This window comes from Bos indicus x Bos taurus, chromosome 1 (assembly GCF_003369695.1).
Source record: "Bos indicus x Bos taurus breed Angus x Brahman F1 hybrid chromosome 1, Bos_hybrid_MaternalHap_v2.0, whole genome shotgun sequence".
Classification (NCBI taxonomy): Eukaryota; Metazoa; Chordata; class Mammalia; order Artiodactyla; family Bovidae; genus Bos; species Bos indicus x Bos taurus.
Window position 1 is genome coordinate 143,134,549 of NC_040076.1, and position 139,786 is coordinate 143,274,334.

The following is a 139,786-nucleotide window of genomic DNA, read 5'->3' on the forward strand; positions in this document are numbered from 1 at the left end:
CTGGTCCTGTCTCTCTGGGGAAATAACCCAAGGAGTCTAGTTCTCACCTGGCCAGGTGCTGAGCCAGGCACCCAGGGGACATGGCAGACATCAACAGGGCATTATCTCCCCAAGAGGTCGTGCCTCTCACACACAGATCATCATCTGACTTGCATCTCTAAGCTGTGGACATACCTAGGACCTCAGAGGTCCGTGAATCCTGGTTTAGCACAGAGGGCGGCAGGCCTGGCCGTGGCTGGGTTGTGTAAGGAGTCGACAGAACCCTAGAATAAATTTGATTATGTTACCAACACCCCGACTGAATATCACTTTTCTGTAAATGAAACATAACCCAAGTCAAGTTTTTGTTTAAAAACACAGTGGGGGAATTCCCTGGTGGTCTAGTGGTTAGGACTCCACGTGTTCACTTCTGAGGGTCCAGGTTCAATCCCTGGTCAGGGAACTAAGATCCTATAAGCCACACAGCATGGCCAAAAAAGAGAAAAGAAGAAGCAGAAACACATATAGATGCAGAGAAGTGATGAGACTTAGCTGTGTTTTCTGAACCTTCAGAGCTTGGTCTGCACACCGTGGTATAAGCCTTCTGTAGTGACCCTGCCGGGGGATCAGGCAGGTGAGAGAAGGCCACCACTCCCCCAGGCAGTGCTCTCTCGCTAGAGAAAGGGCCCTGCAGAAGATGGCAAAGGGGTGGACCCTCTGTCTCCACTGGGACCACCTTTCCCTTCCTTCTCAGAGGACTAGGAGCCCGGTGGCAGGCAGTCCTGTCCTTACATGACTTACAAAATGGATTGGCCTTTCAACTGGGCACCATCGGCTCCCAATCTGGCTGAGGAGCTGACCCAAGGTCACCCTGGGAGCTTTTGTGGGATAAAAATCCATGTTTTATGGCAAGACAAGAAAAATTTAAACATAAAAGTTCTTCTCTGCCCTCTGGCCTCCTCCGTCCCCCACACTGTGCTTCCTGTTTTAGGCATCGACCAAATCTCCCCATTGGCAGGAACACCTGCTCAGCCAGGAAGAGCAACGTTCTCGAAGCATCCACAGAACAGTCCTTAAAGATCGCATCCCTTCTGGATCTGCTCAGGGGTCACGGGACCCACCGCGATGCCACTCAGACCTGAATTTTTAATCTGTCAATGATACATCCCTTGATGTGCAGCCTCTGTCTCAAAAACTGTATCTGCCTATGCCTTGACTTCTGGCTGGTGCAGCGGTCTTTAGAGATTCCTCATGTTGACTTAAAAAGGTGCACAATGTGAGAGTTTGAGTTCACTTGTATTTGGGGCAAAAGAAGGGGACTGCAGCCCGGGAAACAGGGCCTCAGATAGCTCTGAGAGACTGCTCCAAAGAGGCAGGGGCGGCTAGGGTGGGGGGAGGTCAGTATATGTGTGATTCTGGTGAAGAGGGAATACATGCAACCCAGCACACATCTTTCCAGAAGGTTTCTGCTAGTCACGAGGAACAGTCGTCACCATGAAGGATTTTAGAGCTCTCCTAGATATGAGGAGATCAAAGAATTGGGCTTATAAAATTGGCTCCTAAAAATATCTACCTGAGCTCTGTCCTGCCAGAGCACAGAGGGCCTCACTTCTGCTCCCCACCCTGAACTCCTCTCAGGTGATATTGAAAGTCGGCATCTGCAGCACCACGTGGTTTAATCCTTGTAGATGGCAAGTGCAATGTGTAGTTGACACCGAGATGCTCTTCCCAGGTTACAGCCCTCACATCTGGCTTGAGTAAAATTTCCCATTTCTTTCTCAGATCAGCTGATTGATTTTTTGTTAACAGGCTAGAGGAGAAGTGACAGGCAAGGGGCCTCCAGAGCGGGAGTCCCCTTCAGGGACACAAGTTTACGCACCATGGTGCCCTCTGACCCCCTCTGGGAACAGCCACCTGGAGAGGGATATCCCCATGCTGCCCACTCGGACGGGCCTGGCTGCCTGGGGGCTGGTGGGGACCGGCCCTTGCAGGGAAGTGGAGGAGCGGCTTGCTCCAGGTGGGGCCTGTGGTGGGGGGTGGACTCTGGCTGACTCAGCCCCGCCCCCTCTGCAGTTCTGACTACCTTGTCCCTTTTAGGAAGCCGCTCTCGCTGAGGCCCGAGCTCAGCCCGTGGATGTGAGAGACACAGGGGCCTACGTTCTGAATCAGCTCAGCCTCGTGTTTGTCAGACGCCCGAACAGCCCTTTGTTCCCAGGACCCACGGCCTCTGCAATCGGTCCTGGCTTTAGTCACAGCCGGCTGACTAAGGCTTCAGACCGCCCATCTGGAATTCCTATCAGTACTTCCTGAGCTCAGTTTTAAGAAGAAATGTTGAAACGGACAGCTCCTGGGCTGCCGGCCTGTTTTACGGGCACCTTCCTTCTGCGCCGCTGATGCTTCCACTGCACCCAAGTCCTGCACCGAGGCTCGCCCTGACCGTGACGCTGAAAAGGCAGTAGATTCTAGCTCAGACTTACTCCAGTAACTGACTTCCTGTTCATGAGAGGAGACACTGGAGCAATTCTGGAAATGCAGTTTGTTTTTAACACAGTAGAGCCGGCAATGGTTACCTTAAATGATGGGTGGGTGAAGACGTGCTGAAATCTGCCAATAAAATTGTGGCAGAGAATGGAGGTGAGACCCGACAGGACTCGGGTGTTGTGCGCGAGTTTTTCCCAAGGTGCTGGACAGACTCCCCTTCTTTGCCTTCAGAGCTGCTGACCTCCCCACCTTCTATCACAGCCCTACCTACCCTATTCTAACCACACAGCTTCCCTTCTGTTCCCCAAACATGCTCTGCTCTGTACCCACCTGGTTTATGGGGAGCCCTTGGCTAGAAAGCCTTCCCGCCCTTCCTGGCCAGTTCTGAATCCCAGGACCACATGGGAATGCACGGTGAGCTACCTGGGCACCTCCCAGCTGAGCATCCTGTGAAGTGTCCAGATAGATGCATCTCAGATGACATTTGTGAGCCCCGAGAGCCCGTGGAGTTAACCTGGACGTGTGTCCAGCATTCGGATCTTCCATTTCATCCCCTGTATTATTAACCCTATGTTGTACATTGCATTGTGTCCCCAAAATGAGGCTGAAGTCCTGACCCCAGCACCCATGTATGTGACCTGATGTGGAAACAAGGTCTTTGCCAACAATCAAGGTAAGATGAAGTTGTTAGAGTGGACCCTGCTGTATCATGGCTATGTCCTTATAAAGGGGGGACATTTGGACCCAGACAAGGCACGTGCGGAGATACCATGTGCCGTGCAAAACGAAGGCAGTGATCAGAGTGATGCTTCTAGAAGCCAAAGAACTCCTGCAGGTTGCCCGCACAACACCAGAAGCCTGGAACAAATTCTCCCTGAGTCCTCGGAAGGAACCAGCCCTGCCCTCACCTTGAACCTGGACATCTAGCCCCCAGACTACGAGAGAAAAAATCTCTGCTGTCAGCCACCCGGCTTGTAGCACTTCGTCATAACAGCCTGCAAAACTACAGGCCTCACTTTTACAAATGAGGAGACTGAGGCAGAGGAGGTGATAGAAGCTATTAGGTGGTGTGGCTGGTTTTGAACCCAGACTATGGCATAACTGTCTATTGGCTTTCCGTCTTAATGGAGATTTGCTGAAATGTATCAGAACAAATTGCATTGCATTTGGGATGGAGCCAAATTCAGGAGGTGAGCTTCTTAGGATCTTGTGTCTGATGGGTAGTTATTTCTGAATAAAATATCTCCCTCATCAGACCAAGGCCTCCTTATGACAAAACCTGAACACCTCCCTCCAGAAACGAACCTGCAACGTTCACATATTTTTATGCCCTGACTATAATATAAAGGAGAAATACATTTATAATTAGATCAACTTCTTTCAACACATGCACGCCTGAGTGAGGGCCAGGCGTGGGCTGACACAAAGAGCCATGAAAACAAATGATTATATGGGGCTTCCCTGGTGGTCTCGTGGTTAAGAAGCCACTTTGCAATGCAAGGAACACCAGTTCCATCCCTGATCCCGGAAGACCCCACATGCCTCGGAGCAAGTGAGCTCATACACCACAACTACTGAGCCTGTGCTCTAGAGCCCAGGAGCTAGAATTACTGAGGCCCGTGTACGCAGAGCCCACGCTCCCCCACAAGAGAAGCCACCGCAATGAGAATCTCGTGTACTGAAACAAAGAGTAGCCCCTGCTTGCCGCAAGTAGAGAAAGCCTGCGTGCAGCAACAAAGACTCAGCACAACCAAAACATAAAGACGAAGAATAATGATTACAAAACCCAGAGACATGGATGCACAGAATCGGCCACACAAGTCCCATCTGATGTTGCCATTGGAAACAGGATTTTATGAAATGGTGAGCAACTCTAGGTAAAGGTCAGAACAAAGCAAAGTGTAATCTTCTGTCAATTGGCATGGCATTTGCACTCCTGGAAAATAATGTTAACACCATGCCAAAATGTCTCCATGTTTATATTGGTCAGCTTGGGAAGCCAGAACAGAATACCACAAACAGGGTGTCTATAAACCACAAAGGCTTACATCTCACAGTTCTGGAGGCTGGATGTCTAGGGTCAGGATGCCACCACATACAGGCTCTGGGCGAGCCCCTCCTCCTGGCTTGTGGATAGTCATCCTCTCCTGGTAGAGGGAGCGGGGACAAGAGCACTAATGCCATAGGATCAGGGGCCCCGCCCTTATGATCTCACTTAATCTTACTGTCTCAGTCCAAATACAGAACACTGGGGTTTCAGCACCTCCACATATGGATCTGAGGGACACCGTTCCGTCCACAGCTGTGCTTAGGTATAAAACACATTTAGGATCTAGGCTGTGCGTACATGTGTGTGTGCTAAGTCACTTCAGCTGTGTCCAACTCTTTGCGATCCTATGGGCTGTAGCCCACCAGGCTCCTCTGTCCATGGGATTCTCCAGGCAAGAGTACTGGAGTGGGTTGCCATTTCCTTCTCCAGGGGATCTTCCTGACCCAGAGATTGAACCCAGGTCTCCCACATTGCAGGCAGATTCTTTACCAACTGAGCCACAAGGGAAGCCCAAGAATACTGGAGGGGGTAGTCTATCCCTCCTCCAGCAGATCTTCCTAACCCAGGAATTGAGTTGGGGTCTCCCTCATTGCAGGGGGATTCTTTACCGGCTAAGGCACCAGGGAAGTCCCAGGATCTAGGTTATGGTCAAAATTAAAAGTTATTTGCAGACTTGAAAGCGTGCCAGGGTCTTCTGTGTGTGTGAGACTTCCCTTCATTTTACTAGGTGGAAGCCCCCAAGATGGGGCTGAGCACCACTGTCCACAGGAAGTCAAAGAAGACCCTCTGTTGGGGTGGCTGGGATGGGGAGGATTTTTCTAGGGGGGACCTAGGGATAGTTCCTATTTGTCCTGCCTGGGGATCACTGTGTTTCTTCACTTGATCAGTTGTTGTCTTTTGGAAGCGTCTCAGCTGTTCCCTCCTCTCCAAGTGGGACTCTTAACTCATGCGCTAGGCTTATTACTTTCCACATGCCATTTAACCTCCTCCTTTTTAAAAGCTCTATTTTCTCTGTATGCTTGGCTTGGACGTTTCTTGCTAATCTGTCCTTCAGTTCATTCATCCTACCCATGTCTAATCCCCCGACAAACCCATTGCTGAATTCATTTCAGATGTTGCCTTTTTCACATGATTATCAGACATAGCTGGTGGGCATTTCCTTGACACACATTTATACAAGTGTGGTATGGCAATATCCATCCAGAATCTCAGATATATGCATGCCCTCTAACCCCAAAATCTTACTGCCAGAAATTTGACATCAGATAATACTTAGGAGTATGTGCAAAGCTGTGCAGTTTGCACTCCTGGAGCTGTTCTCGTGTAGGGGCTGAGTCTACAGTTGCCATGCTGGTGAAACTTGGGTGAAGCCAGAATTGGCCTGGGAGCTCCATGAAGGCTGTCCATCCAGTGTTGTGGATGGGGGCATTAGTGCTCTGGCTGATGGCCAGAGAAATGTCTGACTTGTGTTTCCAGGTCATATTGCTCAGAAAAATTGTCTGTGGTTGTGAGAGACTGGCTGTTCATCTGTACTCCCCTTGGGCAAACGGCGGAAAGGAGAGGAGCTGAGGATCGGGGGGTGGCACCGAGCCCCACCCCAGACCACCAGCCACACCCACACCCACTGCCTTTACTATTTTTTTTTAAACTGAGGTATAGTTGATTTATAATGTTAATTTCTGCTGTACAACAAAGTGATTAATACATATTCACACATTAAAAGTGAATTAGTTCTGTGTGAAAGTGAAAGTTGCTCAGTCGTGTCTGACTCTTTGTGACCCCATAGCCTATACAGTCCATGGAATTCTCCAGGCCAGAATACTGGAGTGGGTATCTTTTCCCTTCTCCAGGGGATCTTCCCAACCCAGGGATCGAACCCAGGTCTCCTGAATTACAGGCGGATTCTTTACCAGCTGAGCCACAAGGGAAGCCCACTTGGTTTTATATATATATATATATAAAACTTCTTCTTTATGGTTTATTCCAGGATATTGAATGTAGTTCTCTTGCGATACAGTAGGACCTTGTTTATCCACCCTATGTATACTAGTGTGCATCTACTAATGCCAAACTCCAAGTCCATCCCTCCCTCACCCCCTCCCACTTGGCAACCACAAATCTGTTCTCTATGTCTGTGATTCTGTTGCTGCTTCATAGATGTGTTCATTTACACCATATTTTAGATTCTACATATAAGTGATATCATGTGGTATTTGTTTTTCTCTTATTTCACTTAATATGATAATCTCTAGGTCCATCCATGTTGCTGCAAATGGTATTATTATTTTTTTTTTATGGCTGAGTAGAACCCCCCTTTGGAGAAGGCAATGGCACCCTACTCCAGTACTCTTGCCTGGAGAATCCCATGGACGGAGGAGCCTGGTGGGCTGCAGTCCATGGGGTGGCTAGGAGTCGGATACGACTAAGTGACTTCACTTTCACTTTTCACTTTCATGCATTGGAGAAGGAAATGACAACCCACTCCAGTGTTCTTGCCTGGAGAATCCCAGGGACGGGGAAGCCTGGTGGGCTGCCGTCTATGGGGTCGCACAGAGTCGGACACAACTGAAATGACTTAGCAGTACCCCTCTTCAGAGAAGGCAATGGCACCCCACTCCAGTCCTCTTGCCTGAAGAATTCCATGGATGGAGGAGCCTGGTGGGCTGCAGTCCATGGGGTGGCTAGGAGTCGGATACGACTAAGTGACTTCCCTTTCACTTTTCACTTTCATGCATTGGAGAAGGAAATGGCAACTCACTCCAGTGTTCTTGCCTGGAGAATCCCAGGGACGGGGGAGCCTGGTAGGCTGCTGTCTATGGGGCCGCACAGAGTCAGACACGACTGAAGCGACTTAGAAGCAGCAGCAGCAGCACAGCACAGCATATTCCACTGGGCTTCCCTGGTGGCTCAGTGGTAGAGAACCCACCTGCCAGTGCAGGAGATGTGGGTTCAATCCCTGCTCCAGGAAGATCACCTGGGGTAGGAAATGGAAACCCACTCCAATATTCTTACCTGGAGAACCCCATGGACAGAGGAACCTGGTGGGCTACACAGTCCATGGGATCACAGAGTTGGATACAACTTAGTGACTGAACAGCAAACATTCCATTATATTTTGTGCCACATTTCCTTTACCCACTCATCTGTCAATGGACATTTAGGCTGTTTCCATGTGTTGCCTTTCCTTTTGTTAATGGGTGCTTTCACTCTCTTTTCTTTAGCTGAGCACTTGTAGTTGAACTCATGTAGCTTAAACAAAACTATTCTTGTGAAACAGTAGCAACTTAAACTTGTGAAACAGTAACAACTTAAACACCCATTAACTGAAACTAGGATGTGCTGAAGAAAAAAACTAAATATTCATCCATTCAAGTAAAATATAGTCATAAGAAATGATGATATAAAATAATTATTGATATGGAAAGATGCACACCACCAGACATGAGTTTGATCAGGGTCCGGGAGTTGGTGATGGACAAGAAAGCCTGGCATGCAGCAGTCCATGGGGTCGCAAAGAGTTGAACACGACTGAGTGACTGAACTGAACTCATACATCAGTGAAAATGGCAGGGTATAAAATAGCAGGAGACGGACTTCCCTGGTGGTCCAGTGGCTAAGAAAATTCTGCACTCCCAGTGCTAGAGGCCCAGGTTGGATCCCTGGTCAGGGAACTGGATCCCACATGCTATAGCTAAGGGTTCACATGCAGCAGCTAAATATGCCACATGCCACAACTAAGACCCGGCACAGCCAAAAATAAAGAGTAAATATTTTAAAAATAGCACAAGAGATCTGACTCTTCCACCCTCTTTTTTTTTTTTTTTGCCACACCTCAAGGCACTTGGGATTTCAGTCCCTGACCAGGGATTGAACCCAGGCCCCTGGCAGTGGGAGAGCAGAGTCCTAACCACTAGTCCACCAGGGAATCCTCCGACTTCTACTCTTAAAAAAAAGGAAAAAACCCATAAAAAATCTAGATTTACATCAAAATATTATCAATGGGTCATAGAATTGCACACAATTTTTATTTGTAAGCTTGTGTTATTTTAATTCATAGAGCTTGTTTGCTTAGAATAGTTCTGACAGTAGAGAGAATTTCTCCATACTCCCTTGCACATACAGTTCAGTTCAGTTTCTCATTCGTGTCCGACTCTTTGCGACCCCATGAATCGCAGTACGCCAGGCCTCCCTGTCCATCACCAACTCCCGGAGTTCACCCAAACTCACGTGCATCGAGTTGGTGATGCCATCCAGCCATCTCATCCTCTGTCGTCTCCTTCTCCTCCTGCCCCCGATCCCTTCCAGCATCAGGGGCTTTTCCAATGAGTTAACTCTTCGCATCAGGTGGCCAAAGTATTGGAGTTTCAGCTTCAGCATCAGTGCTTCCAATGAACACCCAGGACTGGTCTCTTTAGGATGGACTGGTTGGATCTCCTTGCAGTCCAAGGGACCCTCAAGAGTCTTCTCTAGCACCACGTTCAAAAGCATCAATTCTTCGGCGCTCAGCTTTCTTCACAGTCCAACTCTCACATCCATACATGACCACTGGAAAAACCAAGGGTTCCCCTATTATTACCCTCTGGAATTAGTGTAGCACTTTGTTACAATTAATGAACCAGGGTTATAACATTGTTATTAACTAAGTTCTTGGTTTACAATAGGGTTCACTCTTGGTGTTGGACATTCTGTGGACTGCAACACATTTGTGATGATACAGTACTGATAGTCTCTTACAGGGTAGTTTCTCTGCCCTAAAACTGCCCTGTGTTCTGCCTATTCATCCCTCCCCCTTCCCACCCTTGGCCGACTTTTTCTTACTACCCTGTAGTTTTACCGTTGCCAGAACATCATTTAGTTAGAATCGTACAGTTTGTAGATTTTCAGATTGGCTCTTCCACTTAGCAACGTGCATTTAAGTTTCCTCTGTGTTTTTTTGTTTAACTTCTGAATAACAGCCCATTCTATGGACTGACCTCACTTTGTTTACCCATTCATCTACTGTGGGTGTCTTGGTTGTTCCCATTGCTGACAACTGGAATAATAATTGGAATAAAGCTGTTATGAATGTCTGTGTACAAGTTTTTGTGTGAATATAAGTTTTCCACTTCCTAGGTAAGTATCAAGGAATGCGATTACTACATTATATGGTAAAACTATGTGTAGTTTTATTAAGCTTTATTAGCCAAACTGTGTTCCAAAGTGACTATACCGTTTTAATTCCCACCAGCAATGATGAGCTCCTATTGCTCCACACCCTCATCAGCATTTGGTATTGTCAAGGTTCCAGGCTTTAGCTGTCTTAATAGGAGATATTGTTTTCATTTGTGGTCCCTGATGATGTACAATGTTGAGAAATTTTCACATGCTTATCTTCATATCTTCTTTGGTGAGGTGTCTGTTCAGATCTTTGCTGCTGCTGCTAAGTCGTTTCAGTCGTGTCCGACTCTGTGCGACCCCAGAGACAGCAGCCCACCAGGCTCCCCCGTCCTGGGATTCTCCAGGCAAGAACACTGGAGTGGGTTGCCATTTCCTTCTCCAATGCATGAAAGTGAAAAGAGAAAGTGAAGTCGATCAGTCGTCTCTGACTCTTAGCGACCCCATGGACTGCAGCCCGCCAGGCTCCTCCGTCCACTTTCATCCATTTTTAATTGAAGTGTTTATTTTCTTATTGAGTTTCAAAACTTCTTTGTGTATTTTGGACGCTGGTTCTTTATCAATGTTTCATAAGATGTGAAGATGTTATTTGGTGGTGGACACAACACGATGACACTCACACAAATGAAAGGCAGGGCTCTGTTGCTCAGAGCTGCACACAAGAGGCAGCTGCCCTGCAGGGCCACACAGACAATGCGCCTGAGACGTCAGTAGGCTGATGTGACCGAGGAGGGACTCGACAAACTTGAAGATATGTCAGTAGAGACCAACTCAAATGCATAGAGAAAAAGGAATGAAAGACACTGGACAGAAGAGCCAAGACCTGTAGGACGACTGTGTACATACTGTGGAAACTGTTGGTTTAGTCGTGTCCAACTCTTGCGGCCCCATGGACTGTAGTCTGCCAGGCTCCTCTGTCTATGGGATTCTCCAGAAAAGAATACTGGAGTGGGCTGCCATTTCCTCCTCTAGGGGATCATCCTGACCCAGAAATTGAATCCAGGTCTCCTGCATTGCAGGCAGATTCTTTATGGACTGAGCTATGAGGAAAGCCCATATATGGAAACCCCAGGAGACGAAAGAAACAGATGAAATGACTGAAATAACGGTGGCTGGTAACTTTCTAAAATCAACAACAGACATCAAACCATAGATCCAAGAAGCTAAGAGAACACCAAACAGGATAAATGCCAAAAAACCTCTATACCCAGCATATCATATTCAAACTGCAGGAGTTCAAAGACAGAGAAAACCTTAAAGAGGACAGAGGAAGAAACCACCTTACCTATGGAGGCACACAAACCGAGATTACATCTGCGTGTCCTCAGAAACCACGGGAACAGGGGGGTGGAATGAAATAGTCACTGTGCTCAAAGAAAAACCACCAAAGAGATCCATATCCGGTGAAATAAACAAAACCTGGGGGCATTTGTTGCCGGTAGACCTGCCTTGCAAGAAATGTTATTTATTTATGCATGTATTTCTTTTTGGCTGTGCTGGGTCTTCCTTGCTGTGAGAGCTTTTCCCTAGTTGCAACGAGCCAGGAGCTACTCTCTGGTTGTGGTGCATCAGCTTCTCGTTGCGGTGCTTCTCTCTGGCACACAGGCTCTAAAGCACAGGCTCAGCAGTCGTGATCCATCGGCTTAGTTGCACCTCAGTATGTGGGATCTTCCCAGATCAAGGATCAAACCCATGTCTCCTGCACTGGCAGGTGGATTCTTTACCACTGAGCCACCAGGGAAGCCCAAGAAATGTTAAGGGAAGTCCCTGGGTATCAGCTCAGAAGCATTTCTGGATCTTTTCTTCCTCTTCTCACCTGAGTCAGCAAGCTGGGGGGCTGCCCTCCCTGTCAGTCAGGCAGGCACAGGAAAATAAAAGAGAAAGAAAACATTGTTTTAAAAGAATGACCTCCCCTGTGTATCTATTTTCTTCTGTATTTCTCTTTGAAGCATTCAGTTTTCTTCTTTTTGTTTTGCTTTGAATGTCATTTTCTTAAAATTTTTAAAAACCAACTTTATTCAGATTTAAAAAAATTTTATTTATTTATTTGGCTGCTGTGGGTCTTAGCTGTGGCATGCAGGATCTTCTCAGTTGCAGCATGTGGGATCTAGTTCCTTGATCAAGGATTGAACCCAGGCCCCTTGCACTGGGAGCGCAGAGTCTTAGCCATTGAACCACTGGTAAAGTCTCTAAAAACAATTATTGAAATATTCACATGATAGAGTTCACCCGTTTAAAATGCACATTTTGATAATTTTTAGTACATTCATAGAACCATGCAATCTTAGAATAACCCAATTTTAGAAATTTTTGGCATAACCCTCTGAAATCCTGTCCTTATTTGTCATCACTCCCATTCTCTGCCCGAACCCCAGCCATGAGCAACCACTCATCTGCTTGGGGTCTCTAAGGACCCGTGGATTTGCCCATTCTGGGTGTTTCATAGGACTGCAGTCCCGTAGTGACAGGCATCGGTGTTGTCTGGGGAACAAAACCATCTGCTTCCTGCCCGCTCAGTCTGCTCTGAGGGGCAGCACCTGGCTGGCCCAGCTCTGTCTTGGCATGATCCTCACCCAGAGGCATGGTGGCTTGCACACAGCTGCTGAGCTCCTGGTTCCTCCTGGACGGTGCCCAGCCAAGCCTGAGAGTCCTGCTCACAGACATGTGGGTCACAGGAGCACCACCAGGTGCTGCCTGCTAATGAGGACAGCCTGCCCGGGAAGCTGTGAGGGTGCCCTGGAGAGCCAGACAGCAGGAGAGTCAGCAGAGGTCAGGGGAGGAAGGTGGAAGGCCAGCGGAGGCCAGGCTGAAGCATCCTCTGAGAGAGGCGGGAAGAGGGTGGGGAAGCCGAAGGGAGGGAGGTTGGGGATGCAGCTCCCATGATAACATCTGGGTGCCCCTCTGTCCTGGGGCCTCACAGGAGAGAGACCCTCTGGGGACTGGCTGCCCAAGAGGAGCAGGCATGACTTTGCCTGGTCCAAGCACCAGGCCACCCCAACTGGGAGCTTCTGGTTGGCATGGTGTCCTGGCCCCACTCCACCTGTCCAGCACCTAGATAAACCAGAACCCTGTTCTTAGTGAACATTATGTTTTACTACCCTTGGCTTGTCACTGTGTTTGTTTCACTAAAATCTGATGTATCAGCTCCTAGAGTAGGGAATTTGCCTTCATGCTGTTTGATAATGCATTGAGCTTGCTTGCCCATTTTTTCCTATGGTAAAATATACAAAATATGAGTTTGTCACTTGTAAGTGTCCAACTCAGTGGTATTAAATACAGTCATAATGCTGTGCAGACATCACCACGGTTCCTCTCCCTACCTCTTTTCATCTTTTGTTTTTCAGCGTTTAATTTTTGGCTGCAGAGTCTCATTTGCAGCATGTGGGATCTCTTCGTTGAGGTGGGAGGGCTTTGCTCTAGGTGTGGCACACTGGCCTAGTTGCTCTACGGCATGTGGGATCTTGGTTCCCCAACCAAGGATCAAACCCAGGTCCTCTGCACTGGAAGGCAGATTCTTAATCAAGGGGCCACTAGGGAAGTCCCAATTCTTTTCACTTTGCAAACTGGAAACTCTATACCCATTAAATACTAACTCTCCATTCCCATCCACTTAGGTCCTGGCACCCACTGATCTGCTTTCTGTCTCTATGATTTTGACTAATCTCAGTACCTCATGTAAGTGGACTCATATAGCATTTGTCCTTTTGTGGCTGGTTTTTATCACTGAGCATAATGTTCTCAAGGTTCATCCATGTTGTACATATCAGGATTTCCTTCCTTCTTAAGGCTGAATAACATTGCATTCCATGTATACACCACATTTAGTTTATACAGTCATGCTTTCATGGATGTTTCCACTCTTTTGTTTTTGTTTAGACACTAAGTCCTGTCTGATTCTTCACAACCCATGGACTGCAGCACACCAGGCTTCCCTGTCCATCACCATCCCCCAGAGTTTGCTCAAACTCATGGCCATAGAGTCAGTGATGCCATCCAACCTTTTCATCCTCTATTGCCCTCTTCTCCTCCTGCTCTCAATCTTTTCCAGCATCAGGGTCTTTTCTAATAAGTTGGCTCTTCACATCAGGTGGCCAAAGTATTGGAGCTTCAGCTTCAGCATCAGTCCTTCCAATGAATATTCAGGGTTGATTTCCTATAGGGTGAGCTTCGCTGGTGGCTCAGCTGGGAAAGAATCTGCCTGCAATGCAGGAGACCTAGGTTTGATCCCTGGGTTGGGAAGATTCCCTGGAGAAGAGAATGGCTACCCATTCCAGTAATCTGGCCTGGAGAATTCCATGGACTATTCATGGTGTTGCAAAGAGTCAGACATGACTGAGCGACTTTCACTTTCTTTTCCTTTAGGATCGACTAGTTTGATCTCCTTGCAGTCCAAGGGACTCTCAAGAGTCTTCTCCAGCTTCAATTCTTTGGCGCTCATCCTTCTTTATGGTCCAACTCTCACATCTGTACACGACTACTGGAAAAACCATAGCTTTGGCAATATGGACCTTTGTCGGACCTTTTCCACTTTTGGCTATTGTAAATAGTGCCGGCATGGAATATAAGTGTGCAAATACCTGTTTGAGTCTCTGCTTTTAGTTCTTTGGGGCATGTACCCAGACATGGATTTGCTGGTCATCTGGTAATCCTATGTTTAATTTTTTGAGACTTGCATTTGTTATTACCAGCTGATTGATTTACCCACCCTTCCCTCCATCTAACACCTGACTACTGCTGGCCAGGCACAGTACGGATGCCAGGGTATAGGATAGCACTGGCCTCTGCCCTAATGGAGTTACAGTCTAGTGGGAAGAGCTGATTTTACTAACCAGCAGCATTTATTTGCCCCACATGTATAATCTCATGTGCTTGCATGTATGCTAAGTCACTTCAGTCATGTCCAACTCTATGCGACCCCATGGACTGTAGCCCGCCAGGCTCCTCTGTCCATATGATTCTCCAGGCAAGAATACTGGAGTGGGTTGCCATTCCTTTCTCTAGAAGATCATCCCAACCCAGGGATTGAACCCGAGTCTCTTACGTCTCCTGTTGTATTGGCAGGCAGGCGGGTTCTTTACCTCTAGTGCCACCTGGGAAGCCAGTCAATATGTTGTGTTAGTTGCTTCAGTGGTGTCCCACTCTTTGTGACCCCATGGACTGTATCTCACCAGCCTCCTGTCCATGGGATTCTCCAGGCAAGAATACTGGAGTGAGTAGCTGTTCCCTTCCTCAGGGGATCTTCCAGACCCAGGGATCGAACCCAGGTCTCCTGCAATGCAGGCAGATTGTTTACTGTCTGAGATACCAGGGAAGCTCCGGCGAACGTGATTCCCCTGGAAATATGCCCTCGGGATGCTGTTATTACCCATGTTTTCCAGATGAGGCGCTGCTGAGCTGAGGGTGCATCTTGGCCAGCACAGTCCTTAATAAGCGCCCTTAAGTGTGTGCACCAGTAGCTCTCGTGGTCTCTCCTGCTGCATGACCAGGTCTGGGTGAGCCCTGGGCTGAGGAGCACTGGCTGGTTTAGTGTGATTATCAGAAGCACCCAGAAGACCAATACATCTTTTTTTTTTAATTAATTAAATTTTATACATTCAGTTTTGGGTGTGCCCTAGCTTTCTCTACTTGCGGCGAGCAGAGGCCACTCTCTAGTTGTGGGCCACCAGCTTCTGACTTTCATGGCTTCTCTGGTCATGGAGCAGGCCTCCAGGGCACTCGCGCTCAGTAGCTGTAGCACACAGGCTTAGTTGCCCTTCAGCGTGTGGAATCTTCCCAGACCAGGGATTGAACCCACGTCCTCTGCATTGGCAGGCAGACCAGTGGTTACTGGACCACCAGGGAAGTCGCCTTATACCTGTTGATGACACATTCAAAATCATTCAAAAGCCTAAATGGGGTAACTTGGTTCAGGCATGCAGGATGGAGCCGGGTGGCCATGGTGGGTGTGGTTTCAGACACATTCCTGCATCACCAAGAACCTGTATTTTCTGAACGGGGTCAGACTTGGGGACACTGCAAACCATTTCCAAAACAGCATTTCCCAGCAGCTGCCCATGGCAACCTTGGGGTGTCAAACTCCCGCCCCCGCTTCTCAACTATATAATCCTTTCGAACCCCAACCAGTTCTTATTTAACAAGCACCCTTAGTTTCACCAGCTCCAGTCCCAGTTCTTGGCAAACAATTTTTGTACTCTTGCATTTTTTTTTTTTTGACTTTTCTAAGTCTCCCATTGTATGGTCAGTCCCGCAGGACACAATTCAAGTGCTTCTTGAGTCTGTGTCTCCCAGGCTGCAGTCCCAACACACCCAAAGAAACGCCTCCTTATTTCAACCACGCGTCCATTCTTGGAATACTTGGTTAGCACTCTAAAAATTCAGCTTCTACAATTAGATCAATTCCTTTTAGTTGCATATATAGCTTCTATAAAACTCACCTTACACAAGTTCTTATCTAAAAATGTCTCCTGTTGGAATTCCCTGGTGGTCCAGTGGTTAGGATTCCAGGTTTCCATTGCAGGGGGCATAGATTTGGTCCCTGACCGGGGAACTAAGATCCTGCATGCCATGCAATGCACCCAGATAAAAATCTGTTTTTTTGTTTTCCAGTCTTCAAGCATCCTTTAAAAAGATACTTAGTCCTGATAAGTCTGTGCTAAAAATATTAGTCACTAACAGGAGTGCCAATCACACTTTCCTAGAGTATAATTTGGCAAATATGTTAGGAATCTAATATAAACTATCTTTTTATCTGCCATTCCACTTCGAAGAATCTATGATAAGAAAGTAATCAGACAACAAGTTTCTACTGTAGAGCACAGGTGCCTATATTCAATACTCTGACAAACTATAATGGAAAATAATATGAGAAAGAATATATATACAGGTAAAGCGGGCTCTTAATTTTAGTTAAAAGATGCCTGCTCTTGGGAAGGAAACCTATGACAAACCTAGACAGCATTTTAAAAAGCAGAGACATTACTTTGCTAACAGTCAAAGCTATGGTTTTTTCAGTAGTTATGTATGGATGTGAGAGTTGGACCATAAAGAAAGCTGAGCACCGAAGAATCAATGCTTTCAAACTGTGCTACTGGAGAAGACTCCCGAAAGTCCCTTGGACTGCAAGGAAGTCAAACCAGTCTATCCTAAAGGAAATCAATCCTGCATATTCATTGGAAGGACTGATGCTGAAGCTGAAGCTCCAATACTTTGGCCACCTGATGCGAAGAACTGACTCACTGGAAAAGACCCTGATGCTGGGAAAGATTGAAGGCAGGAGGGGAAGGGGACGACAGAGAATGAGACGGTTGGATGGCATCACCAACTAGATGGACTTGAGTTTGAGCAAGTTCCAGGAGATGAAGGACAAGGAAGACTGGCATGCTGCAGTCTATGGGGTAGCAAGGAGTTGGACATGACTTGGCAACTGCACAAGGACAAAAAGAAGTCCAGTGAAATATTTTCAACACTGAGAAGCTGGAGACAGACTGACTATCAAATAATAGATGATTAAACAAATTCTTGTAACTCCACGTGATGAAAATAATGTTGTCATGAAATACCACGGAGAAATACTGGAGACAACCTTGAAGGTATGAAAATACAATATAGTACATTAAATCCCAATGTTTAATGTGTCAAACATTAGTACATTTCGTGAGCGCTGGCCACGTATCAGATACTTTCCAGGTATGGTGTAAAACCAGACAGATGGGCATAGAGTAAAGAAAGCCACACACTCTCGAGACACTGGGACTCGGACCAGTTTCTGTTTTCTTCTTAATGTTTGTAACCTCCCCCAGCTTTCCACAGCACTTGCTTCTCTTACAACTAGAGACTCGGTGAATGATGTTTAAGAACCTCTGTGGGGCGCAGGGCAGGGAAAGAAAAGCAGTCTACAGTGAGGTCAAACTGCTGAGGACAGCAAGCCTTGCTTCCAGTTAGATGACAGGATGATCCAAATGCCCCACAAAAGATGAATTCAGTGAACGAGAATTCCCTCACACTCTCTCTTCTCTTTAGTGAATCATTTGCCCCAAGAGCCCCCTTGAGGGTCTAAAATTCTTGGCTGTTGGCCCAGATTGTGAATCTGTTCTTCATCAGAGTATCACTGGAGAGAGAGGGAACGCTGGAGTGCAGGTGGGCTGGGAACAGAGGGTGAGGCTCGAGGTTATTTCTGTGGGTGGGGACGCCAAGCGGTGATGGCCCCTCAGGGACATGCACTGGAAGTCAGCACACACGTCCATGAATGCTTGGCTGAAAACTCTCTGTGGCCTGCAGCTGTTTTGAGTGGAGCCTCAGAGGCCATCACAAGGATCAGCTCAGTGACCCAAAGACAGCAAGGTGAGTTTCAAACCAGACAAGCGTGTTTGAGGATTAAAATGTCAATGGACACTGACAGCCCAGGAAAGAATCTAGGGCATTTTCTGGTGGCCCAAAGAGTTTATCTATTTATTTCCTTTTTTTTTTGGGCTGAACTGGATCTTTCTTGTGGCATGTGGGTTTTCTCTAGTTACTGCACACTGGATTAGTTGCCCCACAGCAAATGGGATCTTAGTTCCCAGAGCAGGGATCAAACCCATGTTTCCTTCATTATAACACAAACTGTTTACCACTGGACCACCAGAGAGGACCCCCAAAGTATTTTTAAGGTTCAGAAAATCTTGGCTGTTCCAAAGATTAGGGCTTCCCAGGTGGCACGCTGGTAAAGAATCCACCTGCCAATGCAGGAGACACAGGAGACTCAGGTTCAATCCTCTGGAGGAGGAAATAGCAACCCACTTCAGTATTCTTGCCTGGGAAATCCCATGGACAGAAGAGACTGGTGGGCTATAGCCCAGGGCGGGTGCAAAGACTCGGACATGACTGAGTGACTGAGCACACACACATTTCCAAGATAAAGCAAAAATAAATAACCTACTTAATTTAAAAAACAAAACAAAACTGGTAATCCAAGTTTCAGGTTTGGCTGTTGTCTCTTAAGAAAGACATTCTGGAACTGGAAACATCCCAAGCCTGTTCCTCAACAATGGAGCAACTTCTTAAGCATGGAAGGATTGCAAACTAGATTCTTCATCCATAAAAATGGCACCCGGAGTCCAGTAGTCACGAGAAAAGAGGAATTTTCCACCAACCTCTGTTTCAGCAGGGCAGGGGGACTGGGATTAGTGTCAGAGAAGAGGAAACTCATACTGAACACTCACTCATGCCAGGGGATGTCTTCAGCTGGTGACGCAGGTCAATTCGTTTGCCCTTAAACATTGTTTGAATGTCGATACTATGATTACATCTCTGCCTGAGGAAATGGGGACACTGAGTCCAAGGGTTGATCTGACTTGAAGGAGAAATGCTGTAGCCATCGGAGAAGCTGGAATCCAAACCAGACTGTGTGGCTCTGAAACCACACAATCCAGATTGGGGCTTGAACCCACTGTCCTGGGATTGGATTCACCTGGGGTTAGGATTTAACAAAGTTCAGGTTCTTTATGTCACGTCCCAGAAAGAATTCAGGGAGAGACAAAGTGAGAGGTAAGAAGTGGTTTAGTTAGAGAGATACATATTCCATACATAGCCCATCTCAAAAAGCAAGAAAGACCTTGGGAGAAAGGTCTGTGGAGTGTGAGCCATTCCAGAAGGTGAGCAGCCATGAAATATGGGTGGTTAGTTCTTCAGTACATTTCAATTCAGTCGCTTAGTCATGTCTGACTCTTTTTGACCCCATGGACTGCAGCACACCAGGCTTCCCTGTCCATCACCAACTCCCAGAGCTTGCTCAAACTCATGTCCATCGAGTCAGTGATGCCATCCAACCATCTCATCCTCTATGGTCCCCTTCTCCTCCCGCCTTCCATCTTTCCCAGCATCAGGGTCTTTTCCAATGAGTCAGTTCTTTGCATCAGGTGGCCAAAGCATTGGAGTTTCAGCTTCAGCCTCAGTCCTTCCAATGAATATTCAGCACTGTTTTCCTTTAGGATGGACTGGTTTGATCTTGCAGTCCAAGGAACTCTCAAGAGTCTTCTCCAACACCACAGTTCAAAAGCATCTTCAATGCTCAGCTTTCTTTACACTCCAACTCTCACATCCATACATGACTACTGGAAAAACCATAGCTTTGACTAGATGGACCTTTGTTGGCAAAATAATGTCTCTGCTTTTTAATATGCTGTCTAAATTGGTCATAGCTTCTCTTCCAAGGAGCAAGCATCTTTTAATTTCAGGGCTGGAGGCACCATCTGCAGTGACTTTGGAGCTCAAAAAAGTAAAGTCTCTCACTATTTCCACTGTTTCCCTATCTATTTGTCATGAAGTGATGGGACCAGATGTCATGATATTAGTTTTCCGAATGTTGAGTTTTAGGCCAGCTTTTTCACTCTTTTCTTTTACTTTCATCAAGAGGCTCTTTAGTTCCTCTTCATTTTCTGCCATAAGGGTGGTGTCATCTGCATATCTGAGATTATTGCTATTTCTCCCAGCAATCTTGATTCCAGCTTGTCATTTCGCTTGATGTACTCTTCATATAAGTTAAATAAGCAGGGTGACAATCTTTGTGCTTCGGTGCGTGGGGTCACAAAGAGTCGGACCCGACTGAATAACTGAGCTGGATTCTGTGGCGACTGAACCCTGTGCTGCTGCAGCTGCTGACCTCCCACACGCTCTGAGGGAGGTCAGGGTGGAGAGAGGGTCTCTGTGCTCCAGAGAACCTGGTGGGACAGGCCTTTAGATAGGTGGATATTTTCAGGAACAGATTTTGTGATCCCATACCTTGCATCTCCTCATATCTAGAAAGAACCGAATCCCTTCTTGGTGACAGCAGCTCCTCCTGATTAGTGGAAAACTCTTGTAAAGTAAGCACTTAATTGTATTGAACTCCTTCACCAAAATCTTATACACTGACCTCCCCCACTCCATAGGGAGCAGTCTCTCAGAGCTATCTGAGGTGCTGTCTCCTGGGCTGCTGTCCTCATTTTGTCCCAAATAAAATTTCACTCACAACTCTCAAGTTGTGCATCTTTTTTAGTCAAAAAAACCATGGAGGAGTTGAGGGTTTTGGTTACCAGAAATGGCAACCCTCTCCAGTATTCTTGCCTGGAGAATCCCATGAATAGAGGAACTTGGCAGGCTATAGTCCATGGGTTGCAAGAGTCAGACAGGACTTAGCAATTAAACCACCGCCACCACTCTGTTCTCCTGACTCCGCCCAGTAGTAAACCTTCCTCTGCCCCAAACTACGATAGGTTTGTTTGACCTCCCTGTGCCTGGCACACAGGATCTTACTTGCCTTGGGTAACAGACTAGGCCCCCACCACATGGGTTTGCCCCTGCCAATAGGTTCTAACGGAGGACACTGCCCAGGGTCGGTGGGGTGGGCACTGGCCACGTGTCTCGGCCCAGCACACCCTGAGGAGAAGGCCAGTCATGTGTCCAAGGTGGGGGAACTGGGCCCTTGGGTCCCCAAAGTTCTCATGGTGATGGAGGCGTCCGCCCCCCAGGCCTCTGCAGGGTAACTTGGCTGTGGATCAGGCGTGCATGCCCTAGGTAGGGGCGTCTGGTTAGCAAGGTGGGCCTGGATCCTTGGTGCTGCCAGAGGGTCGCAGGGCCCATGCGTCCTGGCCCCGGTACGCTCGGTGGCCGCAGGGGCGGTGGACCGCATACGAGTTCCGGGCCTTGCAGGGCCTGGAATTGGGGCCAGGCACTGCGCTCCACTGGGCCCTGGGGAAGGTGGTCCCGGTAACTCCCAGCCCAGTAGCCCACTTGCAGACATCCCTGTCCGTGCCCACTTCCAGGGCGCCTCGCCAGTGCCCTTCCTCCGCGGGGGCCCTTGTTTGTCGGGCTCGTGGTCCTGCTGTGCCGGCAGTGTGCGGCCCCGGGGTTAGAGGCGTGGTGCAGGCCAGGGGGCGGACCTGTGTGGAGTGAATGAAGGACTCGAGGAACCGATGAATGAAGGCAGGCCGGCGCAGCCTGCTGCGCCCCACAGGGTAAAACTGAAAGTGCAAGCCGGCGTTTTGGAGGGTGGCCGCCCACGTGCCGGTAGCGCAGAGATGTGGGTGGGTTGCCCGGGCCTGGGTTGCGGTAGATGATTTGCCCGGGAGGGGCGGGAGTGGGCGGGGACAGGAGGATGCCCCGCCCCCGGCCCGCCCCGGCGCAGCGCGGGACCCGCGGGTTCCTAGCCGCGCTGAGGTCAGAGGGAGGCGGCCTGTCGTCCGAGCCGAGCGCCTGCGCCGATCCGGGCCGCGGCGGAGCGGAGCCCGAGCGTGGCCGAAGCCGAGCTGAGCGCGCGGCGGAGACGCTGACCCCCCGGCCCCGCGCCGCCGCGGCAGGCCCGGCATGGAGGAGGAGTGCCGGGTGCTCTCCATTCAGAGCCACGTCGTCCGCGGCTACGTGGGCAACCGGGCGGCCACGTTCCCGCTGCAGGTACGCTTACGTAACCCGGAGGTGTCCCCGCGTCCGGCCGTGCGGGCCAGCGAAGGGGTGGCCGCCGCCGGGCCGCGTGACCTTGGCCCGGCAGCCCGGAGGATCTGGAGCGCGGGGTTCCAGACGCGGGCGGGGTAGGCGGGCACTTTGCAGGGGCGGAGGCGGGGCCGCACTTGGACCCAGGAGGGTGGAATGGGGACGGGGTGGGGACGCTATGTTAGAATGAAGACCCCGGGCGCGTGCTGTGAGCACCCGCCAGCCCCCACCCTTTCCCACCGGCCCGACCCTGGGAAAGGGAAAATGCGGAGCAGCGGCCGGAGACCCAGCGAAGGTGGGCGCTGGGCAAGCAGGTCTCTGCACTGCTTACCTGGTGGGCGACCCGTCCCCATCCGGTCCCCGCCCCCTGCGGATCGGGAGGCTCTCCGTGAGGCCCTGGGCGGCCAGGGTGGGCTCCACCCTGCGACTGCCTGTTGAGGGGCGGTCGCCGGGAGGGGATGGGACGGAGGGGGCCTACCTGCAGGTGTTGGCACCGGAGAAGTAAAGCCCAGAGGGCATTTCAGGCCGTGCAGGGTCTGGCTGTAGATGCAGCTTCCTACATGTGTCAGCCTTTCCCTACTAGGGTGCCCACGGGCTTCCTCCTGCTTCCCCCACCTGTGCTCCGTGAGGGGCTCACGGTCTCTCTCTGGGTTATCAGTGAGCACCACTGCTTCCTGTCTCAGCCCCAAGGTTGTGGTTGGGTAGCCCTTGGAGGGTCGGGATGAGGCCTGGGTGCAGTGGGGTGTCAGCGTTGGGGTCACCGTCACTTCCTTGCCCTGTGGGCTAAGCAGGGGGCTGTGCGTCCGGGCTGGTGGCTCTCTTGGACCGTGCACCTCTGGCCCATTGTCCTTGGGTCCTATCCTTGAACAAGGAGCTAGTGTCTGGCCCCTGTTGTGCATGCTGTACGTGAGGGCCCTGTGCTGGACCCTCAAGATCACAAAGGGCCACCCAGTCACAATGGCCTGTAGGTGCCAGCTGGCTGGAGGGGCCGTGGGAAGGGTTGGAACCCTTCAGTAGAGCTTGAGGGCCGACCTGAGGCTGGCCTGCCCATCTTCCGGGGAGGAGGCAGTGGAACAAAGACTTGAAGGTGGCATGGTACAAGGGTTCAAGTCCAACTGACCCGCCTGGCCAGCTCCCTATGATCTTTGAGCACCTGTGGAGATAAGGTGAGGCCCTTGGCCCTCCCATTCCCACCAGCGGGGGTGCAGACCATGGGGGCAGCCAGGGTGCACTCCAGGACTGGCCCCAAGGCCCCAGCTCTTGGTCACTGATTGCTTGGGCAGGGCCTCTATGGTGGGGCAGTGCTGGGGTTGAAAGTGCAGGATCCCTGCAGCAGGGGCAGCCGCAGAAGGTGGAACCAGGAAGTTCCCTACCAGATAGTGGTCCGCCTGCACCCTGCCTAGAGGGAGCTGCCCTTGGCAGAAGTGTGCAGAGGTGTGTAGACTCTGCTGCTTCCCTGGGCCTCTGTCTCTCCCTGTGGCTGCTCCTTTATCTTTCCTTGGGCAAGTTGTTCCTCTGATCATCTATTCCTTGATTTCTAGGCACTGACCCTAAACTTGCAGACCAACATGTCCTTTGCCAATTACTTGATGGGATGCTCCTCCAGACCACCCCCCTTGGGAAGGGCCTCTGAAGGACTGAACCTTGGTTCTCACCTGAGGTCTCCTCTCTATCCAGCATCCTTACCTGTGGTCTTGAGGGACAGACGTCGGGGGTGCTATCCCCCTTCTGTATCTCCAGGGTGGGGGTAGCACCTGTCTCTGACTTAATCCATCCCTGCACTTCCTCTTGTCTGCTTAAAGAAAAACGCACAGCAAGGGAGTTGGAGTTTTAGTCATGGACTTACTGAGGACTGTAAGGGGGACAGTCTCTCAGGGCACTGCTCCAGAGAGGTCAGGGAGAGGCCAGTTTGTACATGAGGTTTTGGGAGCTGGGAAATACTTGCATTCAAGCTTACTTCTGGGTAAAAGATTACTGCTAATCACGAAGAACAGATATCTTAAGTTATTGATTTTAGTGGTATTCTAAGTATGGAAAGATGCAGGAATTTGAAATTCTTTCTGAGATACGCATCTAACATCTGTTTATCCAAAGCACTGAGTACCTGCTCCTGTTTTTTATATCCTGAATTCCTCAGATGGGCTGCTGTGGCTTAGACTTAACCCTCGTAAAATTGGAAGTGAGCCAGGCTCTTTTGTTATTTATTCACACTCCCCTGGAGGCTCATTCTTAAGCTGGGGACTTGAAGAGGCTGCCTTCCACCTTGAGCTCTCTAGTGCTCAGTTGCCTCATCTGTGGAATGGGCATAGAGCCTGACTCCAAGGACTCAATAAGGGTGACCATCCCTGGGAAGTGCCTCGGAGGTGCTGGCTGCTGAGTGAGGTGGCCGCAGTGCCCAGGGTGCTTTTCTTAGTCCTCTCTGCAGAAAGACCAGACAGGGAGGTAGGGCCAGTGGGCAGCCAAGTGTGCCTGGGGCATCTAAGGGAGGCCAGGGCCTCCATCAGGCCTGGATCACATCCTTACCTGTGTCCTTTGCCCTAATCATTTCCTCCTCCTAACGTAGCCTTGGGCGGGTGGAAAAAGCTGAGGAGGGGAAGAAAGCAGAGAGGGTGGCTCTCAAAACGTGCTCCACCAAACCAAGCCCACCTTGATGGTGTGAACTATGAGAGAATTGAAAGGTTGTTGCTGAACCACGAAAGACGCCGGGATTCTTGGCCTCCGGAGGAGAAGAATTCAACCCAGGGCCAGAGACGAGGCTTGATCGCTCAGAGCTTTTTAAAGTTTTATTAAAGTATAAAAGAGAGAGGAAAAGCTTCTGACATAGACATCAGAAGGGGGCAGAAAGAGTGCCCCTCACTAGTGCCAGCAATGGAGTTATATACTTCTAATTAGTTATTGGGCTTCCCTGGTGGCTCAGAGGTTAAAGCGTCTGCCTGCAACTCGGGAGACCTGGGTTCGATCCCTGGGTCAGGAAGATCCCCTGGAGAAGGAAATGGCAACCCACTCCAGTGTTCTTGCCTTAATTAGTTATTACAGTGAATCCAAAGAATGTCTGGAGGTTGTAAAGACCTTACTAGACCCACTCCCATAATTTACATTTTAAAATAACAGGATTAGCCAGAAAGGGTGGGGGGGAGTTCCCAGAAACTGTCCTCAAGCAGGATACATTATTGTTATGCAATCCTAAGGAATGTAGAGGGGAAAAAAGTTTGTCCTTTCCTCTTCCTTGAGAATTTCAAGGGAATTTCAAGGGAATTTCCCTCTCTCCTTGGGGACCTCCAGACTTCTTTTCAGCCTGCCTAGGAATTGACTCTCTCAGAATAATAAACTTTGTTTCAGCCACGTGAGCACTCACACGGTCCTCGTTTGAGGTCCCACTTGGGACACACAGTTAGCCCATATGAGAAGAATTTCCAGAGATTTTCCGTAGCTCACTGTACACTTTCTCCCATGGCCACTTAGTGCTTCCTTGTCCAGAGTCCAGATTCCCCACAAGTTTACTCACGCTTGCTTTGGCTAGGCTGCCGAGCTCTTGTAAGGGCTACAGGAGGCTCCGTGGGGTCTTCTGTAGGCATTTTGCTCCCCACTCAACATGTGAGCACTGCAGGAGCACAGAGGGGCAGGGCATGGTGCAGGATGGGCTGCGGGTGAACAGAGCCTGGAAGTGGCCGTGCCTTGCACGATTCCAGCAGGTGTCCCCTGACTACAGAGCTGTGCCGAGTTCTGAAAATGTTCTGAATTTTGATGGATGCTGTACAGCTGGAGACGCCACAGGTGGGGTTACCCACACAGCTGACTGTGGGAAGAGAGCTTGGAAATGGCAGGAGAAGGTGGGGTCTGGCCGGGCCCCACAAATGTGGGGAGGCAAAATATGCACTTGTGCGGGGTGGAGAGGCTGCCGGTGGAGGGGTGCTGACCCGGTGCCCGCGTCTTGGAGAAATGGCTCAGGGGCCCCCGTGCCCCCCAGACATTCTCAGCCTCATCTGCACAGTGAGAACAGTCCTGTTAGTGATGACATGGTGCCAAGCTCCCAGGTTCTGCTTGTGGTGGGGTGCAGTGTGGATCCCTGCCCAGGGACCTCCCACCATTCCCAGAGTTGTCCTGGCTAGACGTCTGCAAGCTAGATGTCTGGGCTTCAGGGCTCTGGTTCTCAAACTGCTTTTTGCCAGGTCCCCACAGGCTTCCCTGGCGGCTCAGATGGTATAGAATCTGCCTGCAATGCAGGAGACCCGGATTTGATCCCTGGGCAGGAAAGATCTCCTGAAGAAGGAAATGGCAACCCCCTCCAGTATTCTTGCCCGGAGAATCCCATGAACAGAGGAGTCTAGAGAGCTACAGTCCATGGAGTCGCAAAGAGTTGTACACGATTGAGCGACTATCACTCACAGGCTACAGTCCAAAGGGTCAAAAAGTGTCAGATGCAACTGAGCGATCAACACTTAATACCACAGCACGCTGGTGGCGGTCTCAGGTGGGTAGCCTGCAGGCAGCTGCCTTCCCTGGGCAGAGAAAAATGGTAACACAGAAGAGAAAGGACCAGAACCTTGACTGTGGTTTTGGATTTGTTTCTGGGCTCGAGTTCATAGTCCGTTTTAGTGGCTGAGGGGCACGTGCTGCTGTGACCAGCAACAGCAGGTAGAGCTGTGGGCAGGGTACTCCTCATCGGCAGTGAGCGAGGGAAGTGAGAGGGTGGGCTCGTGCCTTCCTGTCCTGTCTCTGGTGGTGGGGACTGCAGGTCAACGGCGTCATGCCTATGATGCTTCCAGGGCCCCTTCCCCGGGCAGACCCTGGGACCTCTCGCTGTTCTGACCTTGATTCTAGGGAGAGAAAAGGGAAGGGGTGGATGGACCCAGTGTGGCCTCCTCCCAGCCTGGACTCTGTGGGCTGCTTTCCTCTTGGAAGTGGAAAACCTCATGTTCTTCCTGGCTGGAAGTGTACTTCTGAGCCCCCTCTGTGTTAGGGAAGACAGGCTTGTTGATCCAGCAGCTCCTCCTGTGTTTTCATAGGTCCCACCCATCCTCTTGTGGCTCAGACAGTAAAGAATCTGAAGATCCTGTGGAGAAGGGAATGGCTACCCTCCCCAGTATTCTTGCCTGGAGAATTCCATGGACAGAGGAACCTGGTGGGCTACAGTCCATGGGGTCGCAAAGAGTTGGACACGACTAAGCGACTAACACTTCCACCTCACTCCCATTGTCTAGCAGCCCCACAACCCCACTCCTGCCCTACTGCTTCCCGGTTTTTTTGGTGAAAACACAGCAGGGGTCTTCCCTGGTTGTCTAGTGCTCTGGGCCCCCAATGTAGGAAGCCTGGGTTTGATCCTGGTCTGGGAAGTAAGATCCTGCATGCCACGTGGTACAGTCGAAAGAGAGAAACAAAAATACAGCAGGTACACGCGGCCTTAGGCTCTGTATGAGTTTCTGGGGGGCGGCCATAGCAGAGTACCACAGAGGGGCTTAGAATCGTGGATTTATTCTCCCGCAGTTCTAGAGGCCAAGAGTCTGAAGTTAGGATGCTGACTGGGCCGTGATCCCTCCCCCAGACGCTGGAGGGGAGGGTCCTTCCTGCCTCTTGCAGCTTCTAGGGGGCTCCAGGTATCCTTGGCTTGTGGCCACATCACTCCAGTCCGTGCATCTGTTGCATGGCCTGCTCCTGTGTGTCTCAAATAAGCACCTTTGTCATTGGCTGTGGGGTCTACTGACACAATCCAAGGCCATCTTGGCTTGAGATGCTTAGCTTGATTGTATCTTGCCAGACCCAGTTTCCAGTTCAGTATGTGCATGAATCCTCAGCCAGAATGTATTTCAGGGGCTGCTGTTCAATTCACTGTGAGTTAAAAGGAGCCTGTTCAGAGAGATTTAAAAGCGACCCAAATTGGGTGTTTAATTAAAGCCCCAGCATCCAAAAGCTGTCTTCTGGGAAGAATAGCACAGGCGGGAGTTGAACTGCTGCCTCAGCCGCGACTCTTGTGTCTCCCTCCAGCCGCTAGGCACTTCTCCTGCCAGGGCGGCCAGCACTTGCGATGCCAACAGGCACTCTGCTGGGCAGATGAGTCTTTCTGAGGGTGTCCAGGCAGGTGGTAGCTGGCCTCGTGCCGGATGTGTGGTGCGCGCTTCCTTCTGAGGCCGTGTTTGGATTGGCACGGTAGCCTCGGGCATGCAGGACCTCTGCTGGGGTCACTGGAGGCCCAGGGTGCCACCTTGAAGGACCATGCTGGGGGGTGGGGGGCACATAAATAATTCTGTGACCTTGAGAATCTGATTTGGGACCTTAGCTCAGAACCCACTTCAGTACTGTGTTGCCGAGACTACAGGCAGCCCTGGAAGGTGGGTCAGGGGTTGTCTCATTTGGGGGCCTATATAGAAACCCACCTCGTTCTCTGACTCTCCTGGCCCCTCGGTGCAGAAGCAGAGCCGAGACATCCAGCAGGGCTGGAGACGGTTTCTTGTGCAGGGACCTCAAAGCCAGGCCTGTTTGCCAGTGGACTGGCTTGGACACCCGGCAGGAAGGGGTAGGCTGGGGGGCAGCCGACTGTGCAGAGAGGCCCTGGACTGGAAACCTAGGTTCACACCCTCCCTGCCTAGTGATGGGGCCACAGGAGCTGAGCAGAGGCCGCAGAGCTGCCCAGCAAGCAAGTGTGGACAGCTCACCCCGGCCTCTCCTAGAGGCTTGTGACTGGTGGTAGTGGGGACGCTTCCGGCCATAAGCAGCTTATTTTCCACCTCTCCCCTTTAAGAACCGCCTGAACTGTAAAGTGGCCCTGTTCAGAGGCTCTCTTGATTCATCTTAAAACACTTGGTCCTTGGAAAATCTTTACGCTTTTTCATTAGAATTCCTTGGATAAAAAGGACCTTTTCTGTCAGGACTGAGTTTGAAAGATGCTGGAAGGATGTCACCTGCCCTTTAAAAGACGTAGTGTTTGCCATTAAGGTTTTCGTGGTGGCACGTGCATTGGCAGACAGTGCCAGGGAGTCAGTGCCCAAAAGCACACCTTCTTCCTACCCCGCCTCGGGCCCCCTGCCGCTTCCCAGAGGAGCGCACCAGTGCTGGAACCCCGTGACCTGGGACGCTGTGCTCTGCTTGCTTCCCTCCGGAAGTCCCCGTCTCGCCCAGTGTGTCCCAACCCTGGAACTTAGGTGTTGCTTCAGCATTTCTCCTGCCTTTTGTATTTTCCCAAGAATCTCCAGAATTGCTCAATATCTTGATTTTGTAACCCTTTCTTAGTTTGGGGCTGAAATTTGTGTCATTCCTCTTTGCCTGTCATGTAGAAAAGCAAGAACTTAATGGCCTGTGGGGGGAGGTATACCCATGTGTGCGAGTGTGTTGTGTGTGTGTGTGTGTGTGTGCTCAGCTGTGGGTGTGTACATGTGGGTGCGCGTGTGCAGTTGTGTGGTGTGACGTCTGCCTCATGCTGGCATGACCACCCCTCACAGGGACCTCTCTGTAAGGTCTGTGCTGAGAGGCCCCTGGCCTGGAAACCTGAGCAGGTGTCCGTGAGCAGGGCTGTGACCGCACACAGAGGGACCCCCCTGGCAGTGTGGCTCATGGGCCTGGATGTCCCTGGAGCTCACCCACATGGAGCTTTTGAAATAAGAGCGGCCAGCTCTGCTCAGAGTGCTCCGGGAGAGTGCCGCCAAGGGTAGAGTAGATGGAGTTTGTCCAGGAGAGAGGAATGTGTGGAGCCACGGCTCAGCCGAGGAGGGACAGCCCCTCCCGTCCCCTGACCAGAGCTGCAGCCCTGTCCCCCGTCTGTAGCTGGTGCTGCTGGGAGCTTGGGCCAAGACCGCCTCTCTCAGGGTGGTGCCCAGCTGAACCTGACCAGCGAGTGTGCGGGGCCTGGTGGCCGGGGTGGGTGCACTGCGCTGGGAGCAGGGCTGGGGCCAGGGTGAGGGGGTCCGGGGCCAGCCGCCCAGGAGACGAGGGCGCATGTGGGGCAAAGGTGGCCTTGGGACTTAAGGCGAGCCGGGTGGGGGTGAGGGGGCTGCAGCACTGTTCAAGGGACACAGGGCTGTTCCCTGTTGGAGCTCCCGTGGGAGATGAGGGGCGGGTGGTTTCGAGTTGGGCTGAGTGGTCAGGCTGACCAGGGGCGGGTAGAGAAAGGGACCCTGGAGTACCCAAGGCTGATCAGTCGGACCACAGGCACATGGCTTTCCTGTGTCCTCTCTTTGCTAATTCTGATTTCCTAGGCGAGTGACTGAAAAGGTCTTGCAAAACAGGCCTCGGTGAAGGTTTTGAAGATGGTGAAGTGAGTCCTCTCGCTGCCCAGCCCCTGACCCTCCCGTGGAGGAAGCTGCGTGGCCTGGGCTTCCCGGCTGTGTGTTCTGCGTGCTCTCGCTGTCTGTGCCTGGCTGTCAGCAGTGGTTGATGACTCAGCATCCAGGCGGAAGTAGGGATGTGGCTTTAGGCCCCCAGCACATGTAGCTGCCCTCAGGAGGGATGCTGTGCCTAACGGGTGGACTGAGGTCCACGTTGCTGGGACGTGGGGGGACTGTGTGGACGTTGTCTTTGATGTCACTGTTCTTTGTGGCGGACGCCCCTGGAGCTTCTGAATGTGCTCTTCTAGGTGGGCGTGCACGCCAGCCATTGGGGTCTCCCCTGCCCTGGGGGAGAGGTGGGAAGCTGGAGCGTGGGGTTGAGGAACGGGCCCTGTCTGATGCCCGAAGGGCCTCTGTTTTGCCTGTGCATCTTGTTGGCCATCCCGGGTCTGAGACTGTGTCCCCAGCATTAGACATGCTCACGTGGTCCCGTGGAGCCAGGTTTCCTCAGCAGCTGAGTGAGCTTGAACTGGCACGACCTTGGTGGGCAGCAGACCAGCTGGACATGGAGCCTCTTGGCTGAGACTCTAGTTCTTTCTGAAGCGGAGCCCGAAGCACGGCTTTGGCCCCCAGCCTTCATTCAGAGGCCCACAGGGCGATGGACTCATCCCAGAGGGTCACAGTGGCAGGGAGCGCAAACTCCCAAACCCCCCTACAAAGCCTGGGTGCTCTAGTGGAGGCTGAGAAGACAAGGTTTCCAACAAGGTCTTGGAGCCAAGAGTCCCTGTTTCAGACTCGGGGGAGCTCACAGAGGCCCAGAGGCAGAAGGACTTTGGGGTTTCAGAGAGTGTGTGGAATTCAGTTGGTGGGACGCACAGCCTGGGGTTTGGGCCTCATTCCACGGGTAACCCTCGAAGGTTGGTGTCTGCGGGGTGCTTTGGGGAGCAGGGGAAGGACAGCACAGAGGCTCCCTGGATGGGAGCTAGGACTTGAAACAGGCCCGCTTGAGAATTCCAGCAGCACCTGCCCCTGGCTGCACTGGGCTGGGGACAGTGAGGGAGGGAGGGTTAGGCCCGAGATGGTGCTCTCCCTGATCTCTGAAGGCCTCCCCTCCCCTCCCCTTCCCGTGCTGAACTAGCCAATTCTTCCTCTTTTTTTCTTAAAATGAGTCTTGTTGCTGGTAAATGGTGAAAAGCTGGCAGGGGTGGGGCAGGGCCGATTTCCCTGGTGTAATTCTGCCAGCTGACCACCAGCTGCCATTCTGGGTTGGAAGACAGGCTGAGTGGCCGCTGGAGCCAAGGATGTGGCCGCAGCTGATCGGGGTGGGAGCTGGGGCAGGTAGCAGACTTACTGGTGTACAGGTCACTGGAGCCAGGTGAGCTAGCTTTGTGGCTGCACGGTGGCCTTGCTCCCCACGCAGCCTGCGTGCTCAGGGCCAGCAGAGCGCTGAGAACTCTCCTTCAGGACACGTGGACATCCTCTTCCGCCTGTCAGAGAACTTTGCTTGGCTTGTTTTCAAGTGGAAATGTAGTTGATTTACGATGCTGTGCTAATTTCAGGAGTATAGCACGGTGACCCAGTTAATACGTGTGTGTTCTTTTCCATGATAGTTTATTATAAGACACTGAATATAATTCCTATGTTATAGAGTAAATCCTTGCTGTTTATCTTCTAGATGTAGTGACATGTCCGGATATTCTTAACTGATCCCTTGCCCTGCTTCCTTTCCCCATAAGTTTGTTTTCTGTGTCTGTGAGTGTGTTTCTGGTTTTGTATTATTTTTTAGTATCCATATATATGTGATATCATATAATATTTGTCTTTCTTTGTCTGACTTCACTTAGTATATAATCTCTACATCCATCCATGTTGCTGCAAATAGCATTATTTCATTCCCTGCTTATGGCTGAGTACTATTTCATTAGTATCACCAACTCTATGAACATGAATTTGAGCAAACTCTAGGAGATGGTGAAGGACAGGGAAGCCTGGCGTGCTGCAGACCACGGGGTCGCAAAGGGTCAGACAGGACTCAGTGACTGAACACCACGTCTTCCACTTGTTGGTCACGTTGTTTGCACGTATTCTCCCAGCCCATAGATTGTCTTTTTGGTTTGTTTATGGTTTGCTGTGGAGAAGCATTCAAGTTCGATTACGTCCCATTTGTTTGTTTTTGCCTTTATTTCTCTTAGGAAAAGAGAACTCTGCTCCTAAGGGTGCGTGTGAATAGACTGGACTCCCTGGTGGCTCCACCCACACTCAGTGGGGTTGTGTAAGGGCAAGCACGGGGAGAGGGGTGAGCGCGGGGAAGTGGAGCCGGGGCTCTTTACATCTGACTGGTTTCCTTTGCTGTTATTCCTCATGCTCAGTAACTGTTTGCCCTGCATTCTTTTGTTCTCTGAAGATCATTAGTTACCGAGACCTGTTCAAGGGCAAGCGCTGTGACCAGGCCCGGGTCACAACATGGCTTAGACCAAACGTTTAGACTAGCCATGCCTGGGTCTTTCTCCAGGGCCCGCCTCCCCTGTCTGCTTACAGTCGGGACTTAAAGCTCAGGGAGACGGGATGTTTACGGCTATGCGATGGGGGTGCTGGGAGCCATGGAGAGATCACAGAGTGGATTCAGCTGCTTCCGGGGGCCCCTCCTCGTGGGTAAAGAAAACCGGGGCTGGGGAAGGTGACCAGCAGGGGCAGGACCCTCCATCTCTGGTCTCCCTCCACCCCTCCCGACCCCCGTGTCCCGTCAGAAGCCCCTAGCTGAGCACAGATGTGCCATCCAGGGTCCCAGCCCCAGATCCCAGAGCTGAGCACAGAAGCAGAGGTTTGAGTTGGAAGACGAGGTGTTAACAACAGGCACCTCCTTTCTCTGGGGTCCCCCGTTTCCCATCAGGGAGCCGGGCCCTGTGTCTTGGCTTTTTGCTGCACCTGCCCAACCCTGCACGAGGCTTTGACAGGGCCCCTCACACGAGCCTATCATGCCAACAAATAAGCTGCTGGTGTGTGAAATGGAGATGTCAGCCCGGCGCTTAGCGCTATCGTTTAAAAACAGAAAATAGCTGCTTCGCGTGTGCTGGCTCTGAAGGACTAATTATCTACGCTTCCAGAAGCAATGGAGCGAGGTATTCTGGCAGGATTTGCAGGATTTGTGTCATCGTTGCTTCAAATCTGTTTCTTTGGAGTTGATTAGAATTTAGGGATCTGAAATACCGTGAGCTCTGTCTGTCTAGGAGGCCCTGAAATCTGGCAAGAAAATTCGCAAATTGCCAGTTTTAACTTTCTAGGTTAGACTGTGGAATTTTTCCTTGATTTAAGTCCTCATAATACTGGCTTTTTAGAAAGACTTCATAAGTGTACAGCTCAATGAATTCACAAAAGGAGCATGCCTGGTAACCACAGCCCCCATGAAGAGCTGGGGTGTGGCCCACATCCACACCTGGGGACCCTCAGTCCTGCTCTGACACCCGCAGAGACAGACACTCTTGTGGCCAGAGAGCTTTGCTTGTTTGGGGACATTGAGGTGACACCCAGAAGTTGTTGGTGTTCAGGTGAAGTCAAGGGGGGAGGGTTTGGTAAGTTCCTGGTGGACAGGAAGTGGGGGACAGCCAGGGACTGTCTGTCCACTGGACCAGTTATGGCAAAGGGCCTTTGTTCTCATCTTCAGTGGAGGGAGCATGCCCGAAGGTCAGGGGCCACGTCTAATGGGGGTCCCGGCAGTGGGTCCTGAGGCTCAGTCTCCGCACCCTAGCCTCATCTTCCCACCCCCCGGTCAGCGGTGGCACCTCCACCCCCATCAGCAGTGGAGCTCAGGGACAAGCACCTGACTCCCGGGGCCCCTCACACTGTCTGCCACACTCCCCACCCTGCAGGGCGCCATCTTCTCACTTCCCTCGGTGTGGCTTCTTTGCTGGGGTTGCTGGTGGAAGTGAACCTCCCAGCTGAGACCTAGCTGGGCATAGGGAGGGAACTGGGGACCGGGGCCAGGGTGCAGAGTGAGGGGCTCGTGAGAGTGTCATGAGTGGTGTGTCTGGTGAACACGTGACTCCTCATCAGACCCTGCTTTGTGCTGCCAGCCCCAGAGCACGGGGTCTCGACTGCGTGTAGAAGAGGGGTAGGGAGAGAGGGCATAGAGAGGGGTCAGGTGAGCCCAGGAGAGGAGGAGGGAGCACGGGATCTCGACCTCCTGTAAAAAGTGGGGAGCATAGATGAGGGTCAGGCGAGTCCGGGAGAGGAGGGACCTTCCGGGCAGACAGGTGGCCCCTGCAGCCTTGTGCGGGCAGGTGCCAGGCACCAGAACCCACCCTCGCCTCCCTTACCCGCTGTGCCCCCAGAGCTCTGGAGAGGCTGCTGACGCAGATGGGCGTCCAAGCCCCAGCAATGGCTGGGTGACCTGAGCTGGGGCCAGTGAGGCTGGCCCAGTGGGGTGGAGTCCCTGTTGTCTGGGGGCGGGTCTGTGGCTGCAGTTGTCTCTGGATCTTGGGCCCCAGCCGGGCGCCTTTCTCCCCAGCTGACCTGGGAGAATGCAGGGGCTACAAGCCTGGCTCCCAGGGAGGGAGTGGGAGCCCTTGGCCTCATCCCCCGATCCGATCCATGTGGGGGCCTCAGCAGAGAGGGCCTGACTGCCCTCTTAGTGTTTGAACAGATGGATCCCGTGCTGGTCTCTGAGCATTTTCATTTGGTGGCAGTTCCAGCAGGTGGGCCATGCATGGCCCCTGAGCCTTGGCCTTTGGGGCTGGCTGCTCCCCACACTCCCCATCACCTCCATGCTCATCCCTGCAGTTGTGGGTGCCGAGGCTGCGCTGGAGAGACCCTCCTCCTGTTCTCCAGGTCGGAGACCCTCCTGCCTGCCCCAGGCCGTGTCAGGCACCTGCCATGTGTCAGTGCAGGCCCGCCAGCTCTCTTACACCCGTTCCTTCTCTGTCCATCTTGCAGGTTTTGGGGTTTGAGGTCGATGCGGTGAACTCTGTCCAGTTTTCAAACCACACAGGTAAGGTGTTGGTCTCAGCCATCCTGGCAGAGCTGGGTGTGGGCATGGGAAGTGGTCCCTTAGATTCGGAGAGCTGCCCCCCTCATCTTACAGACAATAGAGCATGTGGGGGGTGAGTTTGCCAGCTCCACGTTTAACTCAGCTCAGCTGCTTTGGTGGCTGGACGACCCAGGTGGGTGACGTGACGTCTGGTCCCCAGTTTCCTCCTTGAGCTGAGGTTGGTGATCCAAGCACCTGCTCAGGGGGCCCCCCACCTGGGTGACACTGTGGGCTGGAGCACTGCCACAAGCTCTTGCTTCTCTGAACATCGGTGCCAAATCGAATCTCAGAGATAGTTCTGAGTGAAGTAGAAAGGGAGAGCTTTATTGCTTTGCTAGGCAAAGGGGGACACAGTGGGCTCATACCCTCAAAACCCAGTGTCCCAACTTGGGGAAGACAGTGACAAGTTTTATGGTAAAAGAGGGAGCGATCAGATCGACATTGTTCTGAGGGGTGGGTGGTGAGGTAAGTAAGAGTCAACATCAGCAACCTTCAGGTCCAGCTGGTCTGGGGTCTGCATGCTTGTGGGCAGCATACCAAGGTTAATCGTTAACTTTTCCCACCTGGAGTGGCTTTCGGTATCTGCAAAAACAGCTCGGAGACATTGTTGTGTGTACTCTGGCGATGGAGAAACAGGACCTTGCCCAAGGCTGCTCTTGACTGTTTGTTTCTCCCTGGTCTCGCATCCCCTCCCTTCCCTAATGTGAACAACTGCTTGAATCCACCCACTGGAACTCGGAAGGTCATGGAGGCCGAGTGAAGGCTGTTTTCTATAATCAAAGAGATGAGGGCACCGAAAGGCCTTGTGCCGAGGAACCCCACCGGGCCCTGATGGTATTAGGAGGAGAGAAGGTTCTGGCTTTCTCTATTAAGACCCCGAGCCTCGGGGACCCCGTGTGAGTGTGTCTCTGTGTACGGGGACCCAAGGGCAGCCCGTGGGATTGCTGGCTCGGATTCATGAGGTCTCGGCCCTTGGAAAGCCCCTGAAACACCAGGCAAGGGCCCTGTGGCCTCGGATCCGCCCTGCCCTGAGTTAATGGCATCAGGGGGACAAAGCCTCTCAGTTCTTAGAAATGTCACCACGTCCCTTCTTTGAAGTTACTATGAACCCAGACGGAATCTCGGAGCACAGAACGTCCCAGAAGCTCTGGCAGGTGGCCCAGCATCAGATATGCGGAAAGGTGCCTGGTTCTTGGCGGGAGTGGGGAACAGACATCAGTGGAGGAGGAACTATGCTGGGTTCAGATGGAGAACATAGCGCTCTCAGTAAACAGCCTTTCCTGCCATTGCTCCCCCAGTGTACTGGGCACAATGACATTTGGACGCGTCCCCAGAAGTTGTCAGTCCAGCGAACCTCCCCAGAGCTTATAGGTTTTACCGCCCTCTTTTTTGCTTTTTTCTTTTTGTTTTTAAAGTAAAAGAGCCAATTTGGCTTAGACTTTAAGCCTCCCCTCCAGGGCAGCCCCTGCCTGCGGCCAGCATTCTCCAGTTGCTCCTTCAGCAGGGCTTTCCTGTTACGGGCTATCCCAGCCCTTGGGCAGTGGCTGGGAGGAGCTGGACGGGGCTGGAGGTCGGTGGGTGAGGCAGGCCAGCCGTCCAGCAGGTAGAGTTCAGAGTGTGACTGTGGTTGTAATCCACTGCCAGCCTGGTGGTGTCCCCCCCTGGGGGGCGGGATCAGGTGCACAGGAAGGAGCTGGGACCCTTGGGGTCAGCCTCCGCGGTTTCTTTCATTTGTAAATTGTAAGTTGAGCGGCATGGATGGAGGACCCCAGTGCCCATCTTTCAGAAGGGTCTCCTGAGTTAGGAGAGGAGAGAGAGGGCTGTGGCGGGAATTGGAGGGGTGGTGCGGAGGGCGGGCGGGGATGTGCTCTGAACATTGTGAGCCTGAACCTTCTCATCTCGTTAGGAAGTTGGCCTCCTGGGTGGGAGTGGGGGGTGTTTGAGACCCCGCAGGGGCTGACTTGCGTGTTACGGACTGCAGTGTGTCCCCTCGATTCACCTGTCAAGATCCTGACTCCTGGAACCTCAAATGTGACTGTTTAGAGATGAGGCCTTTAAAGAGGTAGTTAAAGGTGAGTGGGGTCACTGGGGTGGCCCTGCTCCCATCTGACTGGTGTCCTTAGAGGAGATCAGGACACAGACACACACATGGATGACCACGTGAGGACGGAGGAGGAGCCGGCCCTGCGACACCTCGATCCTGGACTCTGGCCTCGAGGACCACAGAGGCCTGGGGTTCTCGATCATAGCAGTCCTCGGACAAGAACGCGGTGCACATGCGGTGGGGTCAAGCCCCACGATGTCGGGAATTCCCTGGTGGTCCACTGGTTAGGATTTGGTGCTTTCACCGCCAGGTGTCCAGGTTCAGTCCCTGGTTTGGGAACTGAGATCCCACAAGATCTGCACGAGAACCACAACAAACAACCCACCCTGTCTGGAAGGATGTTCGGAAAACCACGGGTCAGGAGTGACTCTGGTTCCTCCCACCTGGACCATGGAATTCCGTGGCAGCAACGCTTGTGGGGGTCCAGCCAGGGCTGCCGGCTCTGAGCAGAACCAGAACCTGTGGGGACACCCTGCTGAGGGGTGGTCACCTTGCCTCAGGACCCTCCCTGCTCCTGCCCCTCCTGGCCCGTGAATGGGGATCCACCAGAGGCCATGCTTTCCTGGAGAATAGCTGATGGGTTGTTGGGCGTTGCCCCGTGTGCTTTTTCAGAGGCTGCTCTGCGGCGGCCAGGCCCTCACCCCATGCGCACATGGAGAGCCCTGCAGCCCCTTCGCCAGGCCCACAGCCGGTCCTGTACTTGTGGTCGGTACTCAACTCTGTTGTTGCAGAAATCAGGCCTTCCGAGGCTCTACCTTATGTCTTTAGAAACCCATCCATTCATGGGGTACCTCTTGGCATTAGGGCCGCCAGGGACAAACTTGCCATGAGTGGACTTCGGGGTGTCCTTGGTGGGTGACTAGGTGAGGGCCCACTGCCTGCCTGGGTAGGGGCTTCACCTGGGTGCCTGTTGGGCCAAGAACCCAGGCTGCAGCCTCTTTCCAGTTCATGTCTGGCTCTCGGTCGGGATTTGGCCTGAGACTTGGATAGGTTTCAGCTCACCTTGGATGGGAGCGGGGCTGCGAGAAGCTCCTACCTGCCAGGGTGCCCAGGTGACTGTTCAAGCCACTTGGCCTGGATAGGGGACGCACACAGCTGAGTCTGGCAAAGCTGGGGACCGTGACGTGTGGGGCCACCCCCAGGTGCCCCATTGAAGGATGGGCAGAAATCACGCAGTCCTGCGAACCATCTGTCAGTGCAACGCAGGCAGCACAGGTGTCGTTAGGGGCTGCCGAGTGGGCCTCACTGCACTGGAAGGGCAGGTGGGTCCCCGACTCAGTGATAACAACCCCAGGATGTGCTTTGGGGGGCACCCGCTGAGTCTCTGTGCCCAGGTGACGTCATGCAGCATCGGGGCCTCACGTGGTCTGCTCTGCCCCCCCACCCCACCCCCACCAGGCTACTCACACTGGAAGGGCCAAGTGCTGAACTCAGACGAGCTCCAGGAGCTGTACGACGGGCTGAAGCTGAACAGCGTGAATCAGTATGACTATGTGCTCACAGGTGAGCCCAGGGGTGTGGACGGGAAACCAGGCCTGCCTCCTGCCCAGGTGGGCTGGTGGGGAGACCCAGAGCACCCCAACCCGGCTGCTCCCTCTCCTGCCACCCGCGAGGAGGGACGGTCGCGCCTCCAGGAGGAGCTCAGTGGGGCCCTCGTGACTGCCACGTCCGGGTAGTGACCTTGGGGGTCCTGGCTGTGCCGCATCTCCACACCGGGGTCCCCGTGCCCATGGCTGGGGACAGGTACAGTGTTGGGAAGAGGTCAGGGATGAAAACACTCCCGTGAGCGACGTGCTGGCCTGTGGTGTGTAATCCCACGTAGTTGCGTTTATTTATACGTGTGGTGAGATGTGAACATGCTTACTCTGTAAAGTGGAGGGGAGGAAGGAAAATGCTGCCCACTCACCCATGGTGTCCCCTGGGTGCCTGCAGTTGGGACGCTTGTCTTGGCGGCGGATCTGGGCTCTGCCAACCACTCTCCAGGCAGGTAGCTGTGGTGGCGCTGTGTCTCCTCTGCCAAGGTTGGGTGACAAGAGTCTCTGTCCCTCCCTAAGGCTACACACGAGACAAGTCCTTCCTGGCCATGGTGGTGGACATCGTGCAGGAGCTGAAGCAGCAGAACCCCAGGCTCGTGTATGGTAGGTGCTGGGGTGCTCTTCCTTCTGGGTGCCCCAACTCCATGTTCTGCCCCTCCCGGCACTTGGGCTCTATCGCAGCTGGGCCTCCAGGGACGAGAGCCTGAAAGGCATCTTCACCGTGAATCTGGTGTCGGTCTGGGGTGCGTGAGAGAGGCTGTGATCAGTGTCAGGTTGGGTGTGTATGTGAGACCACCCTGTCCCTGGGGGGTTAGGATGAGAGACTCCCCAGGTGGGGCCCCGACAGAAAATGTAAAATGCCAGGTAAGGAGGAAAATGAGGATGGGGGTGCTGTGTTTTCCCGTTTTATTTTTTTAAACACGTATTTATCTTTGGCAGTGCCAGGCCGGCATTGCGCCTAGGCTCTCTCGCCGCAGCACGTGGGGGCTGCTGTCGGTTGTGCTGCTCAGACTTCTCACTGCGGTGGGCTTTCGTTGTTGTGGAGCACGGGCTGTAAGGCACTGGGGCTTCGGTAGCTGCGGTACGTGGGCTCCCAGGCTCTGGAGCACGGGCTCTGTAGTTGTGGTGCAGAGGCTTAGTTGCTCCACAGCACGTGGGATCTTCCTGGACCAGGGATTGACCGTGTCTCCTGCACTGGCAGGCAGATTCTTAACCACTGGGCCTCCAGGGAAGTGCACTTTGCCTGTTGTAGCTGCGTGTGTGGAACTTCACCAGACAAGCCTGGGGGCCCCTCTGGACAGCCACAGGTTTGCTGACGAGGTGCACTTTGTATCCACAGTGTGCGACCCCGTGATGGGAGACCAGCGCGACGGAGAAGGCGCCATGGTTAGTGCGTCCCCGCGTGTTCAGGGGAGGTCAGCGGGGCTGGGCACTCGTGCCCTCTAGGTGTCTGCCTGGGCGAGATGCTGCTTGCGGACCTGAAGGCTGCCCTGTCAGGAAGGAGCAGCGGGGCTGGCAGAGGGGGTTCTGTGGAGGCCCGAGAGCAGGGGTTTTAGGGCCGTGCGTCCTTGTTGTAGCTCAAGCAGCTGCAGATAATCTGCAAAAGGATGAACCTGGCTGTTTTCTAATCAGATTTTAGGTGTGGGCACTTGAGTTTAAATTTGCTCGTTTTCACGTGTCACAAAATGTTGTTCAGTCGCTAAGTTGTGTCCGACTCTTTGCGACCCCATGGACTGCAGCACGCCAGGCTTCCCTGTCCGTCACCATCTCCTTGAGTTTGCTCAAACTCGTGTCCATTGAGTCAGTAACGCTGTCTAATTGTCTCACCCTGTGCTGCCCCCTTCTTTTGCCTTCAGTCACAAAGTACTGGTTTCCTTTCGACTCCCCCCCCCTACCCCCCACGACCATTTAAAACCATAGAAGTCACTCTTAGCCCACCAATGACACACCAGCTGGCAGTGGGCCTGGGCTCCGGCCCCTGACCAGGGGTAGAGTGGATGGTGTCCTCATGGAGAGGGGGTGGAGAGCTGCTGGTGGGGACCTGACCTGGATCATCAGGATGGAAGGGCTCTCCCAGCCCTGCCTTGGGGTCCCTGCAGCACGAGCCCCGCTAAGTTGTCCTGCCCCCGCCCCCATGGGTCAGCCTGCCCCCTTCCCCCTAGGTCCCACCCCTGCTCCCACGGGTCAGCCTGCCCCCTTCCCCCTAGGTCCCACCCCCGCCCCCATGGGTCAGCCTGCCCCCTTCCCCCTAGGTCCCACCCCCGCCCCCGTGGGTCAGCCTGCCCCCTCCCCCCTAGGTCCCACCCCCACCCCCGTGGGTCAGCCTGCCCCCTTCCCCCTAGGTCCCACCCCCGCCCCCGTGGGTCAGCCTGCCCCCTCCCCCCTAGGTCCCACCCCCACCCCCGTGGGTCAGCCTGCCCCCTTCCCCCTAGGTCCCACCCCCGCCCCCGTGGGTCAGCCTGCCCCCTTCCCCCTAGGTCCCATCCCCGCCCCCACGGGTCAGCCTGCCCCCTTCCCCCTAGGTCCCACCCCCGCCCCCATGGGTCAGCCTGCCCCCTTCCCCCTAGGTCCCACCCCCGCCCCCGTGGGTCAGCCTGCCCCCTCCCCCCTAGGTCCCACCCCTGCCCCCTCCCCCCTAGGTCCCACCCCCGCCCCCACGGGTCAGCCTGCCCCCTTCCCCCTAGGTCCCACCCCCGCCCCCGTGGGTCAGCCTGCCCCCTCCCCCCTAGGTCCCACCCCTGCTCCCACGGGTCAGCCTGCTCCCTCTTCTCCCCACAGTACGTCCCCGATGACCTCCTCCCCGTTTACAGAGAGAAGGTGGTACCCGTCGCAGACATCATCACCCCAAACCAGTTCGAGGCTGAGTAAGTCCCCTGAACCAACCTGGGGCTGTCAGGCCCCTACCCCTAGGGGAGAGTGACAGGGACCGAACCGGAGCGGCCCCAGTGTGTGGGGCAGGTCCTCCCATGTCGGGGAGCCGCCAGGCCCACCTGAGTGCCAGGGCAGGTGCTGGTCATCAGCCGCAGTGGTTAGTCTTCTCACCCCGACTCCCTGAGGTCATGCTGTCCCCCAGCCGTGTTCCCGAACAGTTCCTGACCCCGAACCTCTTGGGGTCAGGAAGGGACAGAGGTGCCCTGAGGAGCCAAGGACACACCTGGCTGACAACAGCCTACGGGATGGAGAGCCCACAGCAGCTGATGCAGGCCGCCCCTGGAGCTTTGAAGCCCATGTCCTAAATCTCCACATGAGGTTGAAAGGACTGTGCCGACCCCTCTGCCCAGTGTCCTTGTCCAGTGGTCTTCCTTGGATGCCCAGCCCCACCACCCCCTGATGACTGGGGGAGCCAGGTGTCCAGGGAGTGACAAGTAGGCTCCCGGGCCGTGGGGCTGGCTAAGCGCTGCAGTGGGTGGGTTCCCATAGCATCCGGCTCTGTTGGACTGTCAGCCACAGCCCCCCGGGCTCCGAGACCGCCCCTTAAAATAGGGACGGGGCTCCTGGATTCTTGGGGACTGGGGTTCCCTGACCTGGACCAGCCGATCCTGAGGGATGGCGGCTCGCCCAGCTATCCCTGGTGGTTGGTGGCTTGTGCAAACATGGCCAACCAAGGTTACAGCTGTTTGACTGTGGACGCCAGCCGCCCTCATGGGCACTCTGCTGTGATCATGCCTGGCCACCCTTCCTCATTGTTAACATGCAAACATCAACCATAATCTGGCATTTCACCACCCGCTATGACTTGTGAGTCCCTTTTAAAGCTGACTCAGAAATATGAGTCAAACCCCAGACATGGTATCCTCCTGGTCCATGATGGCTGGCAGATGCCAAGTCAGTTCCCAGTGGGCATGAGGGGTCGCCAGTGCGCCAGAGCCCCGGACTCTTACAGTGGGCTCCGGGGAAGCAGTGGCTCACCTGTGCCTGTCTGTCTTCCAGGTTGCTGACTGGGAGAAAGATCCACACCCAGGAAGAAGCCTTAGAGGTAAAGAGACCTTCCAGAACCTGGCATGGAACAGATAGCCCTGCTTGTGGTGGGGTGGACAGCCACGTGCCCTCAGGCATGGGAGATGGGTGCCCTCGTGGCCAGCATCCAGCTTCCCATCAGCCAGCCGGGGCACGTTGTAAATGCTGTTTCAGCCACTTGTTGGTCATGGACAGCCTAGTGCCTGCTGGGTCTGGATGCATGCACTGCTCATCACAGCTGTCCCCACAGGAGGGTCCAGGGCAGCCGTCCCAAAGGGCTGCAGACAGGGTGCCTTAGAACAACAGAAGTTTGCTCTGAGGGTCCCTGAGGCCAGAGCGGTGGGCTGGCCGTGTTCTGTCTGTCCTGCAGGAGAATCCCTTCCGGCCTGTCCCCCACCCTCTGGAGGTGACTGGCAGTCCTCGCGTTCCCGGGCTTGTGGGCATCACCCCAGTCTCTGTGTGTATCTACAGGGTGTGTCCCATCCGTGTGCACATGTGAGAGTGCGTGGGGGTGTGTGCACACAATGAGGGTGAAGATTTTTTGCACAGGATGGATTTGTCCCTCGGGGGCTGGCTGGCTGGGATTTCTGGAGTCCATACAGGAAGGAGGGGCTGGGCCTCCCTGCAGCCCTGGGTGAGATTTCATCAGAGTTCTTTTCAGCCTTCCCTCGGAACTTGCTCAGGTCCATAGGCCTCTTGCCAGGATTCCGCCTTAGGTGGGGTTACCACCCCTGGGCTGAGTGTGCAGAGCACCAGGGCCTCCAGGGCCTCATACCTTTCATGTCTGGGCCTCTTCAGAGGCTGTGCTTACTTCACAGCCCAGGAAACACACTCAAAGGATCCAGGGCCCTGGGTCAGAGCTGGTGACGGCCAGTTGTGGTCACACCTGGACCCGTGGCTGTGTGTGTGTGTTTCCCCAATAGGCAGAGGGCTCGCTGGGACAGAAGAGTGGGGTGGGAGGAGCCCCTTCGCTGCTTTGAGGGTCTTGCTCTGAGTGGCCAGGGGTGTCAGGATGACCCCATCTCACTGGCCCGCCTTGGGAACTAGAGGACATTTCTGGTACCCGGTGCAGGGGTGCTGTGTTGACGGCATGCCCCCTTGTGGTGCTGTGATCCTGTGCGTGCCTTCAGGCTGTGTACGTGTAGTGTATGGGGAGAGTATGCGTACATTTGGGGTATGTGCATGTGTTGTGTGTCTGCGAGTATGCAGACAGGTGCATGCAGATGGATGTGCATGGGTGTGCTCTGGGTGCACACGTGTGTGTGTGTGTGGCAGAGGACTCGTCTCCCAGAGTCTGCTTGGCCAGGCCCCCACCCGCGGGCTAACCCGCGCTGCTCTGAGGCATTAGCATGGGGAAGACAGGGTGTCCATTCCTCATTAGGACACGACCCTCTGGCTGGCGGCCTCCCCTGCCGCAGGCCCTGGCTCAGTAGTTGTCGCCTCCTCCCACCTGGCACGAGCCCCGCCCACTCCCCTCCATCCACTCTGGCTTAGCGGCACTTTGCCACACGGTGCCCCCAGTGCGTGTGCTTCTGGGGAGGGAGGGGGTGTGTGTCTGTTGAATGAATAAAAGATGAGTTCGAAGCTTCCCAGGATGGACGGGGTGGAATCTACTGTTGCTTGGGGGTTGCCGGGCGTGGCTCCTGCCACCCCAGAGCCCTGGTGAGGGAAGACGGGAGGACCATGGCCTGGTGGGTTGGCTCACTCCTCCAGGGTTTGGGCACAGGTGGCGTGCAGGGTGGGGGCCAACAGGCTTGCACCCTTGGACTTGAAGTTCAGGGTGGGGGTGGGGAACTGGGATACCGCTATAACCTGGCCAAGCGGTCAGTGCTGGGCGACGGGGAGGGCATTGGGCGAGGCCAGGGTGTGGCTCACACATTCTCAGCCTCTGCCTCCCTCCCATCCAGACTCTAAGAGTCTGAAGGGTATGAGGGGGCGGTGGGGGGCAGCTCCCTGGCTGTGGCAGAGGCGTGGCTAATGCGCTCCCTGTGTCCGGCAGGTGATGGATATGCTGCACTCCATGGGCCCGGACACAGTGGTCATCACCAGTTCGGACCTGCTGTCCCCGAGGGGCAGTGACTACCTGATGGCTCTGGGGAGCCAGAGGACACGTAGGTCCCCACCCGGCGCTGTGCTCCCTCCTGCTGCAGGTCCCTTGAGGCTTCCGAGGCTGGGTTCAGTGGAAAGAAAATCCTGCCTGACTTGGCAGTGGCCAGCTTTCTTTTCCCAACACCTTTCTTCTCCCAAGACCAGATTGGAAACAGAATCAGGAGAGGTTTCTGTGAATTGGGATCCAGTGAGCGTGGGGTGCTGACCACTCTCCCAGGGTCACCACTCAGTGCTCCGTGTCCATTGCCAAGCTGGTAGCACAGTATCGGATAGCGTCCCCTCTTAGAGACTCCAGAGTCACGGGGACCAGCCAGCTGGAGCCCAGCTGCTAGGGAAACCAGGCGTCTCCCCACCCTCACCCCACCTGACCTCGGAGCTGGTCCTGGTGTTGACATCACTGGGAGTTCATCTCACACTCTGCCGTGTCAGTATTTTAATTATGCGGCTGCCACAGCGTAAAACGACAGAAGCCTGGGGTCACCTCACTGGCCCAGAGAGCAGTCCCACATGCGTGGCTTTCTGTCTGTGCAAAAGGACACTTATACTCATAGATACTCATGCACACAGGCCTGCACACGCGCCCCCACTTCAGCCAGTTCACGTGGTCCCTACAACTCTAGATCTCCTGCGGCTCCTGCTGCACCAGCCTGGCATGTGCTGGCCCCTCGTCTTCAGGCTGTGCACTGTCCCCCCACAGGCCGCTCTGACTGTGTAGCCCTCTGGGGCCCCAGTCCCTCACTTTCTCACTTGGGATGGGCGGTCACTGGGGAGCATGGGGATCCAGGCTGGCCGAGCCCCCGACACTGTGCAGGGGAGGGCTGGCCAGTTCCCAGGCCACACTGCAGGGCCTCTGCCGGCCGAGGATCTGGGGCCCCAGATGCTGGACTCTTCCCCCCAGGGGCTCCCGACGGCTCTATGGTGACACAGCGCATCCGCATGGAGATGCACAAGGTGGACGCGGTCTTTGTGGGCACCGGGGACCTCTTCGCTGCCATGCTCTTGGCGTGGACACACAAGCACCCCAACAACCTCAAGGTCAGTGGGGTGTAAAGGGGACAGCACGTTAAGATGCTGGAGTTGGCCGGGCCAACTCACGGGAGGTCCTGAACCCAGTGAAATCTCGGGCTTCGTGGAGACACGGGAGCTGCGGCCTCAGCAACTCAAGGTCCAAAAGCATCCCGGGAGGGAAATCCAGGGGCAGGACATCCCAGAACGCAGTCCCTGCGGTCAGACCTGCTGGAGACCCATCTCTTCCTACGGAATGTCCCCTGTCTGTCCCTCCCCCAACTTAGTGTGTGAATGTCCGCAGTGCCCCTGTGTGCTGGCCAGGCGAGCCGTTGCAAGACTGGGTTGGTAACCTGGGGAATGGCGCCCTTGCTGCATGCTGCGTGGTCAGGCGGAGGCGACACAACTGTGTCTTTTGACCTCCCTCTGCACTGCCCTCCTTCACTGGGGGCCTGTGTGCACCCTCCTCGGTGGTCAGCATGGCTGGGTGACCCGCTTGGTGTTGCGAAATGCAGGGTGGGACAGGGCCCTTCCCATCACCCGCAAGGCTTGGGTGAGTGCTGTGACTCCAAGCCAACATTCTTCCATTTCTCTTCCTCCTTCCTCCCTGGAGGGCAGAGGGTGAGCTCAGACCTGCTTCACGGTCAACTGGAAGCCCGATGCCTAGACCGAGGCCTCTTGGGGCCGCCCTCTGCCGAGCCTGAGTTCAGCTCAGCCCAGATCCCGCTGTCGGGGAGGGAGTCCACTTGCCTACCCGGCATTGCTGAACCCTGTCTTTAACTTGGCAAGGCCAGCACACAGGGACTCTGGCCAGCCTGGGGGCAGGAGCTCTTTCCTGTGTACGTTCTCTATAATAGATGGATTCCTGAAATGCTTATTAGGCACCTACCACGTGCCAGGCAGTCCTGACGGTTGCCTGTGATCTGTTCAGCACACAGTCCCCTCTGCTCGGCTCTCCTGGTTGGAGGAGTGTGTGATCGTGGAGCCAGCGCCCTGTTGGTGGGCTGTGTCCATTCGGGCAACATGGGGGTTGGGGGCAGAGCGCCCCGTGTGGGCAGGACTCAGTGTCCTCCCCTCCCTGCAGGTAGCCTGTGAGAAGACCGTGTCAGCCATGCACCATGTTCTGCAGCGGACCATCAAGTGTGCAAAAGGTAGACCTGGCAGGCGGGCGGGCGGCAAAGGTGTGGGGCGGCGTCATGCAGGCCGAGGCTCCCGCTGTCCCCCTGGCCGAGGCCGTCAGGGCTGGGGAGGAGCAGCACGGTGGAGCAGCATGTCTATCCCTGCAGAGATGGACACTCAGGGATGAGCGCTGGGGCTCACCCCAAAGGCAAAGGGAAGGAAGAGAGAAATTCGGAATGACTCTCCCCCCCGGCCCCGGCCCTGTCGTCAATGCTCTGCTTGTCCTGCAGCCAAGTCTGGGGAAGGAGTGAAACCCAGCCCTGCCCAGCTGGAGTTGAGGATGGTGCAGAGCAAGAAGGACATCGAGAGCCCCGAGATCGTCGTCCAGGCCACGGTGCTGTGAGAGCCGCGCGGACCCGCCTCCGTCACGCCCAGCGTTAGGTGTCTCCGTTTCCGACCTTGTGAAAAATGTCTGCCTTAGAGGTGTGACTGAAACTTGGTATTTGTTTTCTTTCGTGAGTGTCCAGCATCCACTGGTCTTAATTGTGAAAATGTGCCAGTCGTGCTTTTTAAAAATAACAAAATGATCACAGAGATTTGTAATTTGGGACCCCCAGCTCCCCTCCCCCAAGGTTCCTGGAAAACCAGCTCCGTGTTCAGGTCTCTGGGCCCTGGGCTGGCTTGGGGCACATGGCGTGTCCCCTTCCTGAGCGCGGGGCCCAGGGAGACCACAGTGTCCGCCTCTTGCAGCGAGTCGGGGTTAGTGTTCATGTCCAAAAAGTGATGTAAATGTCTTTATCCTTGCTCTGAGCTCTCCTTCTGTGTTCCCCGTTCAGAATGTTTTGCCTCTTGCTTTGCTGCAGGGCAGCCCCTGGGGGTTTCAGGGTCTCCGCTTCTGTTCTTGGTATGAACGAGTTCCTGAAGCTCGGACGCACAAACGCTGCACAGTCACTTTGGCGGGGACCTTCCCAAGACCCCGGAAATCTGCACATCTCTCGTGTTTCAGGGAGGGGGCCAGCCGTGTAACTCAGCGTCCCTAGGCACCCCCACGGGACAGAGGCTGGTGTGTGGCTGAGGGCGCCTGTGGGTCTTCGGGCTCCTTACGGTCGAGCCAGTCGGTCACATGCTGTGTACTTGCCGCCCACTGCTGGTGACAGATGTGTCCAGAAGGCGAAGGTGGGCTCCTGCCCCGCCCCCCGCTAGTGTGTGCAACCCCACCCCCGGTTCTCTTGTCCCCCTGCCCCGGCTCCCCTGCTGCTCTGTCCCGTGCCCGCCAGGTGCCAGGAAGCAAGGCGCAGCTCCGCTCCTCCCCACCGTGGGTGGGGCCCAAGCCCTGACACCAGTCCTGTCGTCCGCTGCTTGGGTGACCTCCCCGGCTCCCGCCCAGAACTTTGAGGACCCTCCCCGGGCGTGGATCCTGGCAGGGTGTCCCCATGCTCAGAGCCCACCCCCAATTCCGGGACCTGCGGGGTTTGCATCTCTCGGAAGCCCACAGCCTGGAGGAAAGCAGGGAGACTACAGGATGTCGGGGCCCAGATGGGCATCCCTGGGGAAGCAGGCTCTCCTAGGGCAGCCCCGGCCCCACAGGCAGGAACCCTCCTGAGGCTGGGCCTGTGTCTCCAGGATGCTCACCGCCTCAGGACTGCCTTCTTCCCTGTGTTGAAGATGCCCCCGGATGAAGGCAGGCTGGTCTCCCCTGGACTCTGTGCACCCCTTCTCGTCTTTCTCCCCCACTCCGCTCATGTTCTGAATGTTGTAACTCGGGCATTAGTTCTGTGTACAGGGTCAGGGTTCTCAGCTCCCTGCAGTGACCAGTGGGTCAGTGGGTCAGGGCACATGTCCTTGTCCTGGTTCCTGGTCCCTGCAAGGCCTGCTGGCCTAGGAGGAGCAGGAAGACCTGGCGGGGGACAGCCCCCGAGTAGGGCAGCCAGGGACCCACCATAGTCCCACAGGGCTCTGGCCTTCACGAAGCCTTTCATGGAAAAGACGGTCAATGCCAACTAGAGCTCAGAGATGGCCGCACCGCCAGCCCGTGGGAAATCTTTTTTTTTCTTTCTTTCTGTTTCCTGTTTTAAAAAAAAAAAACTTAGGGAGAGCACGTGTAAGATGACTTACACTTGTAAGCAAGAAACTTGATTATCTCAACGAGATGGTAAAAACCCGCCCTGAAAACCTGGTGTTGGGGGTAGCAGCTTGTTTTGTGCGCACCGTGAAGTTAAAGAAAAATGCACTTGGCAAACAGTGTGCTTCTTGGTCCTGGCCCCCACTGTGGGTTTAGCTCTTAATTCTCAGTATCATACACAGAACAATCAGAACCGTTCCACCGGTAAAACCGTGAGCTCTTCTGTCTCCTTGAACCATGAAGCCACAGCTGTGAGGAAAGGCTGGGGCACTAGAAGGAAACTGGGGCTCCTGGGAGTGTCTGGGGTGCTCGGGACCCACAGAGAGACCCATACCTTCTGTGAGAACCACCTCCGACCTCCCCATGCAAGCAAAGTGCACTCTGTCGTGATGTTGCTGAACCTGTGTATCGCAGGCTCCTTTCCCTGGGGACCTAGTCCATCTGTCGTGATGACAGCAGAGGTCCTGGCTGTCTCTTCGGAATTTCCCATCCAGAACTTACCCGTGCCCAGCAGCAGTGGGTTCTCATACAGTTTGGGTCCAAGTTAGAATAAACCTTTTTATTTTTTTTACTTTCTATATAGTTGAGTAACAAAAAATAGTAATTTAAGATGAGAGCTATATTGGCCCTGAATGGCTTGCTTATTCCCAGGGTGTAGATTTCAAACCTTCTCCTGGAGACCTTGGAGACAGATTACAAAACATGGTCCTTCTTCTTCAGCCAGCCTTGAATCAGTGCCATGTCCTGCAGAGGTAACCAGGCTAGCCTGTGCTGTTTTTGTGAGAAGTGTCGGCGATTGTGGAAAACAATGCTCTGTTATCCTTAAATTTGTCAGACCCAGTCTTCAGAGTGTGTTTAATTTCGCAGTGGCTGAGCCTGTCTTGGGGCTCCTGACCTTCTCATTGCTCGGACCTCCTGTTCGCTCGTCAGTTCACACCAGAGAGGAGAGGACACTGTTCTGTCTGGAGGCCCCTGGACCGCACTGTGCACACGCCCTCTCGGGACCACCTGCCTGAGGCAGCGGGGCCCATATTTGTGAATCACAGTGCCTGTGACCACAGAACTGGGCTGTGCTCCATGCCAGAATAACCCGCCCTGGCTGCCCGCCTGGTCTCAGGTCTCCCTCTGAGGTGGGGAGGGGTCTGCTCAGGACCCCTCAGCACCTGCCTGGGCCAGAAGGAGGGGAGTGTGTTGAGGAGCAGAGTGGTATCTGCCCACAGGGCCGCTGCCACATGGTCCCGGCTTTCTGAGTCTGGGTGGCAGCCATGTGGCCCTCAGACTCAGTTCTGAGATCCCAGGCCCACCCATTTCGGGTCCACACCACCTCCCGCTGCCCAGCTGGTGGGGGCTTCCCTTCTCATCACCCCGAGTAGCTGTCTGCATCCTGACTCCCTGGAGAGCTGACTCCTGTGTCTACTGAGGGAGGCGGCAGGTGGATGTGCCAGGGGGCACTCAGGGACCCCTGGCCCTCGGGAAGGCGGGCCTTCTCCGTCTGGGAGCCCAGGTCTATGGCTCGAGGCCAGGAAGCCTTGAACTTGGGCCTGCTTGGTCAGGAAGCATGTCTTCTCCCCAGAAGGGTCCGCCCCCCTCCTGCAGTGTTCTCCAGATCTGCCCATGAGAGCCGTCAGGCTGGTCCCCCACCAAGCAGGGACTGAGTGCTGCACACGTGTGGCCTTGCAGCCTTGTGCAGAGCTGCCGTGCCTGAGTCTGTGTCTGCTTCTGCAGCCATGAGCATCCTGAGCAGGAGCCTGCTTTTGTAGACAGCTCTGTTGTTTTCGGAGGGCTTCCCAGGTGGCACTAGTGGTAAAAAGCCCGCCTGCCAGTGCAGGAGATGTAAGAGACACAGGTTCGATCCCTGGGTTGGGAAGATCCCCTGGAGAAGGGCTTGGCAACTCACTCCAGTGTTCTTGCCTGGAGAATCCCATGGAGAGAGGAGCCTGGAGGGTTACAGTCCATGGGGTCGCACAGAGTCACTACTAAAGCGACTTCACACTGGTTTGAGGCCTACCTTGCTTCTGGTCTCTGCCAGCAGGGGGCAGTGAGGGCACAGATCCTGCAGCTCACCGACCATCCCACTCCCCCTTCCCCTACCCCACCCTGCCACAAGCCCCCCCACCCCATGATGCAACACAGCTGCCACCTTTCTAGGGATGTTTCTTCAGGGGCTCTCCTGTCTGGCGATCGGAACCAGAACCGGGGTTTGTAGTCTGTTCGCTGCATGGGGAGGGGGCCCTGAGTGAGTCTGCCACATGGCCCAGGGTCCCAGTTCCTAAAACCTTGAGCTCTCCTTAGCTCCTGTCTTCCCCTGGACTCCTGCAGTTCATTCTTGGTGCAAGACGTCTTGTTCTTAATGTGCAAAGACACCGATCAAGAAACGTTGTCTTACAAGCTACATTCCTGCCTTTTACTAGAGGTCTTTGCTCACAACAGGGTGTGTTCGTTTGGTCATTTGGCAAGTGATTTTAGGTCTGGCTTAGGGAATATTTTAAAACTTTATATGAATGGAAAGTTCTTTTAAGAATTTTCTTTTTAACTCCTGGCAGAGTAAACAGGCGTTTTTAAAGCTCGCCACTGTCAGAGCCGAGCAGAGCCCTGTGCTCAGGGAGGGGCCCCAAGCTCCAGGGTTGCAGTGAAGGACACTCCTGGCCCCTCAGCAGCCCAATTTTCTGCAGCAGGAAACACGCGTGGAAGGACATGCCATGGGCCACTCAGTCTGGCCGGGGGCAGCGCAGTCCTGCGAGAGCTGCCCTCCGCCCAAACAGAGGGGGCACACCGCCCTCGCGCCCTTTGCTCGGGAGCCCCCCAGACAGGGGTCTTGGTCCTCATGCAGCCAAGGATACAGAGCTGGGTCAGCGGGTTCGGGACCACTGTTGCTTTCTCACACAGCCCCCAGCTTCTGGCACAAGGAAGGTGAGTGTGGGTCATGACCAGGATGGAGGAGGGACAGACGAAGGGAATGGATGAGCCTGGCAGCAGTGCCCCCAGTGTGCCCCAAAGAGTGAAGAGGGGATAGAGGCAATTTGTGCGTTTCTGCATAATACCTGGGACCATTGTCTTGGTAATGGGAGGCGTCAGTGTTGAGGCTGGGGAGGTGGAAGTGAATTCTTCACGCAGCCCCTGAAGGATAAGGTGTGTGGGTGGCGTGTTGAATGTTTTTGGCTTCAGAGCTGCATACTTGTAGAATTTCACTTGGGATTTCCCATAACGGTTACAAACCTGGACCCGCAGGAGGACTGAGGCTCTGACTCAGGCCAGTTGGTGCCGACCCTGTCCTTCCAGAAGCTGGGGGAAATGATACAACCTTGGGACCAGAGGGGCTCCCTGCGGTTCCGGCGACGGCTTCACTAGCCCTGTGCTCTACTTGCCAGCCCCACCTACTGTGCGCCTGTGGATGTGTTTTAAACATAAACCCCTTGCAGCGCTGTCGAGGCTGTGTCTGTTTGTTCTGGTCTTACTGACTTATGATTATCACAAATAAATATTTTCATGGTGATGCTGTTGAAGTGTGGTTTCTTTTTCCCAGAGGAGCTTCGTTCCCCTGTGGCCAGAGGTCCTATCCATCTAACACTCTCTGTTTTTTTTTTTTTTTTTTAGCCCTCTCTGTTTTCTCTCTGTTTTCTGCCCGGGAAGTGGGGGCAGGGCTTGTTTGGATGCTCCAGGCAGTGGGCTCCAGGCCCTTGGGCTTCCCCCGGGATTGGGCTGAGGATCAGAGACTGCAGGTCTCTTTCCTGACCCCTCCTGCCTGATTCTGAGGAGCAGCTCTGGTCACTGGCCAAGCCTCACGCTCCTTCCTGCTTCCTTCAGGTCTTGTTGGTGACAGCACTGGTCTTGTGAGCCCGGCCGGTACCTGCTCTCCCTGCCATCTACTGACACCTTTGTAAATAAGTCCGAGGGTCATTTCCAGGCAGCACCAGGCTCCATCGGATGGGCAGGAAGAAGGTGGGCAAGGATACGGGGTCTTGTCTGAAGCACTTCTGACTCCACCTCTCAAATCCCCTTCTACCAGCCCAGTGTGGCCCTTGAGGCTGGGACACCGATCCCGTGGCTGCTGTAACACATTTCTACCAATCGAGGGGCTTGCAGTAACGCAGATTTATCCTTTCACAGCCTGGATGTCAGATGTCTGAAAATGGGTGGGCGGCTCTGGTTCCTTCTTGGGGATCCAGAGAGAATCTCTAACTTGCCTTTTCCATCTTTCTAGAGGGACCTGCACCCTTTTGCTCACGGCTCCTTCTCCACCTTCAGAGCCAGCAGCATAGCCTCTTCAGTCTCCCTCACACTAACTTTCCTGCCTCCCTCTCATGGAGACCCTGTGATGACGCTGGGCCCACCTGGCTACTCCAAGACCAACTCCTCATTTTAAGACGCATCTGCAAAGTCCCTTTTGCTGTGTAGGGTACATCCATAGGATTCGGGCACTAGGGCGTGCATTGCAGGGAGCTTTCCCAGGGCTTCTGGGATCATAGCCACACAGTCTCATCCTGTCTGAAATTCTGCCTAAATTACAGCATTGAATAAATTCCCCATAAGGTGCAGACTCAGGCTGGCCCCTGCAGCAGGGTCTTAGCCAGCACAAGGCTGGCCCCAGCCCCTTCTGTCTTGTTGCTCTGCTTTCCCTGGGGTGTGGCACTTGTGTGTGACCTTGGAGTGGGGGGAGAGGGAGGAGAGGGAGAGGAGAGAAGGCACTTTTCCCTCCCTCCATCCATCCCTCGCCCCCTTTCCTAAAAGTTTCACGGAGATCAATTCACATTTCAGTTTGCCCTCTTTGAATGAAAATTCAGGGTCTTGTTATGAAGGTAGCAACCCTGAAGAGGATGTTTAAGTTTAGCTTTGACAGCTGTCTCCCCCAGATCAATGGTGTCCTCCAAAAAGGTCCGCTAGAACCTCAGAGTGTGACATTTGGAAACACGGTCTTTGCAGATGTACTAGTTAAGATGAGGTCACACTGCAGCAGAGTGGGGCTCAATCTGGTACCTGGTGTTCTGACGAGATGCTGAGGGAAGCAGACGCATGAGGAGGCAGGCGAGTGATGCGCCTGGCAGCCCTGGAAACAGAGACTGTGGGTTGCATGGGAAGTCGATTGTTGGATAGCGTGGAAAGTTGATTGTTGTTAAGTCGCTCAGTCATGTCTGACTCTTTGCAACCCCATGGACTGTAGCCCACCAGGCTCCTCTGTCCATGGGATTCTCCAGGCAAGAATACTGGAGTGGGTTGTTGTTTCCTTTGCCAGGGGATCTTCCTGACCCAGGAACTGAATCTGCATCTCCCACATATCCTGCATTGGCAGGCAGGTTCTTTACCACTGAGCCACCTGGGAAACCCAGTGCATTGAAAGTAGGGTCCTCACAGGGGAGGAGAGGGCCTCAAAGCCTGGGATAGGGATGCCTGAAGGATGCACCTGGGGTCTTGAGCCCAACGCCTAATTCATCCGGATGCCCCATGCTGCAGCAGACCACTACCCTTCCTTTGCGCCTTTGCGGAAACTCAGCTCCCTCATCTGGAGAGCAAGCAACAGTCACACACCTGAGGCGGGTGCTGACGCTGGTTCCTTTCGGGTGGGCCTCCACTGCCTCCTTTGCTCCAGGCCCATCACCAGGCAGGTTTCAACCAAGTGGAGAAGGAAGCACAGCCTGGGCTGCTAGGAAGGCCCTACATGCCCTGGGAGCACAGGACCAGCTCCTGGGTGCCAGCAGACATGGGGAGCACCAGGTGGGTGGGAGTCTTGGGATGGGAGACAGGGCTGGGTGCAGTACGTTAGCTACAACAGAAGAACATCTGCTGATGTGGGCCATCTGTGACTTCAGTTGTGGGTTGAATTGTGTCCCCAGAGTGTCTATCCTAACTGCTGCCCCCCGCCCCAGCCCCCTGCCCTGGCTGTGAATGCAGCCTTATTTGGAAATAGGGTCTTTGCAGATACAGTTCAGTTAAATGAGATCACCCTGGGATGGGGGCCCTAAGACCTCAGACTGAGGAAAGAAGCCCATGAGAAGACACAGGTGGGAACTGGAGAGCTGCCTCTATAAACCAAGGTCCCAGCTCTGCTGAGAGGCTCCCTGAAACACAGATTGGCCACTGGCCCAAAGCAAAGGGGTCAGGGCTGCAGCCCAGCCTCCCCACCTCACGGCCAGGTATGCGGCTCCAACCTGACCGCATCCTCCAGGGCCCCCAGGGCTAGCCCTGCCAGGTCTCCGCCCCTCTGCCCTTCAGGTCTCAGGCTTACCCCAACCCACACAATCGGCTGAGTTCCCCTCTTCCCTCCCACAACACTCCAGTCCGGTTAGAAGCTGTGCCTCAAAAAAAAAAAAAGTAAAAAAAAAAGAAGAAGCTGTGCCTCTCCACCCAGGGAGGAGGCCAGACTGCTCATTCCCCAAGCTTCACCCCCTTAAATCTCTGGCTGCCCCCCACCCACCCACCCATCCAAACAAAGACCTTCTGGGGCAAACACTGCCCGGGACTGCTGAGCTGGCTGCTGGTGGGTCACCCAGCAGTGCCCTGGCCTGGTCTGGGCTCCTGGGGGCATATGTTGTGTCTGAGCCCCTGGCCTGCTTCCTCTGGAAAAGCCCATCATGCCCTCACCACAGAGACCCTGTCAGGCATACCTGCTCGATGGCCAGGAGGCCACCATATCCACAGACAGCTGTGTACTGGGCGGGGCTGTAATTCGTCCTCCTCCTCTGAGTGCTCAGGGCCACGTGCAGCCTGAGGGCCTGGCCAGGCCAGCCACCAGGCAGCCCTTCCTGTGTGTGCTCCTTGATGATTTATCCTTAAAGGCGGCAAAGGGGGGCATCCCCACGGGGAAGAGTGAGGAGAAGGAGGGCAGACGTGGTCAGGTTCCACCAAAGGGGCCCAGCAATTCCGCTCCTCTCCACCCGCCTCGCCAGGGCAGGCACCAGACTCCTGAGGAGCCGTGTCCTCTAGTTGGCCCTCAGGACCTCCCCCTACGCCAGTGGACCTACATGCCGGTCCCTGTGGTCACAGAGAGCTTCCTGGGAGAGGAGTTCTGGGAAACCACGCCAGCTGCTGCAGACTCTGGCCCTGTGGCAGCCCCTTGATCAGGCTGTGCCTGAGTCCCACCTGCTGGGACTCACCAGTTGTGACCACGCCTGCTGCAAAGGAGTCTGGGAAGTGTGGGTTTTCATGCGTCCCAATTATACAGTCCTCGTTTCCTCAGGGCAGGTGGGGAGGTCGGATCTAGGTGGGAAGCCATCAGTGTCTGGTCACCCACAACATCATAAGCTCCCTTACAGAGGGGTCCCGATTGCCCTGCTGTCCACTCTTGCCCCTGCCAGTAGGGGGTCTGGCACACAAACACTCAGCTCGGCAGAGTCCATCACGACTGTGCCCAGACAAGACTCCTGACCAGGTTGTGCTGTGGGGGCGGTTAAGAAGCAGGAAGCTCTGAAGCCCTGGAGCCCCTCGCTTAGGGCCCCCTGGACACTCCAGCTGGATGAGACAGATGGCCACGGCCACAGCTGTCTGCAGGGCACAAGCCCCACCTGCTGGACCTCATCTGTCAGCAGAGACCCTGAGTTCCCAGGGCACTCAGAGAGCTTGTGCCCGCGGGCTGCTCTCTCTGAGCTGAGCCTGGACGGTCCCACACTCCCCTCCACCTACCCCCAGCAGGGACACAGCCTCCACATCACACAGGGGCCGGCCACTCAGCAGTCTGGGGACCCGGGCGGCAGAACCTCCAAGCATTGCCCCAAAGTTCTGGGCACAGGGGAGGAAGAAGCCCCCAAGGGCTGCTAAGAGAGGATGGGGAAGGGGGGCGAGGGGAAGGTGCCTGCCCACACAGAGGGGCTCCTCCCTGTCTGGAGAGCTTGAGGACTGGGGTGGGACGAGGGGAAGGTGCCTGCCCACCCAGAGGGGCTCCCCCCTGTCTGGAGAGCTTGAGGACTGGGGTGGGGCGAGGGGAAGATGCCTGCCCACCCTGAGGGGCTCCCCCCTGTCTGGAGAGCTTGAGGACTGGGGTGCCGGCTGGTGGGGGTGGGGAGGGCCACCGTGTCTGTGTCTCCCCAGGGCACAAGCCTCAGTCTGGTCCGGGAAACAGAGGCTACTCAGGGTGGGTGCAAAGGAGGGGCCCTTTGCACGTGTGCAGAGAGGGACCGGGCAGATTCTCTTCCCGGTGGGGGACCGTTAGGGGCTGGGGCTGAGTGAGAGACTGGCTGGAGAGGATATCCTTGGATCAGGCAGGGCCCAGGTGTCCCTGGGGGTCCCTGAAGCAGGTGCAGGGGGCCAGAGAGCAGGGGTGTCCACTAGGTCAGCACCTACGGCTGGTGGGGACACTGGGTCTGGGGGCAATGAGAGAGCACCCCCCAGCAGTCCCTGAAATCCTCTGCCACCCTGCCCAGACTGCCTCTGGTGTCCTGTTGGCATTTTTGTCAATTTCTTACCGAGGTGTGATTCACACAACATACACTTTTATTTCTCACACAACATACACTTTACCATTGTATTTATTCTTTTTATTTTATTTATTTTTTAAAGTAGCTTCCCTCTTTCTAAAAAAATTTTAATTGACTTAGTTTTGGCAGCCCTGCGTGACATGTGGGAACTTAGTTTCCTGACCAGGGATCAAACCTGTGGTCCCTACAGTATAAGTGTGGAGTCTGAGCCGGTGGACTGGCAGCAAAGTCTGTTTACCATTTGACAGTGTACACTTCAGTGTGTTTAGTGCATTCACAATGGTTTGCAACCACCACCTCTTCTAGTGTCAAAACCTTGTCACCCCCAGCACACACCTGGGGGACCCTCTGAACCCAGTGGTCACACCTGCCTCCGTCCCTGTGCTCCGTGCTCCCTGCTATGAGGTGTGGGCTGTCGGTCCCGTCCAGGCACCTACATAGCATCCCCCATCCGCCCCCCTTCACTGGAAGTTTCCAGGTGGAAATATAGCTGATCTTCAAGTCGATGTAAATATGCTCGCTGGCTTCTATTTTCCCAGACCAAGAGCTGGAGATGCAAGTTTTCTGTCCTAGAGCTCAGGATAGGGCAGGACACACACAGCTCCTGACTGAGTCTCCTTCTCCTGCTCTCACAGGTCTGTTTGCTCCCCAAGGACTGTTTACCTGCTCTGCATTCAGCCCTCATGACCTGCACCTCCGATCCATCAGCAGCAGGCCTGACACAGAATACCACCTGCCCCAGAGACGAAGTGGAGACAGGAAGGGGGCAGACTCTGCCCTCAGGAACAGGCTGTCCACCTGGACCCTGAGCCACACAGAACTGTCCCCAGCATTTAGTCTTACAATGCAGGGTGCGCTTTTCTATTCTACTGCACACGAACACACACACACGGCAAACACATCACTGGATTGACTTCACTAACGGTAGTAACCGGCTGCTGAAACCAGGAAGCCTTGAGACAGACCCAGCGCATAACCCGGGCAGTCAGTGGGTAGTTGGGGCCGGACTCGCAGGACATGGCACTCAGCGGGCCCTGCGGGTCACAGCCTCCCTGCACACATCTGTGCATCTCTACCCGAGCAGAAATGCGTGAATGTATCTGAGTCCATCTAGAACTAATGCTCTAGGGTCAGATTTTCTCACCCCCTCTTACTGTACACGATGGGGTGGGGGGTTCTGAGACCTGGAGACACGACACAGAGTCACCAGGACAGCCTGTGGAGCTGTGGTTAGAGCACACGTTCCCAGAACCCTGGGTGTACCACCTGCCCACTGCCACCTGGGCCACACTCTCCCCTCCTCGGCTCCTCAGGGAAGGGGGCTCAGGCGGCAGGAGGCCCAGCGGGGGCTCCACCCAGGACACCTCTCACCTGCTGACACTTCTCTACTGTGATTATAGCTTCAGATGAAGGAAAAAACCCCAACAGAGACAATTTGTGAAAACAGAAAACACATGTTTATTTAAAGATAACTCAAGCTCCCCTCGAAGGAAATTTAGTTAAAATCATGGATTGAGAGAAAAAAATGAACACAGTGAAAGCAGGGAACAGAGACACCACCCCACCACGAGGGGCACCGCGTCTGGTCCCAGACAGGTCTGCAGAGGAGAGACCCACGTGGGTGATGGACTCTGAAAATCAGGCCTAGAAGTAGGTCAGCTCGTCATGCCTGCTTTTGTTGGTCTGGTAGCTGGTCAAGGCCACGGGCTTGTTCTCGTGTGGGAGGCTTTCAAACACTCGGATGTGCACGAAGTCATCCTCGTCCACTTGAACCTGAAAGGAGAGTCCAGTGAGGGGCAGGTGGGGCCTCTGACCCCAAGTCCCCCTGCTCCACTGGACTTGGCTGGATGGTAGGAGGGTCCTGGATGCCTGGAGGCTGCGTCCCTTCATGTCCCCAGAGACTGGGCTGAGGACATTCTCACCCTCCTCCTTCAAGTGCAGGGGACACCCTAGGTGCCCAGCCAGCACCCCTCCCCCACACTCATTCCAGCAGAGCCCTTGGTCACCCGAGAGGCTAGGTCCTCTTCTCCAAGGAGGCCGCAGCACACACGTGCACACACGCACATGCACACATACATGCTTGCACACGCATGCTCATTTTGGACAGCCACCAAACCCCTGAAGCTGAGGGCTGCCGCAGGACCCTGCTGAGCACTCCTGCCCTGGGCACCTTCGAGCTCCCACTTCAGCCAGACTCTCCCAAGAGGCTGACACCCCACCTTGATCAAGTAGTTCATCCCAGCAACCACCTGGCTCCTGAATTTCACAGCCTTGAACACTGGGAACTTCTTGTTCTCCTTCTCCTCCAGCTGGGACTTCACCTGCGGAAGGGGAGAAGGGAGAGACAGGTGAGCTCACCTGTATTAGATGTCACCCCTGAACTCTCATGCCTGGGCACTGCACACTTTCTACACCTCATCTGCCCTTTACAGCTAAGCAGACACACTCAACTGTCGACTCTGATGATAAAGGACAGAAAAATGTTCTCTGTATCATTTCTCTTTTCTTTTTCAAGGATGGGAATTTTATATTTTCACCATCAAGACAATGTGTATAAGTTCACACCCTGTTTTTCTTTTTACTTAGTTCTTTTGAAAGAGTACATACATACCATTTTTCAGTTACTCTTTTAAAAGTGAAAATTAAAATATTTTAAAGAATTAAACTAAATTGAACGTTAAAGATAATTTTCCAGGGACTTCCTCAGTGGTCTAGTGGGTAAGACTCAGTGACAGCAATGCAAGGGGCCCGGGTTCGATTCCTGGTTGGTGAACTGTATCCTACACGCTGCAAAGAAGAGCTACTTGCTGCAAGTAACTACGTGGCACAGCCAAAGTAAAATAAATAAATATTTATTAAAAATTCAGTCTTCCATCTTCTGTTGTTAATGTTCAATTGCTAAGTCATGTCTGACTCTTTGTGACCCCAAGGATTGTGGCACGCCAGGCTCCTCTGTTCTCCAGTCTCCCAGAGTTTGCTCAAATTCATCTCCATTGAGTCAGTGATGCTATCTAATGATCTCATACTCTGCTGACGCCTTCTCCTGCTGCCCTCGATTTTTCCCAGCATCAGGGTCTTTTCTATGAGTCAGCTCTTCCTGGCAGGTGGCCAAAGGACTGGAGCTTCAGCTCCATCATCAGTCCTTCCAGTGAATATTCAGGGTTGATTTCCTTTAGGATTGACTGGTTTGATCTTATAGAGGTGCCTTAATTCTCTTGGGGAAAAAAAAAGTGAAAGTGACGATGTTAATCACTCAGTGGTGTCCGACTCCTTGCGACCCCATGGAGCCTGCGTGGCTCCTCTATTCATGGAATTCTCCAGGCAAGAATACTGGAATGGGTTGTCATTTCCTTTTCCAGGGTTCTCTTAAGAATCTCAGTTTCTTCTGCAGACAGTTTTAAAAAAATGCTTTTCTACTTTAAATTTTTATTTATTTTTAGTTTTTAGTTTTTAAACGTGTCATAACTCTGGGTTTTCCATTGTTAACTTTTAGTTACTTATTCTTTTTTTTTTTTTTGGCTGCCTTAGGTCTTTGAGGCTGCATGCCAGCTTTCTCCAGTTCCTTTTTTTTTTTCTCCAGTTTCAAAGAGTGGGGGCTTCTGTTGAGAGCACAGGCTCTAGGCATGGGGGCTTCAGTAGTCTTGGCTCCCTGGCTCTAGAGCTCGGGCTCGAGAATTGTGGCACTTGGGCTTACTTGCTTATCCCTATGCGGTATCATCCCGGACCAGGGATGGATCCCAGGTCCCCTGCACTGGCCTGTGGATTCTTCTCCCCTGGGCCACCAGGGTGGTCCTTTGCTGCCTTTTTAGACGGTCTCCCTAGGACTGAACTGAACTGAACTGAACTAGGATGCAGGGCCTTTGGGCAGAGGCTGTTTCTGATCTTTGGTGTCAGATGTTAATGATGCCCTTGGATCAGTCAGGTTTTCTAGGGTCTTGGCCTTTAGGGAACTGAGCTTTGTTATGGAGGAAGGGAGAGCAGGTTGCTTTGTCTTGACTTTAAGATCTAATCTGGTTTCTGAGTGCTCAGCAGCCACAGGCGCTCACTGCCCTGAAGTCCCCAGACCAGTTCTGGGTGTCAGAGGAGCTTGGTGAAGCCCAAGCGCCTGCTGCTTGGGGAGCCAAGGGCATCACCATTATGCATGCCAGTGAGTCACCTGGCAAGGGCCTGCAGGGAGGGGCACTCTGGTGATTGGGTCGGGGAAAGGACAGGAGGAGGGAGGGTCAGGTAGTGAGAAGGTGGGCCACCTGCTCTTCCATGAGGCTGCCACGGCTCTCAGGGTGGTCAGTGTGGGTGTGTCCCCCTGGGCCAGTGCCCACCCTTGTCTCAACACTCAGCTGTGCAGCCCTTCTTCACGGAGCTGTATGGAACTGACCCTCAGACCGTTTACCCAGCCTGGGGGTGAGTGATGTCCACAAACCCTCCCGGGGGCCTGGGATGAAATCATCTCTCTGTCTGTCTCAGGAGTGGAAGCAGGAGAGCCCTGCTCTGTGCAAGGATGGCTGGATGTGGTGGATACAGGTCTGTCTCTGGCCTCACTTCTCCTTATCTATTCAGGAAAACTTCAGTACAAAAGGCCCCCAGATGGTGCCCCTGCCCCTCACAGAGCCCACCCAGCACACAGGTGGCCACCTCGCTCCCAGGGCAGTGAGGACGGTGCACTGACAGGTGACTCTCAAGGGATGGACCCCAAGTGCAGCCCCTAAGACAGAAACCCTTGTCTCCCGAGGCGGCTCACCCTCACTCAAAGCTCATGTGGCCAGCGGGGATTCTCAGGCCTGGAGGCCCAGGAAGAGGAAGGGAGGGCTGGGCTGAGTGGCCATGGAGGGGGAGAACAGGGAACACCCTTCTGCCTGGCTCTCACTGGCTGTCCCCCAGATCCCTCAGTGTCTAAGGTCTCACAAGACTGACTCACCCCTTCCACGACTGCTGTCAGATGATCCCAAAGGTAGGATCCAGGACGCAGCAGAGCGCATGCCCTGGGATGTAGGAGGCAGCAGTGGAGCGGGGAGGGGGGCGGCGGTGGGCAAGAAAGATAAGGGACCTAGGTTTCCTCTTCTCATCAGAACTCGAATACCCGCCCCAGACCCTGAACTTGTCTCCCTTGTGAGGAGCGGGGGACAGGCCCCAACCCCACATGACCCTTGGGTGCAAGAGTTTTCCTGGAAAAGGGGCTGGACTGCTGCCCAGGGTCTGATCCATGCTCTGCCTACTTGACCCAGCTACTTTCAGTTGCCAAATGTTTCACTGGAGAGCGTTTCAAACCTACACGAAAGTGCTAAAATAACAGCCTGAGTCTCGGCGGCCTGGGCCCCTGACTCACTCATGATGACCTCACCCCACGCTGTGCCCTTTGCTCTCCGTGTGCTTTTCCCCAACTGTCACCTTGCCTCCCCTCCAACTCCTCTGCCCTCTCTCTCTTCTCAAGAGAGAATGGGATGTGCTAGGGTGCAGTGCCTCTGTCCCAGAGGTGATGACTGCTGACCACCGTGGTCCCGGGACCCCTTCTGCCCGCAGCAGCCCTACCTGGTCAGCGATGGCCTGGATCTCGGCTGTGGCATCCTGAGTATCTGAGAACCCACCAAGATTTGGTCCCCACATGTCAGCAGTCGGCAGGCTGGGCGGGTGAGCTGTAGGAGCTGCTGACACTCCCAGGACGGGTGAGCTAATGGGAAACTGCCAGACTTGGAGGGATGGTCCTGTGATGCGTGGGTGGAGCCAGGAGAGGTGCCTAGGTTGAGGGACAGGGAACAGGGAGGGGAAGTCCTGGTCCCATTCAGGAACATGCTCTGACTCGGCGGGGGCGGGACTTCGGTATCTTCCTCTGGGTGGCAGAGTCACAAGGCAGGGGTGGGAGCTCCCTGCAGGATGGGTGTGGTAGTGGGGGGCAGCACCGACAGAATCTCCAGAGAGAAAGGGGTCCACTCGGGTGGGAGGATGATGGGAGTCACCTGTCCTTCGGGTTCCACAGGAGCCTGGAGACACGGGAGCAGCAGACCTGAGAGCTGCCAAGGGCAGAGAGGAGAAGCTCCCGCCAGCTCAGAACCTGGAGGAGCTGGAGGAGAGGCGCAGGGGCCGCCTGGGCCTCAGTGCGACTTGCCCGTGCCCCCTGGAGCCCCTCATCCCCCAGCCAGGCCCAGCGCCCCACCCGTTCTGGCCTGTCCTGTGGGCTGCTGTGCACATCATGGACATGTGACTGGTGACACAGGAAGGGCTGACGTGGGTGGACAGAAGAGCCACAGAGGATTCAGAGGCAGGGAGGCAATGACTCCAGGGCCTCAGATGGCATGGGGGTCAGACGGATGGTGTTACTTACTAGGACTTGATTCTGATGGGTATGGGATTAGAGTAGGTTCAGCTATTCCCCAGGCTGGGGCGGGGGCACCCTTCTGGGGTCCAAGCCTGGGCTCTTGTGTAACCCTGGGGAACCGATGATCTGAGGAGACACATGAGTGAGACACAAGGCCGAGGCCTTGGTGGGGAAGGGGGCCGGGAGGCGGGCAGCAGAGTCAGGGGAGCCCAGGAGACCCGCTCCACCCTGTGGTCAGCCCAGTCTCGGGTTGGGTATTGGTGGGCTTAGCTTTCCAGGTCATCTTCAGTCAGTCATCTTTCTTGTGCCCAGGTGTGGTCTGAGGCCCTTCCTGGTGGCGCACACATCTCTCAGGCAAGATGGTTTCCAGCGGGAGTGTTTCTGGGAGGTTGGCAGAACATAGTATAGGCTGGCCTCACCCACCTCCTTCTGGCCCCCCAGAAGTCTCCAGTTAGATTTTGGCAGTAGCTTCTCAGTAACGCACACCTTACAGGGAACTCCTATTTTGAGACAACTCAGGCAAGTGCTTATTACTGTGTTTTTACCAGCGGGGCGTAGGTGGGGGGAAGGTTTCAGGCAATGTTTCTCTAAAAATTCTGTCCCCTCCTCCTGCCCTGAGACACTTCAGACTCGAGATAATTCTTGCGTAATCAGAGTAGAAATCAGATTGATTATATTCTTTGCAGCCAAAGATGGAGAAGCCCTATACAGTCAGCAAAAACAATTCCGGGAGCTGACTGTGACTCAGATCATGAACTCCTTATTGCAAAATTCAGACTTAAATTGAAGAAAGGAGAGACACCTCTAAACCATTCTGGTATGACCTTAATCAAATCCCTTATGATTATACAGTAGAAGTGACAAATAGATTCAAGGGATTAGATCTGAAAGACAGAGTTCCTGAAGAACAATGGATGAGGTCTGTCACATTGTACAGGATGCTGTGATCAAAACCATCCCCAAGAAAAAGAAATGCAAAAAGGCAAAACTGTTGTCTGAGGAGGCCTTACAAATAGCCGATAAAAGAAGAGAAGTGAATGACAAAGGAGAAAAGAAAGATATATCCATCTGAACGCAGAATTCCAAAGAATAGCAGGGACAGATAAGAAAGCATTCCTAAGTGATTAGTGCAAAGAAATAGAGGAAAACAATAGAATGAGAAAGACGAGATCTCTTCAAGAAAATCAGAGATACCAAGGGAACGTTTCATGCAAAGATGGGCTCAATGAAAGACAGAAATGATATGGACCATACAGAAGCAGAAGACATTAAGAAGAGGTGGCAAGAATACCACAGGAGAAGTATACAAAAAAGATCTTAATGACCCAGATAACCACAATGATGTGATCACCTAAAGCCAGACATCCAAGAGTGTGAAGCCAAGTGGGCCTCCGGAAGCGTCATGACAAATAAAGCTAGTGGAGGTGATGGAATTCCAGTTGACTTATTTCAAATCCTCAAAGATGAGGCTGTGAACGTGCTGCACTCAGTTCAGTTCAGTCTCTCGGTTGTGTCCAACTCTTTGTGACCCCATGAATCACAGCACGCCAGGCCTTCCTGTCCATCACCAACTCCCGGAGTTCACTCAAACTCACGTCCATCGAGTCAGTGATGCCATCCAGCCATCTCATCCTCTGTCGTCCCCTTCTCCTCCTGCCCCCAATCCCTCCCAGCATCAGTCTTTTCCAATGAGTCAACTCTTCTCATGAGGTAGCCAAAGTACTGGAGCTTCAGCTTCAGCATCATTCCCTCCAAAGAACACCCAGGGCTGATCTCCTTCAGAATGGACTAGTTGGATCTCCTTGTACTCAATATGCCAGCAAATTTGGAAAACTTAGCAGTGATCACAGGACTGGAAAAGATCAGGTTTTATTCCAATCCCAAAGAAAGGCAATGCTAAAGAATGATCAAACTACTGCAGAGTTGCATTCATCTCACATGCTAGCAAAGCAATGCTCAAAATTCTCCAAGCTAGGCTTCAACAGTACATGAACCAAGAACTCCCAGATGTTCAAGCTGGATTTAGAAAAGGCAGAGGAGCCGGAGATCAAATTGACAACATCCATTGGATCATAGAAAAAGCAAGAGAATTCCTGAAAAACATCTACTTCTGCTTCATTGACTACACTAAAGTCTTTGACTGTGTGGATCAGAACAAACTGTGGAAAACTCTTCAAGAGGTGGGAATACCAGACCACTTTACCTGCTTTCTGAGAAATCTGTATGCAGATCAAGAAGCAACAGTTCAAACCAGACATGGAACAATGGACTGGTTCCAAACGTCAAGGCTGTATATTGTCACCCTGCTTATTTAACTTATATGCAGAGTACATCATGTGAAATGCTGGGCTGGAAGAAGCACAAGCTGGAATCAAGATTGCTGGGAGAAATATCAATAACCTCAGCTATGATAATGGCACCACCCTTATGGCAGAAAGCAAAGAGGAACTAAAGGAGAGTGAAAAATCTACCTTAAAAGTCAGCATTCAGAAAACAAAGATCATGGCATACGGTTCCATCACTTCATGGCAAATAGATGGGGAAACAATGGAAACAGTGACAGACTTTCTTTCCCTGGTCTCCAAAATCACTGCAGATGGTGACTGCAGCCATGAAATTAAAAGACACTTGCCCCTTGGAAGAAAAGCTATGACCAACCCAGACAGCATGTTAAAGAGCAGAGACATTACTTTGCCAACAAAAGTCTGTCTAGTCAAAACTATGGTTTTTCTAGTAGTCATATGTGGATGTGAGAGCTGGACGTTAAAGACAGCTTACCACCAGAGAACTGATGCTTTTGAACTATGGTGTTGGAGAAGACTCATTTTGTTCTCCAAGGCCAAAGTTACCTGTTTCCCCAGGAATCTCTTGACTTTGCACTTTTGCATTCCAATCCCCAAAGATGAATAGAACATGTTTTACGTGTTAGTTCTAGGAGGTCTTCTAGGTCTTCATAGAACTGATCAAGGTGTCCAATCAGCTAATGGGGAAGAGCAGAGGAGGAGTATTAAGTCCCAGAAAGAATGAAGCAGCTGGGCCAAAGCAGAAATGATGCTCAGTTGCAGATTGTCTGGTCATGAAAGTAAAATCCGATTCTGCATAGAACAGTATTGCATAGGAACCTGGAATGTTAGTACCACGAGTCAAGGTAAATTGGACATGTTCAAGCAGGAGATGGGAAGAATAAACATCAACATCTTAGGAATCGGTGAGCTAAAATGGACTGCAATGGTTGAATTTAATTCAGATGACCATTACATCTACTACTGTGGGCAAGAATCCCATAGAAGAAACAGAGTAGCCCTCATAGTCAACAAAAGAGTCCAAAATGCAGTACTTGAGTGCAGCCTCAAAACTGACAGAATGATCTCAGTTCATTTCCAAGGCAAACCATTGAATATCACAGTAATCCAGGTCTATGCCTCTACCACCAATGCCGAAGGTCTTCATAGAACCGTTCAACTTCAGCTTCTTCAGCATTGCTGGTTGGGGCATAGACTTGGATTACTGTGATACTGAATGGTTTGCCTTGGAAACGAACAGAGATCATTCTGTTGTTTTTGAGATTGCATCCAAGTACTGCATTTCGGACTCTTTTGTTGACCATGATGGCCACTCCATTTCTTCTGAGGGATTCCTGCCCACAGTAGTAGATATAATGGTCATCTGAGTTAAATTCACCCATTCCAGTCCATTTGAGTTTGCTGATTCCTAGAATGTCGACATTCACTCTTGCCATCTCTTATTTGACCACTTCCAATTTGCCTTGATTCATGGACCTGACATTCCAGGTTCCTATGCAATATTGCTCTTTACAGCATCGGACCTTGCTTCTATCCCCAGTCACATCCACAGCTGTGTATTGTTTTTGCTTTGGCTCCATCCCTTCATTCTTTCTGGAGTTATTTCTCCACTGATCTCCAGTAGCATATTGGGTACCTACTGACCTGGGGAGTTCCTCTTTCAGTATCCTATCATTTTGCCTTTTCATACTGTTCATACTTGTTTCAACAGTATGAAACAAGAATACTGAAGTGGTTTGCCATTCCCTTCTCCAGTGGACCACATTCTGTCAGATCTCTCCACCATGACCTGCCCGTCTTGGGTTGCCCCATGGGCATGGCTTAGTTTCATTGAGTTAGACAAGGCTGTGGTCCTAGTGTGATTAGATTGACTAGTTTTCTGTGAGTATGGTTTCAGTGTGTCTGCCCTCTGATGCCCTCTGGCAACCCCTACCATCTTACTTGGGTTTCTCTTACCTTGGGCATGGGGTATCTCTTCACGGCTACTTCAGCAAAGTGCAGCCACTGCTCCTTACCTTGGAAGAGGGGTATCTCCTCAGAATGCAAAAGTAGGAAGTCAAGAAACACCTGGAGTAACAGGCAAATTTGGCCTTGGAATATGGAATGAAGCAGGGCAAAGACTAATAGAGTTTTGCCAAGAAAATGCACTGGTCATAGCAAACACCCTCTTCCAACAACACAAGAGAAGACTCTACGCATGGACATCATCAGATGGTCAACACTGAAATCAGATTGATTATATTCTTTGCAGCCAAAGATGGAGAAATCTATACAGTCAGCAAAAACAAGACTGGGAGCTGACTGTGGCTCAGATCATGAACTCCTTATTGCCAAATTCAGACTTAAATCGAAGAAAGTAGGGGAAACCACTAGATCCTTCAGGTATGACCTAAATCAAATCCCTTATGATTATACAGTGGAAGTGAGAAATAGATATAAGGGACTAGATCTGATAGATAGAGTGCCTGATGAACTATGGAATGAGGTTCGTGACATTGTACAGGAGACAGGGATCAAGACCATCCCCATGGAAAAGAAATGCGAAAAAGCAAAATGGCTGTCTGGGGAGACCTTACAGATAGCTGAGAAAAGAAGAGAAGCCAAAATCAAAGGAGAAAAGGAAAGATATAAGCATCTGAATGCAGAGTTCCAAAGAATAGCAAGAAGAGATAAGAAAGGCTTCCTCAGTGATAAATGCAAAGAAACAGAGGAAAACAACAGAATGGGAAAGACTAGAGATCTCTTCAAGAAAATTAGAGATACCAAGGGAACATTTCATGCAAAGATGGGCTTGATTAAGGACAGAAATGGTATGGACCTAACAGAAGCAGAAGATATTAAGAAGAGGTGGCAAGAATACACAGAAGAACTGTCCAAAAAAGATCTTCACAACCCAGATAATCACGATGGTATGATCACTGACCTAGAGCCAGACATCCTGGAATGTGAAGTCAAGTGGGCCTTAGAAAGCATCACTACGAACAAAGCTAGTGGAGGTGATGGAATTCCAGTTGAGCTATTTCAAATCCTGAAAGATGATGCTGTGAAAGTGCTGCACTCAATATGCAGCAAATTTGGAAAACTCAGTAGTGGCCACAGGACTGGAAAATGTCAGTTTTCATTCCAATCCCAAAGAAAGGCAATGCCAAAGAATGCTCAAACTACTGCACAACTGCACTCATCTCACACGCTAGTAAAGTAATGCTCAAAATTCTCCAAGCCAGGCTTCAGCAATACGTGAACCATGAATTTCCTGATGTTCAAGCTGGTTTTAGAAAAGGCAGAGGAACCAGAGATCAAATTGCCAACATCCACTGGATCATGGAAAAAGCAAGAGAGTTCCAGAAAAACATCTATTTCTGCTTTATTGACTATGCCAAAGCCTTTGACTGTGTGGATCACAATAAACTGTGGGAAATTCTGAAAGAGATGGGAATACCAGACCACTTGACCTGCGTCTTGAAGAAATCTGTATGCAGGCAGGAAGCAACAGTTAGAACTGGACATGGAACAACAGACTGGTTCCAAATAGGAAAAGGAGTACGTCAAGGATGTATATTGTCACCCTGCTTATTTAACTTCTATGCAGAGTACATCATGAGAAACGCTGGACTGGAAGAAGCACAAGCTGGAATCAAGATTGCCAGGAGAAATATCAATAACCTCAGATATGCAGATGACACCACCCTTATGGCAGAAAGTGAAGAGGAACTAAAGAGCCTCTTGATGAAAGTGAAAGTGGAGAGTGAAAAAGTTGGCTTAAAGCTCAACATTCAGAAAACTAAGATCATGGCATCTGGTCCCATCACTTCATGGCAAATAGATGGGGAAACAGTGGAAACAGTGTCAGACTTTATTTTTGTGGGCTCCAAAATCACTGCAGATGGTGACTGCAGCCATGAAATTAAAAGACGCTTACTCCTTGGAAGGAAAGTTATGACCAACCTAGATAGCATGTTCAAAAACAGAGACATTACTTTGCCAACAAAGGTCTGTCTAGTCTAAGGCTATGGATTTTCCTGTGGTCATGTATGGATGTGAGAGTTGGACTGTGAAGAAGGCTGAGCGCCAAAGAATTGATGCTTTTGAACTGTGGTGTTGGAGAAGACTCTTGAGAGTCCCTTGGACTGCAAGGAGATCCAACCAGTCCATTCTGAAGGAGATCAGCCCTGGGTGTTCCTTGTCAGGAATGATGCTAAAGCTGAAACTCCAGTACTTTGGCCACCTCATGCGAAGAGTTGACTCATTGGAAAAGACCCTGATGCTGGGAGGGATCGGGGGCAGGAGGAGAAGGGGACGACAGAGGATGAGATGGCTGGATGGCATCACTGACTCGATGGACGTGAGTTTGGGTGAACTCCGGGAGTTGGTGATGGACAGGGAGGCCTGGTGTGCTGTGGTTCATGGGGTCACAAAGAGTCGGACACAACTGAGCGACTGGACTGAACTGAACTGAACTGATGAAGACCTAGAAGACCTCCCAAAACTAACACCTAAAACAGATGTTTTATTCATCTTTAGGGCTTGGAATGCAGAAGTGGAAAGTCAAGAGATACCTGGAATAACAGGCAAGTTTGACCTTGGGGAAAAAAATGAGGCATGGCAAAGGCTAACTGAATTTTGCCAAGAGAATGTAATGATCATAGCAAATACCCTTTTTCAACAGCACAAGAGATGACTTTCCACATGGACATCACCAAGTAGTCAATACCAAAATCAAGTTGATTACATTCTTTGTAGCCCAAGATGGAGAACAGTCAGCAAAAACAAGACCTGAAACTGTCTGTGGCTCAGACAAGCAGCTTCTCACAGCAAAATTCATGCTTATACTAAGGGGAATGAAAGGTTGTTGCTGAACCATGAAAGACACCAGGATTCTTGGCCTCCGGAGGAGAGGAATTCAATCCGGGGCCAGAGACGAGGCTTGGTCGCTCAGAGCTTTTGTGTAATAAAGTTTTATTAAAGTATAAAAGGGATAGAGAAAGCTTCTGACATAGACATCAAAAGGGGGCAGAAAGAGTGCCCGCCTGCTAGTCTTTAGCTGGATGTTATATAGTTACTGAAAGTGAAAGTGAAGTCTCTCAGTCGTGTCCGACTCTTTGCAACCCCATGGACTGTAGCCTATCAGGCTCCTCCGTCCATGGGATTTTCCAGGCAAGAGTGCTGGAGTGGATTGCCATTTACTTCTCCAGGGGATCTTCCTGACCCAGGAATCGAACCTGAGTCTCCCGCATGCAGGCAGATGCTTTACCGTCTGAGCCACCTAGCAGTCTGTTTATGAAAGAAAGAAATGTCTCAAAACTCAGAGAATGGCACCAGGCCCCTCATCCACACGATGCATTTTCAGATAATCTTGGCACCAAGTGAGTCATCTCAGGCCATAAAAGGATTGACTGGAATCTTTAAGAAAGCAGATTACTATACAAATAGTTTCGTTTACATAGATTAGGAGAACAATGTATGAAGATAACATACTGGTTTGTCAAGTCAGTTCTGAGCCTAAATTTGAGCTCTCGGGCAGAACTGACTTGAAGACAGAGTCTAGGGTAAATGTATAGTACATTAGCATAGCTTAAGACAAACATTTCCATAGGAAAATGTGTTGGTTAGCTCAAGATTTGAGAAAAGTTAAGTTCACGTGGAACCAGGTGTCATTATGGCAACACAGTGTTTTAAGAGAAACCTCTTTTTAAATTTGTATAGAGAAGGGGATAAAATATAACACTAGTTTGTTTCCTCCTGCCACTTAAGAGAGAGGAGAAAAAAATTTCTGACACTTGCAGCCTATTTCCTCTGTTTGGAGACCCCTGGCCTTCTTGCCTGTTACTCTCTCAGGAGTAAGTGGGGAGTGGGGCATAAGGGGAAAGTGGGGAAAACCTCTAGGCCAGCCAGGTATGACTAAATCAAACTCCCTATGAATATGCAGTGGAGGTGACAAATAGACTCAAAGGATTAGATCTAGTAAAGATTGTGACTGAAGAACTACGTACAGAGGTCCATAATATTGTACAGGAGGAAGCGAACAAAACCATCCCAGAGAAAAAGAAATGTGTTAGGTAGTTCGAATAGGAAACAGGAGTCCAAAATGGTGGTGGCTAAAAGACAAGGAAGGGAAAAGCCCACAAAATAGGACAAAGGAAGGTCCGAGGACTGGAGTGAGGACCTCAGGTAGAACAAACAGCACTCCTGGCTAGCCCAATTTACATAGGACAGGCCCAGGGAGGGTGAGGAAAAACATATAAAAAGAGGAGCCAAAGGGCCAGGTCTGTCTTTTTTTCCCACGGGCACACTCTGTCTTTATGTCTCTCTCTCTTCGTGTCTTTGGGTTGGCATGCCCTCACCCCTTGAGGATGTATTTTCTTGCTATTTTCTAAATAAAACTGAGCTGTAACACGGAGCTGTAACACTGATCTGTCTAAGAGCTATAATAAGGTCTGTTTGAGACCCGAGAGCTATAACACTATCTATCCAAGAGCTGTGAGGTGCCAGGGGTTTTAATGTCCCTCGCTTCAAATTTTTGTTGAGACAAGACAGAACCGAGGAGACTACATTTGCCTGACATCTATGGTGCCGTGACTCGGATTTAACCTGGCTGAAACAACCTCGGTGCGGCCCCACAATGAGGAGGCCAAGCACAACAGGAGCCCAACTCTGTGAAGCTCCCACAGTAGAAGCAGAACACCAAGAAAACCCAGCTCAGGGGAAGTGACAAGAAGCCCAGTGTGCTAGGAACCGGGACAGCGAAAAACGAACTCAGCAGAAAGCTCACGCGGCTCAGTCTCAGATTCCAGAAGACCTCCGGTTAAGATAGGAGGTCCTTGCTCCCATGACTGGAGGGACATATGCCTAACGAAATCTTAATTCCTTCACAATCTTTTGTTTCTTGTTTCCTCAAACCCCCCGGGAACAGGCGGGCAGCAGTGGGTGCAATTGAGGGACTCTGGAGAGGCTACTCCTCAGTGTGTCCCGAAGGCTCCACTATCTGCTGAGCCCCAGTAGCTGTTGCCCAAGCCAGTGGGGGTTCTTCTGTCCTTAATCTTCTTTGTGCCAAGGATCAAGACAATGAAAACTGTGAGCACAGGTCAGGTATTTAGCAGATTTTCATAGCAGGCTGTGAAGGGGATTCCTTGGCATGTTTTTCCTACTGCTTTTTCCTCCTGTCCTTCAGCTGTCTCTCCCGGGCCTCGAGCCTGACCAAAACCCATGAAGCTCAGGCTCTGATGTCTCATTGCAAAAATTCAGTGAGAGACAAAGCGATAGGTAAGAGGTGGATTTGTTAGGATTCAGAGAGAAACACACTCTGCAGGGTATGGGCATTTGCAGAGGGCAAGGGCTCTCAGGCCAAGGAATGAGGCCTGGCTAGGTTTTGTGAGCAGGGTGAATTCATATGCTAATGAGAGGATCATCCCAACCATTGGGGAATCACCCACTCCTCTGTCTTTTGACCCTGCCTTGGAGCTGTCCTGCCACCTCTGGGTGTGTCTTTTGGCTTACAGATTGGGGATTAATGTTTCCTTGAATTTGACTTGTCATCTTGGACCCAACTGATTTTATTTGGTTTACGTTATGCTGTGCTAAATTCTTCAACAGATGGGAATTCCAGACCACCTGACATTCCTCTTGAGAAACCTGTATGCAGGTCAGGAAACAACAGTTAGAACTGGACATGGAACAACAGACTGGTTCCAAATAGGAAAAGGAGTACGTCAAGGTTGTATATTGTCACTCTGCTTATTTAACTTCTATGCAGAGTACATCATGAGAAACACCGGGCTGGAGGAAGCACAAGCTGGAATCAAGATTGCCAGGAGAAATATCAGTAATCTCAGATATGCAGATGACACCACCCTTATGGCAGAAAGTGAAGAGGAACTAAAAAGCCTCTTGATGAAAGTGAAAGAGGAGAGTGAAAAAGTTGGCTTAAAGCTCAACAGTCAGAAGATGAAGATCATGGCATCTCGTCCCATCACTTCATGGGAAATAGATGGGGAAACAGTGGAAACAGTGTCAGACTTTATTTTTTGGGGCTCCAAAATCACTGCAGATGGTGACTGCAGCCATGAAATTAAAAGATGCTTACTCCTTGGAAGGAAAGTTATGACCAACCTAGATAGCATATTCAAAAACAGAGACATTACTTTGCCAACAAAGGTTCGTCTAGTCAAGGCTATGGTTTTTCCTGTGGTCATGTATGGATGTGAGAGTTGGACTGTGAAGAAAGCTGAGTGCCAAAGAATTGATGCTTTTGAACTGTGGTATTGGAGAAGACTCCTGAGAGTCCCCTGGACAGCATGGAGATCCAACCAGTCCATTCTGAAGGAGATCAGCCCTGGGTGTTCCTTGGAAGGAATGATGCTAAAGCTGAAACTCCAGTAGTTTGGGCACCTCACGCGAAGAGTTGACTCATTGGAAAAGACTCTGATGCTGGGAGGGATTGTGGGCAAAAGAAACGGGGACGACAGAGGATGAGATGGCTGGATGGCATCACTGACTCGATGGACGTGAGTCTGAGTGAACTCCGGGAGTTGGTGATGGACAGGGAGGCCTGGCATGCTGCAGTCCATGGGGTGGCAAAGAGTCGGACATGACTGAGCGACTGAACTGAACTGAACTGATGCTGTGCTATGTCATTCTTTCAATGGTTGTGCTCTGGCCCCTTCCCTCCTGTTTCATGCTCCTTTCCTGAGCCCTGTCCGGGTCCATAATGTTGCCTCTACAATCTTCTGGAGGGACAATCAGAAAATAGATGGCCCTTGGGAGGCAAATACTGTATAATATCCAGCCCCTCTAGATATTCAGGCCTTCATCTTCCATGTTTCCTACAACATGTGCAACATCAGCATCTCTCAGTGGGCCCGCTAGGGCGGGCGACAGGCACACAGTGCCTGCTAAAAGTCCAACAGCTGGCATCCTTTCAAAGACAACTGGGCTTCCAGGGATAATGTTTGCCACTTTGGGAGTTAGCCCCACAAGCCGTTTGGGCCCAAACCCTTACCACCCTTCTCCTAAAGTTACAAACATACCCCTGGATCAAATCTCCACTCCACTGTTATGGAACATCTGGTTTGTTGCCTCTTAACAATTTTGTTCTTAAGCCAATTACTAACTCCTACAATCAGGACCCTGCCCGCTTGTAGGCTCCACCCGGTCTATTATTAAAATACCTTAATGCCCCTAACAGGGCCAGATAACCAACTCCTTTGTCATTACTTCTAAAGTGGGTCTATGACAACAAAATGCTTACCATCGGAGACACCCTAACCTGCTCTTATGGAGGATAGGGGAAGAAATCAATGACTTAAATCCCTTAGAGCAGTAAGAGGATAAGGCTATGACTATTACAGTGTTTCCCAGTCTCAAGGCACAGGCTTGGATTGCTTTACATCAGGGTATATATTCCCATCGGCAGTGAACAAACTGGCAATGAGTTAAAATTACAACCCCTTAATCCTACCTAGCACTGCTCATGCTGGAGACCTTGGGGATGCCCAACTTCAGTCCGGGGGTCCCAGGAGGTCAACCTGCCTTGACCTGACTAGGGATCTGGTCCTTGAAAAGTTGTAACACTTCAACCTGTTTGGGAATCCGCCAGTCCAGGGACCCAAGAGGTCGTCACGCCTCAACCTGCCCAGGGACCGGAATTCTCGGGAGGCCGACCTGCCTTGACCTGCCTGGGGATTCTATCTGCAGGAGGCTGTCACACCTCAGCCTGCGGGGATCTGCACTCTGACCCGGGGACGCCTGGCTCTCAGATTGCAACAGTACTGGGTAGTATAAGCTTCGGAAAGACTCACCCCTAAGGAAGTCCACCCATGGAAACTGAAGGAGGCCTATTAGTTTTTTCTTTTTCTTTTTCTCCCTGTCATGACTGTCTTTCAGATGGGAAATAACCAATCCACTTCCCAGCAGACGCCCTTGAGATGCATCCTTGATAACTGGAAGCCGTTCGATCCTCTAACTCTAAGGAGAAGTCGCTTAAAATTCTTTTGTGCCACTGCGTGGCCACAGTATCCACTGAGGGACCAAGAACACTGGCCTGAGGATAAGAATTTAAATTACAATACCATCCTGCAACTAGAAGTATTCTGCAAAAGACAAGGGAAATGGACAGAGATGCCCTATGTCCAAATTTTCTTCCAACTAAGAGATATGAAGGAATTCTGTCTTAAGTATGGGATTGTCGTATGTGCTAAAAGTGAGCCTGCTAGACAAATGGTGTTAGGCACAGGCAACCAAGAGAAGGAAACCTGAGTGAGGGCTCATCTCCCATGCCCCCAAAGAGACTGGAGCCTCCCACAGCTCCTGAGTTGCCTAGTGCTCCTTCCTTGTACCCAAACGTGCCCCCATATCCGGGAGCACCCGCTCCACAAAAGCTAGCTTGAGTATGTCCCTTAGTTGAAACTGGAAGAGAATTCAGACCAATCCGGGTCCATAAGCCCTTCTCCCTCTTAGAACTAAGACAGATCAAACAAGACGTGGAAAGCTATACAAATGACCCAGGCAAATATATAGATACATTCCAGCATATTACCTTGGCCTTTGACTTGACATGGAAGGACATTATGGTTATATTTAGTCAAACTTTATCTGACCCTGAGCATACTAGGGTCTTAAAGGAAGCTCAAAGGTATGCAATGGGCCTTCACATGTCAAGTGACAAATACCCAGCAGGGAAAACTACAGTCCCCTCCTCCCATCCCAACTGGAATTATAATGACCCTGAACACATCTGGGAAAGGGATCATTTTCTAATATGTGTGAAGGCAGGACTGAAAGCAGCCTAGGAAAAAGTAATCAGCTATGCCCAGGTCACAGCAGTAACTCAGGAGCCCGATGAGAACTCCATTGCCTTTCTGAAAAGGCTAAAAGAGGCTCTCCAAAAGTTTACCAATCTGGACTTAGACTCTTACGTGGGACAGGTGATTTTAAAGGACAAATTCCTGTCCCAATGTGCATCAGATATCAGAATTAAGTTACAACAGCTACAGCAGCGGGACCCTGCTTCCTCTTGAGATGAGATGGTCCAGACAGCCACCAATACCTTTTATAACAGAGAACAGGAGAAGGAGGCCAAGGCCCAGGAGAGGGAGAGAAGGAGAGACCAGGCATGCCCAGATGCTAGCCACCCTCCAGGGAAGCCCTATGGCAAACCCCAAGTCCCTGAAGGATAAGGCACTAGGCAAAAGCCTAATCTGTAGACAGGTGGGGCATCGGGCCAAAGAGTATCCAAACCTGACAAGTCTCCTCAAATGGCTTGCTACAAATGCCATCAACTGGGACATTGGGTGGCACTCTGCCCTCAGGACCCAAGAGCCTCAAGGTCAAGCACCAAGCCTTCCCTCACGATGGTTCGAGAAGATTGAAGCAGCCTGCTCCAGCCAGCCCGCCTGTCACAGATAACCATCACGGGGCTGGAGCCAAGGGTGCAACTGGATGTGGCAGGTAGGTCTGAGAATTTCTTGGTTGGCACGGGGGCTACCTAGTCTGTCCTGACCTCCTACTCCGGAGCCTTCTCCCAAACCTGTACCATTTTGGGTGCTACAGGAAAAGCAACTACTAAAGGATTCACCCGAGCACTTCTTTGTTGCTGGGATGGACAAATATTTTCCCACCAGTTTCTGGTGGTCTCCGAGTGTCCTACTCCCTTACTGGGAAGAGATATACTCACTAAACTGGGGACCACACTTGTGATGGGAAGCTTTTCAGCCCCTAGAGCCCTACAGCTTCTGGTTACTACTTAAGAACCCATTACACCCTCTCCAATAGAGAGGGACCAAAAACTATGGGAGGACAAAATTAACCCCCAGGTGTGGGACCAGAGGACTCTTGGACGAGCCCACCAAGCTGAACTGGCCATCATTGTCCTCCGAGAACCCACTCGGTTTCCCAACCGGAAACAATATCCCCTCAAGAGAGAGGCTCAGGAGGGACTACAGACTTTAGTAAACAAATTCCTTGCTTGTGGACTATTGGTCCCCACAATTCGCCATATAACACCCCAATCCTCTCAGTAAAGAAAAAGGATGGAACCTGGTAAATGGCCCAAGATCTCCGGATCATAAATGAAGCTGTTCAGTTCAGTTAGTTCAGTCGTGTCTGACTCTTTGTGATCCATGAACCGCAGCACGCCAGGTCTCCCTGTCCACCACCAACTCCTGGAGTTCACTCAAACCCATGTCCATTGAGTCGGTGATGCCATCCAACCGTCTCATCCTCTGTCGTCCCCTTCTCCTCCTGCCCTCAATCTTTCCCAGCATCAGGGTCTTTTCCAATGAGTCAGCTCTGCGCATCAGGTGGCCAAAGGATTGGAGTTTCAGCTTCAACATCAGTCCTTCCAATGAACACCCAGGACTGATCTCCTTTAGGATGGACTGGTTGGATCTCCTTGCAGTCCAAGGGACTCTCAAGAGACTTCTCCAACACCACAGTTCAAAAACATCAATTCTTCAATTCTCAGCTTTCTTTATAGTCCAACTCTCACATCCATACATGACCACTGGAAAAACCACAGCCTTGACTAGATGGACCTTTGTTGGCAAAGTAACGTCTCTGCTTTTGAATATGCTGTCTAGGTTGGTCATAACTTACCTTCCAAGGAGTAAGCGTCTTTTAATTTCATGGCTACAATCAGCATCTGCAGTGATTTTGGAGCCCAGAAAAATAAAGTCAGCCACTGTTTCTACTGTTTCCCCATCTATTTGCCATGAAGTGATGGGACCGGATGCCATGATGTTAGTTTTCTGAATGTTGAGCTTTAAACCAACTTTTTCACTCTCCTCTTTCACTTTCATCAAGAGCTGTAGTCCCCCTCCATCCCACAGTACCCAATCCCTATGTAATCTTGGGAGAAATCCCACCCAGTGCCAAGTGGTTTACAGTCTTGGATCTCAAGGATGCATTTTTTTGCATACCACTGGCTAAAGAATTCCAATATCTTTTTGCCTTTGAGTGGGAGGCCCCAGGAGAAAAACACCAACAGATGACTTGGACAGTATTACCTCAGGGGTTCAGAGATAGCCCCCACCTATTTGGACAGGCCCTTAGCCGGGATCTCCTAGATCTGGACGTGGGACCTAATGGGAAAATATTACAATAAGTAGATGACCTACTAATTTGCTCTCCAGATGAGAAAAATGCCCAACATGCAATTCAGGTTCTAAAATTTTTGGCAGAAGGGGGATATAAAGTCTCCTGTGCTAAGGCGCATATGGTTGAGACAAAAGTCACTTACCTAGGAGTTCAGATTACACACGGGTCCAGGAGGCTGTCCTCTGATCGGGTACGAGGAGTCCTCCAGTTGCCCTCCCCCACAACTCAGAAACAATTGCAAGCTTTCCTGGGACTAACTTGGTATTGTAGAATCTGGATATCCAACTATGGTCTGATTGCCCAGCCCCTATATGAAAGCTTAAAAGGACAGGATGATTCAATCTCACTGATGTGGGGAACTTCTCAAAAGAAGGCAGAAAGCGAAAGAAAGAAAGTGAAGTCGCTCAGTCATGTCCAACTCTTTGCGACCCAGTGGACTGTAGCCTACCAGGCTCCTCTATCCATGGGATTCTCCAGGCAAGAATACTGGAGTGGGTTGCCATTTCCTTCTCCAGCGGGTCTTCCCAACACAGGGATTGAACCCAGGTCTCCCACAATGGAGGCAGACACTTTAACCTCTGAGCCACCAGGGAAACCCTGGCAGCAGAGGCTACACTAAAACAGGCCTGAACTCAGGCGCCTGCCTTGAGGTTGCCAGACCCACAAAAAACATTCCAACTTTATGTCCATGAAAGAGAGGGAATAGCCTTGGGAGTGTTAACTCAAAGGTTGGGATCTGAGCCCCAGCTTGTAGCTTACTTATCCAAGAGGATCGACCCAACAGCCCAAGGCTGGCCTCCTTGCCTTTGAAATCTTGCAGCTATCGCAGTCCTGATAGAAGATGCTTTAAAACTCTCCTCTGGGGGCAAACTAACTATTTTTACCAACCCCCAAGTAAAACAACTCCTAGATGGGAGAGGCCATTTAGGGATGTCTGATCAAAAAAAATCCTCAGATATCAAGCAGAGCTTATGGAAAATTCAGGCCTCAATATATCCCTTTGTGAGGTTCTTAATCCAGCCACCTTCCTGCCTACCCCTGAGGGCTCTCTCCCCTTTCACTCTTGCCTAGAAACCTTGGACCACTGGACAAAACCCCGAGAGGGATTGTCGGAAGATCCTCTGGCCAATCCTGAGGAAATCTGGTACACTGATGGAAGCAGCTTTGTCTTGGATGGAAAAAGAAGAGCCGGGTATGCAGTAGTCTCCAATTTTGAGACCAGAGGCTAAGCCTCTGCCACCAGGTACTTCAGCCCAATTAGCTGAGCTCATAGCCCTGACTCGAGCTTTAGAGCTGGGAAAAGGAAAAAGAATAACCATTTACACTCACTCCAAGTATGCCTTTCTGGTGCTACATGCACATGCGGCTGTTTGGAAAGAAAGGGGCCACTTGACCACCCGAGGGTCCCCAATCAAATATGGTGATCAGATTCTTCAACTCTTGGAGGCAGTCCATCTGCCCACTGCAGTTTCAGTCTCCCACTGTAAAGGACACCAAAAAGGGAACACGGAAGTGGCACGAGGGAACCAAGCAGCTGATCAGGCAGCTAGGAGAGCAGCATTACAGAACCATGACCTAATAGAGATTGCCACCTTAGTTCCACAGACTAATTTGCCAGAAACTCCTTCATATACTGAAGGTGAGACTCTTAAAGCTAAGAGTGAGGGCTTTCAAGAAGATCATATGGGGTGGTTGCAAAAGGAGGGAATCCTTTTTCTGCCTGGAAACTTCCAATGGAAGTTGGTTAACTCCTTACATGCCACCACTCATTTAGGGGGAAAATAGGCCTCCAAATGACTATAAGGCAAGTGGTCTCCTCTTGTCCCACTTGCCAATTAAACAACCCCTAGGAGCTCAAAGACCCCAGCTGGCCCAGCCTGTCCAACAATGTGGAACATACCCAGGAGAGGACTGGCAGATGGACTTCACCCAGATGCCAATTTCTCAAGGGTATAAATACCTATTAGTCATGATAGATACATTCACAGGATGGATTGAAGGCTTTCCCACTCGGACTGAGAAGGCTGAAGAGGTGGTAAAAACACGGCTTCATGAAATCATTCTGAGGTTTGGTCTGCCCAGGTCATTACAAAGTGACAATGGGACATCATTTACTTCTAAGGTCACCCAAGGGGTCTCGAAAGCATTGGGCATTACTTATTATCTCCATTGTGCCTGGAGGCCTCAGTCTTCAGGAAAAGTAGAAAGAGCCAACCAATTCTTAAGATCAGTGATAAAAAAGATAACCCAGGAGACCTCCCTGGGATGGAAGGAGGTTTTACCAATAGCTCTCCTCTGCACCCGTATTTCCCCTAAGGAACAGGTTGGTCTTAGTCCTTATGAGATGCTATATGGGAGACCTTTTGTTTATGTCAATGACCTCTTCCTAGATCCAGAGGCTCAGACCCTCCAATCTTATATCATGGCCATTGGGCAATTCCAACAGGATATACGCTTGTGGGGTGTCAACCAGGACCCAAAAGATCCTAAGGAGTCACCACTATATGCTCCAGGGACTCAAGTCCTAATTAAAGCCTGAAAAGATGGGTCCCTAAAGGCTCAACTTCAGCCCACATGGAAGAGCCCCTACCCTGAAAAACTTCTGCCCCCACAGCAGTCAAGGTGCCAGGACATGACTCCTGGATTCACTACTCACGAGTCAAGCCGTGGAAGAAAACAGAAGAGGACACTCAATACACCTGTGAGCCTCTGGGGGATCTCAGATACCTATTCAGGACTGCAAATGAGTGCCGTTCTAATGGACACCCTAACTCTAATGAAACGAATCAATGAAGCAAACGAATCTAATGAATCAAACAAATAATTCTAATGAAACAAACACCATCATTCTAATGAAACAAAATCTAGTTTCTGGAGAGAAGATTTCCCAGGACAGTTCTAAAGCGCCAACACATCTTGGTAGAGATTGTACTCCAAAACAGACAGAAGATAGATCTTCTGATCCCTGAACAGGGAGGAACTTGAGCCATCCTGGCGACGGGAATTTGGAATTGGCTAATGCCCCTACTAGGCCTTGTTATGCCATATTGATGCTGCTTATGATTGTTCCATATATTATCAATTGTCAACCTGTTTTGTCTCTGCCCAGGTCAACAAGCTATAACATGTGGTGCCAGTTCAACAAAGATATATAAAACTACAGCCGACCACGGAAAATATCACTCATCCTTAGATGGACACTGCTATAAGGACTCGGAGGCTTGAGACCAGCAAGAGGGGAGGCCCAATGCCCCTCGCCATCTCAGCTCAGCAGGAAGTAGCCGGAAAGACCTCGACGCCCCTGTTCCCAGAGAATTGGGCCTCCTATCTCTTGAGGGGGAGTGTTAGGTAGTTAGAATAGGAAACAGGAGTCCAAAATGGCAGTGGCTAAAAGGCAAGGAAGGGAAAAGCCCGCAAAAATAGCAGAAAGGAAGGTCAAAGGAAGGTTTGAGGACCGGAGTGAGGACCTCAGGTAGAACAAACAGCATATACTGGCTAGCCTAATTTACACAGGGCAGGCTCAGGGGGAGGGAAAAACCTATAAAAAGACGAGCCAAAGGGCCAGGTCTCTGTCTTTTTCCCACAAACACACTCTCTCTCTTTCTCTCTCCTTTCTCTTCTCGTCTTTGGGCCAGGACGCCCTCACGCCTTGAGGATGTATTTTCCTGCTATTTTCTAAATAAAACTGAGCTGTAACAAGGAGCTGTAACACTGATCTGTCTAAGAGCTATAACACGGTCTGTCCAGGAGCTGTGATGCGCCAAGGGCTTTAATGTCCATCGCTTCAAATTTTTGTTGAGATGAGACAGAACCGAGGAGACTACACTCGCCTGACAAAATGCAAGAAGGCAAAGTGGTGATCTGAAGAGGCTTTATAAATAGCTAAAGAAAGAAGAGAAGCAAAAATCAAGGGAGAAATGCAGAACTCTAAAGAATAGCAGGGAGATACAAGATGGTCTTTTTCAATGAACAAAACAACAGGAGGGGAAAGACTAGAAATCTCTTCAGGAAAATGGGAAATATCAAGGGAATATTTTGCCCAAAGATCGACATTATAAAGGACAGATCTCTTAGACACTGAAGAGATCAAGAAGAGATGGAGCCCATCATGAGAAATGCTGAGCTGGATGAGTTGCAAGCTAAATCAAGATAGGAGGGAGAAACATCAACAACCTCAGAAATGTGGATGATACTACTCTAATGGCAGAGAGCAAAGAGGAACTAAAGAACCTCTTGATGAGCGTTAAGGAGGAGAGTGAAAGAGCCAGCTTCAAACTAAATATTAAGAAAACTAAGATCATGGCATCTGGCCCCATCACTTTATGGCAAATAAGAGGGTCAAAAGGTGGAAGTAGTGACAGATTTCCTCTTCTTGGGCTCCAAAATGTGGACAGTGATGGCAGCCATGAAATCAGAAGATGATTGCTTCCTGGCAGGAGAGCTATGACAAACCGAGACGGTGTGTTGAAAAGCAGACGTTACTCTGCCAACAATGGTCCATATAGTCAAGGTTATGGCCTTCCCAGTGATCACACACGGTTTTGAGAACTGGACCATAAAGAAGGCAGAGAGCCATAGAATTGATGCCTTCAAACTGTGGCGCCGTAGAAGACTCCCTTGGACAGGGAAGAGATAAAAACTAGACAATGTTAAGGGAAATCAACCCTGAATACTCATTGGAAGGACTGATGCTGAAACGGAAGCTCTACTACTTTGGACACATGCTGCAAACAGGCGACTCACTGGAAAAGTCTCTGCTGCTGGGAAAGAATGAAGGCAGAAGGAGAAGGGGGCATCAGAGGATGAGATGGTTGGATGGTTATCCCCGATGTAATAGACATGAACTTGGGCAAACTTTAGGAGATGGTATAAGGGGCAGGGAAGCCTGGCATACAGCAGCCCATGGGGTTGCAAAGAGCCAGACAGGACTGAGCCACCGAACAACAACGTGGCATCTGTGATACAACTCCGGAATGTGAACCAGGCACCGAGTCTGTGACTCCATCTGATCGTTAACTGCTTGCTTTCTTACTTGGATGGCGGGTGTGGGGGTGTGCTCCAAGGTTCTGCTCTATCCTGACTCCCGTTTTCTCTTATACTCCTCAGTCCTGAGGAGGAACAGGTGCAGAACACCAAAAGGAATAAAGTTTCAGATAGAGAGATTAATCATCAACTTAACAGAGGAACCCACAGGAGAGGAAGAACCCCCTTAGGGCTGCTGAGAGAGGATGAGTCGGGCGAGGGGAAGACGCCACCCACCCAGCACACCAGCCCCACTGCTGAGGGGTCTCCTGGGACAGCCAGCACAAAGTCTCACACACTGGGGGTGTAAGGCAACAGAAATATCCTTACTGCCGGTTCTGGAGGCCAGAGACCCAAGTCAAGGTGTCAGCAGGGCCACGCTCCCTCCCAGGCTCAGCAGGAAGCCCCCCCCATCTCTTCCTGCCCTGTGGGGGTCCTCGGCTCATAGAGACAGCTCTCCATCCCCCCTGTCTTCACCTGGCCTACTTTCCTAGGCTTGGCTATCTCCAGATCTCTCAGCAAATGCCTTCCAAACCAGAGTCAAGTTTATGACCACAAAGGCCAGAGAGCAGCGGTGTGCACCGAGCCAGCACCCATGGCTGAAGGGGACACTGGGTCTAGGGACAGTGACAGGGCTCCCCCCTGCAGTCCCCCAAACCCTCTGCCACCCTGCCCCAAACTGCCTTTGGTGTCCTGTCTGCATCTGAGTCAATTTTCAACTGAGGTTAAATTCTTACAACATACACTTTGCTGTTTCATTTATTCTTTTATTCTATTTATTTTTTGAAGTAGGTTTCCTTTTTTTAAAAAATAGATTAGTTTTGGCAGCCCTGTGTGACATGCGGGAACTTAGTTCTCTGACCAGGGATCAAACCTGTGGTCCCTACAGAAGAAGTGTGTAGTCTGACCTGTGGACTGGCAGGCAAGTCTGCTTACCACGACAATGTGCACTTCACTGGTGTTCAGTGTATTCACAGTGGTGTGCAACCACCTCTTCTAGTGTCAAAACCTTGTCACCCCCAGCACACACCTGGGGGACCCTCTTTCTGAACCTGGTGATCAGAACTGCTTCTGTCCCTGTGCTCCATGTTCCCTGCTATGAGACGCTCCCTGCTATGACGTGGGCTTTCGGCCTTGTCCAGGCACCTACATAGCATCCCCTATCCCCCACCTTTCACTCGAAGTTTCTAGGTGGAAATACAGCTGATTTCAAGTCAATGTAAATGTGCTCCCTGGCTTCTGTTTCACCAAACCAAGAGCCCAAGATGCAAGTTTTCTGTCCTAGAGCTCAGGATAGGGCAGGACACACACAGCTCCTGAGTCTCCTTCTCCTGCTCTCACAGGTCTGTTTGCTCCCCAAGGACTGTTTACCTGCTCTGCATTCAGCCCTCATGACCTGCACCTCCGATCCATCAGCAGCAGGCCTGACACAGAACACCACCTGCCCCAGAGACGAAGTGGAGACAGGAAGGGGGCAGACTCTGCCCTCAGGAACAGGCTGTCCACCTGGACCCTGAGCCACACAGAACTGTCCCCAGCGTTTAGTCTTACAACGCAGGGTGCACTTTTCCATTCTACTGCACACGAATACACACACACGGCAAACACATCACTGGACTGACTTCACTAACGGTAGTAACCTGCTGCTGAAACCAGGAAGCCTTGAGACAGACCCAGCGCATACCCCAGGCAGTCAGTGGGTAGTTGGGGCCGGACTCGCAGGACATGGCACTCAGCGGGCCCTGCGGGTCACAGCCTCCCTGCACACATCTGTGCATCTCTACCCGAGCAGAAATGCGTGAATGTATCTGAGTCCATCTAGAACTAATGCTCTAGGGTCAGATTTTCTCACCCCCCTCTTACTGTACACGATGGGGTGGGGGGTTCTGAGACCTGGAGACACGACACAGAGTCACCATGACAGCCTGTGGAGCTGTGGTTAGAGCACACGTTCCCGGAACCCTGGATGTACCACCTGCCTACTGCCACCTGGGCCACCCTCTCCCCTCCTCGGCTCCTCAGAGAAGGGGGCTCAGGCGGCAGGAGGCCCAGCGGGGGCTCCACCCAGGACACCTCTCACCTGCTGACACTTCTCTACTGTGATTATAGCTTCAGATGAAGAAAAAAACCCCAACAGAGACAATTTGTGAAAACAGAAAACACATGTTTATTTAAAGATAACACAAGCCCCCCTCGAAAGAAATTTAGTTAAAATCATGGATTGGGAGAAAAAAATGAACACAGCGAAAGCAGGGAACAGGGACACCACCCCATCCCGAGGGACACCGCATCTGGTCCCAGACAGGTCTGCAGAGGAGAGACCCACATGGGCAATGGACTCTGCAAAATCGGGCCTAGAAGTAGGTCAGCTCGTCGTGCCTGCTTTTGTTGGTCTGGTAGCTGGTCAAGGCCACGGGCTTGTTCTCATGCGGGAGGCTTTCAAACACTCGGATGTGCACGAAGTCATCCTCGTCCACTTGAACCTGAAAGGAGAGTCCAGTGAGGAGCAGGTGGGGCCTCTGACCCCAAGTCCCCCTGCTCCGCTGGACTTGGCTGGACAGGCAGGAAGGCCTTGGATGCCCGGAGGCTGCGTCCCTTCATGTCCCCAGAGACTGGGCTGAGGACACTCCCATCTTCCTCCTTCAAGTACAGGGGGTGCCCAGCCAGCACCCCTCACCCACACTTACTCCAGCAGAGCCCTGCGGGCCTCAAGAGGCTTGGTCCTCTCCTCCAAGGCAGCCGCAGGACACACGTGTACACACATGCCTGCACACACATGCTCATTTTAGACAGCCACCAACTCCCTGAAGCTGAGGGCTCCCACAGGACCCTGCTGAGCACTCCTGCCCTGGACACCTGTGAGCTCCCACTTCAGGCTCAACCTTCCTTTGAGGGGGACACCCCACCTTGATGAAGTAGTTCTTCCCAGCAACCAACTGGCTTTTGAACTCCAGAGCCTTGAACACTGGGAACTTCTTGTTCTCCTTCTCCTCCAGCTGGGACTTGACCTGGGGAAGAGGAGAAGGGAGAGACAGGTAAGCTCACCTGTATTAGAGGTTACAGCTGAACTCTAAGGCCCACATTCTACATACTTTCTAGAGCACATTTGTTCTTTACAGCTGAGCAGACATTAAAATGCTTGCCCTGATTTCAAGTACAGAAAAGTTTTTTAATTCTGCTGAGGTTTCAATGGTAATCATTTGCCTGTATCATTAGCCCTTTCTTTTCCAGACACAGATAGTTTCTATTCTCATGGTTACAAAGTGTATATGAGTTCGTACCTTACCATTTTCACTCAAACCTTCATTTGACAGAGTATGTAGTTTTTAATTACTTTGAAAGCTAAAACATTTTAAAATGTTAAAATTTAATATTAAATTTAATCTTCCATCTTATTGACGTGCCTTAATTCTCTTACGTAATCCCAATTTCTTCTGTGACAAAATATGCAGCAGATAAAGCACTTTTGTAGGGAAAAAAATGCTTTGCTGCATCTTTAGATGGTCTCTCTAGGTTGCAGGGCCTTTGGGCAGAGACTGTTTCTGATCTTTGGTGTCAGATCTTTACTGTCAGATCAGTCATGTTTTCCAGGGTCTTGGCCTTTGGGGAACTGAGAATTTTTAAGGAAGAAGGGGAGAGCAGGTTGTTTTGTCTTGACTTGAAAACCTAAGCTAGTTTCCGAGTGCTCAGGCTGCTGTCTGGACCACTGGCAGCCACAGGAGCTTGCTGACTGCGCTGGAATCCTCAGACCAGTTGTGGGGCTCGGAGGAGTTCAGTTAAGACCAGGAGTGTGCTGCTCGGACAGCCGAGAGGATCACCATCATAAATGCCAGTGAGTCACTTGACAAAGGCCTTCAGGGAGGGGCCCTCCCTGTGAATGAAGTGGAGGGAAGGATCAGAGGGAGGGTCAGGTAGTGAGAATCTGGCCGCCTGCTCCCTCCGAGTTTGCCAGGGCCCTCAGGCGATCAGCTGGGTGTGTCCCCCTGGGCCAGTGCCCACCTTTGACTGAACACTCCCCTGTGCAGCCCCTGTTCCTCCTAGGTGTGCAGGGAATTGACCCTCAGACAGTTTACCTGACCAGGGAGGGCCAAGTGACACCCACAGACCCTCCTGGGGGTCTGGGATGGAATCACCTGTTTCAGGAGTGGAGGCAGGAGAACCCCACCCTGTGCAAGGACTGGGGAGAAGCCCAGGTGGAGGTGGTGGAGCAGCGGAGGTGGAGGCCTGCAGGACGGCAGGTCACTGACACAGCTCCGACCAGGAGAAAGATGAGCTGGACTGGAGCCAAGGAAAGCTCAGAAGGCCCCGGGTCACTAGGAAGCTGTCAGTTGCCAGACCAGAGTGACTAGGTGTGCAGAGGGCCAGGGAGGGCCCTAGGATAGGACTGGATGTGGTGGGTACAGGTCTGTCTCTGGCCTCACTTCTCCTCACCTGTTGATGAAAACTTCAGAAGGTGACCGGATGGTGCCCCTGCCCCTCACAGAGCCCACCCAGCACACGGGCGGCCTCCTTGTTCCCAGGGGCAGTGAGGACGGTCCACTCTCAAGGGCTGGACCCCAAATGCAGGCCATAGTGACAGAGACTCTCGTCTCCCAAGGGAACTCACACTCATTCAAAGCTCAGGTGACCAGCAGGAATTCTCCAGCCTGGAGACCCAAGAAAAGGCCGAGAGGGCTGGGCTCTCTGAGTGGCCACAGGGGAAAAGCTAGGAATCTCCTTCTGTCTGGCTCTCCTGGGAGTCCCAGCAAATTCCTACTTTTCACAGGTCTCAGGAGACTGACTCAGCCCCTTCCTTTACCACAGTCAGATGGTCCCAACCACAGGAGAGGAACAGGGCTGAGCTCATGGCCGACGTTAGGAAAAAGCAGCCAGGAAGGAAGGTTAAAGGACAAAAGCTTGTCTTCAGTCTCTTCTTCTTATCAGAACTCGAGCCTCCTGGGCCCTACTTGTGATGACAGGCAGGACAGGCCCAGCTCGTCCCACCCCAACCTGATCCTCCGGTGTGTTTTTCTGGAAGCAGGGCTGGACAGCTGACCAGGGTCTGAACCGGGCTCTGCCTCCTCGACCCAGCTACTTCCTGTTTCTAAACTTTTTATTGGAGACCACTCCAAATACAAAAAGGGCTACACTCAGTCCAGCCCGAGTCTCGGACGCCTGGGACCCGGACCCCAGATTCACGCATGGGGACCTCACCCCGCCTGCCGTATCCTTTGCTCTTTAAGTGCTATTCTCTGTCACCTCGCGCCCCCTAACCCAGTGGACACCTCCGCACCAGAGAGCTTCGCAGGCAGGGAGGTGCATCCACTTGCGTCCAGCCCGACTCAGGGAGGGATGCGCTCGGGCGCAGAGCCTCCGTCCCAGCGGGGATGCCTGCGGACGCCCCCGGCCCCCAGTACCCCAACCGCCCCACACAGCCCGAACCTTGTCGGCGATGGCCTGGGTCTCGGCTGTGGCCTGCTGCGTGGCGGAAGTCCCTCCGCACATCATCTTGGCGGCAAGCGGGGCGGGAGCGTGCGGACACCGGGCGGCGGTCACGCGGGAGCGGCAGTCACGCGGAAGCAGCGGACACTCGCCGGAGCAGCGGACACTCGCGGGAGTGGTCGAGCGGAGTCGAGCGCCCAGACCTGGCGCGGCAGTCATGTGCCATGCGGGCGAAACCACAGCGCGCGGCGGGTGGGGGGGGGACCGGGACTGGAAATGGGTGCGGGGCGTCCCGGAAGGGAATGGAGCGCGGGCCGTCCTGGTCAGTGCGGACTGAGGAGGACAGGAGCACGGCCGCAGCCCGGGACCCCCGATGGGTACCGTCTCGGGACCAAGGGTCGTGTGCTGTAGGGCTGTTCCCCCTCCCGGGGTTTGGTGTCGTCCTCCCGGGCGGCGGAGTCGGAAGGTGTGGGCGGGGGCGCGGTCTGCAGGGTCCGGGGAGAGGGGTGGTCCACGCCCCGCGGGGTTGGGCGCTGAGCTGTGCGTCTTGTCTAGGTTTCCGCGCCCCGAGCTGGGCAGGACGCGGAGTGGAGGTGGTCCAGCCTGCCCCCTTCTGGCGTCCCGGGCCACTCAGGGCCCCCAGACCCTCTCTCCTGTGCTGGCGTCCAGGTGCCCACACTGCAGACAGGATGACAGTGATGGGTCTTGAAATGAGAGGTGTTTGGGTTCGCAGAGTAGGAGGTAGCTGGCCCTGAAAGCTGCCCAGGGCCGGGGGGAATAGAATCCCCTGCCCGGCGACCCTCATCTCTAGGCCTGGCTCAGCGCCCTGCCTGTGCTGGTCTGCTGTGCACACCATGGGCGTGTGACCCGAGGACAGGGTGAAGGGCTGACATGGACGGACAGAAGAAGCACAAAGGAGTCCAGTGGCTGCGAGGTGATGACTCCCAGGGCCTCAGGCCCGGGTGGGGGTCATGGGGAGGGCGTTAATAAAGGGTTTGGTTCTGGCCGTTAGCCTTAGGATTTAGAGTATGTGTAATATCCAGGAAAGAAAGGGTCCCTGTCTTTTTGGGGCAGGGTGGGGCTGTGCTGGGAGCTGTCTGGACAGGACTGGCCTATCAGAAAGGTCCAGCTGCCCCTCAGTGGGCGCTGGGCCTCTGCCACCCCTGGGGGCTGACTCTGCAGGTGCAGGCCAGCCCTGCCTCATGGGGGCCCAGCGTGGAGCCTCAGTGGGAGTCGCTGGTGAACAGGTGTGTGGGGAGAGGAGCCTCACTGGGAAGTGCCAGGGCAGAGCCTGGTCTGTAAATTCAGGGAAGCATGGGAGGTCAGGTGAGGTTGAGCCCTGGGGAGGTAGGAAGGAGAAACGGACACCCAGCAAAGGCCCAAGCTCAGAGAGCTGCACTTTGACAGCAGGAACTGCAGCAAAGCAAGGGAGGGGGAGACAGCCCCAGGTCCACCCTCCTCGGTCTGAGTGAGCAATTTTTCCTTTCTGTTGTGCTGCAGACCCCCCTGTAGAATAGACAGGGCAAGAGGAGTGGGAAGTGTTGAAAGTGTTAAAGAGTTAGAAAAAACGGTTTCTAAAAAGACTGACAAAAAAGGCCTAATCTTTTGATAGCTAAAAGCAAAATCTTTTACTATACTTAATTTTCTGACATGGGTAACACTGAATCAAATGAAAGACAGCTCTTTATAGGAGTAATTTTACAGTTATTAAGTAAAAGAGGAATCAAAGTTAAAAAATCTACCATTCAATCATTTTTTACATTTGTACAAGACCACTGCCCTTGGTTTCTACAACAGGGCACTGTTAACCTAGATATCTGGGAAAAAGTAGGGAAACAGCTAAGAGCTTATTGTGTTCAGCACGGCTTGGAGAAAATCCCTACTTACACCCTTCCTCTGTGGAATATGATTAGAGATGCTTTAGATCCAGCTCATGAATTTAAAAAGTACCTGTTAAAGAGAAAAGTAAAGTTGGAAAAGTACCTGTTAAACAAAAAAGCGAATCTACCTGTTATAAAGAAAAGTGAAAATGAAGAGGCTATACCTAGCTATTGGCAGCTAAACGAATGGCTAGCCACTATGACTGCCAATGAACATGTAAAAGATAGGGATGAAAGGAAAGATCAGACCTCCCCTCAAGATGAGAAAGATTTAGAGGAAACAGCAGCTCGATGCCATTCTGATGAGGATTGGTCTTTTTTAGCTAAAGATGCTCCTAAAAGTTTAAGAAAAACATCCCTAATCAGACCATCCGCTCCTAGGAGCTTGAGGGAAACATCCCCGATCACACCGTCCGTAAGATTTAGTCACCAAACAGTTAAAGGATCTCCGGAACAGGAGAGGACAAATAGGGGACGCTCCCATCCCCCCATGCCTCCTCCTTCATGTGGGGGTTAAGGGCCTCCGCTAGGAGTTTCCCGGAAAAGGGTTTTCTCTAGTCCCAAGGATGAATTTGATCCTCACCTTGAGGCTTCTTTTCTAGTCCCCTCTGCAGTTTAGATAGGGTAAAGAGGGTACAAAATAAATAAAAATCTTCTCTAAAATTAAAAAAAAAACGAGTTTCTCTGCATCTAAGAATAGACAAATGTTTATTGGCTCTGTGAAATATGATTAGAAATGTCCTGGACCCTTGTCATGAGGCTGTTAAATAGCCTATGGGAGAGGCTATAGCGGTGGATGGTGGTGAGTCTCCACTTTCTGCACAGATCATAATTTCTGCTATTGAAAAAAAAAAAAAAAAAAGAGAGGGAGAAAGTGCTTTACCTCTTGAGGAAGGAGAGGGCTTACAGGACGCTGCGGCCGAGCGCCCTGGCGAGCTCCCTCCCTCTCTGCGCAAACCTTTAAAAAACTTATCCACCACTTTCTGATTTAAGGTGATCGCCACCGCCTCCGTTTGTGCCTCCCAGGGCCCAGGAATTCCCCACTTTGCCCCCAAACCCTCCCAAAGCGTTGCCTAAGCCTGAGGAAGATAAAAAGTTTTTTGAACAGTGGAGCTTTTAAAGCAGACTACGTGCACAATATGCAGAGCGTGCTCCTTAGAGAAAACCCCTTCAGGGGGGTCTCACCCAGGCTAGGAGAAAAGCGGAACCGGCAAGGGGATTTAGCAACAATATTAACCCCTGACATGCCGCTTACTCCAATTCCAATGGGAGTGGCTGGCCCCCTACCTGAGGACATTGTAAGATTTGTCCTGGGGCGTAGCTCGCTTTCTTTTCAAAAAATAAAAAAAAAAAGAAAAGAAATTTCGGTGGTGCATGGTGTAGTAGATTCTGATTATATTCGAAAAATTAAAGTCTTGATCTCACCGCCTACCAAAACTGTACAAATTAATAAAGGTCAAAGAGTAACACAGCTTTTGCTTTTACCTTATTATCAGACAAGAAAAAACTTGACTTCTCAAGCTAAGAGCCACAATGCATTTAGATCTAGTGGTCTAGCCTTTTGGGTACAGGAAATTACAGCTCCAAGGCCTTTAAAAGATCTTTTAATTCAAGGGAATAAAATGTCAGGGCTGAGTTACAAGCAGTTATTTAGGCTTTTCAACATTTAGGAGACCACACCTTTAATCTTTTGACTGACTCCAGATATATTGTAGGGTTGTTTCCTCATATTGAAACTGCTAATATTCCAAAAAATAAAACTACTATCTTCTCCTTGTTATCTGATTTACAAAAGGAGATTAAACACAGAGATAAAAAATATATTGTGGGACATATTAGAGCCCATTCCAACTTGCCCGGCCGATGCCTACAGCTGCTCCCTGGTTCATCTTGTTTAAACCCTCAATATAATGTTTGCTCCTTTGTGGTGGTGTTGTGAACAATGTATGCTCTCATCTTGTTTAAATCCTCAATATAATGTTTGCTCCTTTGTAATGTTACAACGTCCACCTTATCTTATGATGTAACCACTTATTGAGTTATGCTCTTGCTGTATTACAACAACTGCAGGATTTAATGCAAACACGACGATTTGTGGGCTTACTTATCTTGGGAATAGCAGCTTTGATAAGTGCAATTACTTCTGTTACTGTGGCAGCAATATCATTGACTCAACAAGTACATACTGCTCAATATGTTGATTCTATGTCCAAAAATGTTTCTTTAGCATTGGCAACACAGGAAGCTATAGACAGAAAATTAGAAATGAGGGTAGATGCCCTAGAGGAAGCAGTAATACATATTGGGACTGAATTGCAGGCTTTAAAAGTGAAAATGGCATTGTCCTGTCATGCTGACTACCGGTGGATATGTGTAACACCCCCGAAACTAAATGAGACAGATTTTGACTGGGAAAAGATTAAAAACCATATTTCAGATATCTGGAACAGCTCTGACATTGCCTGGGCTTCTAAGACCCACTCGAGAAGGTGTCTAAGGTGGGGCACCTTCCGCTATTCGAGAGGGTGCCTGCGGCCTCCATGGTCAGAGCTAACCTGGTGTCACGGGTCATATTGATTTTCCGCGTAAACCAAGCTACTCAGCTTCTTTTCTCCACTGAATTTTCCTACTGAGCTATCCTCATTCTATTATTCTTTATATCTTTGATGAATAAATAAATAAATAGTCGCCGATGCCGTCTCCCCTTCGAATACCCTGGATCAGCCGGGGCTGGACCCCGGCAATCTTGAGTGAAGGTGTGTCTGTGGGGTTTCTCCATTGTAACGTTACTAATTTTCCCATTAACCAATAAGTCCTTTGAGGCTATAAGAATATCATGTTGGTCATCACCCTTTTGCCACTGATTGATATCCATGGGTGGTTCTTGCCTACGAAGCATAGCAGATTTTGGAAAGTCTCCTAAAGAAGGATAATTTGGTATGTAGAATTGTCAAGGAAAATTCAGCTGACAAGAAGAAAAAAGAGAATTTTATTTGAGCCAAATTGAGGACTATAAGCCAGGAAAAAGTCTTATAGAAAATTCTGAAGACTCTTCTGGCTGTTAGAAGTCAAAGGCATGGTCATATACATTTTTGAGACAAAGAACCATCCATCAAAATGACATACTGGCATTTTAGATACAGTTCACCAAGAATACATAGTCCAGGCAGCAAAGCCAGCAGCCAGTCACCATGACCCCCTACGAAGTTGGGAAAGAATACTATTCTTCTAAGAAGTCACATTGCCAGTGTCAGAAAACAAAACAAAACAAAACAAAAATGATCTTTATGATTGAACAGGCATTCCCACCTTTGAGGAGGTCTGGTTAATGTATAATTTGGATGCACTTGGCCATCAAAGGCAGAAGGAGGCCTGAATGGACAGAATTTTATGCTTCATTTTCTCATCCTGCCTTAAAATATAAATTTCATTTCATCTGAACAAAGACATGCATTTTTTAGTTCCACTGAATATGCAAGAAATCCTTCATCAGCTGTCAGCATCTAGTAGCTGTATACACTGTCAAGTATCTTGAGTTGTACCAAAAGTTCATTTAGCTTTTTCCGTAACATCTTAGGGGAAAACCCAATTGAACTCTTTGGCCAACCCAATATTTTTAAAGTATATGTTGCTCCATTTCATTATATTATTTTGGTGAAATTCTGTGTTGGAAGTTCACTGAATGTCTATTAAAATTGCCCTTTTCTTTGGGTTTTGTTGTCCCTTTCCTCTTTTGGCTTTTCCCAGAGCACTGTCCTCTCTGGAGTGCAAGGATTTGTTACTTTACTGCCTGGCATCTCTGCTGAGTCCTGGCTGGTGAGGCAGGGATCTTGTCCTGCTCAACATTGCCACTGCTGGTGAAAAACTTAAATAGCTTTTTCAAACAGAAAAAGCTGGATGAATAGGGCAATGAACACTTGCATTCCTCCCCTGGAGTCAATCCTTGTTACCATTTTGCTGTATCTGCTTGTGTACTACATGTATGTGATCATTTATCCATTTATTGATATCACGACATTTAACTCTCACCGAACACGTCACCGTTATTTCCTAAAAGTTGAGACATTCTTCTCCACCATGTGCTGGCAAACTATAATCACTGGGCCTAATCCTGGCCCATCACTTGTTTTTGTAAATAAATTTTTATTAGAGTCGCATCCATTCATTTACATGTTGCCTGTAGCTGCTTTAGGCACCAAAGGAGCAATTGTTTTGGCCCACAAAGATGGAAATATTGACTACCCTGCCTGTGCAGAAAAGCATTAATATAAGGCCTGACTGCTATCCTTAGGGAGTCCAGCAAATGAGTTTGACCCTTAGCTGGGAACCTGGATTTGGGGATTTTCCTCATCGCCCTTAAAACTCAACATTCAAAAACTTAAGGTCATGGCCTCCAGGCCCATCACGTCATGGCAGATAGATGGGGAAAAAGTGGAAGTAAAGCAGATTTTATTTTCTTAGGCTCCAAAATCACCGAAGATGGTCACTATGGTACTGAATAGTGTGTGGGTCGGGCTGCTCACCGCTCAAAAGCCAATACACAGGCCAGGTTGGTGGAAAGGAGAGTTTGCTTTATTTCAAATGTTGACAACTGTCTGGGGGGTAGGGTGGCAGACATTTGTCCAAAGGCCAACTGCTACTCCCTGAAAAGCAGGGGTTGAGAGGTTTTATATACAGAGTTGGGGTGGAGAGCTTACATGCAGAAAGAGCACAGTCATCTTCAAATTGGTCGTCAGTGGTCTGACCAGCATCATCTTGGTTGTTTTAGGTGCAGTTAATCTTCAGTTCCAGGGTCCATTTGTTCCCATTTCTTTGCAGCCAGTTCTCAGACATGTGGCAGCTCACGTCCTGGGTACAGCCTGGTCATCATGTACTTAACTTTTTCACCTGGTGTTTTGGTATCTACACGACAGCTCACAGGATATGATTCAGAATGTTATCTATAGCCCTTGAGAAAGAACTACAGGTCCATGACTATGCTTAACAACTACACTATTATTACTTAGTCTCCTTAGACTGTTTTTCTTTGTTTTCACATGTTCTCATTTCTCTGATTAAACTTATTCTTTGACTAAAGTTTTCCACATACAAAAGGCAGGCAGAAGACATGGAGGGGAGGCAGGGGGCAAGGACCACAGGGTCCTGCTCTGTTTCAACTGCAACCAGGAAATTAAAAGACGCTTGCTCCTTGGAAGTAAAACTATGACAAACATACACAGTGTATTAAAAAGCGGAGACATCATTTTGCTGACATACGTCTGTATAGTCAGAACTATGGTTTTTCCCGTAGTCATGTATGCATGTGAGAGTTGGGCCATAAAGAAGGCTGAGCACTGAAGAGTTGATGATTTTGAACTGTGGTGCTGGAGGAGACTCTTGTCTTGGACTCCCTTAGACTGCAAGGAGATCAAATTAGTCAATCCTAAAGGAAATCAATCCTGAATATTCCTTGGAAGGACTGATGCTGAAAGTGAAGCTCCAGTCCTTTGGCCACCTGATGCAAACAGCCAACTCACTGGAAAAGACCCTGATACTGGGAAAGACTGAGGGTAGGAGGAGAAGGGGGAGATAGAGGATAATATGGTTGGATGGCATCCAACTCAATAGACATGAGTCTGAGCTAACCCCGGATGATAGTGAAGGACAGGGAAGCCTGGCATGCTGCTCTCCATGAGGTCGCAAAAAGTCAGACTCTACTTAGTGAGTGAACAACAACAACCCCATCACCCTAATTGTGATAAGAGTGACTCATGGGCCTAAGGCGTTTGGGCCAACAACACAGCAGGTGCTGAACATCTGCTCTCCCTGTGGGAGTCTGGAATTTGGGTGTGTCTGGTAGAGGGTGCTGTGACCAGCTCATAGTAACAACTCTGGGCTTTTTGTTTTAACTTTTTAGCAGTGTTTCAGGTCATTCGGGAGACCAGGGATCTCTGCAGTGGAAGTGGACAGTGTTGACTACTGGACCACCAGGGAAGTCCCCTAAAAGCTCCAGACTCTGACCTCTAACAAGCTCCTTCTGACATTCAATGTGTTGTCATAGCTGTTTGCTGGGAAGTTAGGGGAACACGTGCTCTTTAAACCTTTCCCTGTGCTTTGAATCCTTTTGCCATAATAAATCACAGCCAAGAGCCTTCCTAGTGAATCAACGAATCTGGGGATCCTGGGTCCCCCTGACATATGACCCTTACTGAAAAAGGCTACTGAGGGGCGCTGTCCCGGAACAGGTTCGCGACTGCCTCCCCCTGCTCTGTGTGCTGCCCCCGCCTTTCTGTGTTCCAGGCCGGTCGCAGACCTACAGGGTGAACGAGGTCAGTGCAGCGTGCCCCAAGGGTGAGGGTGCTGTAGCTGGGGGGCCCCGCCAGGGCAGCAGGCCACTGCAGGTGTAGGTGATACTCGCGCAAACCCCACTGTGACTACCCTCCCCTGGCATCATGGCGTTTTCTGATGCCCCTGGCCTGAACCAACATTCACTGGGGGCTTTCTACAATTCCACCACTCCTCTGTCAGTGCTTGCTGGCATTCTTTGCTAAAGAAGAGCCTTCCCTCAGCAGCCAAGGGTGAGCTACAGCACCTCTCTGCCTCCCAAAAGGCGGGCAAATGCTGGCCTCCTTTTACTTGTCAGTAAATCCTGAAAGATGATGCTGTGAAAGTGCTGCACTCAATATGCCAGCAAATTTGGAAAACTCAGCAGTGGCCACAGGACTGGAAAATGTCAGTTTTCATTCCAATCCCAAGGAAAGGCAATGCCAAAGAATGCTCAAACCACCGCACAATTGCACTCATCTCACACGCTAATAAAGTAATGCTTAAAATTCTCCAAGCCAGGCTTCAGCAATACGTGAACCATGAACTTGCAGATGTTCAAGCTGGTTTTAGAAAAGGCAGAGGAACCAGAGATCAAATTGCCAACATCTGCTGGGTCATTGAAAAAGCAAGAGATTTCCAGAAAAACATCTATTTCTGCTTTATTGACTATGCCAAAGCCTTTGACTGTGTGAATCACAATCAACTGTGGAAAATTCTTAAAGAGATGGGAATATCAGACCACCTGACCTGCCTCTTGAGAAATATGTATGCAGATCAGGAAGCAACAGTTAGAACTGCACATGGAGCAACAGACTGGTTCCAAATAGGAAAAGGAGAACATCAAGGCTGTATATTGTCACCCTGCTTATTTAACTTATATGCAGAGTACATCATGAGAAACGCTGGACTGGAAGAAACACAAGCTGGAATCAAGATTGCCGGGAGAAATATCAATAACCTCAGATATGCAGATGACACCACCCTTATGGCAGAAAGTGAAGAAGAACTAAAGAGCCTCTCGATGAAAGTGAAAGAGGAGAGTGGAAAAGTTGGCTTAAAGCTCAACATTCAGAAAACTAACATCATGGCATCTGGTCCCATCACTTCATGGCAAATAGATGGGGAAACAGTAGAAACAGTGGCTGACTTTATTTTTTGGGGCTCCAAAATCACTGCAGATGGTGACTGCAGCCATGAAATTAAAAGACGCTTACTCCTTGGAAGGAAAGTTATAACCAACCTAGACAGCATATTCAAAAGCAGAGACATTACTTTGCCAACAAAGGTCCATCTAGTCAAGGCTGTGGTTTTTCCAGTGGTCATGTATGGATGTGAGAGTTGGACTATAAAGAAAGCTGAGTGCTGAAGAATTGATGCATTTGAACTGTGGTGTTGGACAAGACTCTTGAGAGTCCCTCGAACTGCAAGGAGATCCAACCAGTCCATCCTAAAGGAGATCAGTCCTGGGCGTTCGTTGGAAGGACTGACGTTGAAGCTGAAACTCCAATACTTTGGCCACCTGATGCGAACAGCTGACTCATTTGAAAAGACCCTGATGCTGGGAAAGATTGAGGGCAGGAGGAGAAGGGGACGACAGAGGATGAGATGGTTGGATGGCATCACCAACTCAGTGGACATGGGTTTGGGTGGACTCCGGGAGTTGGTGATGGACAGGGAGGCCTGGCGTGCTGCGGTTCATGGAGTCGCAAAGAGTCGGACACGACTGAGCGACTGAACTGAACTGAGAATGAATGGGGAGAAGGCAATGGCAACCCACTCCAGTACCCTTGCCTGGAAAATCCCATGGACGGAGGAGCCTGGTAGGCTGCAGTCTATGAGGTCCCTACGAGTTGGACACGACTGAGGGACTTCACTTTCACTTTACAGTTTCATGCATTGGAGAAGGAAATGGCAACCTAGTCCATTGTTCTTGCCTGGAGAATCCCAGGGACGGGGAAGCCTGGTGGGCTGCGTCTATGGGGTCGCACAGAGTCGTACGCGACTTAGCAGCAGCAGCAGCAGCAGCAGCAGCAGCAGCAGCAGCAGCAGCAGCAGCAGAATGAATGGAGCCAGAGCCCCACGCACTTGTCATTACGGGGCCTTGCCACTAGGAGACGGAGGCGTGCGACCCGGGAGAATTTGGCGCGGACATGTGACGTCACGCCGAGTGCTGGAGAGGCTGGCGCGGGCGTGTGACGTCACGCAACGCGCCCAGGCATAGCGGCGAGGTAACTGGTATCGTGGGGTCTCGGCAGGGTCGCCATGGGTCCGCGAGTAAAACTCCCGCCCGAAATCCAGCTGGCGCAGCGGCTGGCGGGGAACGAGCAGGTGACCCGGGACCGGGCGGTGAGGAAGCTCCGGAAATACATCGTCGCCAGAACTCAGCGGGCCGAAGGTTGGCGCGGGGTTGGCGGGATGTGGGCGGGGGGTGTCTCGCGAACCAGGCCGGGCTGGGGGCGCGGGGGCCCGGATTGGGGGCCGGTGGCCCGAGTTAGCTGACTTTCCAACCGCGTGGAGCTTCCACGTGGTCCGCCCGGCCGGGCCGTGGCGATGCTTCCGCCTACCCCACCGCTCGCGCTCCCGCCTGTTCGAACGCTTGGCCCTGATCCCCTTATCCACGCTGACTGATTTGAAGGTGCGCGGCGTTCTCGGCCGCTATATGTCCCTCTGCGGAGGGCCACCCCCCGCCCCAGCCAAGCCCCTAATCTATTTCCAGTTCAGACTTGCCTACTCTGGGAGCAGGATCCTGTCAACCCGTATATCCCGCTACCCCTGCTCCCCACTGTTGGGCACCATGTTTTTTCTCTCAGAGCGGCGTTTGTCGCTGTTGGTAGTGTTTTCTTGTGTAATTGTTGGATTGTCGTCTGGGTTTCATGCAGCATACAGCTGTCAGAAATCACGCTCCTTAGTGGTTCTCAGAATGTGGCTCCATCAGCAACTTCAGCATCACCTGGACATTTGCTAGACATGTAAATTTGTGAGTCCCATCCAAGCCCTGCTGAGTCAGAAGCTCTGGCAGATGGGCTGTGTATGTGCTTAGTCTTGTCAGCCATCTTCTACTCTTTGTGACCCTATGGGCCATAGCCCACCAGGCTCCTCTCTCCATGGGATTCTCCAGACAAGAATACTGGAGTGGGTTGCCATTTCCTCCTCCAGGGGATCTTACCAACAGGGATGGAGCCCATGTCTCTTATGTCTCCTGCATTGGCAGGCAAGTTCTTTATCACTCATGCCACCTGGGAAGTCCAGCAATCTTTAAAGAAACCCTCCAGGTGATGCCATCCTATTAGTAAAGTCTGAGAAGCACTGCTCTGAAACTGCCAGCACATAGTTAAGACCTCAGTCTATACTTGTTGGCTGATTTTATGTATCTGTCTTCATCAGTCAGTTTATATATTCGTCATTCAGTCCAGTTGCTCAGTCGTGTCTGACTCTTCGTAACCCCATGGCCAACTCCCAGAGCTTGCTCAAACTCACGTCCATCGAGTCAATGATGCCATCCAACCATCTCATCCTCTGTCGTCCCCTTCTCCTGCCTTCAATCTTTCACAACATCAGGGTCTTTTGCAATGAGTCAGTTCTTCTAATCAGGTGGTCAAAGTATTGGAGCTTCAGCTTCAGCATGAGTCCTTCCAATAAATATTCAGGACTGATTTCCTTTAGGATTGATTCGTTTGATCTTCTTGCAGTCCAAGGGACTCTCAGAGTCTTCTCCAACACCACAGTTCAAAAGCATCAATTCTTTGGTGCTCAGCTTCTTCACGGTCCAACTCTCACATCTGTACATGACTACTGGAAAAACCATAGCTTTGATTAGACGGATGTTTGTCGGCAAAGTAATGTCTCTGATTTTTAATATGCTGTCTAGTTTTGTCATAACGAGCCTGAATGAGGAAATGTGTAACTTTAAAATTTGAGAAGTGTGCAAAGCCCGGGTGTAACACTGGGTGACCTGTGGCCAACAGGTTCCCATGCGTAGCCACCATCCAGCCCAAGAAACTGTGACTCATTCAATTTTGAATCTGAAAAATGGAGCACAGTCTCTGATACTTGGAGATTCTCGGTAAACATTTATTGAATGAATCAAAGAACAGTTACCTGCAGGAGACCCTGCAGCCACTGGCCCAGCAGGTTCTGGGTTGGGAGGATTGGTTGAGAGCGAGGGCCAGGCGCCTGTACAGTAAGAGGACTTTGGTCTGATTCAGGCAGTCACAGTTCTCTGGCTGTTCTGGCACTGAAAGATGGTGTTCCTTTAGTCTGAATGGTCCTGTTTCTGGCGCAGGTGGTTTCACTCATGATGAGCTGCTGAAGGTGTGGAAAGGGCTGTTCTATTGCATGTGGATGCAGGACAAGCCACTGCTGCAGGTGAGCGCCCAGGAGGCTACAGAAGGCACCGGGGCCACAGTATCAGTGGGAGGGTGGACGAGCATGTTGTCAGCCCTCATTTTGCTCCAGCAGACGTACTGAGCGCAGTTTTATAGCTTTGATGCTATTTTTCCTTAAGGCCTGGAGGGCCATGGCCTTGGGTTAGGGAGGGTCTCACACTTGGTGAGTTGGGCACCATAGCGATGCTGGTGAATGCCAGGGTACATTGTGGCTGAAAATTGGGTTTTCTGGCTTTTTTTGGCCGGGGGTGGGAGCGGTTGTGGGCTCTTAGTACCCTGATCAGGACCAGGGATTGAACCCATTGTCCTGCAGAGGAAGCTTAGCGTCCTAACCACTGGACCACTGGAGAAGTCCCTGGGTTGCCTGTTTTGTGTTTGTCAGAGATGATGAGCTGAGTGCAAAAATGCTGGAAACCAGGGGACAGCATCCAAGTCTTCTGAGACAAGTATTTTTTCCTTTTTTCTAATTGTTTGGCCGCACCAGGTCCTAGTTGCGGCGTGTGGGATCTAGTTCCCTGACCTGGATCAAACCTGGGCCCCCTGCATTGGGAGCATGGAATGGTCTTAGCCACTGGACCACCAGGGAAGTCCCTAGGCTTTTTTTCTTAATTGTCTTTTATAAAAATAGGCCTTATGTTTTAGAGAAGTTTTAGTTTCACAGCAACACGAGAGGAGAAGGTACTGCGATTTCTCACCTGCCACCTCCCCCCGTACTCAACACCCCCACGGGAGTGGGCCCTTTCTCACAATCCATGGACCCACCCAGCACATCATCAGCACCCAGAGGCCGTGAGGGTTGCCCTGTTGTACCATCCGTGGGTTGAGTATGTGTATCATGGTGCGTGTCCATCGCTGTGTACCTTACAGAGTGGTGTCACTGCCCTCAAGACACGCCTTTCTTGGGGGTGTCTCAGTGGGAATTGTTCACGCTTCGGAACACCCTGCATGGTGAGGGTACTTAGTGAAGTTCAGAGGCTACACTGGGGCCCAGTGCACGAGGTGGGCTTGTACACCGAGGCGGCAGGCAGCTGCTAACCTGGGGGTCTCCTCAGCCCCCTCTCGGGTGGCTGTGTGCTCTCAGGCTCCTGCTCCCCTCCCCGCTTTGACTGTCAGTCTCCTTTACTGAGTGTTGGGCTTTGGTCAGGAGGGCAGTCCCTGCCCCTGCTTTTTGTGGGGCTAGATGGGCATGGCCTTCAGGGGAGGCCTCTTCTAGTGGTGTGAGACTTCCAGACTCCAGGCTCGCTGGGCTGTGGGGCCCTGTGGAGCCGGATCGCACGATGAGTGAGGACAGTTAAGTTTCTTCCTGCCGCTGCTTGTCGCACAGAAGCCCATTTGTTCGGGGACTGAGGGCATTTGTCTTGTTTCCTGTGCAGGAGGAACTTGGCCGGACCATTTCCCAGCTTGTCCATGCTTTCCAGACCACAGAGGCACGTAAGTGTCCTTGCCACGGTGAGCCCCAGCAGTGAGGCTGGATCCGCAGAGACCCAGCCCCTGAACACGAGGCCTGCGTTCTGAGGCTGGGAGCGAGGGCCCCATCCCGGCCAGTGTTTGCTGGTGCGGGAGAGGCTACTCTGCTTTCCAGCATGTGTTCCTCACTCACCCAGGACAGAGGTCTGGAGCCGTCCGAGATCTGGAGGGCTAATGCCTTCCATTTAGAATCTTGGTGGAAGCTGTGGAGTGTCCGCAGCTGACGGCGTGTGCTCCCTGCAGTGTGTCTTCCTGAGTCTTCTTTGGACCAGCATCAGGGATCCTCAGCCCTGTCGCCTGCCCTTTGGCATCACTTGTATCTTTAGAAATCCTGATGTGTATGTAGACCCTGGTCCTGTTGAGCCAAGCTGTGGGGATGGGGCCCGTGTGCCAGCATCTGTGACCTCCCTACCCTGCTCCAAGGGCAGCCAAGGCTGGGCGGTCTCCCTGGCCTGGACCTTGGGACCACTGGGACCATTGCTGGTGGTGCCCTGGCTGTGTGGGTAGGTGTAGTTCGGTTATGGTTTAGTAGCCAAAGTCATCAGAAGCAGGGGTTGTGCAGTTACAGACACTACTTTCTTCTCTTGGGAGACTTTATACTGCATGTGAGGAAGTCCATTCTCTGTAAGTTTCACCTTTTAAGAACATGCAGAAACGTTTCCGTGCTCAGCACGAGGGCGGGTACAGAGCGTTCAGTTGGTGACGCTTGAGCGAGGTAATGGACGCAGTTCTGTCCTTCCCTGGGCCGTCTGACCAGCCCTCTCTCTGGGATGCTCTGCAGCAGGCGATAGTGGTGGCCTTCACGTCCTGAGTCAGGGCATCAGCAGGCCAGGATCCCTTCAGGCCTCTTCTCTGGGAGTGTGGATGGCCGTCTCTTCCTGTGTCCTCAGACGTGGCCGTCTGACTGTGCATATCTGTGTCTTGAATCACCAGTGGCCTTTTCTCTTCATCGCCTCTTTAAAGACCTGTCTCCCAAGTATAGTTATATACTGAGGGTTGAGGATTAGGACTTTGGGGACCTGGTTGAACCCACAGCCCCCTGGTCCTAACATACCTGTTATTGGCAGGGTGTTGTGTTTGATCAGGTCAGTGGATCCAGTGGGGTAAGTGGTGGGGTGGGGTGTAGGTGATGGGGCAGGGGCAGTGGCAGTGCTTGCGTGGGGAGGTGCGGCCTGGGCAGCACCTCTCCTGCCAGGCCTCACCTTCTCTTTACGCTTGATGTTCAGAGGATGTGGCTATGGTTCAGGCTTGTGGCTGGGCTGTACTTTTCTTTCTGAGGTTCCTGAAAGTCCCATTTTTAAGGCAGATCCGCAGCACTGCTCTTAGTGCACTCAGGCCGAGGAGCCCCAAGGCCACTGCTGTGGGACCTCCTGACCAGGTTTCTTCATGGTCTCTGCTCTCCCCTGCCCTCCAGAGGTGGCTGCCGCTTCCCCCCAACCCTTCTGGTCTTGTCCCTCCCCCAGAGCACCTGTTCCTTCAGACCTTCTGGCAGACCATGAACCGTGAGTGGCCGGGCATCGACAGGCTGCGTCTGGACAAGTTTTACATGGTGAGGATGCGGCCCGCTCCCCACAAGGGGCCCCACAGTGCTGGGCTGGGGAACAGCGCTCCGGGAGCCGAGCTCGGCGTCCAGGCACCTGGTCTTGGTGCCCCTGCCCAACAGTGGTGAGGGCAAGGCCCCTGAGGGGTGAGCACCGCGTGGCACAGACCTGTGTGTCTGGAGGCTTCGCTCCCGCAGAGGGGCTTTTTCTCGTCCTATTTTCACTCTGGGAACATCCATCATAGCCATCAGTCCTGGTGCTACGGTCACTCCCCAGCGTCCATCCTGCTGCTCCTGGGAAGCTGGCATCCCGGCCCGGGGCCCAGCCCCCAGCCACTCTGGAGGGCCCATGGGGCACGGTGGGCACACAGATGGCAGGCAGCGGGGATGTCTGGGCTGGGCTGCTCACGGGGTCTCCTCCTGTGCCACAGCTCATGCGGATGGTCCTACGCGAGGCCCTGACGGTGCTGCAGACGCAGGGATGGGACGAGAGGTGGGTGCCCCAGCCGCCCGTGCTGCTCACACCCATTGCTGGGTGTTCTGTATCCTTCCAGACTGAGGGTCTGTGTTTCCTGGCTCACCTTAGGCCTCCCTAGCAACTGGCAGCTGGGTGGGCTCCTCCAGTAGGGCTGGGCAGGGCTCTGCTGGTCTTAGCTATCCCTCCCCGCTAGTCCCTCCTGGAGACAGGTGGGCAGGGCTCCCTGGGCAGATGGGCGGGGCTACTGCTGCCTGGACCTGTCACCCGCCGCCCTGCGTCTTGGTCCCGCCAGCCAGCAGGTTTCCAAACCTCCAGGGGGCGGTCTGACATCACAACATAAAGTGAGTTTCTGCAGATTCATGTTTTAAAGTTTTTGAAATTAAATTTTTTTAAAAACTTTTTTTTTAACGATAGGGGGGGATGTGTGCTCAGTATAAAGAACCCAGAAAAACTTTTTAAAAACATTGAAAAGCAATTTTAATTCCAGCAGACAAGTATTTAAAAAAATTTTTTTTTTTTAGCTGTGCTGCATGGGTCGTGGGGCCTCAGTTCCCCAACCAGGGTTTGAACCCCAGTTTGAACCCTGGCCATGGCATGAAAGCTGGAATCCACTAGGCCACCAGGAGACTCTGACAATTACTCTTAAAATATGGTGGTGTTCTGTGTTTGGTACAAAAGGGAGTTGGGTGCGGAATTTATAGAGACTGCTTTTTTATTTTACTGAAAGTGTGTCCAAACATCCCACCTGAGTGTCCTGCCGCCACCAAATTTGGGGAGGGCGGGTGCTAGGGGAAAGGGCTTAGAAACAGCAGATTTTGAATTGTGTTTAAAAAGTGATGGTAAAGTAATTTATTTTTAAGCATAAGGATAATAAATCTAGGACCCAGATGTCAAAACAGCTGCCAGACTGGAAAGGGCAGCTTATGGCCTGCATCGCTGTAGGACTTTTCCATCTTCTGGATTACAGAGTTCAAGTCTTAGCCCTGTCCTAACCTCCAGCCAATAAAAAATCACCAGGAGTTGGACTGTAGTTACTGGAGCTGTTTTTCTACATTGAGAATGGCTGTGGGTAACTTGACTCCACGTTTAGGGCCAGGCTGTGTGATCTTCATCCTTAAAAATCCTGTGAAGGCCTGAGGCTGGCAGTGTCCCTCATATCAGGATTTAGGGCTCTGCTGTCTTGGTCGAGGGGAGGGGGTGGTGCAGGGTTTGCAGTGGGCTCAGTGGAAGCGATGGTATTACTTGTGTTGACTTGGGGGGTGTTGTTAGGAAGGTAGTTCCATCCTCGTTGTTGCTGGTAATTCAGCCTCAGATCCTTAATGAAGCTGGTAGCCTCCCGTTGCCCTGTGTAAACAGCTAGTTTATCTGCTTTTCTGGCTCTTTTCCATTCTCACACATGTAATAGACTGAGGGTGACATTCGGTAAGTATGTGTGTGTCATGGCCTGGAGGAGAGGTCTCCGGCCCCGGCCTGGGTCACTTCTGGTCCAGGGACAGCACCCTGGTGCTGCTGGTGTCAGCGGCCCCTGGTGCTGCTGCCTGACTTGCCGCTTCTTCCCCAGACAAACCGAACGGCTGCTGGAGCTGCTAACGACAGAGATCCTGCACCCGGACAGTGAAGCCCCCAACGGGGTGAAGAGCCACTTCATCGAGATCTTCCTGGAGGAGCTGACCAAAGTGGGCGCCCACGAGGTAGGTGGTCGGCAGCTGGGCAGGGCGAGGCGGGCAGTAGCCAGGCTGCTCGGTGCCTGTGGCCTGGGAGCTGAGCCCCAGCCCTCTCCCTGCAGCTGACCGCGGACCAGAACCTCAGGCTCATCGGGCCCTTCTGCACAATCGCTGCCCAGACTCAGGAGTGAGTGCTGTCTCCCGCCTGCCTCCTCTGTTCTGTTGAGTCCCTGAGGAGCTGCCCTTGGAAGATGCCGTGTGCTCACAACAGTCCAGCGAGGTCCAGAGGCCAGCATGGGGAGGGGCGGGCTCAAGCATGGTCCATCCTGACGGCGGCTCTGTGTTTCCCCTCAGCTCCCTGGTTTTGCACAACATCGCTCAAGGCATCTTTGAAACAATCGTGGAGCAGGCCCCACTGGCCATTGAAGAGCTCATGAATGAACTGGAGGAGGAGGAGCTGTCAGAGGAGGAGGAGCTGTCGGAGGAGGAGGAGGCGCAGGAGCCAGGCCTGCTGTCCAGAGAGCCCCCTAAAGGTGAGGACCGCACGCCCCAGGGTGACAGCCTGTCCTGGTCCCAGCCTGTGGTGGACCCCCACCTTCCTCTCCTGTCCCACCCCTTTGCTTCTGCTCTTACCCCTGAAGTCTGTTCTCGGTGCGGCAGCTGGGCTGACCTTGGAATAAACACATGTGCCGGTCACTCTCCTGGCGCCCACTCCATGGCCCCCGCCTCCTCACAACTCCCCAGGCTCTGTTCCTGTCGCTGGGTATCCGCCCCGCCCCTGTGGGGTCTCTGCCCTCCGTCACTCCTGCCCTGCCCTGCCCACCGTTTAGAGTGCAGCCTCCCAGTCCCTACCCAGCTTGCTCAATGGGCATTTCCATGGTGGGTCACTTTTTGGAATAAATCACTTAAAATTACATAAGTCACTTGCTCATCTTTCTGGCCTGTCTCCCACCACTGGGTGCCCAGCCCCACCCACTAGAGTGGGAGCTGTGTGTCCCTGATGTTGGGAGTGGGGCCTGGTGGATCAAGCTGGACGAGGGAGAGGGTATGAACGAAGAGTAGCAGGCAGCTCGAGTGAGCGTCCCCCTTGGAGGCCGGGCCCGTGGGCCTGCGTCGACAGTGTCCGGTCCAGCCCGTCCACCTTGTGCTAAGTGGGTCCTCGGGGGGCGCCAGCTAGGCTCATGGCCGTGTCCTCGGGGGAACTGTGTGGTGGGTCCTCGTGCCTTTAGGGGTACGTGTCCTCCACCAGCTTCAGACTTTTCCACCCCGGCGTTTTGTTGTGGAACACACGTGACGTGAGGTCTACCAGCTTAGCCGTGTGTAAGTGCACAGCTCAGTGGCACTAAGTGTGTTCGCATTGTACAGCTGTCATCACTGTCCGTCTCTGGAACTTCTCATCTTCCCAGACCGAAGCTGTCGCCGTGCCTGCCCCTGCCCAGCTCAGCTCCTGGCACCGGCGCCCTGCTGTCAGTCCTGTGAGCCTGCCTGTCGGCGTCTGTGTCTGTAGCAGCGGGCTCTCACAGTCTGTGGCTCTGTGTCTGGCTTAGCTCCCCGAGCCGCGCCGTATCATGTGTGGGAATGCTTGAGGCTGAGCGATGCAGCATTGAACGTGTAGTCTGTGTTTTGTCCTGCGTTGGTAGGTGGAGTTTGGGGTTGCTTCCGTGTTTCTCTGTTGTGGTTAATGCTATTATGAATACGGGTGTACGAATATCTGTTTGAGACCCTGCTTTCGATCCTTTTTGGTCTGTGCCCAGAGTGGGATCGCTGGGTCCTCGGGTAAGCCGTGCTTAACTTTCTAGGAACCGCCACCCTGCTCGCACAGCGGCGGCCTCGTGTGCGTCCCGGGCGGCAGTGCGAGAGGGCTGCGGCCCCCTCGCTCCGTCTCCTGCCGCCTTTGATAGCAGCGCTCCTCCTGAGTGCAGTGCTGTCGCCGGGGTTGCGGTTTCGTTTCCCTAGTGACCGTGGGTGTCCGGCACCTTTTCATGCGCTTGTTGGCTCTTCACGTATTTTTGGAGGAATGTTTATTTAAGCCCTTGGCCCATTTTTTGAGTCATTGTTTTTTCATTGTGTTTTAGGAGGCCTTCATATGTTCTGGCATCTTCCCTAGTAGCTCAGTTGGTAAAAGAATTTGCCTGCAATGCAGGAGACCCTGGAGACGAAATGGCACGCCACTCCAGTACGCTTGCCTGGGGAACCTCATGCACAGAGGCCCTGGCGGGCTGCAGTCCGTGGGATCGCGGAGAGTCGGACGCTTGCTCTTTCCCGTGTTCTGGCTGCAGCTTCTCCCCAGGTTACGATGTGCAGGAGTCTCCTGCTGTGCGGGCGGTCTTCTCAACTCTATTCATGGTCCCTTGATGTACAGATTTGAAAGTTCTCATCAAGTCTGGTTGTCTTAATTTTCCATGTTACCTGTGCCTTTAGTCTAAGAAATCGTGGCCAGATCCAGTCTCCTGAGGCTTTTGCCTTATGTTTGCATCTGAGTTTCGCTGTTTGTTTCTTTCTTTAGGTCTTTGGTCCGTGTTGAGTTAATTTGGTCTAGCTTCTTTCTCTGTGTGTTGATGTCAGGTATACTGGCACGTTTGTTGAAGGGACCATCCTTTGGCCCCTGGATGGTCCTGTGCCTTGGGGGGAGGTCATTGGATGGCAGGAGCAAGAGTTGATTGCTGCAGCCTCTGAGGCCAATGTCCTTGCTGGCGCCCCTGGCTTTCCCATTGGTCAGCCATCCCCATCAACACTCTCCAGCCGTCCTGGACGTCCTTCCTGGCTCTCCTTCCCCTCCTCCTTGTCCTCAGTAGCCTGAGTGACCAGCGCAGATGGACCCAGGGACCCACGGTGGCCTGCTGTTGTCATTCTTTGCCACACGTGCTCGCCCCTCAGGCCAGCTGGTGATCGAAGCTGTCCTCTGTAGGTGGAGACGGCAGGGCCCCAAGTGTCTGGTATCTGCTCCCTCACCCGAAACGGCTCTCCCTGCTCGCCTCTTAGTCCAGGCCGCCCCGTGGCCGGACAGCCCCCTTCCTCCTCCTCCTCCTGGGGCTCCTGGCCTGCCAATCCTGCCTGAGGTGCCCCTTGTTTTGTCAGCCCCTCCCGGTTTCACTGGAAGTGATCAGGCCCCACCGCCTCTGGGACGGCTCTTTGGTTCCCTGTCTGTGGAGGCACTGCTGCCCTGGGGCAAGGCCCTCGGCGCTCCTGCCATCCCACTGTGAGCTCCTGAGCCCAGCTGTGGCCCTGGCAGGCAGAGTGCCTGGGCCCCAGGTTGGGCCTGTAGCTCCCGCGGTACTAGGCGTGTCTAAGTCCGTGGGGCCCTTCTGTTCTAGGTTCGGTCTGCAGGACTCAGCGCCCCCTGGACCAGCAGGCAGGAGATGACGATGAGGACGGCACCAGCACTGTCCTGCAGGTGTGTGGCTGGGTCTGTGGGCTGAGCTCTCAGCTCTGGACGTCAGGCAGGGCGGCATCTGTCCGCCTGGGACTGGGTGGGAGGCAGGGACCCCGGAGGCTCGACTGTAGGACACAGACTGGTTGAAAGGGGAGTTGGGGACTGGGCCCCAGGAGGCTGAGCCCAGGTTTCCCCGCTCGGCAGTCACCCCGCCTCTGCTCCCGGCCCCTTTGGGTGCTGGGGCCACTGGGGTGGGACGTGCTGAGTGGGGCCCTTCCAGGTCACCATCGGAGCCTGAGCTCAGCAGACAAGATCGGGGACTTCAAGTGGATTGGACCCATAGGGGCCTTCCTAGTCAGTGTCAGATGTTGATTACTTGATGAGTTAATAAGATTTTAGATGTCTTGGGCTAAATTCACCAGATTAATTTTGCTTGTTCCATCCTGCTCGTTTTGACGTGGCTCCCGGAGGACTTACAGTTGTGCAGAGGCTCACCATGCGGCCCCTCATGTCCGCTGGGGCTGGCGTCTGCCGGGTGGAGGCGGGTGTGAGGGCATGTGCAGAGGCTCACCATGCGGCCCCTCATGTCCGCTGGGGCCGGCGTCTGCCGGGTGGAGGCGGGTGTGAGGGCACAGCGGGGGCATCGGGCGGCTGAGCGTTGGTCCTCCTGCTTGTTCCCTGTGGGTCTCCTCCTGGGATCCCCTGGGGGCTGACAGCCTCTGCGGCATCTCTCTGTTGAACAGTTCGACTACAAGGCTGTTGCCGACACACTGTTTGAGATGGCCAGTCGCCAGGACACCCCTCCGCAGAACAGGAAGCGCCTCTACAAAGTGATCCGGAAGTGAGTGCCCTGGCCCTCTGCTCCACCCATCTTCAGAGATGGTTGGGAGGGCCTTCCCTAGGGGCGACCCCTCCTCGTCAGGCACGTGGTGAGTGACTCTCTCGTCCCTCCAGGTTGCAGGCCCTCGCAGAAGGTGAGCACTGGGCGCCAGGCGCGACGGCATCTCGTCCTCCCGGGAGTGGATCAGGCCATGCGTGCTCACCCCCCGGCACCGGTGGCTGTGGGGAGGCCAGCGGTGCTAATTTCAGGGAGGCTGCTGCAGGCCTGTGCAGCTCTCGTCCTGGTGAAGCCCAGGGGTTCTCAGGGCTGAGTATTCGGGGTGAGGGGTGGCTGGCCCGAGAACCTGAATTTCTAGCAAGTTCCCCGGGCCGGCCACGCTGCTGCCTGTGGTGCAACATACGGCTCCACTTCTCGGGGTGTGGTTGGTGGAGCTGTATGGCTTGTTCTGAAAGACAGCTTCCTAGAAAGCGTAAGATTGAAGATGTAAGTGTTTCCCCCAACATTTCATTATGAAAAATTTTAAATACGTGCAAAGTCTCAGGGATTCTACGGTGAGTAGTTAGATTCTACTATCAGCGTTTTCTCATCTTTGATTTATCATATGTCTACCCCCACCCCTCAGTCAGAGCATACTTTCTAAATACTCCATGCTGGGGCAGTACTTTCTAGGTGAAGTTACAGACCATGTGAACATGGGGTTCGTCTGGTGGGTTTTGACTGACATACGCTTGTGTGACCCAAACCCGTCAGTATTCTGAAGGATCTTCTGCCTCTCCCCAGCTAAGTGTACGTGAGGCAGAGCGCAACGCGTTCAGCGCTCCACGTGGGCTCTGCCAGACAGTGTCTGGCAATGCCCTGTGAGCTGCCCTTGGCCGTGTGGGAATCAGACCAGGGCTCCTTGCCCAAAGCTCATGGCTGCGGTGCTCGTGGGGTGCTGGGGGCCGTGGAGGCACGGACCATAAGCACCCGGGCCTGCAGCCTCCTGAGCGCCTGCCTTGGTCCGCAGGCCTCTTCCCTGAACCTGACATCCCAGAAGAAGCATACCGGAATCCGCGGGGCGGGAGGCGGGTGAGAATGAAGAAGCGCTTGTCCGGATCCCAGCTGCAGGACAAGACAGGTAGTCCTGGTGGTGCTGGCTTCGTTACCCGTGTTCTATTCCCCCCGCTCCCCTGCTCGTGTGACTGCAGGCTGTCTCCCTCTAGACGTGACTCCCTGCCTCCTTCCCCAGCCTGCTGCAAGCCTCCCTGCCCCACCGCCGACTGCCCACGTGTCCTGGAGATGTGGCACCCTGGCCCAGACGCCCTCGCAGTCCTCCCCATTCCCCTTCCCTGCGGCCTGGTCTGGTGCCTCTTCCTGACCCTTTTCCGTCTTTGGTTTGACCTGCTCCACGCCTCCCCTTGCTCCTCTGCAGCATCCTTAGGAACTCCCTTGATTTTAGAGGCTCCCCCCCCCTCCCCCGTGCTCTCTCCTTCCCACCCTTCTTGCTCCTTTCCCCTGCCCCTTTCCCTCCCTCCTCCCCTCCCTACCAGCTGTACACAGGCCAGTGGCTGGAATGTGACCCGCCCTGTGAAGGGCCTCCATTCACCCCTGCACCAGCCCAGGCTAGTCCTGTCCGGGTCCATTGGTGCCAGGCTGCTCTGCAGTCTGAACGTCTTATGCGCCCACGCCAGGCTGGGCCCTGGATGCCACTTACAGCTGTCGCGTTGACTGAGCTCCAGCCCCACCTTCTCAGCAGCCCCCCCGCCCCTGTGCACTGAGCCTGGGCCCCCCGTCCATCTTGTCTTCGCCCACGTCCCTCTCTCCCGGTCCTGTCCTCACTCTGGTTGTCCTAAAGGCCCACTTCCCGGCCAGTCTCCGTAGTTTGTGTGCCCACCTGGTGGCTGTGGACCTCCCAGTCTCACTGATGCAGGCCCCTGGGTGGCTGACTCAGGTCCATTCCCAGCGCCGTCATGCTGAACACTGTGTCCCTGCCACCCGGGCCCAGCACCCCAGACAATCTCAGGAGTCAGAGCCGACCTTCTTGATGCTTCGTTCATTCAGCCTTGTGTTTCAGGGAGACATGCAAAGGAGGCCTTACATTCAGACTCGAGCCCAGGATCCACGAGGAGGAGGCGGCGGCAGAGAGCAGGCGGTGACCCCCCTGTGCCCCGGGAGCGGCCTGGGGGCCATGGCGGGAGAGGGGCCCCCAGGAGGCAGCAGCGGCCTCGGGTGGGGGCCAAAGCAAAGATAGCCGGTTGCCAGGAGCCAAAGGCAAAAAGGAAGCGGACCCCAGAGGGCCAGAAGTGACATCTCCCAGGCCCCCTGGGAAAATGAGGGGACAAGACAGTTGGGCCGGGTCCCCGAGACTCCAGAAACTGACTGCTCCCCAACTTACTGCGTCAAGAGGCAGCCGAGGCCAGGACTTAACGGGGTCAGGCCCTCACTTGGTGCCCACGTTCCAGAAACACTGCGGCTGTGCTGACCTCAGCCAGGCCTGCAAAACCTGGGACTGGAGGCCCCCACAGACACCCTCCTTGGGCAGGAGACTGGCGACTCGGCTGGTGTCGATAAATAAACGTGCCACGTGGTGCCTACACGCCGGTCCTGCCCTGGTGTGGTTTCACGGAATGTCCAGTCGCATGGCCTGGCAGGTGCCCGGCGGTTTTGGTGGTGTGCCCCCAGAGCCTGTTTGCGTCTTCCTCAGACCCTGGAGACGATGCCAAGTGTTAACAGTGTCGTCTGCACGTGTACTTCATCAGCTCGGGGTGAGAGCTGATAGTGCTCTGTGCTTTGCGCCAACCTTGTCACGTGGGTGGGAGGGTCAGCTCCCCACCCACCCCTTCTCTGTGACCTGGAGGCAGAGCTGGGCCTGAGGTCCCACGGGCATCTGCCCACCAGGCCCCCTGCTCCTTTCCCCTGGGGTTCAGCTCCTGGCCCGAGCCCTGACTAGACAGGAAATAGAAACGGGATGCAGTGCAGTATGGGCTCGGGGGGGCTTCCAGGTGGAGCTGTGCCCGCAGCAGAGGGCTGCCTGGGTTTCAGGTGGGTGTCTCCAGCCGGGCTGGCCTCTGCCGGGCCGAGGTGTGAGGCTGAGCCCAGCGAGAGGCCCAGCTTCAGGAGAGCCCATTGAGGCTGGAGCTGAACTTCAGTTTACAAAGCCCAGCTGTGTACAGGCTCGTGCCCCCAGGAGGAGGTCCCCAGGGGCCCCCTTCCAGTCCAGGTCGGGGCAGGCGGTGGGGAGATTGGAGGGGAGGGGAGTGTTAAGTCCCCAAGTTCACGGTGCTTCTCTCCCCTGTTGACAGAAGTAGTCAACAGTCTGTGATAGGAATAGAAGAGTTTTATCTGAGCCAGACTGAGGACTGGAACCCAGAGGACAGCCTCTCAGAGGGCTGAGGCACTGCCCCAGAGAAGCAGGGTTTTCAGCACAATTTGGTTTTTTTGGCTGCCCCACCTGGCCTGCAGGGTCTTCCCCGACCAGGAACTGAACCTGTGCCCTGTGTGTTGGGAGCTCAGAGTCCTAACCACCGGACCACCAGGGAAGTCTTCTGCACAGGTTTATGTCTTGTCAGAACAAAAAGTACCAAGTCAGGGACACTTTCCTTCACGGTTTCAGAACCAGGCCCACAGGTGCACAGTGAGTCAGCAGGGCCTTGGCACCTGGGCAGGAGTCTTAGGGAAGGACTGGCGTCCCAGGAAAAGAGGCACTTAATCTTTAATTTTTACTTCTCGTGACTGTGCCGTTCTCTTCGATCATTAAAGCGCAGTCACAGTGTGTGTTGGATAGACCACTATCAGACTGCTGCAGTTAGCATAAGACGCAGGTCAACTCCTGTACAAGCCAGAATGTCCTCCCCTCACCTCAGTGGGTGAACATTCCTGTCATCTCCACAGAGCAGCTTCAAGAGACACAGCGCTGGCAGCAGGGCTGGCTAAGGGGCTGCCCGACTGACGCCCTCAGGTGTCACTTCCTCAGCAGGGACCCTGGGAGGGAGGGAGGTCCTGCTGCTTTTGGCTGTTTTGTGGGTGCAGGTGGGTATGGGTTTCTGTTCAGTGGAATTCCTTTGATCAAAAAGTAAGGAAGCAACCATCATCCCTGCAGAAGTTTCTTGGGGGAAGAAAAAGCGTCATGCCTGATTGCAGTTCTCAAACCCCGGCCCTCCGTAACTCCGTCAGCACCCTGCTCCTGTCACTGTTCCAGGCCAAGCTGTACCACCACCTCCTGTGTCTTCAGGATCCTTCAACTTTAACCACGTTACCTCGCTGTGGGCGCTGGTGGGCGGTGGGTCACTGTCTTTCTGAAGGGCAGTGTTTCTCCAGTGTTGGGAAACATTCCCATTGGGCAAGATGGGTAAAGATGCCAACCATTGTTCCTGGAAAACTTGTGTTCAAAAGGGGCATTGTTTTTATTTTCCCCATGTATCATTCCCCCCCGCCCCCCTTTAAAGCACTTTATTGAGACGTGATGAACGCACCATCAAGTATTTCTGCCCCTGAGGACGCCTGGTCCCCTCCCAGCCCCCACCCCACCCCCACCCCGACCCCGACCTACTTCTTGTGCTGATTTCTCCATTTTGGATTTTCAGATGCGGGGGATCCTTCAGTGTGTGGCTTCCTGCAGTGTGCGTGTCGTTCACGCACACTGGGACGTGTGTCAGGACTTCATTCCCTTTGGGGCTGAGTAGTAAATACTTCTGTGCAGATCCACTGTCGGGTGGGAGCATCCCAGATCTCATGTGCTTTGTCCCCGGATCCTGCCCAGTCTGCAGAGTTTCTACCCGCCTGTGTGTGCGTGTGTCCAGTCTGCAGAGTTTCCACCTGCCTGCGTGTGTGTGTGTGTGTGTGTGTGTGTGTGTGTGTGTGTGTGTGTGTGTGTGTAGAGAGGGGCGGATCTTGAGAAAGTGGCCTTCCCCCTGGGGCTGACAGTGTTGTAGAAGGGGCTCTGAAATTCTGGTACTGTTTCTCATCAAACTGCTACTTACTCACTGATCTCCTGTGTCAGGGGCTCCTGGTTCCCTGTCTAATCCAGTGGATTATATGTACTCCATTGATGTCAGGAATGTTAATCCTGAGCTCAGTCTCCAGTGGGAAACTTGAGGCCGGCTCCTGAGACCCTTTCCCAGGTGCTCGCTCCCTACCCCTCATTTCGGCAGGAAGCCCCAGCCCTGGGAGGAACTGCTGTGGATGAGGGTCTACTGGGGCCGCTTCTATTTTTTTGAGATTTACTTTATAACCAGTTAAAGGATGCAATCTAGCAGTTCTTAGTATATTTATAAGGTTGTACGTCACCACCTCGGCCCCTCTTAGGACATCTTCATCGACCCCCAAAGGAACCCTGTGCTCAGGGTTTCCTTACCCTTGGGGAGGCTTTAGGTCCAGTGGTTATTATTGATCACCAGACTAGGAAGTTCACTTAACAGTTTTTTGGAGCAGCCGGGGTCTAGAACAAACAGCCCTGTGTCTGAGTGACCTGAGAGTGTCAGGTAGCAAGCGTGTTTTACAGCTTTGTGGTTAAACAGCCCCATTACGGTTCTCTCCCCGGGAGGTTGGACAGGCTCTGGAGCATGTTCACTAGTGGTGTCTCCGGGACCCCCTTTGTGTGTCAGTACCTGTGGACGCACCTGGAACTTTGTCCTGCTAGGCAAGGGTGGCAGCCGTGTGGGTTCTCAGCTGCCACCCAGTTCACCCGGGTTGAAGTCTGTTCTCATCCTGGCCTGCTAAGGAGGGTCCAAAACAACAGCCCAGAGTTCTTAAAGTGCTTACATCAGCCCATGGCTTGCGCGTCAGACTCTCCCAAAACTCCCTGTGTTGTAGCTGGAGCCAGGCAAAGTAATACTGTAACAGGAGCAGCGAGCAGTGGGGAGCTCTGGCCCGGGCTGAGTCTAAAGGCGGGGAGGAGGGGGGATGAGGCTGGGTCTGCATCCCAGGGGAGGGACCAGCCAGAGCTGTTTGGGACACACACCCTCCACCCCCCCACCCCCACCCCCACCCCCGCTGCAATGGGATGGAGTGGGCTTGGGGACAGACCCGCCAGCAGCCAAGCCTGGGTCCTGGTCCGCCCTGGAGTGTCCCCATTTGCTCTGGGCCTGTGTCCTCTGTACGCGGGGTGGGGCTGCTGATCTCAGGTGACTTCACAGAGCGTCCCTGATTCGTGGACTGGCTGGTCCTGAGGGAGAGGCTATGGAAACCAGCTTTACCTCTGTCCTTTCCCGGGAGGCGGTCACCCTAGTCAGGGTTTGCCCAGTGTGGCGCAACTGCTCCAGCGCTGGATCACCAAGCCACACCGAGGATGGGAACTGGGCGGTCTGCACAGTGATTCTCCGGTGAAGTGGCCACCCCGCCCCCGGGACCTTGGCTATGCGGCGCCCGCATGCCACCTGGTGACCTAGGTCACCCTGTCCCCTCCTTCACCTCACTTGGGGGGGTCTAAGCTATGTGATTTCCAGTTTTGACGTTCAGTGTTTTGGGAAGCTGTGCTCCCCAGCTGGACCCAAGGCCTTGAGGTGCCCCTGGCAGCCCAGCTCCCCACCCCTCTCCACAGCCACCCTTCCTGCCTGTTTCCTGCCCTGTCCCCTTGCCCTTTTCCTGCCTAAATGTTTACTCAGTCCTGCAAGAGACAGCCGCACTCCCTCATGAATTACTGCGAGTGTGGCACGAAAACAGCAGCCTCGTAGGTCAGGGGTCTCTGGGCTGCCGAGCTCTGTCCAGCTCGCTTCTTGCTGGCAGAATTCAATCCTTTGCACCCAAGACTGAGGTTGAGGTTCCTTCACATTTTCTTGCTGGCTGTCAGCCAGACTGGCTCTGAGCTCCTCCACTGCCCACAGCTCCTGGCCACGCACCCACAGCTCCTGACCATGGGCCCACAGTTCCTGGCCACGTACTGGTGGCTGGCAGGAGAAAGCCTCACGTTCTGACTTCGTCCCGAACCCCAGCTCATCTGATGAGGTCAGGCCCACCGTGCTGGGGGAGGGATCTGCAGGTGTGCACACCCTGGGGCGGTGGGGAGGAGGTCGCGACCAGGGTAGCATCCTGGGTCGCCTGAGATCCAATGCGATAGGCCCCATGTCCTCTTTCTCTCCTAAGTCTTACCCTCAGAGCCTGACCCAGGAGCAGAAGATTCCTGCCCCTAGAGAGCTGCTTGCCCTGGGAGCTTTGCCAGAGAGTGAAAGGATTAGAGAACACTGCAGTGCTGGGGAGGCGCCCTTCGTGCTTCCCGGCACTTGAGCAGCCTGGGCCTTGCCTTGGGGTGAGTCCCTCCAGGGAGGGGGTGGAGGACTGGCTGGCTGGTGCCCACCTTGACATCCCTCCCACTGTGAGGACAGAACGTCTTGCTCTTGCTCTCACCTAAGCACTCCGTGAACCCCCCGAGAGCAGGCTCCCTACCCTCCAGGCCAGGTCCTTCTTCTGGAACCCTGTCCCCTAAAGCCAAGTTCCCATACTTAGTTTATGATTCATCTCTCATCCAAAACTTTACCCCCTTTCTGTCCCCTCTGACCGCAATCCTGCACTAACTACCCTAGTCAGCCAGTCAGGTGACTGAGAGTACTCTTGGCGATAACATCGTGCAGGTACTTAAATTGCTACTGTAACATGGTCTTTAATGTACACATCATCCAGGCAGTTTCTCCAGGGCAAGATGAGCTCACAGACCCCTGAGCCATGGACCACCTGAAACCTCCTGCCTCCCGAAACCACGTCTCAGAAATGTCTCGAGACAGTGATTCACCCCAGCTGCTCTTCTCTTCCCCTAAACACATCCCCCAACCCAGAGACCCAGTGGAGGTGGATCCCGGCTTGTCTCCCCTCACTGGCTTGGCGCCTGCAGTAAACCCTAACTCTGCTGCAGCTGTCGGCGTGCGGCTTTCTGTGCCCAGGGCACTCAGCTTGGCTGCACTTCTCTCAGCAACACGGTTTCTAAGGAAACGAGCCTTCCAGGTCAGCCCGACCAGCTCTCACTTTCTCACAGCTCCTTCGACTTGGCGCCAAGCAGATTCACCAGGACCCCAGTCCAAGTCTGGGCCTCTGCCTCCAGCCCCTTTCCCTGGGGAGAGTGGCCTCAGCTGCTCTCAGGCCAAGGAGTTTGTGCTTTGGGCTTTTGGCATCGCAGTCTGTGTCTGTTCTTTTAATTTTTTTTTTGGTGGAGGGGTTGGTTGCCTGCCATGTGGCATGCAGGATCTTAGTTCCCCAACCAGGGAGTGAACTTGCCTCCTGCAATGGAAGTGTGGAGTCCTAACCACTGGGCCACCAGGGAAGTGCCCCTGGCCTTTTAATAACTAAGTAAATTCTACCTTGATGTGAATTGAAGATGTGGTTAAATTTCAGAAGTGGGGGGCTTTTGGATTCAGAATGCATTAACTCCAGAACCTAGACACATGCGGGCTTACACAAGGGAGGGGTTCCCAGGCTTGCCCCTGAGGATTCTGGGAATTGTCTGGCCTCAGGTGAGGTCACCAATGGTCAAGTCCTTTGTCCTCAGACCTGTGTGGTTGGTGTCCCCTCATACCAGGGTTCCCGCGCCCTTGACAACCCCCACTGGGGAAGGTCTCGAGCTTGCAGCCCAGGCCCCGAGTCTCTTGCTGCCCTGACCCTCTGCTGGCCAGAGGAAGGGCCTCACCCTGACACCCACAGGCCGCAGAGCCTCTGGGACCACAGCAGTGATGGAGGCATCGAGCGGGCTGAGTGAAGAACACCTACAGGCTCCCTCTCTAAAGGGTCAGCACTCGCAACAAAGCGAAGAAACACAGTGCAGTCAGGGCCGTCAGCTCTGCAGCTGAGTGTTGTTGAGGACACATCAGGCCTGACTGTCCCTCCCTCTCCCGAGGCCCCCAGTCCAGGACTCAGGTAGGTTTTCTGACTCACCCACCTCCCCGTGTGGGCAGCGCGGTGACTGTGATCAGTCGGGGGCCTGCTCCTTCTGGGCTATGTTCCTGCCTATTTGACGTGAGCATTTTCCTCTCTGGCTGGAAGCAGCTGAGAGGCCTGGTGAGATTTTATTATTTTGTTGTTATTTTTCCTTTTCAAAGAATTCCTTTTCAGAAAGTCCTGGTGACATTCATGCATTTCTCTCTAAATGAGAGCAAAGTCCCTGCCTGTCTCCCTCTGAGTAACGACCCTGTGGAGTCTGAGCACGTTCCAGAAGGTTCCAGGAAGGAGGCGGTGAACTGACTCTGGAGAAAAGGCTCTTGGCCAGAAGCCAGCTTCAGGCCAGATGGGTCCCTGAGGCAGTGAGGCGGCTGCACCCAGGTCTCTGGGAACTGTGAAAGCACCTGTTTCTGCATGAACTTGAGGCATACGCAGCCCAGGGGACTGTGGACCCCAAGTTTGCCTGTAGGGGGTCTGGGGGACATTGATGGCTTGGAGTGGTTTCTCATCTGTGTGACTGATGGGAGAAAGGAGGGAGGCGGGCTGGGCTGGGAAGGAGTGGCTGCTCGTTGGTTTGGCTGGGGACCTGCTCCCACCTGGCTCCATGGGAGCCCTGGAGCAGGGCAGCTACGGAGTTGGACTGTCCTGAGGCCAGGCCAGCTGGTTGGGGGAGGCCGCCAAATCTGACATTGACTGTGGAGCTGGGGTACAACCTTGATGAGAACATTCAAGGTGTTGGTGTCTGGTAGCCTGTTCCCACGAGTCTAGAATGTGGAGGGGTCCTCAAGGCCCACAGTTTGCAGGATCCTGTCTAAAGAATGAATCAGTGGGGCAGACTATGAATGATTACAGCCCCTGTTTATAATCATTCAGAATTTCAAACAGGACATGAGCCCAGTGGCCCAATGACCACCCAGGCTTCAGCAGTGGAGTCAGGCCCCTGCCCCCAGGGATCCTGGTATCACTGCCGTGGGCTCCCCAGATGGGGCTCCTCATACAGCCAGACTCTGTCCTCATGGAACCACACTCTAGAGGTAGAGACCGTGGGTCTTGAGACAGTAGAGGGAGGAGAAGGATCAGGTGTGGAGGGTGAAGGGTGGTCTTCTGAGGCCACCTTTGGGCAAAGCCAGGAGTTGAGTGGACATTAGGAGCAGAGACCCTGAGTGGGGACTGTGCCTGCTGGTGGAACAGCAAGGAGGCTGGAGGGCTGGAGGGTGAGGTGGGTGGTAACGGGGCAGTCACAGGGCCACCTTAACAAGTACAGCAGACAGGGGCTCGGATGACAGGGATTTATCTTCTCACAGCCTGGAGGCTGGACATCCAAGACCATGGTGTGTGCAGGGCTGGTTCCTCGTGAGGCCATCCCTCTGTGCCTGTCCATGTCCTGACCTCCTTCCCATAAGGACACACTCATCTGGAGTGAACACCCACCCTGGTGACCTCATCTGACCTCAGTTGCCTCTTTCCACATAGTCACACTCTGAAATGCTGGGAGTCAGGATGTCAACACGTGAATTTGGGGGGACACATTCAGCTGGTGGCAGCTGGTGGTATCTAAGGAGTGTGCCCAGAGGTGTGCAGTAACCAAGCCTTAATAAGAGAGAGAGGGTCTCTCCTGCCTTGGCAGTGATTTTGAATGTAATTAATAATCTTAAAGTATTTCTCAATATCCTTCTGTTGATTGTCTTTTTTCCTTCATGGTAGGAACCAGATGGACACTTGTAGATTCTAACAGAAAACAGAAGCCAGTTTATTTTGTGAAACTCACGTGTCCCCAGACCACAAGGCATCTTGTGAAATTCGTGGCCTGTTTTAATCTCTGCCAAGCTCAGATTTTATTTCCAAACATCAGCCAGTGTTTGCATGAGGTGGAAGGTGGGGAGAGTCTCCCTACTTCTCAGAAGCCCCCAGCAGCTCCGTCCCAGCGCAGGCAGCACGAGACGAAATGGCGGTAGACGCTAGCTTTGTGTTGAAGTCAGCTCAGAAAGGAGGGCGGGGAGGGGACGGCCCCCCAGCCTGCCCACTCATTCTCCCTCCATTCTTGTCACACTGAGCCTGAGGTCATGCCCAGCGTGCAAACTCTGACCCCAGTGTAATGTCAGCGTCCTTCCGCTCTTGGTGCCGTGTCACTAACTCACCCAGCTCTTGATGGCACAAGGTGAGAGGTGATGGAGAAGATCCACCAGGATGGACGTTGCCATTGGGTTAACGGGTCAGACGTCAGCTCTGTGGACGGGGCTGTGCAAACACACCTGTGGGCTTTGGATGGGGCTGAAACTCGGCAGTGGCCACAGGACCGGGAAAGGTCAGTTTTCACTCCAATCCCAAAGAAAGGCAATGCCAAAGAATGTTCAAACTACTGCACAATTGTACTCCTCTCACATGCTAGCAAAGTAATGCTCAAAATTCTCCAAGCTAGACTTCAACAGTACACAAACTGAGAACTTCCAGATGTTCAAGCTGGATTTAGAAAAGGCAGAAGAACCAGAGATCAAATTGCTAACATCTGTTGGATCATAGAAAAAGCAAGAGAATTCCAGAAAAGCATCTACTTCTACTTTATTGACTATGCTAAAGCCTTTGACTGTGTGGATCACAACAAACTGTGGAAAATTCTTCAAGAGATGGAAATACTAGACCACCTTACCTGCCTCCTGAGAAATCTGTATACAGGTCAAGAAGCAACAGTTCGAACTGGACATGGAACAATGGAATGGTTCCAACTTGAGAAAGGAGTATGTCAAGGCTGTATATTGTCACCTTGCTTATTTAACTTCTATGCAGAGTACATCATGTGAAATGCTGGGCTGGATGAAGCACAAGTTGTTATCAGGATTGCTGGGGAAAATATCAATAATCTCAGATACACAGATGACACCACCCTTATGGCAGAAAACAAAGAGGAACTAAAGAGCCTCCTGATGAAAGTGAAAGAGGAGAGTGAAAAAGCTGGTCTAAAACTCAACATTCAAAAAATGAAGATCATGGCATCCCGTCCCATCACTTCGGGCAAATAGATGGGGAAACAATGGAAATAGTGTGAGACTTTATTTTCTTGGACTCCAGTATCACTGCAGATGGTGGCTGCAGCCATGAAATTAAAAGACACTTGCTCCTTGGAAGAAAAGCTATGACTAACTTAGACAGCATATTACAAAACAGAGACATTACTTTGCCAACAAAGGTCTATCTAGTCAAAGCTATGGTTTTTCCAGTAGTCATGTATGGATGTGAGAGTTGGACCATAAAGAAAGCTGAGTGCTGAAGAATTGATACTTTTGAACTGTGATGTTGGAGAAGACTCTTGAGAGTCCCTTGGACTGCAACTAGATCAAACCAGTCAATCCTAAAGGAAATCAGTCCTGAATATCATTGGAAGGACTGATTCTGAAGCGGAAGCTCCAATCCTTTGGCCACTTGATGCAAAGAACTGACTCATTAGGAAAGACTCTGATGCTGAGAAAGATTGAAGGCAGGAGGAGAAGGGGATGACAGAGGATGAGATGGTTGGATGGCATCAGCGACTCGATGGACATGAGTTTGAGCAAGCTCCGGGAGATGACGATGGACAGGGAAACCTGGCGTGCTGCAGTCTAGGGGGTCAGGAGCGACTGAACTGAACTGAACTGGGGGCCCACTGAGGATTCCACGCCAACTTCACCCCTCCTGTCCAGACCCCCCAGACCCTCCCCTGCCCAAGGGCAGTCGAGAGATGACTACAGAGAGTTAGACAAAGACAGGAGGATAGAACCCAAGAATCGTGCAGCCCCTGATGAATTAAGGGGTGTGGGGGATGGAAACCAATGGATGTGAAAGGAGAAACAAGTGGCCGTAGTGCCTCCTGGCAGAGACCCTACCCCTGCCTGCAAGGACGTCTAGAAAGAAAGAAGAGGAATCCAGGATGGATTAGGTCTGCAGAGCGGACACCTGTTTATAGAAACGTGTCCTTTAGTCCAGGGAAAACGCCACAGGACAAGCAGCCTGGTTTTACAGAAACTCTATAGGAAAAGAAGTGGGGTTGGGGGTGGGGTGCTGCAGAAGCACAGTGGAGACACCAGCTGGTCTCCATCTATAGACCGAATCTATGATGCCAGTAAACACACTAGGAAAACGCAGATGTTGCCGGGACTGTGCTGGAAGAGTGATGATCTCAGGGAACCCGATTTGATCCTAAGGACATCACAGGACCCCAGAGGACTCGAGCAGGAGCAAAGGCTGGACGCCACCCGCCCCCGTGTCTCCTGACCTCCAGGCTGACCAGGGAAAGTCAAGAGCATCCTTGTGGGAAGGATACATGCAAGTCTTCAAGTGGGGAAACACTGAGGTCATCGGGGTTTATTGTACGATTCTTTCTTCTTTCATCTGTTTGAGATTTACCTGCTTCTCTGTGAGAAGGAAAAGAAAGCTTTGGAAAACATCATTTTCGTGATTTCTCTTTTATTGCCACGTTTGGAAATGGGATGTGTTTAAAAAGCCAAGCATTTACATGAAAACAAAGTAGATCAATTGGTTATATTATGTTGTAAAATTAAAATCATTTTGCTTTAAATCATCCTGTTCTGGTTTATAAACAGAAAGCCTAAATCTAGATGAAAAGTCCATGTCCTGTGTGAGGCCAGCCCCTTGCTTACTTACGAACCCACTGTCTACACAGGAGGCCCTTCTGGGATATGGGTCAGAGAGAAATATGTGCACTCTCAAGTTTAATCATCTGAGCTCCCTCCTCGGCTCACCGAGGTCACCCCACCCTCAGTATTAGCACCACAGTCACAGCCTCCACAGCCACCACTCACCCTGACCCCTCCACTGACCGCCCTCCCACCACGACACCCACGTGGGAACCTGGGGGCAGGGGTGCTGAGGAACTGGCCAGGCTCTGGGCGTGGAACAGTGCTCCCCCCTCAGCCTGGCTGCCCCCTGCCTGTGTCCTCAGCTCAGGACAGGCGTCTCTCTGAAGGACCGCTCCATCCCTGCCGGCTTCCTCACTGGCCAGCTTCCTGCTGGCTCTGCCCACAAGCGCCCATGGACACAGGAGGCTGGGAGCAGGGGCCGGCCCTGCCTCCTCCTGTTTCTGACGTGTCTGTGGGCTCAGAGGAGCCAGCTGGCTGTTCCTCTGGGGGTTACACAGACGCTTAGAGGCACCCACAGATGGGCAAGCCCTCGGGGAAGCCATGGGGAGGGAGCAGGTGTGGGGCGGCAGGTATGTGTTGGAGGGGACAAGCAGCTGCCCTGTGTAAGGCTCACAGCCATCAGGGTGCATCCAGAAGCCTGTGGTCCTAGAAACCAGACATAGAAACCACGAGGAACGTGCTTATGGGGGGAGCCCACCCAGGCCAGACAGCAGTACCGGAAACTGCCCCGTCCTGCCTTAAGGCCCCTCCACATGCCGCGCCCAGCCACACAGGTAACCAGCATCCCAGCTTCTCATGATGGGCCAGGAAAATTCAGTTCACGGCCATGGGAAGAATCAAACAGGGAATTTTATTCCAAACTGAGGATTCTAACCCGGGAAGCAGATTCTCTGAAATTCTGAGCACTGACCACCTGTTAGGAGTTGAAAGTTGAAAGCTCAGGGATGTTTTTGAGACAAAGGATCATCCATCAGAATGAGGGTCTGGCATTTTACTTCAAGGTCACCAGGGGTGGAGAGTCCAGGTAGCATGTACGCAGAGCGTGGCCGGCCACTGTGACCCTCTACAGCCATTCCTCTAAGAAGTGTCATCGCCAGCATTGGAAGGGAGAGCATGAATCCATCTTTGTGGGCTGCAGGACTTCCCACCTTGAAGGAGGTCAGGTTCATGTGTGAGGCAGAGGCCCAAGCGAGAACACAGAGAGGATCTCGTGTTTAATGTTTCTTGTCCTGCCTTCACCTACAAACCTGGTTTCATCACAGTTATCACCGCCTGTGTGTTTGAACAGGTCACGGCCCAAGTGTGCCTGCTTCCTGAGAGCCAATAGTTTACTCTGGTCTGGCTCTTGTTTTCCTAAGCAGTTTTTATTGCAGGGAAACACACATCACGTCACATTTACTGTCAGCAGCATTTCATACATCCCCGGGCTGGTGCCACCCTCCGCTTTACCTAGTTCTGGAACATTCTGTCACCCCAAAGGAGCCCTGCACCATTACCTATCACCCCACCCAGCCTCAGCCCCTGACACCCACTAAGCTACTCTTATCTCCGTGGGTGTGTTACTCTGGGTGTTTTCGGCTCAGCTTCCAGTCTCTCTCACCAATAGTTGCTCTGTGAATAGCTGTGATTTCAGCATGGTTGTGGGAGCAGGTCCATCTTCATCCCTCTCCTGGGAGGACACGTTTTTGTTTGAACATCTATTTTTTTAGATTATTGACACAGTTTTTTAAATATTTATTTTGGCTTTGCTGCCTCTTTGTTGCTCCCAGTCTTTCCCCTGGCTGCGGGGAGTGCGGGCTCCTCTCTAGTTGTGGTGTGCGGGCTTCTCTCTGCTGTCCTCCTCCTGTTGTGCAGCATGGGCTCTGGAGCGCAGGCTCAGTGGCTGTGGAGCGTGAGCTTAAATACTCTGCAGCATGTGGGATCTTCCTGGACCAGGAAGGGAACCTGTGTCTCCTGCATTGGCAGGCAGGTTCTTTACCACTGAGCCTCCAGGGAAGTCCTGAACACCTCTTTTCAATTCTATTTAAACTCCATTTAACCACTGCAGGGCTGCCAGGCTTGCTCGTTTGTTTTTAGATTGAAATACCTACACCTCTTCACCCAGAGCCCCTCTTCCATCCCTTTCTTTCCCTCTGACCTCAATTGTCCACTCCTGGACTTTGCTGGTGGGTCCTCTGCTGCAGGGCTGCCTATTGGGTCCACGTGTATGTCATTGTGCGGGGACTTCATCCCCCTTCGTTGTTAACTCCCACACTGACTGTGAGGCTTCCCCTGTGTGGTGGGGACATCCCTTCCTCCATGGCTCATGGCCACGTGGAGCCCCTTCCCCACCTGGGAAGCCCCCTGGATGGCCTGGGCTGCCCACACCCCCGACTGCACTGCCACGAACCTCCGGGACACATTCTCGCTGCATCAGTGCCGGTGTGTGTGTGTGTGTGATCAGGGTCTCAGCTTGGGGCCCCCTAGGGCCTAGCAGACTCTGGGCTGCTGTCCCAGGTCCTCAGTGTGACCATGATGGGGGCGGGGCTGTTACCCATGTCCACATGCACTCTTGTGTTCATAGTTGGCATGGGTCCACAGGACACACAGCTCAGGTCAGGGGAGCACATGCACATGTGAGTGTGTATCTGTGCTGTGTGTATGCACACATGTGTGAACCTGGGTGTGTGTGCATGCATGAGAGTGAATGTGTGTGTGTGTGTGGTGTGGTGTGTATGCATGAGAGTGAATGTGTGTGTGTGTGTGTGGTGTGGTGTGTGTGTGCATGTGCACGTGTGTGTGTACAGGAAAGCTGGCCCGTCTGTCCTGGAGGGAGGAGGTAGCCCCTGCTCCCTGGCCAGCACTGAGGCTCTGCCGTCCTCGTCCAACTTGCTGTCTCACTGGACTTTCCCTTTTGCTGTCTCCTGCCTGGGTATCTGCCAGCTCCTTCCTGGAGAGGGCTGGGTGACGGTCTCCAAGAGGCGGACAGGCTGACGCCCGGCTCAGGCGAGGGTGCCTGTCTCCCTGTGCTTCTCGGGCGCTGGCCCCGCAGACCTAGGGCACGAGCCTCGGGAGGTCCGCTCAGTACTTTCTTGGGCTAGAGAGCCGCCGGCAGCCACGCTTCCCACCTGCCACCTGCCTGGCTGCTCAGCAGGCTGATGGCAGCCTGATCCAGCCAGTAGTGCAGGAGGGGGCAGCGTCCGGCAGCCACGGCAACCCAGAGGGAGGGGGAGACCCGCTGATGGGGGTCCCCTCGCCCTGGGGTGAGGGGCCGGCTGAGAGGCCAGGTGAGCTGGCTCTCCCAGAGACCCTCTCTGCCTCTGGACCAGTCCCGCGGGCACTTAGGATGGCTTGGCTGGACGCTCATGAAAGTGTCCCTGGTGAGCAGCCCCCAGGACGTGGGGTCTTCCCCACCTCACCCCCCACACTTCACACACTCACCTGGTCAGAAGCCCGCAGCCCCCGGTGCCTCCTAACAAGCAACGAGGGGGCAGGGCTCAGGCCCAGGGCCCTCAGGACCATCGAGCCCAGAGCAGCTTCGGGATGCAGTGCACTGACAGCCAGCCCCGTTTCCCGTCTCTCACCTGGGAATTGGCAACGCGCCGGCTCAGGGTCGTCTGAGGATTTGTGAACTGATGCATGTAAAGTACTTAGAGGCACACGGGCCCAGAGCAGTTGTGGATAATGGATAAGTTGTGGATAAGTTTTATCATTTTTTTTTCACTCTGCTTGTGCTGAACAGAGGTTGCCCTCCAAGGACAAAGGAGAGGCTGTGAAATTGGGAAACTGGGGCCACGTGGGAATAGCCGGGACCTTCCTAAACTCGCAGATGGAAGAGATGCTTCTCTCCCATGGATGCTGGGTTAGGAGGAGGAGCAGGCGGTTTATTTAAAATACGCTGTGTTTTTGGAGAAGCCTCTTGGGACATGAAAGCACACTCAGCGCTGCAGAGAAGAGAGACAGTTTTACTGCCCTCCCTCCAGACTCCAAGTCCGCCGGCAAACGTTTCAGCCCAGTGTCTTCAGTGGATTTTAAAGGCCAAGTCACAGTGGCCATTTGTGTCTCCAGAACAGTCAACTATAAACAGTGCGGTGGACGGAGCTGGAAGCTGTGAGAAGGCAATGGTAATGAATGTGCATGACGGGTTGGGTCAGGCCCGGAGGATCGCGGCTGGGAGGGAAGAAGGACAGAGCCCCGTCTCTGCCTTGCTCCCGCCTCGAGACGGGCTCGCAGCCCAGCCAATGTGGGTGGTGCTGTCTGTGCCGTCCTTCCCTGGGGCCAGTGGGAATCGCACCTCTGGCCCTGGAGCCCACCTGCCTTCCCCCCCGGCCCTGAAGAGCCACAAGGTTGACAGGAGGTCTTGCAGAGCCAGCAGTAGACCGTAGTCCACCCTGCAACATGGGGGCTTCACAGGACGGAATGCACAGAAAGGCACACCCCCGCTGACCCCTGCCCACGTCATGCCTTCCTTCACTCCAGCAGAGTGAGCGACTCTGTGCTGCAGAGTGGAGGGGTGGGTGGCATGAGAGGCTGTGCCCTGTGCACATCACGTCCAGCCGGGGAAGTAGACGCTGAACACACACCTACACGTGCACACACACACACATGTAGAAGTGTCCCTGCCGGAAGGTCAATGCCCATAGCTGACACCTCAGTTAGAGAGCGTCACTGACTAAGCCCCATGGGCGGCCTGGGCCTCCATCAGTTCTTGCCTAGATGACTTTTGACCCGGATTCAGAAATCTGCTCTGGCTAATGAGGACTTGGCAGCCCCTGCTCCAGCCCACAGGCAGCGAGGAGGGGCTCCCTGGAGGCCGGCTGTTGAGCACACGTGTTCATGTGTGGATGCGAATGTGTGTGTGTGTGCACACATGTGCATCTGTATTGGTGATGCCCAGAGCAACGGCTGTAGGACTCCAGGGGACGACCCTGACTCACTTCTCAAAGCCCTCTGCCACGTGGGTGACAGGAGGACCTGACCAGCTGCAAAGCCCAGAGAGCCCTGAGCCACGCGTGGGCCCCTGAGCCACCCTTCCTCTTCTGCTTTGGGGGTCAAGCTGCCCACGATTGGGGCTGGGGTCAGGAGAGGTGAGTGAAAAGGTTGGTGAAGCTAGGGCCAGATTCTGCTTTTATTTAAAAATTTTAAAAATTAATCAATTTACTTTTGGCTATGCTGCATCTTCGTTGCTGTGGGGGCTTTTCTCAAGTTGCAACAGACGGGGACTTCTCCTCTCTGGGGTGCGTGGGCCTCTCACTGGGGTGGCTCCTCTGTTTCGGCGCACAGGCTCTAAGGTGCAGGGGCTCCCGCAGGTGCGGCTCTGGGGCTCTAGAGCACAGGCTCAGTAGCTGTGGTGCAGCGGCTTCCGCAGGCGCGGCTCTGGGGCTCTAGAGCACAGGCTCAGTAGCCGTGGTACAGGGGCTTAGTTGTCCCTCAGCATGTGGGATTCTCCCGGACCAGAGATTGAACCCACGCCCCCTGCATTGGCAGGCGGATTCTTAGCCACTGCCCCACTGAGATGTCCTACTTAAACTTTTGACATTTTGTTTATTGTTAATAAACAATAATAATTGTTATTGGGGTGGGATCCATTTTGATTTATTAAAATATTGTTTAACCCGCTGCTGAGTTTTGGGCACCCACTTATACTTTTGCCTGAGTGAGCAAGGCTCTCCTGCCTGGGCTGGCCCTGCCCGCAGGATCCCTGGGCCCTCTCCTGACCTTGGGGGACCCAGGGCAGCCCCCCTGCCCCCCTCACAGCATCTGGGGGTTCTTGTCCTTTGTACATCTAATCTGGAGTGACCTGGCAAGGTCTTGGGCCTTGTGGGATGGGAGGGGCAAGATGAAAGGACCCCGCGGTGGGGTCTGGACCCCCAGGGTGGATGGGGAGAGGCCTGCAGTCACCCCAACCCCGCTGGAGGAGGGTAAGGGTGGTGCCTCCCGCCACCAGATGCCTGCCCAGCGTCATTGGTTTCATTTCCTAAGAGGTAAAATCAAAACAAAACAAAAACCAGACGGATGCCTCACCAGGGCAGCATAAGAAACAAAAACGAAGCAGTTAAACAGCAGGCAGACTGCCAGCTTTCTTTTTCCTGGTCTCAAGCTCATTCTTGAGCATAAAGGTCCCAGAAAGTGAACTCAGACCCCAAATGTGGGCTTGTGAGTGTGAGCATGCAAATATGTGTGAGTGTGATGGTGAGCCTGGGTGTGCAAGTGTGTGTATCTGTGAGTGTGCAAGTGTGTGTATCTGTGAGTGTGCAAGGGGAGGGGTGAATGGCAGAGAAAGGAGAAAGGTTCCCAGTAGGAGACTCCAGGGGCTAGACCCACCATGAGAGGTCTCGTGGGGAGAAGCTTTCTGTTCCAATGACAGCTGTGCAGCCAGACCCAGGGCTCGGCCACTAACAGAGGTGTTGTCATGACAGGTGTTGTGTGATGCGTGTTGGCTTCCAGCCAAGGAGACGGAGACCGGAGAGGCGGGGGTGTGACCCTTGCACAGCTGGGCTGGCCTCCTTATCCAGTGCTCCCCTCTCATCACCCGGGTGGGCTCGCATATGGGGCTCTGTCCCCAGCTGTGTGTTTAGGGGCCCGCACCCCATCTCATTCCTGGAGAAGGGGGTGCCCTAATTAGTGTCTTCAGTTGACAGCAGCCGACATTTCTCGGGCTGGTTCAGCTGGAAAGGGATGTTTGAAGGGACAGCGGGGCTCAGGGCCTGGTGGGGAGACCGGAGAAGCAGGTGGAAGCTTCTAAAAGCAACACGCCAAACCCTGAGACCAGGCCCTTAGAACCCCTAGCCTCTGCCTTGGCGCTGCACACTCGTGCCAGGAAACTTCCTGGCTGCCTGCCGCCCACCCTGACCCTGGACGCTGAGGCCCTAAAAGCTGTCCGAGCTCACCTGCGCCTAGAAACAGCCTGTCACATGCTGGCCCCCTCCTCCACCTGAGCCTCACCTGGGGCACCCGGCTCAGCCTGGGTCAGGCTGCTGGGGCTGGGAGAGGTAGGGAGGGAGCTCTGGCTCCTACACCGGAGCGCGAAAGTCCCGGTGTGTCCCCAAACACAGATGGGCCATTCAAAAGACACTGGTGACAAAAAGGAACAGACTGTTGGCAAAGATGGCCCCCTGGACGAACCTCCAGAAAATTAAGCTGAGGAAGCAAAAGCCGAGCCCCAGAGGTTACATACATACAATTCCTTTTAGAGAACATCCTTAAAATGACAAAACTGTGGAGAGAGGACAGATTGGCAGCTGGTGGGGCTGGAGGGTTGGGAGTGAAGAGATGAGGGCGGCGGGAGGGAGCTCAAGGGGATGGGAGGCTCTGTGTCTGTCCATGTCACCATCCTGGTGTGAGTGCTCTGCCGTTTGCAGCATGTCACCACGGGGGAAGCGGAACAAAAGCACAATCTGTATTATTTCTTACAACTGCATGTCAGTCTACTACATCTCAAAGTTTAAAATGTGATAATAATCAAAAAAAAGCAGACAGCAAGGGCCAGGACAGGTGTCACTGCACATGGGCATCTGGACATCTTCCTGGCACCCATGCCCAAGGCTTCCACGAAGCAGGCTCTCTCTCATGCTTAGAAGCTCACAGACCAAAAACGAAAAAAAAGGAAAAAGAGAGAGGGAAATAGTCCTCATTCTTCCATGAAGAAAAAAAAGAAAACTCGCAGACCAGAGACACAGGCTGGGCTCCTTGAGACTCGCCCTAGCAGACGTCTCTCTGGGCAGAGCTTGGGTGGGGGGCGGGGGGTGTCGCAGGGAGGCTGAGCTGCTCCTGCCTCTCAGCACATCTCCTGCCGTCCCAGCTGACGTATTTCAGTATCGCCTGCTGTGTGGCGGACCACTATCAGGAGCAGATCACAGCTGTGCCTCTCCTGCACATCCCAGGAGTTTGGCAGCTTCGGAGACAAAGCATTGCATATCTTACTTTGAATCTTTCTCCTCCTCAGTTCGTTTCATGCGGACTTTGGACTTTGGGCGTGTTTGGAAAGTCAAGTGAGCATCCGATTCCTGGTGAAGATGGTGGAGGAGGAAGCATCCCTGGAGCCGTGGGGCCGGTGTTCCCCCGCCTCGCTTGCCTTGGAATCAGCCTGGGGCTGCTCTCTGCGGGACCCTCTCCTGCAGGAATGTGGAGCCACCAAAAACAGACTACCGCGCTGAACATGTGTCTCCTGAGGGCTGTCTCACTCTACCGACTCAGGGTCCTCAGCAGACCCAGGAGTGCAGACGGGGCTCCCGAGCACCTCGTTCTGCACTGCCACCTCAGGGTCTGCTGACGTGAGAGGGGGATGGAGCCAGAGCTGCACGGCGGACCACACAGCAGACGCAGAGGTGGAGCACTCCAGCCACGGTGTCCCGGGATGCGAGAAAAAGCAGCCAAGCAAATTCCTCCTCCTGATTTCGCCTGGTGGCTTGCGGCTTAATCTGCTCGTTTCTCCCCATTTATTTCATTCTATTTATAAGTTGCTGGCACCATGTAATTCTATCTGGTTGTAGTCACAGAGGAGAACGGAGAGTTTGATTTTAGAGCTCTCAGGAGAACAAGAATTGCTGTCATCTGATCTGTCTGCTCCTTCTGCCTGAAGCTGAACTCACAGGAGTAGAAGCATTCTCTGCACTCACAGGTTTCTTCCTTCCCACAAGAAGCTCCCCTTAAAACATTTTCCATCTCAGGTGTGTGTGTTGAGAGGAAAGGGTTTGGAAGGGATGAGGAATATAGGTTTTAGAATCAAAAGTCCAGTGCTTGGCTCTAGAACTTACCTTCTGTTTAAACTTTGGATTCTCAAATACTATTTGGGAAGATCACTTCATGTCACAAAATGGCCACTGGAACCCCAACCATCACAATCACATTCCAAGCAGGAGGAAAGAGAACGGAACAGGGAAGAGAGCATTTCTCAGTGGAGGCTGCCCTCTTTAAGGAACTTTTCTGGAAGTCTCAGCTTCTATCTCATTGGCAAACCCTGTTGCAAGGGGAGCTGAGAAACATTTTCAGAGCTGTAATCATAGCCACACCACCAACACTGGGGCTGTGTTAAAAGGGAGGCCAAGTGAACGGAGAGTGGACAGGCAGTGAGGGGCAGGCACCCTCTCTGGAACACTGGAGGAGGTGCCCCAAGCCCTGTTCATCTCAGCCGTTTGCTGTGTTCATGGCACTAACCACAGTCTGCAGTACAGGCTTTGTCTGTCTCCCTATAAGGGCACACGCTCCCTGAGAGTGGGGGCTGGGCTGACTTGTCCCCGAATCCTGGCCCCGGCCCTGACCGCCTCACAGAGGAGTGCAGTGTGAGTCTTTCCTGGAGGGTGGGTCTGAGCCCTGGCGGCACCCCACCTACTCAGCCCCTGCTCACGCCCCTCCATCCCCACGCTGGGTCAGGTTTCCAACTGGGATCAGTCTCCATGGTCTTAGAAGTTGGAGTGAAGGAGAGCAGGGCTCCCTGAAACCCAGAGACCATCACAAACTCATACTTCGTGGTAAAAATGTGTATGTAGCCCAAGTGTCCACAACTCTAAAGGAGGAGAATGTGGAATAAAGTGGGGGCTTATCACTCCTGACTCATTTAGGCCAGGATGCTCCTGGGGTGTCGGGGGCATGGCCCTCAGTAGGAGCGGTTGGGAGGGAAGCAGCCTGCATCTTACAGCTCAGATTGGTCTGGTCACAGAACCGAACTTCACATTTCAAATAATGTCAACGTCAATTTTTTTTTTAAGTAAATTCACCCATGTTTACTAATAAAAATACCCATCCTCCCCTCTATTTCTTCTTCTTTATTTTTACCTTTTGCCGCACCGCGTAGCTTGTGGGATCTTAGTTTCCTGACCAGGGATGGGACCTAAGCCCCTTGAATTGGAAGCGAAGAGTCTTAACCTCTGGGCCACCAGGGAAGCCCCATCTCTTCTCAGTTGCTAAGAGTGACTGCTATTCTGAAAAAACAGCCGTGTTCATTTTGTCTTCATCTCCTGTTGGCCTCCTGCTGTCTCAGCATTGACCCGCCTCTGGGCTGGGCTCCAGGGAGGCTGGGGCCTGGACCCAAGCCCCCTCCTCAGGGGCATGGCTGATGGGGGCTGTGGGTTCCCACACCCTGGGGCAAGGGGCACAGGGAGAGGCTACCAGGACCGCTCCACAGGGCAGGGGCAGCAGGCAGGCGCCCCTGAGGAGGGGCAGTGCCTGTGGACTGGCAGGAGTTGGGGGGCACAGATGGACATGGGGGGGTGCACGGCTTGGAGGGGAGGCAGCTTCAGTCTCGGGGAGCCTCAGTGGCAGCAGAGAGGTGTGGGGTGACCCGGCAGACCTCTGTCACCGGGCAGAGCTGCAGATGGTCACAGGGCAAGAAGCCGCGGCTGTTTGGATAGCAGCCAGGCCAGGGGGCGAGGGGACAGGACTGAGGGCAGAGGGGCACAAGACTGCCCCATTTTCCAGCACGGGCTGTGGTGACAGAGTGCCCTGGTGGAGGCCCGGTCCCCTGTCAACCAAATAGGGGCAGGCCATTGTCATCCTCCCAGTGTCCCCACTCCTAACGCCATCACACTGGGAGTCAGGGCTTGTTTATGAAGAATGTACCCTGCCAGTGGTTGCTCAGTCGCTCAGTCGTGTCCGACTCTTTGCGACCCCATAGACTGCAGCACGCCAGGCTTCCCTGTCTATCACCAACTCCTGGAGCTTGCGCAAACTCATGTCCATCGAGTCGATAGACCACCCAACCCACACTGCAGGGCGTCCACACTGGGCAAAATAACACTGTCATCAGAAACGGGTAGACAGCCTCCTGACGGCGGTTTCTACCATGAGAACGCAGGCTCCTAGGACCCTCTGGGTCCAGGAGGACTTGGGGGTAAAGGAGCCCATCCTCTGTCAAAGGCTCAGGCCCACAGGCCCCAGCTTGGGGTCAGCAGCGGGCATTCCCCACACACTGTTGTGTTCGGGCCTGAGAACGTCTCCAGAAGCAGTTTTCTCTCGACTGTCAAGCTCCAGAAGGGGTGCTGCCCAGCATCCCTGTCCCTGCTGACCTGTTTTCAGGTTGTTTTGGACAGAATCAGCTCTTTTGTTCCAGGGACAGGTGTCTGGAAAGTGGGTGAGTGAAGTCGCTCAGTCGTGTCGACTCCCTGCGACCCCATGGACTGTAGCCCACCAGGCTCCTCCGTCCATGGGATTCTCCAGGTGTCTGGAAAGTGGGTGCCAAGAGGTGACTTGCTCTCTGATGATAAAGGGTCTGAGCACTCAGCCCTGAGGGGTCAGGCTCCACGGCCCCTGCGCAGAGGGTCTTGTGGCTGGAATCTTCTAGAATCCTCCAAACTTCCTCTTGCTGCTCGTTTTACGCAAACAAGGAAAAAGGCCCAGAGAGAGGGGCTGCCTGGCTCCGGCTCCTCAAGTCTGCTCCAGCCGGGTCTGCTGCCCACAAGGAGGGTGAGGAATCCCCTACTCTGAGGCCTCCAGGCTGTGGGTCTGTCCTGCGGTGACCTCTGCCAGATTCATCTTGGACAACATGCTGGGATCTGGTGAGAGGGTGGTGAAGACCCTTGCGGAGACCCCATGTGGAACCTTAGAAGCACACCCTCAGTAAGGTCCCCCTCTTCCTTGGGATCCTTTCTCAATTGTGTTGGGAGCCCCGACGTGGCTGTGGAAGGAGGCCCCGCCCCAGGGCCCCACCTGGCTCACAGGCGCTCGGCCCCCAGGAGGGAAGGAGGGCTCAGCCCCCTCCTGCCTCCCCTGTACCTCAAGTTCAGCCCTGAGTGTCTCTCCTCTCTGTCCTGGGTAAACGACGGCAGGTCAAAAGCCCTCTTTGGAAACCGCTTTCCAGAAGGACCCTGAAATGTCTCTTTCTAGAAGCGCTGGCGCCAGGAGCTCTAGATGACTCACCTCCTACCACGTCCCCGCCTCGAGCCCACGCGCCCGCGCGGGCCTATTTCTGGCCAGCCTGGTCATCGTGTGTGGTGCTCAGGAAGCCTGAGCGAGGCACCCCCTCATCCCGGATTCAAGGCGGACCATTTGCAGCCACGTCCCTGGAGGCCAAAGCGCTTCGAGTGATCAGAGACAAACCCCTTCACATTCAGCATCCCTGCCCTTGTATCCTACGCATTTAGTTGTGCCCTGAGAGTTTGTGAAACAGGCGATTGGAGCACGGAGGTCCTAATAGTATTAGTAACAGCAGCCTGTCCTTCTGCACTGTCTCGGGGGGCCGTGCATGCTCTGGGTTCAGCGCCTTTGCAGGCCCGCACCTGTGGTCATTTCTATCTCAGAGCAGTCACTCAGCTCTAGGGAGGAGGGGTCTTCCAGCCCCATCCTCCAAGCTATTCCAGTGTTCTCACAGGGCAGTGGGAACAACAGTACCTTAGCACAATAAGGCTTATCTTTGGGGATCATTTTAAAGGGACTGTTTGGAGGTGACTCACCAAGGGCACACAGCAGGCACTCAATGTGTGCAGCGCCTTTTGCCTCCCCAGAGTCCGAGTGCCTCCCAGTTGCTCATCCTGCTGGCTCTGTGGCTCCATTATTGTCTCTGGGGCCCAGGAACGTCCCTCTGATCCTAGCTCATCTGGGACACAGGGAGAGGAACAGTGTGAATGGTCGAGGGCCCTGAGCATCGGCCCCCCTCCTCCAGCCCCCCACAGTCATGGGCCTGCCTGGGGGATGCGACACACACAGGCCAGGCGGCTGTGCCTCGATATTTGAGTCATAACCGAGCCAACCAGCCACGGACAACAGCAGCTCTGTCCTCCCACCTGACGAGTTCATTTCCACAAAGACCTGGGGGCCAGGTCAGACCTCAGGAAATTTAAAGCTTATTTAAAAAAAAAAAAAAAAAGAACAAGAGTGGATATATATAAACATGTACCCGATTCATTTTGTTGCACAGCAGAAACTAACCCAACTTTGTAAAGCAAGTATTCAGTTCAGTTCAGTTCAGTCACTCAGTCATGTCCGACTCTTTGTGACCCCATGAATCGCAGCATGCCAGGCCTCCCTGTCCATCACCAACTCCCGGAGTTCACTCAGACTCACATCCATCAAGTCAGTGATGCCATCCAGCCATCTCATCCTCTGTCGTCCCCTTCTCCTCCTGCCCCCAATCCCTCCCAGCATCAGAGTCCTTTCCAATGAGTCAACTCTTCCCATAAGATGGCCAAAGTACTGGAGTTTCAGCTTTAGCATCATTCCTTCCAAAGAAATCCCAGGGCTGATCTCCTTCAGAATAGACTGGTTGGATCTCCTTGCAGTCCAAGGGACTCTCAAGAGTCTTCTCCAACACCACAGTTCAAAAGCATCAATTCTTTGGCACTCAGCTTTCTTCACAGTCCAACTCTCACATCCATACATGACCACAGGAAAAACCATAGCCTTGACTAGACGAACCTTTGTTGGCAAAGTAATGTCTCTGCTTTTCAACATGCTATCTAGTTTGGTCATAACTTTCCTTCCAAGGAGTAAGCGTCTTTTAATTTCATGGCTGCAGTCACCATATGCAGTGATTTTGGAGCCCCCCAAAATAAAGTCTGACACTGTTTCCACTGTTTCGCCATCTATTTCCTATGAAGTGATGGGACAGGATGCCATGATCTTCGTTTTCTGAATGTTGAGCTTTAGGCCAACTTTTTCACTCTCCACTTTCACTTTCATCAAGAGGCTTTTGAGTTCCTCTTCACTTTCTGCCATAAGGATGGTGTCATCTGCATATCTGAGGTTATTGATATTTCCTGGCTTGGAGAATTTTGAGCATTACTTTACTAGTGTGTGCTGCTGCTGCTGCTGCTAAGCCGCTTCAGTCGAGATGAGTGCAATTGTGCAGTAGTTTGAGCATTCTTTGGCATTGCCTTTCTTTGGAATTGGAATGAAAACTGACCTTTTCCAGTCCTGTGGCCACTGCTGAGTTCTCCAAATTTGCTGACATATTGAGTGCAGCACTTTCACAGCATCATCTTTCAGGATTTGACATAGCTCAACTGGAGTTCCATCACCTCCACTAGCTTTATTTGTAGTGATGCTTTCTAAGGCCCACTTGACTTCACATTCCAGGATGTCTGGCTCTAGGTGAGTGATCACACCATCGCGATTATCTTGGTCGTGAAGATCTTTTTTGTATAGTTCTTCTGGGTATTCTTGCAACCTCTTCTTAATATCTTCTGCTTCTGTTAGGTCCATACCATTTCTGTCCTTTATCTAGCCCATCTTTGCATGAAATGTTCCCTTGGTATCTCTAATTTTCTTGAAGAGACCTCTAGTCTTTCCCATTCTGTTGTTTTCCTTTATTTCTTTGCATTGATCGCTGAGGAAGGCTTTCTTATCTCTCCTTGCTATTCTTTGGAACTCTGCATTCAGATGCTTATATCTTTCCGTTTTTCCTTTGCTTTTCGCTTCTCTTCTTTTCACAGCTATTTGTAAGGCCTCCCCAGGCAGCCATTTTGCTTTTTTGCATTTTGTTTTCCATGGGGATGGTCTTGATCCCTGTCTCCTGTACAATGCCACGAACCTCCAATGAAAACCAATTTTTAAAGAAAGTAAAAAAAATAGAGCAGAAATTCAGTC

At 52.8% G+C, this 139,786-nt stretch overlaps 4 protein-coding genes across 7 annotated transcripts; 2 read left to right on the plus strand and 2 right to left on the minus strand.

Annotated features, from left to right (window-relative positions):
• Positions 1 to 21,809: 21,809 nt before the first annotated feature.
• On the plus strand, positions 21,810 to 52,830 carry PDXK (pyridoxal kinase). The gene is made up of 11 exons (XM_027547174.1): positions 21,810 to 22,072; positions 35,293 to 35,347; positions 38,889 to 38,993; positions 39,545 to 39,628; positions 40,365 to 40,411; positions 41,804 to 41,889; positions 42,956 to 43,001; positions 44,982 to 45,093; positions 45,990 to 46,126; positions 47,181 to 47,247; positions 47,506 to 52,830. The coding sequence occupies exons 1-11, from the start codon at positions 21,986 to 21,988 to the stop codon at positions 47,616 to 47,618; spliced, it is 939 nt and encodes a 312-aa protein (XP_027402975.1). The 5' UTR covers positions 21,810 to 21,985; the 3' UTR covers positions 47,619 to 52,830.
• Positions 52,831 to 59,176: 6,346 nt separating this feature from the next.
• On the minus strand, positions 59,177 to 63,492 carry LOC113895698 (stefin-C). The gene is made up of 3 exons (XM_027547187.1): positions 63,269 to 63,492; positions 59,962 to 60,063; positions 59,177 to 59,515 (listed from the first exon to the last, which is right to left on the minus strand). Exons 1-3 carry the CDS (start codon positions 63,341 to 63,343, stop codon positions 59,387 to 59,389), a joined length of 306 nt encoding a protein of 101 aa, XP_027402988.1. The 5' UTR covers positions 63,344 to 63,492; the 3' UTR covers positions 59,177 to 59,386.
• A 23,117-nt stretch (positions 63,493 to 86,609) lies between these two features.
• Positions 86,610 to 90,121, minus strand: LOC113895718 (cystatin-B). The gene is made up of 3 exons (XM_027547242.1): positions 89,888 to 90,121; positions 87,373 to 87,474; positions 86,610 to 86,949 (listed from the first exon to the last, which is right to left on the minus strand). The coding sequence occupies exons 1-3, from the start codon at positions 90,104 to 90,106 to the stop codon at positions 86,821 to 86,823; spliced, it is 450 nt and encodes a 149-aa protein (XP_027403043.1). The 5' UTR covers positions 90,107 to 90,121; the 3' UTR covers positions 86,610 to 86,820.
• Positions 90,122 to 90,437: 316 nt separating this feature from the next.
• On the plus strand, positions 90,438 to 114,396 carry RRP1 (ribosomal RNA processing 1). 4 transcript variants are annotated; one of them, XM_027547208.1, is made up of 13 exons: positions 90,438 to 90,821; positions 102,356 to 102,438; positions 103,832 to 103,889; positions 105,389 to 105,474; positions 105,897 to 105,958; positions 107,505 to 107,634; positions 107,730 to 107,794; positions 107,962 to 108,140; positions 110,922 to 111,001; positions 111,724 to 111,821; positions 111,935 to 111,954; positions 112,828 to 112,938; positions 113,875 to 114,396. In XM_027547208.1, the coding sequence occupies exons 1-13, from the start codon at positions 90,779 to 90,781 to the stop codon at positions 114,105 to 114,107; spliced, it is 1,248 nt and encodes a 415-aa protein (XP_027403009.1). In that variant the 5' UTR covers positions 90,438 to 90,778; the 3' UTR covers positions 114,108 to 114,396. The 4 variants fall into 4 exon arrangements, with proteins under 4 accessions (XP_027403009.1, XP_027403018.1, XP_027403002.1 ...); XM_027547201.1 differs by lacking the exon at positions 90,438 to 90,821 and adding an exon at positions 100,257 to 100,468; XM_027547227.1 differs by lacking the exon at positions 90,438 to 90,821 and having other exon boundaries at positions 105,340 to 105,474.
• Positions 114,397 to 139,786: the final 25,390 nt, after the last annotated feature.

Excerpts from the sequence above, each read along its gene's own strand:
- LOC113895718 (XM_027547242.1), bottom strand. The coding sequence starts at position 90,106 with ATGACTGCCGCGCCAGGTCTGGGCGCTCGACTCCGCTCGACCACTCCC. Across the intron at positions 87,475-89,887 it reads CCCAGGCCATCGCCGACAAG|GTCAAGTCCCAGCTGGAGGA; the intron begins GTTCGGGCTGTG and ends CCTCTTCCCCAG. Across the intron at positions 86,950-87,372 it reads GGAAGAACTACTTCATCAAG|GTTCAAGTGGACGAGGATGA; the intron begins GTGGGGTGTCCC and ends CTCTCCTTTCAG.
- LOC113895698 (XM_027547187.1), bottom strand. The coding sequence starts at position 63,343 with ATGTGGGGACCAAATCTTGGTGGGTTCTCAGATACTCAGGATGCCACA. Across the intron at positions 60,064-63,268 it reads TCCAGGCCATCGCTGACCAG|GTGAAGTCCCAGCTGGAGGA; the intron begins GTAGGGCTGCTG and ends CCCCTTCCGCAG. Across the intron at positions 59,516-59,961 it reads GGATGAACTACTTGATCAAG|GTTCAAGTGGACGAGGATGA; the intron begins GTGGGGTGTCAG and ends CTCTCCTTTCAG.
- PDXK (XM_027547174.1), top strand. The coding sequence starts at position 21,986 with ATGGAGGAGGAGTGCCGGGTGCTCTCCATTCAGAGCCACGTCGTCCGC. Across the intron at positions 40,412-41,803 it reads GCGACGGAGAAGGCGCCATG|TACGTCCCCGATGACCTCCT; the intron begins GTTAGTGCGTCC and ends TTCTCCCCACAG. Across the intron at positions 43,002-44,981 it reads CCCAGGAAGAAGCCTTAGAG|GTGATGGATATGCTGCACTC; the intron begins GTAAAGAGACCT and ends TGTGTCCGGCAG.
- RRP1 (XM_027547201.1), top strand. The coding sequence starts at position 100,336 with ATGGGTCCGCGAGTAAAACTCCCGCCCGAAATCCAGCTGGCGCAGCGG. Across the intron at positions 108,141-110,921 it reads GTCCAGAGAGCCCCCTAAAG|GTTCGGTCTGCAGGACTCAG; the intron begins GTGAGGACCGCA and ends CTTCTGTTCTAG. Across the intron at positions 111,822-111,934 it reads CTCTACAAAGTGATCCGGAA|GTTGCAGGCCCTCGCAGAAG; the intron begins GTGAGTGCCCTG and ends TCGTCCCTCCAG.